The sequence below is a fragment of the Heterodontus francisci genome, chromosome 13 (genome assembly GCF_036365525.1).
Source record: "Heterodontus francisci isolate sHetFra1 chromosome 13, sHetFra1.hap1, whole genome shotgun sequence".
NCBI lineage: Eukaryota > Metazoa > Chordata > Chondrichthyes > Heterodontiformes > Heterodontidae > Heterodontus > Heterodontus francisci.
In genome coordinates, this window is record NC_090383.1 from 119,143,112 (window position 1) to 119,265,007 (window position 121,896).

The window sequence follows — 121,896 nt, forward strand, 5'->3', positions numbered from 1 at the left end:
CAATGTCCTGGTCATGTATGTCATTGTCAGGTAAGATGCAACCCAATTTAAAGCAATCCATCTCTGCCTCTCTTCCTTGCGAAACCTCTCGCCAGCATCAACCAGTCCTGGCCCGAGTCGAGAAGCTTCGCTCCCCGGCCTCACTTCATTCCGAGTCTAACTTCACTGCAATCGTTGTATCGGCAGTGTCAATGTTCTTGTTTGCCGATAAAGACAGAATTATTGTCCTTTGTCATTTTGCGATTGATATTCAATGTTAACTATTCATGTATTGATTTATACAAGAAAATAAATTACATATAAAGTGCTGCAGGAAATGAATTGCACGATTTACACATGAATAATTGCATATTTGTGCATTGATTACATGTTAATGGATTAATATCTATATTTCACATCCATCTGTCTTCACGGGGATTGGTTTGCTGTTGGTGTTAGGTGCTCAAACAACGCCATCTAACCGATAAATACAGGAGTGCAGTGTGTGAAGCAGACAGAATGTTAGACCCTTTTTCAAGTCAGACAATCTGTCCTTATTTTTACATATAGTTCCATTACAAATTCCAATACCCACATTGACAATGGGAACAATTTCTTTCAACCAATTACACTCCAACACTGAGGTGGCCAGACTGCAGACCAGGTCATCGAGGACTGGAGGAAGATGGGTGGGGGCGTGGCAACCCGAAGCTATGGACACATTTGAAAGACTTGTTTTTAATGTTCTCACTAACTATTCTCAGATATTAATGGGGCTTTTTGTGGCGGAATAATCATTATTCTTTCCACAACACATTCCCTTGCTCTACAATTAAAAGTCCATCAAGGGAACCGACAAAAATCGTGATCTGTTACTGCAGCACTCTGAATCTGTGTGTGATGGGACAGTGTAGAGGGAACTTTACTCTGTAGTTAACGTGTCCTGTAACCTGTCCTGGGAGTATTTTTGATGGGACAATAGCATAGAGGGAGCTTTTGTCTTTCAGATGAGATGTTAATCCAAGGCCCTGTCTCCTCTCTCAGGTAGATGTAAATGAACCCAGGGCCTTTTCTGAAGAAGAGCAGGGGAGTTAACTCAAGTGTCCTGGCCAATATTTATCCCTCAATAGTTTGTCGTGCACAAGTTGGCTGCCATTTTTCTACATTCTAACAGTGACTGCACTTCAAAAGTACTTTATTGGCTGTAAAGCACTTTGGGATGTCTGTGGTCATGAAAGGCGCTATATGAATGCAAGTAATTCTTTTTATTTTCTAACCAGTGCTGTACTAGTCCTGGAAGAGTTTGATGGGACAGTGTAGAGGGAGCTTTACTCTGTTATTAATCTGTCTTGTAACCTGCCCTGGGAGTGTTTGATGGTACAGTGTATGGGGAGCTTTACTCTATATCTAACCCATGCTGTGAATGATTTGCGTGTACTGGGTACTCATTGAGGGAGAGGATGGGTAGGGGGAAAAGCACAAAAACATTTTGTTTTGTAGCATTCTGATTGCTCACAGTGATCAGTGAAGTCATAAATCCATGGAAGCTCCTGCCCCTCCTTATACTGACCTCCCTACATCTCTCCTCCCTTGATTTTCAGATACACCAAAATGAAAACAGCCACCAACATCTACATTTTCAACCTTGCTCTGGCCGATGCCTTGGCCACTAGCACACTGCCTTTCCAAAGTGTCAACTACTTGATGGGAACCTGGCCCTTTGGGAAGCTCCTGTGCAAGGTGATCATGTCCATTGACTACTACAACATGTTCACCAGTATATTCACCCTCACCACCATGAGCATGGACCGCTACATTGCCGTTTGTCACCCGGTCAAGGCTCTGGATTTCCGCACGCCACGAAATGCCAAGATTGTTAATGTCTGCATCTGGATCCTGTCCTCGACTATAGGACTGCCCGTGATGATCATGGCAACTACGAGGTTTGACAATGGTAAGTGCCTGGCACCAGGTTGCCCAAACACAGAGAGGATGATCCCACTCTGCCTGAAGTGAGAAAGCTCACATTCATCCAAAATTAGCCATCAAGAGGGCACATGATTCCTGTGCACACAAATCTTTTTCATTCTCAAATTTCTATTTGTGGCCAGTGTTCAATTGATAGGGAACCCGAAAGAGCTCTCTCAAACTGGAATGGCCCCATTTGGCCCAGCAGCCCTTTTAATTATCAACCTCAATCCCAACCTTCTCACCATACCCTTGGTATCCTTTCTCCAGAAGCACATCCGGCACAGTGCAGGTGTGTTGGGCTGAATGGCCTCAACATTTTCATGGTTTAATTGTGTGGGCAAGTGGGTTGTTCTGGCAAATGTTTTAACATCACTCAGACCAACTCATAAGTTGCTATTTTTGTTGAGGACACTTCTGCAAAGCATAGACTTAGAGGTGATCTGATTGTGGTTTATAAAATGGTGAAGGGAATAGATTGTATTCACGTTGATGGTTTGTTCTAATACATAGGTCGGGGAGAATCGGGGTCTCAATTCTAAGTGGTATAAAGCCAGATCAAGGTTCGATGTCAGGAATTGGTTCTTCTCCCTCTGGAACAGGCTGCCAGCTCATGCAGTAGATAACAATTTGCTGAATTCCTTCCAGTGAGAGCTGGACCTGTTTCTGGCTGGGGCAGAGATCACCTCATAAGAAAGCTAGATGCTAAAGGCCGCAGTGATCTCCTAGATTACTTTCAATTGACTAGGAGTTAAGAGAGAAATTTCCCCAATTTTCCCCCCAAAATGGCCTGTGTTGTGATCTGGTTTGCTGTCTCCCCCAGGAGATCACATGGTTTCCGGTGGGGTGGGGAGTCTCTATATTGTGATGCACAAGGCATTGGAATTATGTTAGACAATTGGGTGGAACAGAGGGTATCTTCCTGTCCATCATTGTTGGTATTTTTGTCTACAAGACCATTTATGTAAAATTGACACACTCAGCCAACAACCCACTATTTAACTATTTCTGCTTTTATCCTGCCTGCCCTTTCAGTTTCAGGAGTAACAGATTGCACGTTGAAATTTCCACACCCTTCCTGGTACTGGGACAACCTCCTGAGGATATGCGTCTTCATCTTTGCCTTTGTCATGCCAGTCCTGATCATCACCGTGTGCTATGGTCTGATGATCCTGCGCTTGAAGAGCGTCCGTATGCTCTCCGGCTCGAAGGAGAAGGACAGGAACCTCAGGCGCATCACTAGGATGGTCTTAGTGGTGGTGGCCGTTTTCATCATCTGCTGGACGCCCATACACATCTACGTCATCCTCAGGGCCCTGGTGAAGATTCCGCCCACCCTCTTTGCAGCAGTGGCCTGGCACTTCTGCATTGCCCTGGGCTACACCAACAGCTGCCTCAATCCCGTCCTCTATGCCTTCCTGGATGAGAACTTCAAGCGGTGCTTCCGTGAGTTCTGCCTGCCCACTTCCTCGGCCATTCAGTATCAGGGCTCCCATCGAGTTAGGAACCACACCCGGGAGCACCCATCCACTATCCACACGGCCGATAGGACTAACCACCAAGTATGACTAGGCGTGCAGATGTCCCTGGAACCCCACTTGCACCAGGGAGAGGACCTCAACTCGGAACTCACACAAATCACAACAGGACTGTAACTGGGGAAAGAGCAATTTTGGGCTAATTGGGCAATTGAGTCTGTGCCCAATATTTGGTCCTTGCCAGAACTGCAAGTCATTGCTTGTCAGTTAACTGAGAATAGCTTGTAGTTGAAAGTCACAATTCCTTCCCTTCACATTTATGCCTTCCCCAGCCCTACCCTATCCCTCCAAATTGTTTCTCTTTAATCTCCTAAAAGGTGGCAATTCACATTAGGATGTGGATCCACATCCAGTGGGAGCCCCTTCCCTGTTCCTGACCCAAATGTCTGTCCTTTGTATGTCAACGCATATCAGCAGACTATTCAACCATGTAGGTCTGTCCTCATGCTATAATTTCCACTAAAGAGATGGCAGGTTGACTACTGGATATCTATCAGGAACAGGCACCCTGGCTGATACCCCTGTCTTTTCACCTCCCTAGTCTAAAGAGTCTAAGGTAAACTATGGAATCCCCATTGCAACTTCCTGCTTGAGCTGAACTGCCTTAGCACAGCATGGACCAAACATCCGAGGGATCTTTCCAACCTTGTGTTGAGCTCAGTACCACAGCACATAGGTTCTTTTTATAGAACAGGAACAGCAGAGAGGCTGCTACTCTTTGCTTTTGACATTCGTGGCCTCTTTCTCTCTCTGCAGTTTATTCATCCTTTTATTCCAGGATTGATTGCTCCCTTATTTTAGACTTTTTCTTGACAAGAGGTTTTTTTTCACCATCTTTGAGGTAGACCCAAAGGATTAGGTAGAGAAAATGCAAGTTCTTGGTGATATAATTTCCCCATGATTTTTACCATGCTACACCAACTAAATAATTGGACTCTCAAGGGAAAATAACAGAACAAAGGTAAATTCCTGAAAATTGAATGTGGAAAATACTCATTTGATAGGAGTGACTTCTACTCGGGAGCTGCGAGTGCACAAGATTAAAATGCAAGCTTTCTTGCTGATATAGCCCCTGCATCCAGTGAATGATGCAGGCGACTGAAATAGGTTTAATCCCTAGTCTGGGCTGAGTGAACTGGTCTCATCTACAGTAGGGCTAGCGGCATCAATTGGCTTCAATGCCAAGATAGGCATAGTGGGGAAGAGAGGGGAGAAGGGGTGGCAATCCCTGATGGAAATGTATGAAGGTGGGATCAGTCTCAACTGTGATAATTCCTCAGTACTGCCGTCTGCACAGTCGAACGGTTTTCCAACAGTCACTGTCGAGGTTAACCCATAAATTGCAGCGATTAGGATCTGAGAGGCTGGGTGGAACCGAACCCCAGCAAGTACTTAACACCTTCGGGTAAGAAGAGGACATTGGGAAGGAGAGAGGGGTAAACTCCCGTTGTACATTAGTTGGATCTTCGCATACGATGCACCTTAAATCTTCATGACACATGGTGGGGTTTAACATACCATGCTCGTGTTACATTATTTCCATTCACTTCCTTTGTGCTTTTCATTAACAGTTACTTGCCCATGTAAAATATATAGGCCAGTGACTACATTCAAAGTGCGCACAAAAAATATTGCACAAGCACATGAAAGAGAAAGAGTTAAAGTTGAAAATAACATTAATGGGAGGATAAAGATCACTATATTTTTTTTTTGCTCATTACTAGATTTCATTCATCTTTTCTGTCATTTTCCCTCACTTCCTGTTTACAAGCTTTTTGATTTATACTGTTCTCCTTGTCCCTGCATCCCCTCTCTTCCCATTGCAATTCAGTCACTTAATGCTCCCACCCACCATCTTTCCTCTTAATCGTCACTGGGTCAAAAATTTGGAATTCCCTCCCTACAGCACTGTGGGTGTATCCGCACCACGTGGGCTGCTGCAGTTCAAGAAGGTGGCTCACCTCCATCTTCTCAAGCGCAGTTTAGGGATGGGCAACAAATGTTGGCCTTGCCAGCAATGCCTATATCCCATGAAAGAATAAAAAAAGTCTCTCACAATCTCACCCACCAACCTTCCTCTTCACACCCTCCCCTGTGATCACCCACTCCACTGTTGACATCACCTGTTCACCAGGTTGCCATTTTTCTCTCCCTTCCCTCTGTCACCGTTAAGGCAACTTCACATTGCAGTTCATAAATAACAAGGTTAAAACTTGATCATTAGATTGATTGTGAAGGATTGCGAAAAGGCTGCAGTGCCTTGGAGTTTCTCCGCTGCTCAGCACCTGTTCAGCCCTTAGTTACGATGGGACAGATTTCATTAGAACCAGATTGAGATCCTCCAAACCAACATCCCCTCCCCAAACAACAACAGTGCCCTACAATGAAATCAGAAGATACAAAATTACAAGAAATTAATTTTAACTTTGTAATGTAAGAAAATAGAGTTTATAGGGAACTAAAAGAAATGAAATACTACAAATGCTGGAAATCTGAAATAAATACAGAAAGTGCTGAAAACGTTGAGAGAAATGGAGGTAACGTTTCAGATCAGTGACGTAACTTCAGAACTGGAAAATCATTCATGTGGAATGAGAGGGAGCCACAGACAGTTGCCAAAGAGAGAGCAGTGGCTTTTGAAAGCGAATTGTAGCGAACAAAGGAGGGGAGATAGATAGCAACAAAAATCCAGTTGAAGCTTTCCAATACTGATGAGAGGTCATCTTCCCAAAATCGTTAACTCTACTTTCCTCCCTCCACAGATTCAGTCATATTTCTCCAACATTTTCTGTTGCTCTTATAATTTATAGGGAGGGGAAGGGGGAAGTAAATTACAAAACCTTGTGTATATGCATACTGCAAAAACAAAACAATTATCCTTTTATGATGGGGATGAGGAGGAATTTCTTCTCTCAAAGGGTGGTGAATCTCTAGAATTCTCTATCCCAGAGAGCTTTGTAAGTTGTGTCATTGAATATATTCAAGGCTGAGATAGACAGATTCTCAAACTATAAGGGAGTCAAAGGTTATGGGGAACAGGCAGAAAAGTGGAGTTGAAGCCAATATCAGATCAGCCATGATCGTATTGAATGGCAGAGCAGGCTTGAGGGGCCGAATGGTCTACTCCTGCTCCTATTTCTTATGTTCTTATGTCAGTAACTATTTAGTGTGACTGTCTCTTTGTAAATGACTATGGTCTGCCAGGGATAGTCTTCTTCTCCTTCTTCTTGGCATTTCTTCACAGAGGAAGATTTTGGGAAGGTTGTAGCCATCGGTTGCAGGCCCGCTGGTGGCTAGTCAGGCCTATCCGTGACCGGCAGATTCTCCCACAGAGGGTACAAGTGAAGGTGTAGTTGTTGCTGGGGGCAATTGGATCTATCCTTCTCCTCCTTTTCTCTTTCATGCTGGTTCTTTGCTCAGTCTCAAAGGTGTCTGTAGCCCTCCTGATGTAGCATCTCCAGGCATCACAATCTATGGCCTGTGCTTCCCACTGGCGACAGTCGATGTGGCACACAGAGAGGGACATCTTCAGGGAGTCCCTGAAACGTTTGCATGGGGCCCCTCTGTTCCTTTTACCCGTGGTCAGCTCTCCATACGACACGATCTTGGGCAGGTGACTGTCGTTCATCGGGAAACATGACCCGCCCAATGCAGTTGGCTTTGTAGGAGGATGGCCTCAATGCTGGTGATGTTGGCTATTTCCAGGACTTCAATGTTTGTGATGTGGTCCTGCCAGTGGATCTTGAGGATGCTGCGGAGGCAGCGCTGATGAAAGCGCTCTAGAAAGCGTACATGAAGGCGGTATAGGACCCATGATTCAGTGGCATACAGAAAGGAGGTGAGGACTATGGCTTTTTACACTTTGAGTTTGGTCTGTGCTCTGAGGCTGTGGTTGCTCCACACACATGTTTGTAGAGTCTGCTGAATGTTCTGTTTGTCTTTGATAGCCTATTGTCCACTTCCTTGTTTATGGTGGCATCAAACGAGATGACGCTCCCCAAATAAGTAAATTGCTTGATGGCATTCAGCTCAGTTCCCTTGATGACAATGCTTGGTGGTCTATATTCTTCTTGGGGTGCAGGCTGATGTAGGACTTCAGTTTTCTTTAAACTGATTTTTAGTCCGAAGAGTTGTGTCACCTCGGAAAAATGTGTTGTTATACGTTGCAGGTCTGACTGACTGGGCCAGGAGAGCACAGTCATCAGCGAAAAGAAGTTCACGGATGAGTTTTTCTTGTGTCGTTGTGTGAGCCTGAGGACGCCTGAGGCTGAAAAGGCCTCCCTCAGTTCGGAAGCGCTCATAAACTCCCTCCTTAAGGTCTTCCATTGCCTGCTGCAGCATCATGCTGAAAAAGATGGTGAATAGGGTCGGGGCCAGCACACGTCCCTACTTCACGCCATTGGGAATACGGAAGGGACTCGAGAGGTCGCTGTTTTGCTTGACTTGTCCGTACTGATTTTCATGAAACTGCTTCACCATGGCCAGGAACCTGGGTAGGCATCCAAGTTTTTCAAGGATTTTTCCAAAGTCCATCTCTGCTCACAGTGTCGAATGTCTTGGTGAAGTCTACGAAAGTGACATACAGGCCTTTGTTTTGCTCCTGACACTTTTCTTGTAATTGTCTGAGTGCAAATACCATGTCTGTAGTGCCTCTGTTTGCTCTGAAACCACACTGACTCTCTGGGAGGTTTTCTTCCACAATGGTAAGCACAAGCCTGTTCAGAAGTATTCTAGCCAGGATCTTCCCAGCAATAGAAAGGAGGGTGATCCCACGGTAATTGGAGCAGTCTGATTTTTCTCCTTTGTTTTTGTCCAAGGTGATGACAACGGCATCACGAAGATCCCATGGAATTCTGCCTTGTTCCCAGCAGGCCATGAAAAACTCATGGAGTTTAGTGTATAGGACAGGGCCAACATGCTTCAAAGCTTCAGGTGGAATTCCATCGGCTCCAGGGGCTTTGTTGTTTTTCATCTGGTTTATGGTGGTCACAGTTACCTCCAGAGTTGGGCTCTCATCCAGTTCTTCTTTGACAGGCTGTTGTTGGATGTGATTGATGGCAGTATCATGCACTGTGCACTTGGCACTGAAGAGAGTTTCAAATTGCTCCGACCAGCGATCCAGGACTGACTCCTTGTCGGTGTGTAGGGTCTTGCCATCAGCGCTCCTCAGGGGGTTTTGGGTTTGATATGCTGGTCCATAGTCAGATTTTAGTGCATCATAGAAACTTCTTATGTCGCCAGTATCAGCGTACAGTTGAGTTTTTTCCGCAAGTGCGATGCACCAGTCAGTTTGGATGTTCCTCAGTTTACACTGATGGGTGCTGCATGCTTGACGATAGGCTGTTTTCTTCTCTTGGCTGGCCGGCTGAACCAGGTGAGCCTCATGAGCTGACCTTTTTATTTTTAGCAGAACTTGAATTTCCTTGTCATTTTCATCAAACCAGTCCCTATTCTTCTTGGTTCTGGGTCCGCTGACCTCGTTGGAAGTATCCAGTACTGCAACTTTGATGTGTTGCCAGAGTTCTTCTGAAGTGGAATCAGCTGTGAGATCAGGATGTTCCAGTTTAGTCTGTAAGGTTGCTTGATGTCTATCTCTGCAAGATGAGGTTTGCAGGTTCCTGACTCGAAATCTCTTTGATGGGTTGTCTCTAGGCCTATTCTTGGACTTAGACTTGAAGAGGATGTTCAGCTTTGAACGAACGAGCTAGTGGTCTGTATGACATTTAGCACTGGGCATGACTCTAGTAGGCAGGATGTCCTTTAGGCCACACTGGTGCTGCATGATGTAATTAATCATGTGCCAGTGTTTGGAGCGGGGATGCATCCATGTGGTCTTCACGCGATCTTTTTGTTGAAAGAAGGTGTTGGTTATGGACAGCTGCTTTTCTGCACAGAGTTCCAAGAATAAAGGTCCATTTTCATTACAGTTTCCAACTCCATGGTTTCCGAGTACTCCCTTCCATGCAGGCTGTCACGGCCAACTCTGCCGTTGAAATCACCAAGGAGGACAATTTTGTCCTTGGGAGGGGCATTCTGGATGAGTCTACGGAGATCTGTGTAGAACTTATCTTTGTCAGCTGGGTTAGCTTTCAGGGTAGGAGCATAAACACTGGTGAGTGTTGCATGCTGCTGGTCTTGGAGGGGCAGGCGCAGGGGCATGATGCGGGGACAGTCTACAATTTAAAAAATGCATTATTCTTTAACATTAACTTGGTACAGCTCAAGTCAGGTCACTGACCCGAAACGTTAACTCTGCTTCTCTTTTCACAGATGCTGCCAGACCTGCTGAGTGGTTCCAGCATTTCTTGTTTTTATTTCAAGTCAAGACTGTTTTAGTTGACTGATGGGACACATGGGGGGAGGATGAGTTTAAGGGGAAACTCATGCTGTGCAACTATTGTCAGTGAAACAGACTGGCACAGCCTTCTTGTGGCTGATAGCTAGGGTCTGTGATTGGATGTACTCCTGGAGGTTTCATCACATGACTTCCTGCATTCAATTATCCCCACCATTGATTGCCCAACATATCCATCCTCAGACACACCACCCATCCATGGCAATCTTCAATTGCTGGAGATTTGAGGCAAATCTGTGAGAGATGAAAACCCTACTAAGATCGTACAGTGTGATTTCAAACTACGGGGAAAATTTTAATCTAAAACATCAGCTTTGTTGGATTCCTGTGCCCATTTTATAAACTGTCCAATTTTACTCTACATAAAAGTCAATGCAGTCCAAACCCGGCTGTTCCCCAGTCAGTCAGTCTGGTTAAAATTACCCCCTGAATGTTGGCAGAATGGTGAAGATTCAGTCTATGATCCTCCACTTAGTAAGGGCGTTCATAGTGAAGGCTGATCCTCTCTGTCTCTTTCCACTGCCCAAATCCCCTCTCCCACCTTCTCCGCAAACAACTCCAGAGTTACCAGGATAAAGTGGGGCAACGGGAATGACTGGATTGCTCTACAGAGAGCTGGCATGGACTTGATGGGCTGAATAGCCTCCTTCTGTGCTGTAATGACTCTATGATTCTATGGGAAAGAATGGAAAGTTTGGGGGTAAAGTTGGGACAGGACGAGAGTATCCCTTTGATTGGAAATGGTGTACAATGTGGGGAACAGGTAGAAAACAATAGCAGAGTCATCCACACAGAGGAAAATAATCATTGACATTTGTGGAAATAATAATTTCTGAGTATATAGGTAAAACTAGGTTAAAAGGACATTAATGATGCTAATAGGAAGGTAGGAATGGTTGGACAATAAAAGACGAAAGTCCATCTAGTTCACCATCTACTATCCTGGTAGTCACATGATCCAATTATAATGGAGTCTTTTATCAATGAGTTGACAACGGACCCAAACATGAGGTGAGGAGAACCCCCAGTGGTGGAGAGCTCTGGGAACCATAGGTCCAAACTCACCTGTTCCTCCCGAGCTACACTCACCACACGTCATGTCTCAAATTATTCGTATACTGTGTCCCAAAATGTTATTTTCTGAAAGGACTGTTAGTTGTACTGGAATGAATCGATGTTATCTGCTTCCACCTTCTCCCTACGGAGCCTGTTCCATAGATTGACCACTCGCTCACTGAAAGCACACTTGAACAGACTGTACCTCATTGCGCAGTCAGAGATATTACCCATATGGTTAGGGATGAATCTGTTTTACACCATGCCTGCATTTTGCTTTCAATTGGCAGCAAATTAACCTAAGGAATTATATATTTACCTTAGAGGAGGCACAACAAAGGTTCACCAGATTGATTCCTGGGATGATAGGGTTTTCTGCGATGAGTGATTGAGTAGAATGGGCCTATATTCTCGGGGGTTTAGAAGAATGAGAGGTGATGTCATTGAAAGATATAAAATTTTTAAAGGGGATGGCAGGGTAGATGCTGAGATTCCCCTGGCTGGAGAGTCTAGAGCTCGGGCTATAGTCTTGGTACAAGAGATCGACAACTTAGGACTGAGATGAGGAGAAATTTCTTCAGTCAGGGGATTGTGAATCTTTGGAATTCTCTACCTGAGAGAGCTGTGGACACTCAGTCATTGATTATATTCAAATCAGAGACGGATCGATTTTGGGGCACTAAGGGAATCCAGGATTATGGGGTTAGGGCAGGAAAGTGCAGTTGATGTAAACGTTGAGCCATGATCTTATTGAAGGACAGAGCAGGCTCAAGGGGCTGAATGGCCTACTCCTGCTCCTCTTTCTTATGTTCTTATATTCATATGTCAGCTGATACTTAACGAATGGGTTCACACTTTTTCACTTCACAAGCTAAAGGTTCAATGACATCAATATTTATATTTTTAATGGTCACCTTTGTCTCATTGAGGACTCCTGAATTTTTTTTAAAAATATAAAAAAAACAGAAAATGCCGGAAGTACAGAGCAGGTCTGTCAGCATCTGAAATAAGAAAAGACAAGTTAACATTTGGGATAGAAACTGTCACACACCATCCTGATTTGGAACTATATTGCCGTTCCTTCACTGTCACTGGGTCAAAATCCTGGAACTCCCTCCCTAACAGCACTGTGGGTGTACCTACACCACATGGACTGCAGTGGTTCAAGAAGGCAGCTCACCACCACCTTCTCAAGGGCAATTAGGGATGGGCAATAAATATCGGCCTTGCCAGCAAAAGACAGATTTTTTTCCTATTCGTTCTCAAAAGAAGGTCATCAGGGAGTGTGATAGAATTCCCGAAGAATGATAACAGAAAGAGTTTTTGATGTTTGACTCTGCAACATGGAGTTCAGGACTGTGAAATGCCAAAATGGATTCTCTGTTTTATTGGTGATGTATTCGATTTGTAATAGAACTGTATGAATATTAGCACCAGACTTGATAATTTTGTACATTAATAACTGTACTTTTCACAATTCGATGCATGCATGACTGTTTTGGTTTTCTTTGAAGTGATATTAAAATATAATTGAAACATTATAAGAGTACCTGTCATCCCTTAAACTGTTTTTATTTATTTATTTAGAGATACAGCACTGAAACAGGCCCTTCGGCCCACCGAGTCTGTGCCAACCAACAACCACCCATTTATATTAATCCTACATTAACCCCATATTCTCTACTATATCCCCACCATTCTCCTACCACCTACCTACACTAGGGGCAATTTACAATGGCCAATTTACCTATCAACCTGCAAGTCTTTGACTGTGGGAGGAAACCGGAGCACCCAGAGAAAACCCACACAGACACAGTGAGAACTTGTAAACTCCACACAGGCAGTACCCAGAACTGAACCCAGGTCGCTGGATCTGTGAGGCTGCGGTGTTAACCGCTGCGCCACTGTGCTGCCCAAAACAATTTAATTTGTGTCAACTAAAGAGGATCCAGTTTGGTCACATGACTTTTTCCTATCTTTAGGAATTCATGAGTTATGTTCCTATTTTTTGGATGGCAGGAATTGTGCACGCACAGAGGTGAGAGAAGTTAATGCTGGTGGACTTTTCCAATATGAACATGTTGTGTCAGTCGAAGGATCAGGTATAGCAGAGTAATGTTCAGGTCACCATATTCACCATTTGCCTGGATGGAGTCAGCCACAATAACACTCAAGAAACTCACCACCACCCAGGACAGAGCTTGTTCAGTGTCACTGCCACTGAATTCAATATGCATCCCTTCTCTCACTGGCGCACTGTGCCTGTAATATGAAGGGTCTATAAAAAAACATTTCAGCAAATCACCAACGTACCTCTAGAAGCATTTCTCACCCCTGCGATCCTTACAATCAAGAAGGGACAAGAGCAGCAATGTCCTGGGTCACACACCATCCTGACTTGGAACTATATTGCCGTTCCTTCATTATCGCTGGGTCAAAATCCTGGAACTCCCTTCCTAACAGCACTGTGGGTGTACCTACCCCACATGGACTGCAGCGGTTCAAGAAGGCAGCTCACCACCACCTTCTCAAGGGCAATTAGGAATGGGTAATAACTGCAATTACATGGAAAGAAAGAAAGAATTTGCACTTATACCGCAGCTTTTACAACATCTTAAGGCACCTCAGAGCCAATGAGTGCTTTTGAAGTGTAGACATTGTTGTAATGTAGGAAGTGCTGCAGCCAATTTGCACACAGCAAGCTCCCACAAACAGAAATGACATAAATGACCAGATAATCTTGTTTTTAGTGATGTCAGTGAGGGATAAATGGTGGCCTACACAGGTGGTGAGGTGTAGAATAAATTCAAGTCATTTTATTTATTAGTTTAAGAATAAGTGAAATAAGTAAAGGACTATGTGGATCAGACCACTGCAGTACATGTGTAATTTGCTCTGTCAGGCTTCTAACCAACCAGGCCTCAGCTCAATGTTGCATTCAAAAGATGGCATCATTAACAAAACAACACTCTTTGAGGACTGCACTAGAATATCTGAACCTTCTGACTCAGAAATAATATAGCTAACAACTGACCCAAGATCTATACTACTAACAAACAGCAGAAAAATGAGTTAACAGCTTACAATGACTTCTCAATTACTTTTGGTAATTGATGTAAACCCTCTTGAAAACAGTAAGAATGCTGTGGCTATTGCCTAAATTGAGCTGAGGGTGACACTGAGTTGGCTGAGTGTCATTCGCAGAAAAACAATTCTCCAAGTGTCTGTTCTCTACGAGGAAGTACAGCTGATAGAATAATTTAAACATGAAGTCCAACCAATCAAAAAGGGAACTTACAAATCTCAATCATAATGTTATCTGTGTCAACTAGATAGTCCAGTTCTTGCAGTGCCAATCGGTCAGGCAAGGCCCCAAGCCTGCTGGTGGAATCTGCATTCTCCTACCAGGGCCACTCGAGAAAAAGGAGAAGAGGCATCTGTCCATGGGCCATGCTCCTGGATCTGTGAACAGTCAGCTGTGTCTATTGCTTTTAGAACCCCACCTCGGCCTTTTCACACCCCCACAGTGTGATCCTCTGTTGTTCCAGAGATGAGGTTTCTGTTGCGGGGTCCCCATCCCTTTAAGAGCAGCCAGCCAATCAGAGGGCCGGCAGCTCAGCAGTATTGGCAGCACCACTGGGAGCAGTGGAACCCCAGACCTCAGGTAAGTGAGCGGGAGTCGCCGGGGCCAGTTCGGAAGGCCTTGACGAAGTGGGCGGTGGTGAGTGATGGCTATGAAAGCCAGGGGCAGGGGGGGGTCCATGGAGGTTTTGCCGGCGGGCATCCTCCGTGGGTCACAGATTGCCCATGGAGGAGGGACCCCCCCCAAAGCCCGCAGGGAGGCCTCCTCATTTTATAAGGTGCGCTCGCCGTGTGGCAGAGGCACCCACCTTCCCCACCCCCACCCCACCACTGGTTAGATCCCAGCAGCAGGGGGAAGAGGCCCTTAAGTGGTTGATAATAGGCCTCTTAAGGGGCTCATTTGGGCTATCCCGCCCCTGGCAAATTCACTTGGCGACGGGGCAGATATGCGCCCTCTGCCCCCGCTACCCATTGTGATTCTATGGGCCCCTTGCCTCCGACCCTGCCTCAGGGGGGCCCATAAAAGCCAGCCCTTTAAGAAGTATGTGAAGACTCTGAAGAGGGGACAGAAGAGATTTAGTATAATGGTTGCAGGGATGAGAGATTACAGTTATGTGGATAGACTGGTGGCCGGGGGTGTTCTCCTTAGAGCAGAGAAGGCTAACCTGAGATTTGAAAATCAGGAACAGTTTAGATAAATAAAGAGAAACTGTTTCCAATGGCCGAAGGACTGATCATCAGAATTAAGATAGGCAAAGAACCCAGAGGTGACATGAGGAAAGACGTTTTTAAGCAACGAATGGATAGGATTTGGGTTGCAATGCCTAATAGGTTGGTGGATACAAATTCAATAGGTCTTTAGGAGAGAATTGGATAAATATTTAAAGGAGAAAGAAATTGCAGGAATTTGGAGAAAGAGCGGAAGACAGGGGAGGAAGTGGGACCAACTGGTTTGCTCTATGAAAGAGCCAGGCCAAATGGCCTCCTTCTGTGCTGTACTATTCTATAATTCTATGTGAGCATAAGAATGCTACTCCCCCCACACCACCCTGCCCCGACAACCCCAACTCCCACCACAACTGCTCATCTGAATTCAGCTTGCTCGGCTCAGAGCAACCTTGCTTCTGGCATAGACAGCAGTACTGTCGATATAAATCTGAAATTCAGTTTCTAACCTAGGCTAACATTTCAATGCAAATGCGAGGGAGTGCTGCATTGTGAGAGGTGCATCCTTTGGATACGATTTTAAACTGCTTTTTCAGGTGAATGTTTCAAGATCGCATGGCACTAGTTGAAGAATATTCCCTCAAAATATCCTGGCCAACACTCTCCCCTCTGCTGTTACAACCAAAAAAAACGATAAATTGGTCATTGATCTCACTGCAGTTTGTGGAAACTTTGATGGATTCAAAATGGCTATCGCATAACAAAATATGCTGCAATTCAGAGTAATTCAGTGTATGATTAGCACTTTGAGATGTTTCTGAGAATCAAGAAAAGAGAAGGCTGAGGGGTGACCTGATAGAGGTCTTTAAAATTCTGAGAGATTGATAGGGTAGATGTAGAGAAGATTTTCCTCTTGTGGGGAAAACCAAAACTGGGCGCCAGAAATATAAGATAGTCATTAATGAATCCAATAATGAATTCAGGAGAAACCTCTTTACCCACAGAGTGGTGAGAATGTGGAACTTGCTACCAGAAAAAGTAGTTGAGACAAATAGTATAGATGTACTTAAGGGTAAGCTAGATAAACACATGAGGGAGAAAGGAATAGGTTATGCTAATAGGGTGAGATCAAGAAGGGTGGGAAAAGGCTTATGTAGAGCATAAACACATATACAGACTTGTTGGTGTGAATAGCCTGTTTCTGTGCTCTAATTCTACATAATAATGAAAAGGCATAAAAAATGCAAGTCATTCTTCTCTGCGACATATACTATATGGGATAACGCTGCACGATCAGTGGCAATCTTTTCAGTATCCCAATCTAAATATGACTATTCAAGATACTGATCAAGCACTATCTGAAGTTCTTTTCTGTGGAGTAATACAGGCAAGTGGCTTGCTTGAGGGACAAAACAGAGTGTTGCAGTTTCACATATTAGTGGTCCTCCAGCCGAGGGGGCACCCGAGAGGAAGAGAGCGCCAACACAATGGGGGCAGGGCTTCAATTCATCTTGTTCCCAATGGGCCTGCGTAGAAATGTAATTTATGTTAACTATTTAAAAACTCTTATTTACCAAAAATAGTTATGTTCTGTTAAAATTAATCATATTCTCGTCGGCTCTTAGCAAGTTTTTTAATTTTATGCACAAGTTAAAAAAAAAACGTGGCTGTAACCATGGTAACGGCGGCCATGTTGGATTTTTCGCGCTGAGGCTTCAGACAGAACAGTTGACGGTTAGGGTTTGAATTTGAATTTAACGGTTGGGCTGCGTGTGTGATTGTCCGGTTTGGGGACACCATGACGGATCGCTACAATATCCACAGCCAGTTGGAGCACCTCCAGTCCAAGTACATCGGCACCGGCCATGCCGACACCACCAAGTGGGAGTGGCTGGTCAATCAGCACCGAGACTCGTATGCGTCGTACATGGGCCACTTCGACCTGCTCAACTACTTCGCCGTGGCCGAGAATGAGACCAGGGCTCGAGTCCGCTTCAACCTCATGGAGAAGATGCTGCAGCCGTGCGGCCCGCCGCCCGACAAACCCGAAGAGGCCTAAGAAGGGGGAAGGGGGGATGGGGAGAAGGGTCTATGAGAACACCATGGGGGATGGGAAAGATGTATGTTGGGGAACAATGGGGGAGGGATATGTGGGAAAGGGTGGGAGAGGGGTATATGTGGGCACTGTGGGTGGGGGGGGGGTCTTTGGGGTAACTGGGGGATAGGGAATGTCTAAGGAAGTATGAGTATAGGGGAGGAATATTGCATGTATAGAGGACAGAAATGGGGTATCGGGGAGAAGGTGGTCTTTTGCAGCTGAGAACACCTCCCCCCCCCCCCCCCCTACACCTTGGGACTCGAGGGAATTTCTCTCCTATTTCCCATGACCTATATCTTTGAAACAGGCCATCATGTCCATACCTCTAACCAGGGGATCTCCTTACCTTTTCCAGGCTACCAAGTGATCCACCTCTGCTGTTCCCCCTGCCCCCCCACCCCACCCCACACCACACCACACCACACCACACAAGCCAACCAAGTGATCAACACCAGCAGCTAGCCTGCCACAAATGTCTCCTTCAGCTACCCCACACCCCAGTCAATCAAGGAATCTACCTCCCTTGTCCCCACAGCCTGGGATCTACACTTTTCTCCAAAGTTCTGCCAACACATGGACTTTTGTTTGATATACAGTTTCATTACTGGTCTGAAATATTTCCGCTTCACAAAAGCAGTTGCCTTTTCTTTGCAGTGCAGTGACATTTTGTAGGCCATTGACCATAGACACCAGCTAAGCCAATTGCAAAAGTGGCCAATCATCTGACTGTAAGAGCATCGTTCTCAAAGTGGCATCTTTGTCAGCCTGTTAAATGAAGAGAAATTGCACCATTTCAAGATGTTCCAAAGCGCCTCACATTCAGTGACTTATTTGTGATTTGAATTCAGGTTGGCAACATAACCTCAAAACAGCAGCTGAAGAAGCTGATCTTACAAAGATGATCTGTGCTGATTTGGAAAAAAAAAGGTCTCTACGTAGGCCCTTCAGTGAAGAACTTTCATTACAAAGATGATATCTTCAAGCATTGGGTGATTTCCCAAAAAAAGTATATCAACTCCCAGCCCTGAGCCCAATATTGGGGTGAAGACCTTGAAAGAGCCAATACGGAGGAGGATTACAAAAACACCTGATGTCTAAGCTGAGACAGTTCTTTCACAACAAGCATCCATGAATGAATTGCCCTATAAATTGTATAAAACAGAGGGCTGTCCTTCAAGGAAAACTACATAGATCTACAAAGAAGGTGGGTGAGCTCTCTCCAGCAAGTGAACTTTATAAAGGCCTTTAAAGTTGACCAGAGTTTGTTTCATTAAATGGTTGTCAACATGAAGCAGAAAAGTGCCTTGCAACTCACGAATAACGACAGCACTTCCAAGCAGAGCAGCTGCAAGCATGCATGACATCACTTGTGTTTTTGTTCAAGGGGAAAATGTTGTTTAAGATAATAGAAGTTTTGGAAATGAAGACTTCTACCATTTCCCCTCCTAGAACTTGGTGTTTTATCAGATCTTCAGTGAAGTGAGTTATGTTTCAGCAGTGATTCCCTCTGGTTGATCATCTAGCTCTGAAACATCAACCCTGACAGTGACAATGAAAAAATCTCCATTTATTGCTCAGAACTGAGGATTTCGGGCCTACTTTGTGTTGCCAATTTGCAAACTGACTAGCCTGTTTCTGGCAAGTTCAGGAGTTGACTTTGGCTGGGACTCTTGAGATGCAATTATACAAATTGATTTTTTTATGAAAGGTTTGGATTTAAACATGGAAAAATGCTTTACGCAGAAATCTATTATTGCACTGATCTGTGGCTTAATAAATTGGAGTTTTTACTGCTTTGGTTACTGTGACAATTTTCTGTGTCACTCTGTTGTAATACAGCAGCAAGCACCTTAGTTAAATCAATGGCCATGGTCAAAGAGCCTGAATTTACAGAACATTTGCAGTAAGGGAGGGTTTTCTAGTTCTATGTATCAAAAAAAGAAAGAAAAAATTATGTACTTGTGCCTACGTAATCTATACCTCGTGATTTCAGTCCTTTCTCAATTCATGTTTCATAATTTATGTGAGCCTTTCCTTATGATTTTAGTTTTAAGTGTTGGAAATAGCTTCATCGGTTTCCATGAGTTATCTCTTGCATCTGTGCCCCCAGTAAAGTGCATACATCAGTATTCTGAGTTCCTGAGGGTTACAATAATTTGGCTTAATCTATTTCCCTTTAGGCATTTGAAAGATCTGCCGTTGGCAGCAGCTTCATATTGACTGGATACTTTCAAACTTAATTTAAAAGTTTCAGATATGGAATTTTCTCAATGCTTTTAAGTGTATGTATTTTCAGGAACGTCTCCTTGAATTTAATTGTTTCTGTAAGGCATGTACAATTGCTTTTAAAACTATCTCTTGAAGTCTTTTTTTAATATTGGTCCTCAGTACCTTGCTTTACGGCAGCGAGGCCTGGACAACGTATGCCAGCCAAGAGCGACGTCTCAATTCATTCCATCTTCGCTGCCTTCGGAGAATACTTGGCATCAGGTGGCAGGACTATATCTCCAACACAGAAGTCCTTGAAGCGGCCAACATCCCCAGCTTATACACACTACTGAGTCAGCGGCGCTTGAGATGGCTTGGCCATGTGAGCCGCATGGAAGATGGCAGGATCCCCAAAGACACATTGTACAGCGAGCTCGCCACTGGTATCAGACCCACCGGCCGTCCATGTCTCCGTTATAAAGACGTCTGCAAACGCGACATGAAATCGTGTGACATTGATCACAAGTCGTGGGAGTCAGTTGCCAGCATTCGCCAGAGCTGGCGGGCAGCCATAAAGACAGGGCTAAATTGTGGCGAGTCGAAGAGACTTAGTAGTTGGCAGGAAAAAAGACAGAGGCGCAAGGGGAGAGCCAACTGTGCAACAGCCCCAACAAACAAATTTCTCTGCAGCACCTGTGGAAGAGCCTGTCACTCCAGAATTGGCCTTTATAGCCACTCCAGGCGCTGCTTCACAAACCACTGACCACCTCCAGGCGCATATCCATTGTCTCTCGAGATAAGGAGGCCCAAAGAAGGTTCTCTGATTGTAGTTGAAGCTAGCAAGGCTCCTCTCGTTCATTGAGACATAGCCTTCTTGAACTGCTCCAGTCAGTGCTGTGATAGTACTCCCCTTATGCTGTTAAGTCGGGAACTTTACCCTTGTAACTGTAGGAACAGTGATATTAAACTAAGAAATAATTATTCCTTGGCTTAGTGGGTAGCACTTTTGCCTCTGAGTCGAGTCAAAAGATTGTGGGTTCAAGTTCCATTCCAAAGAATTGAGCAGAAAATCCAGGCTGGCCCTCCCATTACTGTACTGAGGGAGTGATGCACTGACAGAAGTGCCATGTATCTATTTAGATGTAAAACCAATGCCCCATGTTCCTTCTCAGGTAGACATAAAAGATCCTATGGTGCTATTCAGAAGAAGAGCAGGGGAGTTACCCTAGTGTTCTGGCCAATATTTATCCCTCAGCCAACTTCCTCTGGCAGCTGTATCCTTGTGTTTCTTGTATCAATGTCACACATTTCAGCTTTTCCTCAGTCCTTATTTGAACCTGTGTTCCTCAATAAAAATAAAATCTCAACCGATCCTTATCAATTGCTTTTCCAAACCAGAAATTCATACATCATTTTAACAAATGTGTTGATCAATGCGGTGTTAACCACTTTTAACTGAGAACCTAATCTACATTTCTAAAACTACAGAAGGAGGAGTTTGCTCTATATCTTAAATTAACAGATCTGAAAATAAGACTTAATACTTGGGTTCTCTTGTCCTTTATTCATCAAACAACGTTCATGAAATTATAGGGTGAGGGCAAATTGAAGCAAGGGATTGGTTTGAGTTTACCCGATAATCTCACTAAAATTAATTTCAGGAGTTTGGCAGCAATGAATGTGGAAGATAATTACATTGTAAATACTTCATGATGTATTGTGGAATTCAATGTGAGCATTGAGTGTAGATAAAAGATGACCTGGAATGAATTACAGATGTGAATGTGGACGTGGTTTTGGCTTGTTTTGGGGTCACAAGTGTGCTTGATCATGCTGCCAAAAGTAGGAAGGCAGTATCCCCCCTACGCAAGTCTTTTTGGTTCATCTAAGTTCCTGGATAACATCATCCACTCCCTAGGGTGAAGAAAGGTCACTTAAGCAAGACCCCAGAGGAAGACTGACAGATGTTAGACCATGTACCAGGATAAGTCAGCGAGTCATTGGGAAAGGGGCAAAGTATAACTGGATAACTTGCCTGTAACGATGAAGCATGCAGAAGCATTCATACATGCTGGGGGTTCTCTTTAACAAACAAGAAACATCAAATGAATGGCATTCATTCCGTCAAGCAACTGGTTGGCAAGTTAATGAACCCTTTACTATACAGCCTGGAATGGTGCTGTGTGCCAGTCATTTATTAAACAACATACTTTGTGAACTGAGGCGTCACCAACCAATGGTAACAATAGTTGCCTTGTTTACTACTGCTAGTGCCAACGTAACAGAAAGAGTTTTGTTAGATAGAATTTACAACACTGAAATGGGCCATTCAGCCCAACCATTCCATGTTTATGTTCTACATGAGCCTCCTCCTTACTGCCCCCTTTATCAAATGCTATCAGCATCACCTAGTCTTGAAATCATGTAACTAGCATTATTTAGCCGAAAATCCATCTTTTGTTCAGATGTTAAATCTTGGCCCCGTCTGCCTTCTCAGGTTGATGGAAGCCATCCCTCGGCAGTATTCAAAGAAGAGCTGGTGAGTTATCTCAAGTGACCTGATCGATATTTATCCATCAACCAACATCACTAAAAACACATTTTTTTTCAGAGGATGTGGGTTTTAGTGGCAAGGCCAGTATTTATTGCCCATCCCTAATTGCCTTTGAGAAGTCACCTGGAATAAACCTGCGTGGCTTGCTGGGCCATTTCAGAGGGCAGTTAAGAATCAGTCACGTTGCTGTGGGTCTGGAATCATATATAGGCCAGACCGGGTAAGGACAGCAGATTTCCTTCTCTAAAGGACATAATGGTTTTTGCACTAATTTCATGGTCTTGATTATAGATAGTAGCTATCTATTGCAGCTTATTTAATTAAATTTAAATTCCTCAGTTGCCCTGTTGAAATTTGAACTCAACTCCAGATCATTAGTACAGACTTCTGGATTGTTCATCCAGTAACATATGCTACTGTATCCCTATCCTATCTGGTCATTTATGTTAATGGTATTTGTGAGAGCTTGCTGTGCGCAAGTTCGCTGTGCACTTTTCTGCATTACAACAACAGTGACTACACTTTAGAAGTTCTTCATTGGCTGCAAAGCACTTTAGGACATCCTTTATAGGGTAAAAGACACTATCTACATGCAAGTATTTATTCCTGAGTAGTAGGTCCACCTCCCTGACCCCTGAACTCTTCTTCTACAAAATAATGTCACAGGGTCATTGACACCCATCTGAGAGGGCAGAGAAGGCCTCAGTTAACATCTGAAGGACAGCATCTCCAACAGTGTAGCACTCCCTCAGTACTGCACCGGAAGTGCCAGCCTAGATTATGGGTTCTAGATTTTGGAATGAGAACAAATTTACAACCTTCTGATTCCAGGAGGAGGGTGCTACTGACTGAGCCACCACTGACACTAAGCTCCTGAATGCTGCAAGCCGATACCCACTCAGGGCAAAGTGTCCCTAGTTGGATCAACATCAATTCTGTTAAATTGCTTAGTGTTGCTGCTCACAATGTGACAGTGACCCTGTGCACCCCTGAAGGTACATAAATGTCTGGACTTTAGTAACAAAGTTGTATAGTATTTGACGTTTAGAAACAGGCTGTTTGGCCCAACAGGTCCATGTTGGTGTTTATGCTTCAGATGAGTGTTCCCCCACCTTTAATTGATCCCATCAACATGTCGTTCTATTCCTTTCTCCTTTGTGTTTATCTAGCTTCCCCCTAAATGCATCTGTGTTGGTCAACTCAATTACTTTTTGTGGCATGTTCCACACTCTTAAGTAAAGAAGTTTCTCTGAATTCTCTGTTGGATATATTAGTGACTATTTTATAGTTATGGCCCCTAGTTCTGGTGTCGCTTTTTTAAAAATTCATTCATGGAATGTGGGTATCGCTGGCCAGGCCAGCATTTATTGCCCATCCCTAATTGCCCTTGAGAAGGTGGTTGTGAGCTGCCTTCTTGAACTGCTGCAGTCCATGTGAGGTAGGTACACCCATCGTGCTGTTAGGAAGGGAGTTCCAGGATTTTGATCCAGAGACAGTGAAGGAACGGCGATATAGTTCCAAGTCAGGATGGTGTGTGACTTGGGGAACTTGCAGGTGGTGGTGTTCCCATGCATTTGCTGCCCTTGTCCTAGTTGGTAGAGGTCACGGATTCGGAAGGTGCTGTTTAAAGAGCCTTGGTGCATTGCTGCAGTGCATCTTGTAGATGGCACACACTGCGGCCACTGTGCGTCAGGGGTGATGGAGTGAATGTTTGTAGATGGGGTGCCAATCAAGCGGGCTGCTTTGTCCTGGATGGTGTTGAGCTTAAGTGTTGTTGGAGCTGCACTCGTCATGCAAATGGAGATATTCCATTACACTCCTGACTTGTGCCTTGTAGATGGTGGACAGGCTTTGGGGAGTCAGGAGGTCAGTTACTCGCCACAGGATTCCTAGCCTCTGACCTGCTCTTGTAGCTACAGTATTTATATGGCTACTCCAGTTCAGTTTCTGGTCAATGGTAGCCCCCAAGATGTTGATAATGGGGGATTCATAAGTCATAGAGTTATACAGCACAGAAACAGGCCCTTCGGCCCATCCTGTCTGTGCTGGACATCAAGCTCTTATCTATTCTAATCCCATTTTCCAGCACTTAGCCCGTAGCTTTGTACGCTATGACGTTTCAAGTGCTCATCTAAATACTTCTTAAATGTTGCGAGGGTTCCTGCCTCTACCACACCTTCAGGCAGTGTGTTGCAGATTCCACCCACCCTCTCGGTGAAAATCTTTTTTCCCAAATCCCATCTAAACCCCCTGCCCCTTGCCTTAAACCTATGCCCCCTGATTATTGAACACCACCCCCCCCCCCCCCCCCCCCCCACTAACAGAAAAAGTTTCTTCCTATCTATCCTATCAATGCCCCTCATAAATTTGTATACCTCAATCTGGTCCCCCCTCAGCCTTCTCTGCTCTAAGGAAAACAACCCTAGCCTATCCAATCTCTTTTCATAGCTGGAATGCTCCAGCCCAGGCAACATCCTGATGAATCTCCTCTGCATCCTCACCAGTGCAATCACATCCTTCCTATAGTGTGGTGCCCAGAACTGTACACAGTACTCCAGCTGTTGCCTAACTAGTGTTCTATACAGCTCCATCATAACCTCCCTGCTCTTATATTCTATGCCTCGGCTAATAAAGGCAAGTATCCCATATGCCTTCCTAAGCACCTTATCTACTTGGGCTGCTGCCTTCAGTGCTCAGTCATCTTACTGATCAGACCTCCTATATTCTCATCTAAATCATTGATGTACACTAGAAACAGCAAGGGTCCCAGAATCGATCCCTGCGGTACACCACTAGTCACAGGCTTCCACTCGCAAAAACCACCCTCGACCATCACCCTGTGCCTCCTGCCACTAAGCCAATTTTGGATCCAATTTGCCAAATTGCCCTGGATCCCATGGGCTCTTACCTCCTTAACCAATCTCTCACGCGGGACCTTATCAAAAGCTTTACTGAAGTCCATGTAGACTACATCAACTGCTTTACTCATCTACACATCTAGTCACCACCTCGAAAAATTCAATCAAGTTTTTTAGACACGATCTCTCCCTGACAAAGCCATGCTGACTATCCCCTACTAATCCCTACCTCTCCAAGCGGAAATTAATCCTGTCCCTTAGAATCTTTTCCAGTAGTTTCCCTACAGCTGATGTTAGACTCACTGGCCTGTAATTACCTGGTTTATCCCTGATACCCTTCTTGAATAATGGTACCACATTCGCTGTCTTCCAGTCCTCTGGTACCTCCTGTGGCCAGAGAGGATTTGAAAATTTGTGTCAGAGCCCCTGCTATCTCCTCCCTTGCCTCACATAACAGCCTGGGATACATCTTATCTGGGCCTAGGGATTTATCCACCTTTAAAACCGCTAAAACAGCTAATACTTCCTTTCAGTGCTAATTTGTTCAAGTATATCACAATCCCCCTCCCTGATCTCTGCACCTACATCATCCTTCTCCATTGTGAACATAGATGAAAAGTAATCATTTAAAACCTCACCTATGTCCTCCGGCTCCACTCACAGATTGCCACGTTGGTCCCTAATGGGCCCTACTCTTTAACAAAAACAAGAAATGCTGGAATCACTCAGCAGGTCTGGCAGCATCTGTGGAAAGAGAAGCAGAGTTAACGTTTCGGGTCAGTGACCCTTCTTCGGAACTGACAAATATTCTAATATTTGTCAGTTCCGAAGAAGGGTCACTGACCCGAAACGTTAACTCTGCTTCTCTTTCCACAGATGCTGCCAGACCTGCTGAGTGATTCCAGCATTTCTTGTTTTTGTTTCAGATTTCAAGCATCCGCAGTATTTTGCTTTTATTTTAGGGCCCTACTCTTTCCCTGGCTATCCTCTTGCCCTTTATTTACTTATGAAACACCTTGGGATTTTTCCTTTATCTTGCCCGCCAGTGTTTTTTCATGTGCCCTCTTCACTCTCCTAATTTTTTAAATATCCTCCAACACTTTCTTTACTCCTCTAGGGCCTCTGCTGTTTTCAGTGCTCTGAATTTACCATAAGCCTTTTTTTTTTCCTTATCCAATCATCTTTATCCCTTGACATCCAGGGTTCCCTGGACTTGTTGGTCCTACCCTTCACCTTTACGGGAACATGTTGGCCCTGAACTCTCACTGTTTCCTTTTTGAATGACTCCCACTTGTCTGGTAGACTTTCCTACAAGCAGCTGCTCCCAGTCCACTTTGGCCAGATCCTGTTTTATCATACTGAAATCGGCCTTCCCCCAATTCAGTACCTTTATTTCCAGTCCATCTTTGTCTTTTTCCAAAACTATCTTAAATCTTAGAGTTAAGGCCACTATCCCCGAAATACTCCCCCACTGACACTTCTACCAGTTGTCTGACTTAATTCCCCGGGATTAGGTCCAGTACTGCCCCTTGTAGGACTTTCTATGTGCTGGCTCAAAAAGCTCTCCTGGATGCACTTTAAGAGTTCCGTCCCCTTTAAACCTTTTGCACTGAGACTATCCCAGTTGATATTGGGGAAGTTGAAATCCTCTACTATTATTACCCTATTATTTTCACACTTCTCTGAGATTTGCCTACATACTTGCTCCTCTATCTCTATTCAGTGATTGCAATGCTATTGAATGTCAAGGGGAGATGGTTAGATTCTCTCTGGTTGATGATGCTCATTGCCTGGCACTTGTGTGGCACGAATGTTACTTGCCACATATCAGCCCAAGCCTGGATATTGTCCAGCTCTTGTTGCATTTCTACATGGACTGCTTCAGTATCTGAGGAGTCGCGAATGGTGCTGAACATTGTTGAATCATCAGCGAACATCCCCACTTCGGACCTTATGATTGAAGGAAGGTCATTGATGAAGCAGCTGAAGATGGTTGGGCCTAGGATGCTACCCTGAGGAACTCCTGCAGTGATGTCCTGGAGCTGAGATGATTGACCTCCAACAACCACAACCATCTTGCTTTGCGCTAGGCATAACTCCAACCAGCGAAGAGTTTTCTCCCTGATTCCCATTGTCCTCAGTTTTGCTAGGACTCCTTTGTGCCATACTCGGTCAAATGTTGCCTTGATGTCAACGGCAATAACTCTCACCTCACCTCTTGAGTTCAGCTCTTTTGTCCATGTTTGAACCAAGGCTGTAATGAGGTCAGGAGCTGGCAGAACCCAAACTGAGCGTCACTGAGCTGGTTATTGTTAAGCAAGTGCTGCTTGATAGTACTGTCGATGACACCTTCCATCACTTTACTGATGATTGAGGGTAGGGTGATGAGGCAGTAATTGGCTGGGTTGGACTTGTCCTGCTTTTTGTGTATAGGACTTATCTGGGCAATTTTTCATATTGCCGGGGAGATGCCAGTATTGTAGCTGTACAGAAACAGCTTGGCTAGGAGCGCAGCAAGTTCTGGTGCACAGGTCTTCAGTACTATAGCCAGAATATTGTCAGGGCCCATAGCCTTTGCAGTATCCAGTGTTTTCAGTCGTTTCTTGATATCACGCAGAGTGAATCGAATTGGCTGAAGTCTGGCATCTGTGATACAGGGGACTTCGGGAGGAGGCCGAGATGGATCATCAACTCAGCACTTCTGGCTGAAGATTGTTGAAAATGCTTCAACCTTATCTTTCGCACTGATGCACTGGGCTCCCCCATCATTGAGGATGGGGATATTTGTGGAGTCAGCTCATCCAATTAGTTGTTTAATTATCCACCACCATTCACGACTGGATGTGGCAGGTCTGCAGAGCTTTGATCTGATCCGTTGGTTATGGGATCCCTTAGCTCTGTCTATCGCATGCTGCTTACACAGTTTTGGCACGCAAGTAGTCCTGTGTTGTAGCTTCACCAGGTTGATGACTCATTTTGAGGTATGCTTGGTGCAGCTCCTGGCCTGCACTCCTGCACTCTTCATTGAACCGGGGTTGGTCTCCTGGCTTGATGGTAATGGTAGAATGGGGGATATGTCAGGCCATGAATTTACAGATTGTGGTTGAGTACAATTCTGCTGCTGCTGATGGCCCACAGTGCTTTATGGATGCCCAGTTTTGCATTGCTAGATCTGTTCAAAATCTATCCCATTTAGCACAGCGGTATTGCTACACAACATGATGGAGGGTATCCTCAATGTGAAGCCGGGACTTGGTCTCCACAAGGACTGTGCGGTGATCACTCCTACCAGTGCTGTCATGGACAGATGCATATCCAGCAGGCAGATTGGTGAGGACGAGGTCAAGTATGTTTTTCCCTCTTGTTGGTTCCCTCACCACCTGCCACAGACAAAATCTAGCAGCTATGTCATTTAGGCCTCGGCCAGCTTGGTCAGTAGTGCTACTACCAAGCCACTCTTGGTGATGGACATTGTACTCTGGTTGGGAGACTTCATTCTTCACCCTTGCCACCCTCAGTGCTTTCTCCAAGTGGTGTTCAACATGGAGGAGTACTGATTCATCAGCTGAGGGAGGGCGGTAGGTGGTAATCAACAGGCGGTTTCCTTGCCCTTGTTTGACCTGATGCCATGAGACTTCATGGGGTCTGAAGTCGATGTTGAGGACTCCCAGGGCAATTCCCTCCTGACTGTATACCACTGTGCCGCCATCTCTGCTAGGTGGGACAGGACATACCCGGGATGGTGATGGCGGTGTCTAGCACATTGTCTGTAAGGCATAATTCCGTGAGTATGACTATGTCAGGCTGTTGCTTGACTAGTCTGTGGGACAGCTCTCCCAACTTTGGCACGAGCCCCCAGATGTTTAGTGAGGAGGACTTTGTCGGGTCGACAGGGCTGGATTTGCCATTGTTGTTTTTGGTGCCTAGGTCGATGCTGGGTGGTCCGTCCAGTTTCATTCTGTTTTATTGACTTTGTAGCGGTTAGATACAACTGAGTGGCTTGCTAGGCCATTTCAGAGGGCATTTAAGAGTCAACCACATTGCTGTGGGTCTGGAGTTTAGATTAGAGATACAGCACTGAAACAGGCCCTTCGACCCACCGAGTCTGTGCCGAACATCAACCACCCATTTATACTAATCCTACACTAATCCCATATTCCTACCAAACATCCCCACCTGTCCCTATATTTCCCTACCACCTACCTATACTAGTGACAATTTATACTGGCCAATTTACCTATCAACCTGCAAGTCTTTTGGCTTGTGGGAGGAAACCGGAGCACCCGGAGAAAACCCACGCAGACACAGGGAGAACTTGCAAACTCCACACAGGCAGTACCCGGAATCGAACCCAGGTCCCTGGAGCTGTGAGGCTGCGGTGCTAACCACTGCGCCACTGTGCCGCCCTAAGTTACATGTAAGGACAGCAGATTTCCTTCCCTAAAGGACATTAGTGAACCAGATGGGTTTTTACAACAATCGACAATGGTTTCATGGCCATCATTAGACTAGCTTTCAAGTGGAAACATCTGCTCTACTCTTCTAAACCCTTTCATAATTTTAAAGACCTCTATCAAGTCACCTCTAAGCCTTTCCTAGGAAAAGGAGCCTAAGCCTGATAAACAAGGCGTATCTCTACAAGGCCAGGATTCCCGCTATGGATAAGGCATGCAGAAACTCTATGTTTGTAGTTCTCAGTAGTTTGGAGATTTTTAAGCTGGAGTTCTGGTTTCCATGTATGTTCAAAAAAAATCTAATTTAATACAGTTTTTTTTTATTTGAAAGCTTAAAAGTTCAAGTTTACAACAGACTCCACAGATGACTTGTTAATGGTGGTCAGGGACAGGACGGTGTGACTTTGAGTGAGGCAGGTATGGGGATCCAGAATTTAGCTCTGGAGGAACCTTAGCCAGTGCCCTTATCCAATAGGTGTGAGGTTCTTGCTCCCAGTGTGGATGATAGCACAGACTGCAGGGAGGATCAGCGAACTGACCACAGCACCGTGGTTCAGAGTGCCATTCAAACGAGGGGAGAAAAATCTACCATATGCAGCCTCACACCTCCAGGGACCTGGGTTCGATTCTGGGTACTGCCTGTGTGGAGTTTGCAAGATCTCCCTGTGACCGTGTGGGTTTTCGCCGGGTGCTCCGGTTTCCTCCCACCGCCAAAGACTTGCAGGTGATAGGTAAATTGGCTGTTGTAAATTGCCCCTAGTGTAGGTAGGTGGTAGGGAATATGGGATTACTGTAGGGTTAGTATAAAAATGGGTGGCTGTTGGTCGGCACAGACTCGGTGGGCCGAAGGGCCTGTTTCAGTGCTGTATCTCTAAATAAATAAATAAAAGAGAGCTGTAGTAGTAATGAGAGATTGCATAGTTAGGGGAATAGATACTGTTCTTTGCAGCAAAGACAGGGAGCCCTGAAGGCTGTGTTGTCTACCTGGTGCCAAGGTTAAGGACATCCCTTCTGGGCTGGAGAGGAACTTGGAGTGGGAGGGGAAGGATCCACTTGTTGTGGTCCCTGTAGTTACCAATGACATAGTAGGACTAGGAAAGAGGTTCTGCTGAGGGACTATGAGCAGCTCGGTGCTAAATTAAAAAGCATAACCACAAAGGTAATAATCTCTGGATTACTACTAGAGCCACATGCAAATTGGCATAGGGTAAATAAGATAGGAGAAGTAAACATGTGGCTCAAAGATCGGTGTGGGAGAAATGGGTTCCGATTCATGGGGCACTGGCACCAGTACTGGGAAGGAGAGAGCTGTTCCGTTGGGACGGGCTTCATTTGAACCACGCTGGGACCAGTGTCCTGGCGAATCATATAACGAGGGTTGTAGATAGGACTTTAAACTAATCAGTGGGGGGGAGGGTTCAACTGAAGGGAAGTTTTAAAAAATCAAAAAGAAACAAGAGAGCAGAGGTGCAGGGTAGTGAAGAGGTGAACAGTAATCAAAGTGTGACAGGACGGGTCAGAAAATATAATCAGAAGAGTGCAGTAGAAATTAGAACCAGAATGAGTAATAATGGCAACAAGTCAAAGCTTAAGGCTCTTTATCTAAATGTACGCAGCATTTGTAACAAGGTAGATGAGTTGACGGCACAAATAGAAATAAACGAATATGACTTGATAGCTATTACAGAGACGTGGTTGCAGGGTGACCAAGACTGGGAACTCAATATTCAAGGGTATTCAAAGTTCTGGAAAAATAGGCAAAAAGGAAAAGGAGGTGGGGTAGCTTTGTTAATAAAGGAAGATATCAGTGCGGTGGTGAGTAGTGATATAGATGCAATAGATCGTGATGTGGAATCAGTTTGGGTGGAAATAAGGAATAGCAAGGGAAAGAAGTCACGGGTGGGAGTCGCCTATAGGCCCCCGAAGAGTTGCCTCACTGTAGGACAAAGTATAAATCTGGAAATAATGGAGGCGTGTAAGAAGGGCGCTACAATTGTCATGGGTGATTTTAATCTGCATATTGACTGGACAAATCAGATTGGCAGAGGTAACATGGAAGACGAATTTGTAGAGTGCATCAGGGATTGTTACTTAGAGCAATACATTGCAGAACCTACCCGGGAACAGGCTATTTTAGATCTAGTAATGTGTAATGAGGTAGGATTAATAAGAGATAGCGTAGTTAAGGATCCTCTAGGGGGTAGCGTCACAACATGGTGGAATTTCAAATTCAGTTTGAGGGCAAGCAACTCAAGTCTCAAACCAGTGTCTTCAACTTAAACAAGGGCAATTACAGAGGTATGAAGAAAGAGTTGTCAAAAGTAAGCTGGGAAAATAGACTGAGGGGAAGGTCAGTGAATGAGCAGTGGCAGACATATAAGCAGATATTTCATAATGCTCAGCAAAAATTTATCCCGGTCAAAAAGGACTTGATGAGAAGAATGAACCACCCGTGGTTAACAAGGAGAGTAACCAATCAAAAACTAAGGCATACAAAGCAGCGAAAACTAATGGTAGGCCAGAGGATTGGGAATATTTTAGGAACCAGCAGCGGATGACTAAAAAGCTGATAAAGAAGGAGAAAATTTATTATGAAAGTAAATTGGCAAGAAATATAAAAACAAACAGCAAGCGCTTCTACGGGTATATAAAAAGAGAGTAGCTAAAGTGAGCGTGGGACCCTTGGAGGATGTGACTGGAGAACTGATAACAGGGAACAGGGAAATGGCAGATAATTTAAACCAATATTTTGCATCGGTCTTCACGGTGGAGGACACTATAAACATCCCACAGATATCAGATAAACAAGGAGCTAATAGGAGGAAAGATCTTGTAACATTCTCTATCACGAGGGACAAAGTATTTGACAAACTAATGGGACTAAAGGCAGACAAGTCACCAGGACCTGATGGCCTACATCCAAGGGTTTTAAAGGAAGTGGCTGCAGAGATAGTGGAGGCATTGGTCAAAATATTCCAGAACTCACTGGATTCTGGGAGGGTCTCAGCGGATTGGAAAACCCCTAATGTGACGCCGCTGTTCAAGAAGGGAGGGAGACAAAAAGCAGGAAACTATAGGCCAGTCAGCCTAACATCAGTCAAAGAACCAAGAACAGTACAGCACAGGAACAGGCCATTCGGCCCTCCAAGCCTGCGCTGATCTTGATGCCTGCCTAAACTAACGCCTTCTGCACTTCCGGGGCCCATATCCCTCTATTCCCTTCCTATTCATGTATTTGTCAAGATGTCTCTTAAACATCGCTATCGTATCTGCTTCCACCACCTCCCCTGGCAGCACGTTCCAGGCACTCACCACCCTCTGTGTAAAAAAACATGCCTCGCACATCCCCTCTAAACTTTGCCCCTCGCACCTTAAACCTACGTCCCCTAGTAACTGACTCTTCCACCCTGGGAAAAAGCTTCTGACTATCCACTCTGTCCATGCCGCTCATAACTTTGTAAACCTCTATCATGTCGCCCCTCCACCTCGGTCGTTCCAGTGAAAACAATCCGAGTTTTTCCAACCTCTCCTCATAGCTAATGCCCTCCAGGCCAGGCAACATCCTGGTAAACCTCCTCTGTACCCTCTCCAAAGCCTCCACGTCCTTCTGGTAGTGTGGTGACCAGAATTGCATGCAATATTCTAAGTGTGGCCTAACTAAGGTTCTGTCCAGCTGCAACATGACTTGCCAATTTTTATACTCTATGCCCCAACCGATGAAGGCAAGCATGCCGTATGCCTTCTTGACTACCTTCTCCACCTGCGTTGCCACTTTCAGTGACCTGTGGACCTGTACACCCAGATCTCTCTGTCAATACTCCTAAGGGTTCTGCCATTTACTGTATACCTCCCACCTGCATTAGTCCTTCCAAAATGCATTACCTCACATTTGTCCGGATTAAACTCCATCTGCCATTTCTCCGCCCAAGTCTCCAACCGATCTATATCCTGCTGTATCCTCTGACAATCCTCATCATTATCCGCAACTCCACCAACCTTTGTGTCGTCCGCAAACTTACTAATCTGACCAGCTACATTTTCCTCCAAATCATTTATATATACTACAAACAGCAAAGGTCCCAGCACTGATCCCTGCGGAACTAGTCACATCCCTCCATTCAGAAAAACACCCATCCACTGATACCCTCTGCCTTCCATGACTGAGCCAGTTCTGTATCCATCTTGCCAGCTCACCTCTGATCCCGTGTGACTTCACCTTTTGTACCAGTCTGCCATGCGAGACCTTGTCAAAGGCTTTACTAAAGTCCATATAGATAACATCCACTGCCCTTCCTTCATCAATCATCTTCGTCACTTCCTCAAAAAACTCAATCAAATTAGTAAGATACGACCTCCCCTTCACAAAACCATGCTGTCATTGCTAGAGTCCATTATTAAGGAAGAAATAGCAGGACATTTAGAAAAGTTTAATTCAATCAAACAGAGTCAACATGATTTTGTGAAAGGAAATCATGTTTGACAAATTTGCTAGAGTTCTTTGAGGATATAACAAGTAGAGTTGATCAAGGGGAGCCGGGAGATGTAGTGTATTTGAATTTCCAGAAGGCACTTGATAAGGTGCTACATAAAAGATTATTGCACAAGATAGGAGTTCATGGTATTGGGGGTAATGTATTAGCATGGATTGAGGATTGGTTAACTCACAGAAGACAGAGAGTCGGGATTAATGGGTCTTTTTCAGATTTGAAAGATGTAACTAGTGGAGTGCCACAAGGATCAGTCCTAGGGCCTCAATTATTTACTATCTATATTAATGATGGAGGAGGGGTCAGAGTGTAATATATCCAAATTTGCTGACTATACAAAAATAGGTGGGAGGGCATGTAGTGATGAGGACATAAGGAATCTGCAAGGGGATATAGATAGGTTGAGTGAGTGGGCAAAAACTTGGAGATAGAATTTAATGTAGGAAAGTGTGAGGTCATGCACTTTGGCAGGAAGAATCAAAAGGCAGACTATTATTTAAATGGAGAGAACTCCAAAAAAGTGCAGGACAGAGGGATCTGGGTGTTCTTGTGCATGAAACACAAAATGTTAGCATGCAGGTGCAGCAAGTAATTAAGAAGGCAATTATGTCGTCATTGTCGACAGGAGTAGTGCCGGAGGACTGGAGGATAGCAAATGTTGTCCCCTTGTTCAAGAAGGGGAGTAGAGACAGCCCTGGTAATTATAGACCTGTGAGCCTTACTTCGGTTGTGGGTAAAATGTTGGAAAGGGTTATAAGAGATAGGATTTATAATCATCTTGAAAAGAATAAGTTCATTTGCGATAGTCAGCACGGTTTTGTGAAAGGTAGGTCGTGCCTCACAAACCTTATTGAGTTTTTCGAGAAGGTGACCAAACAGGTGGATGAGGGTAAAGCCGTGGATGTGGTGTATATGGATTTCAGTAAGGCGTTTGATAAGGTTCCCCACGGTAGGCTATTGCAGAAAATACGGAAGTATGGGGTTGAAGGTGATTTAGAGCTTTGGATCAGAAATTGGCTAGCTGAAAGAAGACAGAGGGTGGTGGTTGATGGCAAATGTTCATCCTGGAGTTTAGTTACTAGTGGTGTACCGCAAGGTTCTGTTTTGGGGCCACTGCTGTTTGTCATTTTTATAAATGACCTGGATGAGGGTGTAGAAGGGTGGGTTAGTAAATTTGCGGATGACACGAAAGTCGGTGGAGTTGTGGATAGTGTCGAAGGGTGTTGTAGGGTACAGAGGGACATAGATAGGCTGCAGAGCTGGGCTGTGAGATGGCAAATGGAGTTTAATGCGGAGAAGTGTGAGGTGATTCACTTTGGAAGGAGTAACAGCAATGCAGAGTACTGGGCTAATGGGAAGATTCTTGGTAGTGTAGATGAGCAGAGAGATCTTGGTGTCCAGGTACATAAATCCCTGAAAGTTGCTACCCAGGTTAATAGGGCTGTTAAGAAGGCATATGGTGTGTTAGCTTTTATTAGTAGGGGGATCGAGTTTCGGAGCCACGAGGTCATGATGCAGCTGTACAAAACTCTGGTGAGGCCGCACCTTGAGTATTGCGTGCAGTTCTGGTCACCGCATTATAGGAAGGATGTGGAAGCTTTGGAAAGGGTGCAGAGGAGATTTACTAGGATGTTGCCTGGTATGGAAGGAAGGTCTTACGAGGAAAGGCTGAGGGACTTGGGGTTGTTTTCGTTAGAGAGAAGGAGGAGGAGAGGTGACTTAATAGAGACATACAAGATAATCAGAGGGTTAGATAGGGTGGATAGTGAGAGTCTTTTTCCTTGGATGATGATGGCAAACACGAGGGGACATAGCTTTAAGTTGAGGGGTGAAAGATATAGGACAGATGTCAGAGGTAGTTTCTTTACGCAGAGAGTAGTAGGGGCGTGGAACGCCCTGCCTGCAACAGTAGTAGACTCGCCAACTTTAAGGGCATTTAAGTGGTCATTGGATAGACATATGGATGAAAATGGAATAGTGTAGGTCAGATGGTCGGCGCAACATCGAGGGCCGAAGGGCCTGTACTGCGCTGTAATGTTCTAATGTTCAAATTGAATTTTGGCCTTTATTGCTGGGAGTTGGAGTTTAAAAATAGGGAAGTCTTGTTACAACTGTACAGGGTGTTGGTGATGTCTCACCTGGAGTACTGTGTACAGTTTTGGTCCCCGTATTTAAGAAAGGATATACTGGCATTGGAGGCAGTTCAAAAGAGATTCACTGGGCTGATTCCTGGGATGAAGGGGTTGACTTATCAAGAACGGCTAAACAGGTTAGGCCTTTATTCATTAGAATTTAGAAGAATGAGGGGGTGATCTTATTGAAACGTACAAGATTCTGAGGGGGCTTGACAGGGTAGATGTTGAGAAGATGTTTCCACTAGTCGGGGAATCTTGAACTAGGGGACATAGTTACAGAATAAGGGGACACATTTAAAACTGAGATGCGAAGGAATTGCTTCTCTCAGAGGGTAGTGAATGTCTGGAATTATCTACCCAGAGAGTTGTGGAGGCTCGATCACTGAAAGTATTTCAAGAGGAGGTAGATGGATTTTTGTCATATTGGGGAGTTTAGCGCTATGAGGAGTGGGCACAAACGAGGAGTTGAGGTCTGGGACAGATCAGCCAGGATCCTATTGAATGGCAGGGCAAGCTTGAGGGGCCGAATGGCCTACTCCTGCTCCTATTTCTTAAGTTCTTATAATGTGCAGAAGTGCAGAGAAATTCTCTATACTATCGACATATCCTGCTGCTTGGATTTGAAACCACATTAAGCTTTAGTGGGTTAACATATGAGGATAGATTTATTTTATTTATTTATTTATTTAGAGATACAGCACTGAAACAGGCCCTTCGACCCACCGAGTCTGTGCCGACCAACAGCCACCCATTTTTATACTAACCCTACAGTAATCCCATATTCCCTACCACCTACCTACACTAGGGGCAATTTACAACAGCCAATTTACCTATCACCTTTTTTATATATTATTGTATAGAATTGGTTTGTATTTTTTTAAGTATAGAAGATTGAAGGTGATCTATTTGAAATGCTGAAAGGATTCAACAGGGCAGATACAGAGAAACTATTTCCTCTGGTGGGTAATCAAGAAGAAGGGGACACAATTATAAAATTAAAGCTGGGCCATTCAGGAGTAAAATCAGGAAGCAGTTTTTCATACAAAGGATAGTGGAAATCTGAAATTCACTCTCCCAAAAGGCTGTGGTTGTGGAGCCAATTGGAGCTTTCAAGACTGAAAGTGATTGAGTTTTGTTAGATAAAGGCAGTGGGGATATGGAGCAATTGCAGGTAAATGGAGTTGAGGTGACGATTAGCCATGATCTAATTGAACAGTGGAACAGGCTGTAGGGGCTGAATGACCCAGTGCTGATACTATGAACTTGGAAGCTTTATGATGACTGATTTTTTTGTTTTGGTCCATCTGACAGCCTGGCTGATTAAATAAAAAGCATCAGGGAAAATCCACCAGCTGACCGTTCCTCACTCATGCTTATGATGGGCAGGGAGCTGTGCATCAGAAAATACTTGGTTTTCGAAGAACTAATTGAAAAGTTAAAAACCGCAGGCAAGCTTTCTCCTGCTAATTTTCCAGATCTTCCACAGCGATAGATATCTGAAATGTTCCTTTGTAGCATTTCATGCAGTTGGGTTGTAATTTGCTGTGGGGTGCTGGAACATCTAATTACATTATCTAAAGCATTAGGGAATTGAAGTCTAGCTTCACCACTGGGTATGAAAAACACTATGTACTGATTTGCTAAAATAAACAAAACACTTAATTGAAAGCATGTGGCTGGGCGAGGATGTAGATAGTGATGGAGGAGGGTCCCCTGGCTCACTGTTATCCCAAACCTTCCCAACCATGAGTACTGCTTCCAGTAGAGATTCCTTCAAGCTGTTCAAAGGTGGACAGAAGAGTCAGTAGGTACCAAAATCAGAAAAAAGTTAAGATTGATCTGAGTCCCAAATGGGGCACTTTAAAAATAAAGAGAAAGGCAATTGTTTTGAGGAGACGCTATGAAGCCTGAAAGGATTCTATGCCTTGCTTTCATTGCAGTGATGTGGTGATCTCAACTTGGCCCAACTACTGGCTTTTTAAAATCTGGATGAGCCCTTGTGGGACTGTTAGCAGTTACAAAGTGAGCATGTTCAGTCACTGCAGTGCAGCTGAAACACAGCAAGTTGAATTCTGAGTTAATATGGAGCATCTAATTTTCTAAAGCATTAAGCAGAAAGATTTGCTTTTATATAGCACATTCAATACCTCAGGATATCTCAAAGCACTTTACAGTCAATGAGTACTTTGAGAAGTGCAGTCACCATTATGATGTCGGAACATGGCAGCAAATCTGCGCACAGCCAGCTCCCACAAACCACAATGAGATACATGACCAAATCATGTTTTAAGTGTTCATTGAGAGATAAATATTGGCAAGAACTCCCCTGCTCTTCTTTGAATGGCGGCCATAGTATTTTTTTACATTAGTCTGAGAGGGCAGACCGAGCCTCGGTTTAATGTCTCATCTGAAAGACGGCACCTTCAATGGTGCAGATCCCCCTTGATACTACACAGGAGTATCAGCCTGGATTTCATGCTCAAGTTCCTGGAGTGAGACTTGAATCCAAAAGCTTCTGGCAAAAGTGCTAATGAATTGTAGTTTCAGCATTACTGTTGACTATGTTGTGGATCAACATCAATGGTGTCCAAAAGACCTTTCAACTCTCACACCATCATCCTTTTCACCACATCTTGCTAATCTACACTGGCTCACAGAACATTGAATTTAAAATCCTGACCTTCATCTTCAGATCTCTCTAGCCTGCCTCCTCCCCACACTCCCAATTCTCCATACCTCTCTCACACATCCACTCCACACCATTCTTCAAAATGCCCATTCCCCTGCAAATAAGACACTCAACCACAAACTTATCCTTCTGTGAATCTCCCCTTCCCTTTTCTCCAGTTGTGGTAGGGACTTAAGCCAGCTTCGGTCTACCTCTGAAACACCCCAACTCCCTTCTAAATCCTTACACCTTTCAGTTTCTCTCCCTCCTTTAAAAATACACTTAAACTCATCTCGTTGACTAAGCTTTCAGTCAACTCTCCCATTCGGTATCTGCTTTTTACCCCTCTGGGGACATTTTTTCACGTTAGACACACTATATAAAAGCTGTATATAATCGTCGTAAAGTACATCAAGATGCAAATATCGCATCACATGAATAAAAAGATTTGCCAACACTTTTTTTCTTGAAGAAAGTGTTCCTTTAAGAAATCACAAGGTGTGTCAAGAAAGCTGTTTTGTACATACCAGCCACAGTGTCCGAGTAGTGGAAATTATCACCCACACCAATCTCACCCATTTTAAAGAGGAATAAAAAAAACTCAGTTGAAGAAAAAAAGAACTTGCATTTCTATAGCTCTTTAGGGAGAAACTGTTCCCATTGGCAGAAGGATCCAGAACCAGAGGATACCAATTTAAGGTGATTGGAAAAAGACAAAAGAAGCACCGGTGACACAAGGAAAAATTATTTTACGCAGCAAGTAGTTAGGATCTGGAATGCAGTGTTGTGGAGGCAAATTCAATCGAGGCCTCCAAAAGAGAATTGGATAATTATCTGAAGAGAAAAAATTTGCAGGGCTATGGAGAAAAGGCAAGGAAGTGGGACTGGGTGAGTTGCTGTTGCAGAGAGCTGGCACAGATACGATGGGCCGAATGGCCTCCTTATGTGCTGTAACCATTCCATGGTTCTCTGATTCTCTTCACGAGCATGGGATGTCCAGAGCACTTTACAGCCGATGACGTACTTTGTCACTGTTGTAATGTAGGAACAGCTGAATGACAATGACAATATTCATCGGTTGTGGTCAGCTTTGATCTGTGAACATTTTAGTGCCATGTTTTCTCTCTGTCTTTCTCTCTCAATCGTTCAAGGTCCTGTGACTATTTGTCACTGATGTAGAGAAGGCTAAGAGAAGATTTAACTGAGTTTTTTTTTAAGTGAAGTGCTTTGATAAAGTCAGTAGAAAAACACTATTTCCCTTGATTGGGAAGTCATCTGAGCGAGAATGGAAAGACTAAACAGTCAAAATAGAATGGTTCCATTTCCTGCTCCATTGTCGCAATCTTCAATTGTAACGCCATTGGTTTGGGAGGCAGGTGAGGGCCCTGCCAGAATCAGGTGCGCACACAATCCTATGGGATTATAAGAGACTACAACTAGTGCAGATACCATCAGGGAGGGTAATAAGCAGCAAGGCTACTCGTTAGAAACATCAGCCTTGATTCCGTGGTAGCCCTATTCCCTCTGCATCAGGTTCAAGCCTCACTCCAGGGACTTATGCATGTAATACAATACTGCAATACTGAGTAATGTACTGTCAGAGGTGTCGGCTTTCAGATCAGGTGTTAACCGAGATCCAGCCTGCATTCTGAAGTGGACATAAAAAATCCCACAGGATTATTTTGAAGGAGAGCAGCGGTGTTCTCCTTGGTCTCCTGGTCAATATTTAACCCTCAACCAACATCACTAAAGGTGATCTGGTCATTATCTCATTATTGTGGGAGCTTGCTGTGTTTCCTGTTAGGTTGTAAAGTACTTTGGAACATCCTGAGATTATGAACAGCATGTTATTTCTCAGTGTGTGATGAGTGTGCCTCAGTTTAGACTGAATAGATGCAGCAATTGATATTCGTGTGAATTCTGCAAAGAACCGTCCCTCTAAATTGTAAAGTTCAGATGTGGGTGAGTGAGTTTATGTGGAAGGTGATGTTGAGTAAGGACATGGGTGCAGAGAAATCTGAGTTGACGGGGTAATGGGAATTTTTTGGGTGAACACAAGCTATTTATCCCATTTGATCTTGCTAATGATACATTGAGTCTCATAGTGCACAATATTATAATCCAACCTCATAACAGCTCTTTTGAGTCTTCATATATCTAACATCACTCTTTTTCTTCACAATTAATTCAACCAGACTCTGTTTTGATAAGTACCCAAGTAGTTTTTAGCTTCAGTGTGTTTATGTCTTTGGCCGTATCTGCTGTTAACCCTGCCTTAGGGCAACCTCACTCGCCAGTGCAGACATGATGGGCTGAATGGCCTCCTTCTGCACTGTAACAATTCTACGACTCTGTGATAGAACTTCCTCATTCCTCGATTCTATTTCTGTTATAAAAACATTAGTGACAAGAACAAACAGCCCCTTCAAGATACTCCTGAACTCACAAACGTAATAGGCACTTAGCATCTGGCTGTAATTGTCAAACTGTTTTCAATTATAACTAAAACCCCAGGTTGAGTTTGAAGTTATTTAATCGAGTCTGGTTTATTTTTTATTGAGATCTGACCCTTAATAATTCTTTAGTCAAAATATGGCATTCATTACATCTCAATTTAGTATTACATGGCAAATGGCTAGGTGATGTGGACATATGGAAATATGGAGCAAATGCATGATAATATTGCAGCACACATTAAGATCCAATGAATAGATGCATTGGGGAGGATTTAAAAAATTCTCTAGATTGTCATGTCTTAAATCAAAAAGCTGTTGCCAATCCCTCAAAACCCCAGCACCTGCCTATAACCTCCCCAAGATTCCCTCTGAAATCTCCATTTGTTGTGTTTCTATAATGATTTTATATAGATGGTAATTTCTGTAGATGTATCCTTCTACCTCTCAACTCTACCTCATGCCTTTCTGTGATCCAACATATGTCATCTTCTGAAGCCCCTCACCTTCACCCTGTTGCTCCCTGTCCATATTCACACATCTAACAAATGCCTTCCTCTGATGCCCCAAGTCTTCATTCAGTATCTCTCTCTCTCTCTCTCAGTCTTGTTTAGAATCAGTGTCTCTGAATTACCAGTATCTAGCATGGGCATCCATCTGAAATCTCTAGACTTCATCCAGTGCTTCTCTATCTCTTTTTATTATTCATTCATGGGACATGGGGCAGTCACTGGCCAGGCCAGCATTTACTGCCAATCCCAAATTGCCCTTGAGAAGGTGGTGTTGGTGAACTGCTGCAGTCCATGTTGTGTAGGTACATCCACGGTGCTGTTAGGGAGGGAGTTCCAGAATTTTGATCCAGAGATGATGAAGAAACAGCAATAGATTTCCAAGTCAGGATGGTGTGTGATTTGGAGGGGAACTTACAGGTGATGGTATTCCCATGCATCTGCTACCCTTGTCTTTCTAGGTGTAAGAGGTCACGGGTTTAGAAGGTGCTGTTGAAGAAATCCTGGTGACTTACTGCAGTCCATCTTGTGGATGGTACACTCTGCAGCCACTGTGCGCCGGTGGTGGAGGGAGTGAATGAGGAAGGAGGCTCCTTGTGCCTCCTGCAAACACTGATCATTGCCTCTCCGTGAAGCCCCTCCTCTCCACTCAGTACTCCTTTAAAATACTTCACCCCCATGAACCTCTCCCCATCTTCGTGTCCCGTTAGTACAGCCAAGACTGAGAACTGGGCATGTCAGGAAACAGATTAGTTTCTCAGGAGTCAGCATTTATTTTATCCTTCTGTATTCCCAGTCAAGGACTTGCTTTTATGTTCCTCGGTCAGCTTTTCAATTTGGAGCAGCAGCTTTAGCCTGGGGACCTGTAACCTTTCCACCCCCAAGTTAACAAGGCACAGGGAGACAGCACTGATTGGCCACAGCACAAGATGCCAATCAGCAGAGCACCCCCAAGTTATCAATTACCATTTGAGAGATCAGTTTCTCTTTAAATGCTTCCAGACGGCATTTGAAGAAAATTCCGGAGACATGTTTGTTTTTAATTGACCGACCCCCACATTGATTGATACGCAGTTCCTTCTAAATCCTGACACAACATTCCTCAACATCATTAAATAAATTGCACCAATATATTTTACAATGCTCAAAGATTGCTTCACTATTTTAAACAGATTTTTGTCCATTATCACAGCATAGCATTTAAATCCAAATTGCTTCAAATCAACTAGAAAATTGATCACGAGTACTGTTGTTTCATTATTGAAACCCAGTCAATAGCAGCATTTAAGAGGGAATGGAACAAATACTTGAGGAAGAAAAATATGAAAGTATACTGGGAAAGAGCAGGGAAATGGGATTAAAGGAGATAGTTCTGATGCAGAACTGGTGCAGGCACAAGCATGTCTTATATCTGCAACCTTTCTCAGAAAAGGCAACCAGATGGGAACTGGAGTACGAAGTGGAAATGTCTTTTGGATGAGATGTTAAACTGAGGTCCTGTCTGCCCTCTCAGGTGGATGTAAAAGATGCCCTGGCACTATTTTGAAGAAAAGCAGGGGAGTTGTCCCCGGTGTCCCGACCAATGTTTACCCCTCAATCAACTTTGCTAAAAAAAACTGATTATCTGGTCATGTTTAATTTAGTTTAGAGATACAGCACTGAAACAGGCCCTTCGGCCCACCGAGTCTGTGCCGACCATCAACCACCCATTTATACTAATCCTACACTAATTCCATATTCCTACCTGTCCCCACATTTCCCTACCACCTACCTATACTAGGGGCAATTTATAATGGCCAATTAACCAACAAGTCTTTGGCATGTGGGAGGAAACCAGAGCACCCGGAGGAAACCCACACAGACACAGGGAGGACTTGCAAACTCCACACAGGCAGTACCCAGAATTGAACCCGGGTCACTGGAGCTGTGAGGCTGTGGTGCTAACCACTGCGCCACTGTGCCGCCCTGGTCATTATCACATTGGTGTTTGTGAGAGCTTGCTGTGTGCAAAGTGGCTGCTGTGTTTCCTATGTTACAACTGTAACTACACTTCAAAAATAATTCATTGGCTATAAAGTGCTTTGTGGCATCCTGAAAGGTGCTATATAAATGCAAGTCTTTCTTTTTAATATGTACTTTATCAGTTTTCAGATGTGTTAGTCATAATTTTCCAAAGATTTCTGGATTCAGGAATTGCACTTTTGCATTGGAAAATTGCAAATATCACTCCACTATTAAAGACTCAGGTAGGAAAACAGCAGGTAAGTACAGACCTGTCAGTTTAAGATTAATTGTTGTGAAGTTACTGGAACCTATCATCTGGAAGAGAATGACTGAGCATTTAAAGTATGAGCTGATGATAGAGTCTGCATAGATTTTTGAAGTGTCATTCACATTAAGTTGAATATTTTGAGGAGGTCCCTAGAATGGTGGATATTGTCTACATGGACTTCCAGAAGGCATTTGATAGGGATTTGCACCGGAGATTAATAAGCAAAACTGAAAGCACACAGAATTATAGGTAATTTTTTTTTTAATTCATTCATGGGATGTGGGCGTCGCTGGCCAGGCCAGCATTTTTTGCCCATCCCTAATTGCCCTTGAGAAGGGGGTGGTGAGCTGCCTTCTTGAACCGCTGCAGTCCATGTGGGGTAGGTACACCCACAGTAACTGTTAAGAAGGGAGTTCCAGGATTTTGACCCAGCGACAGTGAAGGAACAGCGATATAGTTCCAAGTCAGGATGGTGTGTGACTTGGAGGGGAACTTGCAGGTGGTGATGTTCCCATGTATCTGCTGCCCTTGTCCTTCTAGGTGGTAGAGGTCGTGGGTTTGGAAGGTGCTGTCTAAGGAGCCTTGATGCATTGCTGCAGTGCATTTTGTAGATAGTACACACTGCTGCCACTGTGCATCGGTGGTGGAGGGAGTGAATGTTTGTAGATGGGGTGCCAATCAAGCAGGCTACTTTGTCCTGGATGGTGTCGAGCTTCTTGAATGTTGTTGGAGCTGCACCCATCCAGGCAAGTGGAGAGTATTCCATCACACTCCTGACTTGTGCCTTGTAGATGGTGGACAGGCTTTGGGGAGTCAGGAGGTGAGTTACTCGCCGCAGGATTCCTAGCCTCTAACCTGCTCTTGTAGCCACGGTATTTAAATGGCTACTCCAGTTCAGTTTCTGGTCAATGGTAGCCCCTAAGATGTTGATAGTGGGGGATTCAGCGATGGTCATTGCCTGGCACTTGTGTGGCGCAAATGTTACTTGCCACTTATCAGCCCAAGCCTGGATATTGTCCAAGTCTTGCTGCATTTCTACACAGACTACTTCAGTATCTGAGGAGTCACGAATGGTGCTGAACATTGTGCAATCATCAGCGAACATCCCCACTTCTGACCTTATGATTGAAGGAAGGTCATTGATGAAGCAGCTGAAGAAGGTTGGGCCTAGGACACTACCCTGAGTGCCAGGCAATGACCATCTCCAACAAGAGAGAATCTAACCATCTCCCCTTGACATTCAGTGGCATTACCATTGCTGAATCCCCCACTATCAACATCTTAGGGGCTACCATTGACCAGAAACTGAACTGGAGTAGCCATATAAATACCGTGGCTACAAGAGCAGGTCAGAAGCTAGGAATCCTGTGGCGAGTAACTCACCTCCTGACTCCCTAAAGCCTGTCCGCCATCTACAAGGTACAAGTCAGGAGTGTGATGGAATACTGTCCACTTGCCTGGATGAGTGCAGCTCCAACAACACTCAAGAAGCTCGACACCATCCAGGACAAAGCAGCCCGCTTGATTTGGCACCCCATCTACAAACATTCACTCCCTCCACCACCGATGCACAGTGGCAGCAGTGTGTACCGTCTACAAGATGCACTGCAGCAACGCACCAAGGCTCCTTAAACAGCACCTTCCAAACCCGTGACCTCTACCACCTCGAAGGACAAGAGCAGCAGATGCATGGGAACATCACCACCTGCAAGTTCCCCTCCAAGTCACACACCATACTGACTTGGAACTATATCGCCTTTCCTTCACTGTCGCTGGATCAAAATCCTGGAACTCCCTTCCTAACAGCACTGTGGGTGTACCTACCTCACATGGCCTGCAGCAGTTTGAAGGCAGCTCACCACCACCTTCTCAAGGGCAAATAGGGATGGCCAATGAATGCTGGCGTAGCCAGTGACGCCCACATCCCATGAATGAATTTTTTAAAAACTCCTGCGGTGATTTCCTGGAGCTCAGATGATTGACCAATAACAACCACAACCATCTTCCTTTGCGCTAGGTATGACTCCAGCCAGCCGAGGGTTTTCCCCATGATTCCCATTGACCTCAGTTTTGCTAGGGCTCTTTCTTGTGATATGGGTTGATAGTTGGTTGGGAGGTGAGAAGCATTGAGTAGGAGTAAATGAAATGTTCTGTGTTTAGCAGGATGTGACTGCTGGTGATATCCATCAATTATCAAAGTAGCATATACCTTGAATCCCTGAGTAGTGGGAGACTATAGAGCTGATGAGATGCCTCTGTCCCAGTTAAGGGGAGGATCATGCTCACCTTGCTCTGATAGCCAATGAGATCTGCTCCAGTAAACCTAAGCACATCTAAAAACCTAATCTAAGCTTCCAGTATTTATACTTTTTTTCCCAGTTACTCTACAGGCTGCTCTACCTTGATTAGTTGCGAGCATTCTTGTTGATCATGACTCAGCTAACTGTGGTTTTATCATGTATTCAGTCATTTTTGGGCTTTCAGCTAAATCACCACCTAATCAATTGGTTAGCATTGGTGAGCACCCTTTGCTTAGGAGGGCTGGTTGAAATGCCTTGGGTACCCTTACTTAGAAAGATGAGGTCAGCAGTAGGCTCTCTTTAGTTAGAAAGCAGTAGCATCCCTTTACTTAGGAAGATGAGGTCTTTATCTCTTTGAATCCTCAGGGCTAGATTCCTTCATATTGGGGTTAGTATTTTTCACTGCTCCATAAATGTAAGAGCTACACTGAGGCTTGAGGATATAAAATGTTACCCCGTTAATCAAAACTTCATTAAGTTATGAATCAGGGAATTAGAGGCCAGTTAGATTAGCTTCAGTGTTAGTGAAAATACATACCTACATTTTGTGAAATGCCATTACTGTTGATCTAAAGAATGACGAGACCACAAGGAGTAGTCAACATGGTTTTCGAAGCAATAAGACATGCCTCACTGATCCACTGGAATTCTTTGAGGAAGTAACTAAGATTGAAACTAGATAGTCCTTGAAGAATTAACTCACTTATTTCAAACCGATTTGTCTCTTTGCTAGAATAGTGGATAACATGGACCTTTCTGGCAACTTCACAAGTACATGGAATCAGTGGTAATTAACTTCAACGAGAGTTAGGAGGATGAAGCAAGAGATCCACTTTTTGTTCTCACATCGACCTTCTCCACTAAACAGCAACCATCCCAATGTTAGATGTTGAGAGCTGTCTAATGGATATAACACTCCCTCCGTCAGGGGGTTTTAAGGACGTATGGGGGTTTGAATCAAGCTGCACATTAGGGTAATAACTTGCATTTGCATAGTTTGTTTAATGTATAAATATCCCAAGCCACAAGAGAGACACAAGAGAAATGGGGCATCTGAAATGCCTTAGCCCATCATATTAACCAAGGTTTTAGCCTATTTAGTTTAAAGCTTCCACTTAAATAGTAGGCAGAAAAATCCAATTATGTTGTCATAATTATGATATTGGATCAATGCTTCATTAGGAGTGACAAGTTCAAATCCCACCATGTACCTTGAATTCAATAAATCTAGTCACTGGTGGGTTGGCATAGGCGGGCAGGGAAATAATCCTGAAAACTGCCTGATTGCTGTAAAAACTCAATTGATTCAACAATGCCCTTTGAGGAAAGGCATATATCTCTAACCCGACAGATGCAATTGACTCTAAAACACTTTGAGACAACCTGAAGTTATGAAGGGCGCGATATAAATGCAAGTTCTTTCTTTCTTTCTTAATGCCCTCTGAAGTGGCCCAGAAAGCTACTAGGATGTACTAACAGTGACTATGATAAAGAAGGCCCCACCACCACTTTCTGAGGACAATGAGGGGTGGGGAATAATTATGGCATTGTGCTCATCCAAGTATTAAAAAAGCAGGGCAACATTTCAGTGTTCTTTTGGAAGTGAGGACAAGGAGTCTCTGGGACCATAGCAATAACTCCAAAAAAAAACTTGGAAACCATTCCCACTGAAGTTGCTTCGCAGTATTCATCTTAACAACATTAAGAAAATAAAGGATGCAAGAACCAGTTCAGTAAAGAATTTCAATGGATGAGCTAATACACAAGCGTGAACATTCGATCGGAAGCAAGGCAATATACAACAGCGCATCCATTAGCATGCAGCTCACCTGAGCTCATCCTCCCAGTCTCCTTATACTCCACATAACTGGTAGTCTTTGAGTTGATCCCCTGACCTGTGGTGTTTCAATCTAAGGTGACCCATTTGATAAAAAAAAATGCACCAACCACTTTGTCCTATATATGTAGGAGGTGGCTGTTTGTATAATTATAATTATTCATCCTGCATCTTATTTAGGTGAGATGTGTTATTCACCAGGGTGGTCATGCCCAACTCAAAACAAGCTCTGATAATATGATACCTGATGCATTTGTGCTGTGCACACTGTCAGCCATACCCAATGGCTCCTGATTCTCTTCCTTCCTTAAATATGTATCAAAGCTGCATCCAGTGCAGTACTGCGGTGCTAACTACTGCGCCACTGTGCCGCCCCAGTCATCTCAGATGATGCCAATCATCTCAGCTCCAGGACATCGCTGCAGGGGTTCCTCAGGATAGTGTCCTAGGCCCAATCATCTTCATCAATTACCTTCCTTCCATCATAAGGTCAATAGTGGGGATGTTCTCTGATGATTGCACAGTGTTCAGTTCCATTTGCAATTCCTCAGATACTGAAGCAGTCCGTGTCCACGTGCAGCAAGGCCTGGACAACATTCAGGCTTGGGCTGATAAGTAACAAGTAACATTCATGCCACACAGGTGCCAGGCAATGATCATCTCCAACAAGAGAGAATTTAACCACCTCCCCTTGACATTCAATGGCATTACCATCACCAAATCCCCCATCATTAACATCCTAAGGGAGTGGGGGGGGGGAGGTCACCATTGACCAGAAATATGACTGGGCCAGCCATATAAATACTATAGCTACAAAAGTAAGTCAGAGGCTGGGAATTCTGTGGCCAGTAACTCACCTCCTGACACCCCAAAGCCTATCCATCATTTACAAGGTGGGGTGTCTTTTTGCAGCGGCGACAGGGAGAGCGAGGTGGCAGCTGGGTAAGTAAGTCCTATATATTTGGGCAGCGGCTGAACCCGAGACACGACACCTGTAGTGTCTCCCACCTGCCCTCCTCCTCTAACCAAAAAAAAAGGACTCGGTGGTGTGCAGATAAGGTAAGGCTTTTTCTATTTGTTTTTTTTCCGTGTGATTGGTAAAAACTTTTTGTTCCTTTTTCATTTATCTAAGTTAAGACTAAGTTAAGCTTAAGATTAAAAATGGCAGGAGATCTCAGACCCGTGTTATGCTCCTCTTGCTCAATGTGGGAGCTCAGGAACACGGCTGATGTCCCTGACTCCTTCACGTGCTGGAAGTGTGTCCAGCTGCAGCTCTTGTTAGATCGCATGACGGCTCTGGAGCTGCGGATGGACTCACTTTGGAGCATCCGCGATGCTGAGGAGGTCGTGGATAGCACGTTTAGCGAATTGGTCACACCGCAGATTAGGATTGCTGAGGGAGAAAGGAAATGGGTGACCAAAAGGCAGAGAAAGAGCAGGAAGGCAGCGCAGGTGTCCCCTGCGGTCATCTCCCTCCAAAACAGGTATACCGTTTAGGATACTGTTGAGGGAGATGGCTCACCAGGGGAAGGCAGCAGTAGCCAGGTTCATGGTACCGTGGCTGGCTCTGCTGTTCAGAAGGGCGGGAAAAAGAGTGGAAGGGCTATAGTCATAGGGGATTCGATTGTAAGGGGAGTAGATAGGCGGTTCTGTGGTAGAAAACGAGACTCCCGAATGGTATGTTGCCTCCCAGGTGCACGGGTCAGGGATGTCTCAGATCGGCTGCAGAACATTCTGAAGGAGGAGGGTGAACAGCCAGTTGTCGTTGTGCACATAGGCACCAATGATATAGGTAAAAAACGGGATGAGGTCCTACAAGCAGAATTTAGGGAGTTAGGAGCCAAGTTAAAAAGTAGGACCTCAGAGGTAGTAATCTCAGGATTGCTACCAGTGCCACGTGCTAGTCAGAGTAGAAATGAAAGAATAGTCAGGATGAATGCGTCGCTTGAGAGATGGTGCAGGAGGGAGGGGTTCAGATTTTTGGGACATTGGGACTGGTTCTGGGGGAGGTGGGACTATTACAAATTGGATGGTCTACACCTGGGCCGGACTGGAACCAATGTCCTTGGGGGTGCTTTTGCTAACGCTGTTGGGGAGGGTTTAAACTAATGTGGCAGGGGGATGGGAACCAAATGAGGAGGTCAGTGGACAGTAAGGAGGTAGTAACTAAAGCCTGTAAGGAACTAGATAATGAAGTCAGCGTGACTAAGGGGAAGAGTAGGCAGGGAGCAGATGATGAAAGCAAAGGGACTGGTGGTCTGAGGTGCATTTGTTTTAATGCAAGAAGTGTAGTAGATAAGGCAGATGAACTTAGGGCTTGGAGTAGTACCTGGGAGTATGATGTTATTGCTATTACTGAGACTTGGTTGAGGGAAGGGCACGATTGACAACTAAATATCCCAGGATATCGATGCTTCAGGCGGGATAGAGAGGGAGGTAAAAGGGGTGGAGGAGTTGCATTACTGGTCAAAGAGGATATCACAGCTGTGCTGAAAGAGGGCACTATGGAGGACTCGAGCAGTGAGGCAATATGGGCAGAACTCAGAAATAGGAAGGGTGCGATAACAATGTTGGGGCTGTACTACAGGCCTCCCAACAGCGAGCGTGAGATAGAGGTACAAATATGTAAACAGATTATGGAAAGATGTAGGAGCAACAGGGTGGTGGTGATAGGAGATTTTAATTTTCCCAACATTGACTGGGATTCACTTAGTGTTAGAGGTCTAGATGGAGCAGAATTTGTAAGGAGCATCCAGGAGGGTTTTCTAGAGCAGTTTGTAAATAGTCCAACTCGGGAAGGAGCCATACTGGACCTGGTGTTAGGGAATGAGCCCGGCCAGGTGGTTGAAGTTTCAGTAGGGGACTACTTTGGGAATAGTGATCACAATTCCGTAAGTTTTAGAATACTCATGGACAAAGACGAGAGTGGTCCTAAAGGAAGAGTGCTAAATTGGGGGAAGGCCAACTATACCAAAATTCGGCAGGAGCTGGGGAATGTAGATTGGGAGCAGCTGTTTGAAGATAAATCCACATTTGATATGTGGGAGGCTTTTAAAGAGAGGTTGATTAGCGTGCAGGAGACACATGTTCCTGTGAAAATGAGGGATAGAAATGGCAAGATTAGGGAACCATGGATGACAGGTGAAATTGTGAAACTAGCTAAGAGGAAAAAGGAAGCATACATAAGGTCTAGGCGGCCGAAGAAACACGAAGCTTTGGAAGAATATCGGGAATGTAGGACCAATCTGAAACGAGGAATTAAGAGGGCTAAAAGGGGTCATGAAATATCTTTAGCAAACAGGGTTAAGGAAAATCCCAAAGCCTTTTATTCATATATAAGGAGCAAGAGGGTAACTAGAGAAAGGATTGGCCCACTCAAGGACAAAGGAGGAAAGTTATGCGTGGAGTCAGAGAAAATGGGTGAGATTCTAAACGAGTACTTTGCATCGGTATTCACCGAGGAGAGGGACATGACGGATGTTGAGATTAGGGATAGATGTTTGATTACTCTAGGTCAAGTCGGCATAAGGAGGGAGGAAGTGTTGGGTATTCTAAAAGGCATTAAGGTGGACAAGTCCCCAGGTCCAGATGGAATCTATCCCAGGTTACTGAGGGAAGCGAGAGAGGAAATGGCTGGGGCCTTAACAGATATCTTTGCAGCATCCTTAAACACGGGTGAGGTCCCGGAGGACTGGAGAATTGCTAATGTTGTCCCCTTGTTTAAAAAGGGTAGCAGGGATAATCCAGGTAGTTATAGACCGGTGAATCTGACGTCAGTGGTAGGGAAGCTGCTGGAGAAGATACTGAGGGATAGGATCTATTCCCATTTGGAAGAAAATGGGCTTATCAGTGATAGGCAACATGGTTTTGTGCAGGGAAGGTCATGTCTTACCAACTTAATAGAATTCTTTGAGGAAGTGACAAAGTTGATTGATGAGGGAAGGGCTGTAGATGTCATATACATGGACTTCAGTAAGGCGTTTGATAAGGTTCCCCATGGTAGGCTGATGGAGAAAGTGAAGTCGCATGGGATCCAGGGTGTACTAGCTAGATGGATAAAGAACTGGCTGGGCAACAGGAGACAGAGAGTAGCAGTGGAAGGGAGTTTCTCAAAATGGAGAAGTGTGACCAGTGGTGTTCCACAGGGATCCGTGCTGGGACCACTGTTGTTTGTGATATACATAAATGATTTGGAGGAAAGTATAGGTGGTCTGCTTAGCAAGTTTGCAGACGACACTAAGATTGGTGGAGTAGCAGATAGTGAAGGGGACTGTCAGAGAATACAGCAGAATATAGATAGATTGGAGAGTTGGGCAGAGAAATGGCAGATGGAGTTCAATCCGGGCAAATGCGAGGTGATGTATTTTGGAAGATCCAATTCAAGAGTGAACTATACAATAAATGGAAAAGTCCTGGGGAAAATTGATGTCCAGAGAGATTTGGGTGTTCAGGTCCATTGTTCCCTGAAGGTGGCAACGCAGATCAATAGAGTGGTCAAGAAGGCATACGGCATGCTTTCCTTCTCGGACGGAGTATTGAGTACAAGAGTTGGCAGGTCATGTTACAGTTGTATAAGACTTTGGTTCGGCCACATTTGGAAAAAATTTGGAAAGGTACAAGTCAGGAGTGTGGTACAGTAGTACCCATTTGTGTGGATGAGCGTATCTCCAACAACACTTAAGCTCGGCATCATCCAGGACAAAGCAGCTGCTTGATTTGCACCCAATGGACCAGCTTAATCATTCACACCCTCCACCACTGGTTCACCATGGCAGCAGTATGTACCATCTACAAAATGCAAATTCACCAGTGCTCCTTCAACAGCAGCTTCCAAACCCGTGACCTCTACCGCCTAGAAGAACAAGGGCAGCAGGTTCATGGGAACAGCATCACCTCCAAACTCCCCTCCAGGATGCACACCATCCTGACTTGGAAATGTATCACCATTCCTTCGTTATTGCTGCGTCAAAATTCAAGAACTCCCACCCTAACAGCACTGTGGGTGTACCTACACCACATGGGCTGCAATGGGTCAAGAAGGTGGCTCGCCACCACCTTCACAAGGGAAATTAGGGACAGACAATAAATGCTGACCTTGCCAGTGAAGCCCATATTCTGTAAACGAATAAAAAAAACTTGGATTATTAGTCCAGAAGCATAACCACGACACTACTGTAACCTGATTATTAGTGCAAAAACATAACCACTACACTACTGTAACCTGGATTATTAGTGCAAAAACATAACCATTACACTACTGTAGCTAAATATTATTAGTGCAAAAACATAACCATTACACTACTGTAACCCGATTATTAGTGCAAAAACATAACCAGGGCACTACTGTAACCCAATTATTAGTGCAAAAACATAACCACTACACTACTGTAACCCAATTATTAGTGCGAAAACATAACCATGGCACTACTGTAACCCGATTATTAGTGCAAAAACATAACCAGGGCACTACTGTAACCCAATTATTAGTGCAAAAACATAACCACTACACTACTGTAACCCAATTATTAGTGCGAAAACATAACCATGGCACTACTGTAACCCAATTATTAGTGCAAAAACATAACCACTACACTACTGTAACCCGATTATTAGTGCAAAAACATAACCAGGGCACGACAGTAACCCGATTATTAGTGCAAAAACATAACCACTACACTACTGTAACCCAATTATTAGTGCAAAAACATAACCAGGGCACTACAGTAACCCAATTATTAGTGCAAAAACATAACCAGGGCACTACAGTAACCCAATTATTAGTGCAAAAACATAACCACTATACTACTGTAACCCAATTATTAATGCAAGAACATAACCACAATACTACTGTAACCCAATTATTAGTGCAAAAACATAACCACTATACTACTGTAAACCAATTATTAGTACAAAAACATAACCATGGTACTACTGTAACCCAATTATTAGTGCAAAAACATAACCACTACACTACTGTAACCCAATTATTCGTGCAAAAACAACTATGACATTACTGTAACCCAATTATTAGTGCAAAAACAGAACCATTGCACTACTGTAACCCAATTATTGGTGCAAAAACATAACCATTGCACTACTGTAACCCAATTATTGGTGCAAAAACATAACCATGACATTACTGTAACCCAATTATTAGTGCAAAAACATAACCACTACACTACTGTAACCCGATTATTAGTGCAAAAACATAACCATGGCACTACAGTAACCCAATTATTAGTGCAAAAACATAACCATGGCACTACTGTAACCCAATTATTAGTGCAAAAACATAACCACTATACTACTGTAAACCAATTATTAGTACAAAAACATAACCATGGTACTACTGTAACCCAATTATTAGTGCAAAAACATAACCACTACACTACTGTAACCCAATTATTCGTGCAAAAACAACTATGACATTACTGTAACCCAATTATTAGTGCAAAAACAGAACCACTACACTACTGTAATGCAATTATTAGTGCAAAAACATAACCATGACATTACTGTAACCCAATTATTAGTGCAAAAACATAACCATTGCACTACTGTAACCCAATTATTGGTGCAAAAACATAACCATGACATTACTGTAACCCAATTATTAGTGCAAAAACATAACCATGGCACCACTGTAACCCAATTATTGGTGCAAAAACATAACCATTGCACTACTGTAACCCAATTATTGGTGCAAAAACATAACCATGACATTACTGTAACCCAATTATTAGTGCAAAAACATAACCACTACACTACTGTAACCCGATTATTAGTGCAAAAACATAACCATGGCACTACAGTAACCCAATTAGTAGTGCAAAAACATAACCATGGCACTACTGTAACCCAATTATTAGTGCAAAAACATAACCACTACACTACTGTAACCCAATTATTAGTGCAAAAACATAACCATTACACTACTGTAACCCGATTATTAGTGGAAAAACATAACCATGACACTACTGTAACCCGATTATTAGTGCAAAAACATAACCATGGCACTACTGTAACCCAATTATTAGTGCAAAAACATAACCATTACACTACTGTAACCCGATTATTAGTGCAAAAACATAACCACTACACTACTGTAACCCAATTATTAGTGCAAAAACATAACCACTACACTACTGTAACCCAATTATTAGTGCAAAAACATAACCATGGCACTACTGTAACCCGATTATTAGTGCAAAAATATAACCACTACACTACTGTAACCCGATTATTAGTGCAAAAACATAACCATTACACTACAGTAACCCAATTATTAGTGCAAAAACATAACCATGGCACTACTGTAACCCAATTATTAGTGAAAAAACATAACCATGGCACTACTGTAACCCAATTATTAGTGCAAAAACATAACCATGGCACTACTGTAACCCAATTATTAGTGCAAAAACATAACCACTACACTACTGTAACCCAATTATTAGTGCAAAAACATAACCACTACACTACTGTAACCCGATTGTTAGTGCAAAAACATAACCATGGCACTACTGTAACCCGATTAGTAGTGCAAAAATATAACCACTACACTACTGTAACCCGATTATTAGTGCAAAAACATAACCACAATACTACTGTAACCCAATTATTAGTGCAAAAACATAACCACTATACTACTGTAAACCAATTATTAGTACAAAAACATAACCATGGTACTACTGTAACCCAATTATTAGTGCAAAAACATAACCACTACACTACTGTAACCCAATTATTCGTGCAAAAACAACTATGACATTACTGTAACCCAATTATTAGTGCAAAAACATAACCACTACACTACTGTAACCCAATTATTAGTGCGAAAACATAACCATGGCACTACTGTAACCCAATTATTAGTGCAAAAACATAACCACTACACTACTGTAACCCGATTATTAGTGCAAAAACATAACCAGGGCACGACAGTAACCCGATTATTAGTGCAAAAACATAACCACTACACTACTGTAACCCAATTATTAGTGCAAAAACATAACCAGGGCACTACAGTAACCCAATTATTAGTGCAAAAACATAACCAGGGCACTACAGTAACCCAATTATTAGTGCAAAAACATAACCACTATACTACTGTAACCCAATTATTAATGCAAGAACATAACCACAATACTACTGTAACCCAATTATTAGTGCAAAAACATAACCACTATACTACTGTAAACCAATTATTAGTACAAAAACATAACCATGGTACTACTGTAACCCAATTATTAGTGCAAAAACATAACCACTACACTACTGTAACCCAATTATTCGTGCAAAAACAACTATGACATTACTGTAACCCAATTATTAGTGCAAAAACAGAACCATTGCACTACTGTAACCCAATTATTGGTGCAAAAACATAACCATTGCACTACTGTAACCCAATTATTGGTGCAAAAACATAACCATGACATTACTGTAACCCAATTATTAGTGCAAAAACATAACCACTACACTACTGTAACCCGATTATTAGTGCAAAAACATAACCATGGCACTACAGTAACCCAATTATTAGTGCAAAAACATAACCATGGCACTACTGTAACCCAATTATTAGTGCAAAAACATAACCACTATACTACTGTAAACCAATTATTAGTACAAAAACATAACCATGGTACTACTGTAACCCAATTATTAGTGCAAAAACATAACCACTACACTACTGTAACCCAATTATTCGTGCAAAAACAACTATGACATTACTGTAACCCAATTATTAGTGCAAAAACAGAACCACTACACTACTGTAATGCAATTATTAGTGCAAAAACATAACCATGACATTACTGTAACCCAATTATTAGTGCAAAAACATAACCATTGCACTACTGTAACCCAATTATTGGTGCAAAAACATAACCATGACATTACTGTAACCCAATTATTAGTGCAAAAACATAACCATGGCACCACTGTAACCCAATTATTGGTGCAAAAACATAACCATTGCACTACTGTAACCCAATTATTGGTGCAAAAACATAACCATGACATTACTGTAACCCAATTATTAGTGCAAAAACATAACCACTACACTACTGTAACCCGATTATTAGTGCAAAAACATAACCATGGCACTACAGTAACCCAATTAGTAGTGCAAAAACATAACCATGGCACTACTGTAACCCAATTATTAGTGCAAAAACATAACCACTACACTACTGTAACCCAATTATTAGTGCAAAAACATAACCATTACACTACTGTAACCCGATTATTAGTGGAAAAACATAACCATGACACTACTGTAACCCGATTATTAGTGCAAAAACATAACCATGGCACTACTGTAACCCAATTATTAGTGCAAAAACATAACCATTACACTACTGTAACCCGATTATTAGTGCAAAAACATAACCACTACACTACTGTAACCCAATTATTAGTGCAAAAACATAACCACTACACTACTGTAACCCAATTATTAGTGCAAAAACATAACCATGGCACTACTGTAACCCGATTATTAGTGCAAAAATATAACCACTACACTACTGTAACCCGATTATTAGTGCAAAAACATAACCATTACACTACAGTAACCCAATTATTAGTGCAAAAACATAACCATGGCACTACTGTAACCCAATTATTAGTGAAAAAACATAACCATGGCACTACTGTAACCCAATTATTAGTGCAAAAACATAACCATGGCACTACTGTAACCCAATTATTAGTGCAAAAACATAACCACTACACTACTGTAACCCAATTATTAGTGCAAAAACATAACCACTACACTACTGTAACCCGATTGTTAGTGCAAAAACATAACCATGGCACTACTGTAACCCGATTAGTAGTGCAAAAATATAACCACTACACTACTGTAACCCGATTATTAGTGCAAAAACATAACCATTACACTACTGTAACCTGGATTTTTAATCCAGGAGCATAACTATCCTATAACCAGATCATTAATACACTGTATTTCAAAAACAGCATTAATCCTAATTCCAACTGCTGGGGAGCAGCACTGTGAACCTTCCTCCAATCTGAAAAAACAACTGTTCACCACTACTCCCTGCTTTCTGCCACTTAGCCAATTTCATATCCACTCAGCCACTGCCCCTTTAAATCTCATGGGCTGTTAATTTTGCTAACAAGTCGATTATGTGGACCTTTATCATGCACCATACAGGTGGTACAGTGGTTAACACTGCAGCCTCACAGCTCCAGCGACCCAGGTTCAATTCTGGGTACTGCCCATGAGGAGTTTGCAAGTTCTCCCTGTGACTGTGTGGGTTTCTGCCAGGTGCTCTGGTTTGCTTCCACAGCTAAAGACTATCAGGTTGATAGGTAAATTGCTCCTGGTGTAGGTAGGTGGTAGTAGAATTGAGGGAAGGTGGGGATGTGGTCGGGAATATGGGATTAATGTAGGATTAGTATAAATGGGTGGTTGATGGTCAACACAGCTGTACAGAACTTTAGTTAGGCCACACTTAGAATATTGCGTGCAATTCTGGTTGTCACACTACCAGAAGGACAGGGTACAGAAGAGGTTTACCAGGGTGTTGCCTGGTCTGGAGGGCATTAGCTATGAGGAGAGGTTGGATAAACTCGGATTGTTTTCACTGGAACGACGGAGGTGGAGGGGCGACATGATAGAGGTTTACAAAGTTATGAGCGGCATGGACAGAGTGGATAGTCAGAAGCTTTTTCCCAGGGTGGAAGAGTCAGTTACTAGGGGACATAGGTTTAAGGTGAGAGGGGCAAAGTTTAGAGGGGATGTGCGAGGCAAGTTGTTTACACAGAGGGTGGTGAGTGCCTGGAACTTGCTGCTGGGGGAGGTGGTGGAAGCAGGTACCATAGAGATGTTTAAGAGGCATCTTGACAAGTACATGAATAGGTTGGGAAGAGAGGGATACTGTCCCCAGAAGTGCAGATGGTTTTAGTTTAGGCAGGCATTAAGATCGGCGCAGGCTTGGAAGGCCGAATGGCCTGTTCCTGTGCTGTACTGTTCTTTGTTTGTTCTTTGGTGGGCTGAAGGGCATGTTTCAGTGCTGTATCTCTCTATGACCATTTGAAAGTCCACATACACAAAATGAACTGCATAACCCTTATCAACGCTCTTTGTTACTTCATTAGGAACTTAGTCAAGTTAATCAAACACGATCATTAACAACTCTGCTGACTTTCATCTATCAGCTCATTGTTTTCCAAATGCCAAATAATTTTGTTCCAGATTATTTTCTTTTTAAATTTTTCAAGTCTTTACTTTTACAACAGAAACTTTGGGGTTTTTCTCACAGAAATATATATGTACATAGATAACTGTGTATATGTGTGTGTCTGTGTGTGTCTGTGTGTGCACCTAATTGTATAGAATCATAGAAATTTTAAGGCACAGAAAGAGGCCACTTGGCCTATCATGTCTATGCTGACCGAAAAACGATTCACCCATTCCAATCCCACCTTCCAGCATTTGGTCTGTAGCCCTGCAGATTACGGCACTTGAGGTGCATATCCAGACTCCTTTGGAATGAGTTGAGGGTTTCTGCCTCAACTACCCTTTGAGGCAGTGAGTTGCAGACCCCCACCACCCTCTGGGTGAAAAATCTTTTCCTCATCTCCCCTTTAATTTTTCTACCAATCACTTTAAATCTATGTCTTCTACTCGCTGACCTCTCTACTAAGGTAAATAGGCCCTTCACCTCCACTCTATCCAGCCCCCTCTAAATTTTGTATATTTCAATCAGATCTCCCCTCAGTCTTCTCTGTTCCAAGGAGAACAACCCCAGCCTATCCAATCTTTCCTCGTAGTTGCATTTTTCTAGTCCCGGCAACATTCTAGTAAATCTCCTCTGTACCCTCTCTAGTGCAATTACATCCTTTCTGTAATGAGGTAAGCAGAACTGCACATAGTACACAAGTTGTGGCCTAACCAATGAGTTATACAGTTCCAGCATAACCTCCTTGCTTTTATAATCTATACCTCAGTTAATAAAAGAAAAAATTCTATATGGCTTCTTAACCACCTTATTGACCACCTTATTGACCTGTCCTGCTACCTTCAGGGATCTGTGGACCTTCAATCCAAGGTTCCTCACTTCCTCCATACTTCTCAACATTTTCCCATTAGTTGTGTATTCGTTTGCCTTGTTTGACCTCCCCAAATACATCATCTCACACTTCTCCAGGTTGAATTCCATTTGCCACTTTTCTGCCCATCTGACCAGACCATCAATATCTTCCTGCAGCCTACAGTTATCCTCCTCCCTATCTACCACACGGCCAATCTTTGTGTCATCTGCAATCATGCTCCCTACATTTATGTCCAAATCGTTAATATATACCATAAAAAGCAAGGAACCCAGTACTGAGCCCTGCGGAACGCCACTGGAAACAGCCCTCCAGTCACTAAAACACCAGTCAACAATTACCCTTTGTTTCCTGCCACTGAGCCAATTTTGTATCCACCTTGCTACATTTCCCTGGATCCTATGGTATTTTATTTTTTAACCAGTCTGCCATGTGGGACCTTGTCAAAAGCCTTGCTAAAATCCATGTAGACCACATCAACTGCACTCCCCTCATCTATCTTCCTTGTTACTTCTTCAAAAAATTCGATCAAGTTGATCAAACAAGATCTTCCCTTAACAAATCTGTGCCTTTCTAAGTGACAGTATATCCTGTCTCTCAGAATAGATTCCAATTGCCCACTACTGAGGTTAGACTGATTGGCCTGTAATTATCCGGTCTATCCCTCGCTCCCTTTTTAAAGAGAGGTACAATGTTAGCAATTCTCCAATCTTCCGGCACCACACCTGTATCCAGTGAGGACTGGAAAATGATGGTCAGACCTTCCGCTAATTCCTCTCTTGCTTCTTTTAACAGCCTGGGGTACATTTCATCCGTCCCTGGTGATTTATCCACTTTCAAGGATGCTAATCCCATTAATACTTCCTCCCTGCCTATGCTTATCACATGCAATACTTTACACCTCTCTTCCTTAACTACAATATCTGCATCTGTATCAATACAATATCTGTATATTGCCAGAGCTGGCGGACAGCCATCAAGGCGGGGCTAAAGAGTAGCGAGTCAAAGAGACTTAGCAGTTGGCAGGAAAAAAGACAGAAGTGCAAGGAGAGAGCCAACTGTGTAACAGCCCCGACAACCAATTTTATCTGTCGCACCTGTGGAAGAGCCTGTCACTCTAGAATTGGTCTTTATAGCCACTCCAGGTGCTGCTTCACAAACCACTGACCACCTCCAGGCGCTTACCCATTGTCTCTCGAGACAAGGAGGCTAAAGAAGATGTCTGAGTTAGTATGTTTACCAGTGTTTGTGAATGCATGCGTTTGTGGGTATAGTGTTTCTGTTTGTGTGTACGATTATGAGTTAGAGTATTGTGTGAAATAAAAACAGAAAATGCTGGAAACACTCAGCAGGTCTGGCAGCATCTGTGGAGAGAGAAAGAGATAACGTTTCAGATCTGTGAGTGTGCTTGAGTCGGAGTTTGTGACTATTGTGTGTTTTTCGATAGCAGGATAGCCCCTCCTCTTCCCCCCCGCCCAGGCCCCTGTAGATCGCAAGGACTCGTATGTTCCACATGAAAACCGCTTTGACTTCCTTTGTGAATGCTGCCCTGAGGAGGCGGGCTAACTTTGTAGAGTTTTGTACCCTGCGGGTTCGGTTCTGCTGTCCTCTTGGACAGGAGGGTAAGAAAGACAATTGGGGAACTTAAAGCAGTAACGAGAATCCGGCGGGATTCAGTGTGAATGGGCTGTGAGTGATGCTTGGCCGATCCGGGTGAGTTCTGCAGTTGGTCTCTCTCCAGCAGGCAATTCTTTAAGAGGCAAAACTGAAAAAAAAATGCCCAAAGTTGGAGTGTTTGGGATTTTTTCTCTCCTCCCCCACCTGCACATCCAAGAAAGAGAAAGCAATTCTGTATTTATATATTTATAAGTGGTGGGAGGGTAGACAGAGGGGAAAATGGAACTGTTTTTACTTATGTTGCAGATTTTATTTGCATCTGGAATAGATTTGTACTGTGTTTTATAATAATGTGCTATATTTTCACTGTCCCATTTGTATTTTTGCTGATATGTTTTTACTGTTTAATGGAACAACGTTACATAGAGAATCCGTATTTTTTTAAACTCTCTCCCCTCCCTCATCACACTCTCTCCTTTGCGGATTATGGCCTGGGTTGGAGGGAGAATCCAACCTGGGAGTGGGTTTGTTTTGAAAAGTAATTCATTAGTAACAGCCCTAGCTCTCTCCCTGGCGGGTATTTTAGAGACAATCAGAGATACAGGTCCAGGTCTGACCTCTGGAAGTTCTCAACCAGAATTTTATGAATGACCGTGTAGGAATTGGGGCGGGACTCGGGCTAAGAACACATTGTTAAAATGCAATGTAGCCAACATTCAGAGCCAATAATAATAGCATTGCTACTGATTAAACCCTGACCGCGACAGGATTCTGTAAATGGGGGTGGTTGTGGCTCAGAATTGCTGTTGTTTAAATAATGATCTATAAAATGTTCTACATTGTGAAGAAGTATTCCTCTCCTGCTAACTGCTCCCACCTCAGCCTGTTTTGTAAATAATATTGCAACATGCAACTGCTGGTGACTGGCGGATGTCGTTTCACCCTCTCGGTCTGAGCACCCTTGTCATTTCCTCTCCTTCTGGCCAGAAATGTGGAGCCATTCACACTATTGTGCCGCCTTCTGACACATACATGTATAGAAACCCCTGCAAAACATGTTCCAGTAATTCTACTTTGTTTATTAAGTTTTTTTTTTGCATATAAACTCAAATATTTTAAATCTATCTGCGCTTTCTGATCGTTTTGGCCGATTTTGGGGTCAAAGCCAGTGAAATTCTTGCCTTTCCCGGCTGCATTGACCATTCCAAATTGGTGTAACTTCGGCGGAAGGGCTTCCGGAGTGAAATGCTCGCTATTTGTGTGGAATTCCCCTATCGGTTGCTTTAACACATCGATTTATAAAGTAACGCATGCGTTAAATTTAGCGCGGGCTGGATTGTGTCAAGTTTTGAATTTCTAAATCAAATTGAGGAGTGAACTCGATCGCCAATAATGTTAAATGGGCGGGCTGAGCTAAATTCAAATGAGTGACTAGGGAAGGGGAGTGAAGCAACAGTTAATTACAATAATCTGGAGAAACACATCCCGCCCCTTCTCTGAATCTCAATTCCCGCTCTTAGTTTTGGGCCATACTTCCCTTCTGACTTTTTTTTTATTGTCAATTGCTGATCAACATTTCCCATTCAGTTTTGCTATGTCAACTGTCACGATGTAGTTGCGGGCAGTGACCATTGTGTGTCTCTGAGGAGTAAGTTTCTGAAATTTTCCAATTCTATGGCCAGTTCCCCGTATATTAAACATGCATAAACTGCCATAGACAATTTGCTAGTTTGTCACCATGGTTCAGTGGGTGGCACTCTTGCCTCTGACTCATGGTTGCAGGTTCAAGTCCCATGCCAAAGTGAATGATATAATCCAGGCTGGCACTCCAGTGCAGTACTGAGGGAGTGCTGCATTGTCAGAGGTGCCATTAATCATAGGATGAGATTGAAACAGATGCCCCATCTGCCCTGGTGGATCTAAAAGATCCTAAGGTATTATTCAAAGAGTAGGATAGTTCTTCCCAATGTCCTGGCCAATAGTTACCCCTCAATCAACACCAAAACTGATTATCTGGCCGTGTATCTCATTGCTGTTTTTGTGAGAACTTGTGGGCATATTGTCTGCTGCATTTCCTATGTTACAACACGTACTTAACTGTGATAATGTCCTGAGGTTGTGAAAGAGCCAAAGAAATGAACAGGTCTTTCTTTGTGCACATACTTTATTGCACAGTCAAAATTGTCCCAGTATGTTGTTTACTGAGCACTGTTGACAAAGAAAAGCCAAACATATTTCCCTGCCAATGGCTCACTTCACTTTTGAATGTGTAGTCACTGTCACTATATTATAGGCAAGTGTGGTGGCCAATTTGCACACAGTAATAACTTGCATTTATATAGTGCCTTTAATGCAGTAAAACAAATCAAGGATCTTTGAGGGAGCATTATCAGACAAAAAATGATGCTGTGCTAAAGCAAGAGACATTAGGACAGGTGGAGGTAGGTTTTAAGGAGAGTCTTAAAAGAGGAGAGAGATGGAGAGGCTTAGGGAGGGAATTCCAGATGTTACCGCCTTGGCATTTAAAGGCACGGCTGTGAATGCTGGAGCGATTAAAGTCAGGGATGCTCAAGAGGCCAGAATTAGAGGAGTGCAGAGATCTTGCAGTTTTGTAGGCATGGAGGAGGTTATAGAGATAGGGAGTGGCGAGGCCACGGAGGGAATTTGAAAACAAGGGTGAAAGTTTTAAAATTGAAGTCCTGCAGCAAAGTCCCACAAACAGTGAAAGAGACGACTCTTTTTGCTGAGGGAGGAATGTTGACCAGGAGAATTCAATGATCTTTGGTTATAATACATGTGATATAAAGTGGCTGCTGCTGCTGTGACCATATTCTTCCTGCAGGAGCATGTTGAGCCTTAGACTGTGTTTAATTGCACTGTTTGTTTGTTTAAATTGGATCTGATAAAGGACATGCAGCTATCTTCATACATTGAGCGCATGGTGTGATACTGATTGAAAACAACTTTTAAAGTGAGTTTCTTCAGAAAGTTTTTGAAGGAGATTGGTGAATTGTGAAGGTCGATGCTGCCCAGGGCGTTGAGGTGCATGGCCCCCCCTCAAACACAGCAATCTACAAATGCAATATATGCAGATGTATATACACGTGTGCACACAAACACACACACACACACACACACACATACAGATACATGCACGCACACACACAGGTAGAGGAGGGTTGACCCTCCCTAATGCTCATATGTTCTGGAGCAGGTGTGTTTGATGTTGAGAATGTTGGGAGTTGACCCCTTCCTCAGCGTTGACAGCCACAACCCAGATACCACTTTGAGCAACAGCCCATACTGGGGTGGTGAGTACAGTTGACACTGTACTGAGGAAACTAACCTTCCTTGTGATTTCACCATTGCACCAATACATTTCAGGGGATTATCAGGAGAGTGTACATGCAACATTGTCCTGAGTGGAGTGATTTTCAGTGCAGAGAATAAGATTGAGGTGGAGAGAGGACCTGATCCAGGCCATTAGAAGGAAGGAATCATTAATATTGGATGTTAGGAGAACACCAAACATGGAAGGTGAACGCAGAAATATCACATCACATCAGCACTTCACATTCAGTATGATTGAGGGAAACGGGGCACCTGTCCTGCAATAACAATGTTTCCAAACAGACCTGAGCTGATCATTTATCAAGAAAGACTTGCATTTATATAGCCCTTTTTGTGACCTCAGGACGTCCCATACTGCTTTACAGTTAATTAAGTACTTTAAAAGTGTAATCACTGCTATAATATAATAGCCAATTTACACACAGCAAGCACCAACAAACAGAAAGTTGAAAATTACCAAATAATCTGTTTTTGTGATGTTGATTGAGAGATAAACATTGGCCAGGACACAGGGGAGAACTCCCCTGCTCTTCTTCAAAGTAGTGTCATGTAATCTTTAAATCAACCTGAGAGGGAAAACAGGGCCTCAGTTTAATATCTCATCTGAGAGACCGCACCTCTGATAGTGCAGCATTCCCTCAGTACTGCACTCGCCTGGAGTGAGTCTTGAACGTACAAGTTACTGACAAGAGGTGAGAGCACTACCCACGGAGCCACAGCTGACACCTTACCTTGTTCAGTTGTGTGCCTTTTTTCTCCAATTTTATTTTTCTTTTAAATGGGTTACTAACTGTGTTAAAATAGAGCAGAAAGGAGTGCAATAGAGAAACTGAAACTCCAGTATCTTGGTTATGAGGATTGGTGTTAAATTTTGCTGCCATGACCCTCCCTCCCCTTCTTCACTCGGAAATTTCTTGTTGCCTTTAACACAGTGACATTCTATTGGTTTGTCACTCTGACCTCTAGTTTTGGAATTCCCCTTAGAATAAAGTGGAACAGGTTTCTCCTGTAAACTGACCTCCCCATATAGGCTATGTCCTGTGCTTTCAAGTTGTGTTCCCTGACTCCCTCTCCAGCTCCAAAGATGCATTGATCAATAATACTAATAGTGCAGTTCACTATATCCAAAACAGAGTCCAGGGGAAGTGAAGTTTCATTTCTAACCTTTGCTAATTCTGATGTAAGGTCACAGACCTGAAGCATTAACTCTGCTTCTCTCTCCACAGATGCTGCCAGACCTGCTGAGTATTTCCAGCACTTTCTGTTTTTATATCCAAAGCAGAGTTGTCTAAGAGAAATCTCTGACTTGCCACAGTTGTTGCCATGACTGCAGCGTTTTAATCTGCACGCATTAATTTTAGTAGAAAACGCCGTACACGTAATTAAGATAAATATACTTTACACGTGTGTTATTACTGAACAAACATCTACCACCATTCAGTGACCAAAAGCAACCACATTGATCAAAAAACGCTTTCACTCTCTTCATCTTACTATTTTACCAAAAAAACCACACAGGTTAAAGTTCTCACACACACACATCGTGGTGATATGTGTTGTGATCACATGACATGTGATCAATACAAATGGTATTTGTTACTCTGTTTTATTCACTAATCAGAAATGCAATAATCCACATCTGGATTCTCATTTAGCCACATGTGGCTAAACATCTTGGACACTGCTGGTTTAAAAGGCTCTGTTACTTGCAGTGCACTGTGAATATTCTACAACAGCCCATCAATTCAATGTGATAATGCTGTTTTGCAGTCAAAGCAGAAACAATGCTGGGCCTTGGAATCACAGCAGCTGGTTTGAACATTAAATGTGTATTATATTGACAAATAGTTTGCTCCATATTATTCAAATTAATTGTGTTTCACCTGTAAAAGATGCAGCATTGTCAGGACAGTCAGGCATTTTAAAGAGTTAGGGCTCCAGTGGTAGAAATATTGGGATTGTATCACATAAGCTCTGCTAGTTAAACTGAAGATACAAAGTAGGAATGGGTTATGTGCTGGGATCCAATCTTTGAATTCAGGTGGTTTATAAAATAACAGGAAGAGAAAGATCAAAAATCACTTTTTCTCTTATATAAAATAAAAACAACGTGCTGGAAATACTCAGCAGGTCTGGCAGCATATTTGGAGAGAGAGACAGAGTTAACGTTTCAGGTCTGTGACCTTACATCAGAACTGGCAAAGGTTAGAAATGTAATAGGTTTTGAGCAAGTGAAAGGGGAGAGAGGAAAAAGAACAAAAGGGAAGTTGTGTGATAGGGGAGAGGGCAGGAGAGGGTAAATGACAAAGATGTCATAGAACAAAAGGAAAAGGGAGTAGTAATAGCCGTAATAAAAGAGAAAGCATTTGTCCAGAGAGAGTGATAATGGCAGAATACTGAAGAGCTCTGTCCAAAAGCAAAAACATGAAAAACTAGTTTAAGACTGGCACATGGTAAAAAAAACAATCACAATGGCAGTGATGCTCTGAAATTGCTGAACTCGGTGTTTCATCCATAAGGTTGTAGAGTACCTAATCGGAATATGAGGTAATGTTCCTCGAGCATGCGTTGAGCTTCACTGGAACATAGAAACATAGAAAATAGGAGTAGGCCATTCAGCCCTTCGAGCCTGCTCCGCCTTTCATTATGATCGTGGCTGATCATCCAACTCAGTAACCTGTTCCCGCTTTCACCCCATACCCTTTGATCCCTTTAGACCCACGAGCTATATCTAACTCCTTCTCGAAAACATACAGTGGTTTGACCTCAACTGCTTTCTGTGGTAGCGAATTCCACAGGCTCACCACTCTCTGGGTGAAGAAATTTCTCCTCATCTCAGTCCTGAAAGGTTTACTCCATATCCTTAGACTATGACCCCTGGTTCTGGACTCCCCCACCATCGGGAACATCCTTCCTGCATCTATCCTGTCAAGTCCTGTTAGAATTTTATAGGTTTCTATGAGATCCCCCCCCTCACTCTTCTGAACTCCAGCGAATATAATCCGAATTGACTCAATCTGTCCCAATACGTCAGTCTGCACTGCAGCAGGCCCAGGACAGAAATGTTGGCATGAGAACAGGGTGGTGAATTGAAATGGCAAGCAACCGGAAGCTCGGGATCATTCTTGCGGACTGAGCGGAGGTGTTCTGCAAGGCGGTCACCCAGTCTGCGTTTGGTCTCCCCAATGTAGAGGAGACCACATTGTGAGCAGCGAATACAGTATACTACATTGAAAGAAGTACAAGTAAATCGCTGCTTCACCTGAAAGGAGTGTTTGAAGTCTTGGATAGTGAGGAGAGAGGAGGTAAATGGGCAGGTATTACACCTCCTGCGATTGCATGGGAAGGTGCCATGGGAACGGAACAAGGTGTCGGGGGTAATGGAGGAGTGGACCAGGGTCTCGCATAGGGAATGATCCCTTTGGAATGCTGACAGGGGAGGAGAGGGCAAGATCTGTTTGGTGGTGGCATCACACTGGAGGTGGTGGAAATGGCAGAGGATGATCCTTTGGATGTGGAGGCTGGTGGGGTAAAGTGAGGAAACGGGGAACCCTGTCATAGTTCTGGAAGGGAGGGGAATGGGTGAGGGCAGAATTGCAGGAAATGGGTCGGACATGGTCGGGTGCCCTGTCAACCACAGTGGAGGGGAATCCTCAGTTGAGGTGAAAGGAAGACATATCAGAAGTGTGATTGTGGAAAGTTGTATCATCACAACAGATGCGACAGAGACGGAGAAACTGTGAGAATGGAGTGCAGTCCTTACAAGAGGTAGGGTTTGAGGAAGTGTAGTCAAGGTAGCTGTGGGAGTTGGTGACTTATAATGAATTTTAGTAGACGGCCTATCCCCAGAGATGGAGACAGAAGTTGAGGAAGGGAAGGGAAGTATCGGAGATAGACCATGTAAAGGTGAGAGAAGGGTGGAAATTGGAAGCAAAGTTGAAGTTTTCCAGTTTAGGGCGAGAACAGGAAACGGCACCGATACAGTCATTAATGTACTGGAAAATGAGTTGGAGGAGGATGCCTGAATAGGACTGGAACAAGGAATGTTCGACATATCCCACAAAAAGACAGGCATAACTAGGACCCATGTTGTTACTCATAGCAACATCTTTTATTTGGAGGAAGTGAGTGGAGTTGAAGGAGAAGTTCTTCAATGTGAGAACAAGTTCAGCTAGGCAGAGGAGGGTGGTGGTGGATGGGATCTGGTTGAGCCTCTGTTCAAGGAAGAAGCGGAGAGCCTTCAGTCCATCCTGATGGAATGAAGTTCACTATGGACGTCCGTAGTGAAGATGAGGCGGTTAGGGCCAGGAATCTGGAAATCGTCGAAATGGCGTAGGGCATCAGCAGAGTCACGGATGTAGTTGGGAAGAGACTGGACCAGGGGAGAAAAGATAGAGTCAAGATAGGAAGCAATAAGTTCAGTGGGGCAGGAACAGGCTAAAACGATGGGGCTACCAGGACAGTCCTGTTTGTGTGACTATGAGGTGGGGCGCCATAGATGGACGATCTCCAGAGAAGTTGAGGTCAATGACAGCCCTGTCATCGGTCAGTGTCTTGATGTTCGGTTGTGGGGTCATGGTCCAGCAGGAGGTAGGAAGAAGTGTCTGTGAGTTGGCACTCAGCCTCTGCAAGGTAGAGATTGGTGCGCCAGACAACAACAGTACCACCCTAGTCAGTAGGTTTGATCACAATGTCGGGGTTAAACCTGAGAGAAGGGAGTTCTGAGGGAGACAGGTTAGAGTGAGTGAGGAAGCAGAGAAATTAAGACGGCCAATGTCATATCGACAGGTCTCAGTGAAAAGATCAAGAGTAGGTAAGAGGCCAGAGGGAGGGGTCCTGGTGGAGGGAGAATACTGGAGGCAGATGATTGGGTCCACCGGTCGGGGGGGAGGACTCCTGGCCAAAGAAGTGAGCCTGGAGGTGAAGACTCAGCAGGGAGAAGAAGAGCTCAACATCATGCCGAGTGCGAAATTCATTGAGGTGGGGGCATAAGGGGATAAAACTGAGTCCTTTGCTAGGTACAGATTGTTCAGTGTCAGAGAGGGGAAGGTCAGCGGGTATTGCAAATACACAGCAAGGGGTGAGATTAGGAGAAGGGATGGGTTCAGAAACTTTTTCTCTTAACTTTTTACCAGCAAACGCACAGAAAAGTTAAAGTTCACACAGACACACCGTGCAAATGTGAGTATTAAGATCACATAGCCAATGACAGTGTCTTATTATGATCCTGTAGTTATTTTTTTCTCTTCCGGGAAGTATGTGGTGTGCCTTTAAGGCTGTAAAAGGATCAATACTGCTTTAAGGCAACAAGCTCCAGGGACTGTAAGCAAGGAAAGTGCATCTTGGTTGCCCCGGGATACAGCCATACAGAGCGGAAGTTCCAGCCAGCTTCAAATGTGCATTCTGGTTGCCCTTGGATACAGCCACTCAGAGACTGAGGATTGAGAGATACAATGTTGCAGTTTAATTTTGAACTGGCATATAGTGGAAACAGACTGTTCTAACTCTCAGATACAGACAGACAGCTGGACCAGCATGAACCTAACAGAGTTCTCTGATAGTTTAAACTGAAGAAAGGTGAATTTTAGACTGATTACTTTTTCACCCTCAAAATTCTAAAGCCAAATTGATTCATTGAAGTGTTTGCGAGTTGTTGATCAGCTGAGGTCATCGCTGGACGAAAGAGGAGCTGCAGTTTCGGATGTTGGAGATTTTCTTTTTTCCCCCCCGCCCCCCATCGGACAGCTGTGAGGACTTCAAGCAACCTTGGAAGATTCCACTTTGGCAGGAGCATAAATCTGCAAGGACACTAATTTTATATTTTAAATGTAGTTTATATCTTAGTAGTTTATAAGAATTTATTTTTTCCAATTAAATAGTTAATTTGTTGATCTAAAGACACCTGGTTTGGTTAGCCTCATTCGGGGGTTAGTAGATAGTCAATTTGGCTGTGGCTTTCTTTAATTTGGAAAGCTTAAAGTGATATGTTAGGTGATCTGTGGGGTGGCGGGACTGATTTGACAGTGCGTTGCTCCCACCGCAACCAGAATCGTGTATTTTGATTGGGGGCTTTTCTTGAGCAGTCGGTCGTAACAGTCTACTTAGCAGAAATGCAGCTAGCACATCTGGATTCCCAATTGTCCACATGTGGCTAGCGTATTGGACAAGACTGGTCTAGTCAATTGGGACATGTTGGTGGGCAATGGTGTCTCTACTCATTATGAGTTAGCAACACAGTGGGGAAAATTCTTTGTTAATTCTCATGCAATCATGAATTTGTTACTTCAAAATATTTTGGCTAATGATAGGAAGTATTCTCCCTCCTGCACAGCCCTTTAACATTCCTGTAACGTACTTAGAAATTTCAACCTATTTTCAATTTATGGTATCCTGGTATTTAAACCTGAACATTATACTTTCTCTTTAAACCATTTAACCCCCAAGTGGAAACTACCAGTAAATAGTGTGAGTGGGGGGAGGGTGTTGGTTGCATGTTGTTTTTGTATCTTGGTATTGTTCCGTTGGAGAACAGTGGGAAGTGTTGGTAGGATTTTCAGGGTGATTAACAGTCTAACAGGCTGCAATGTGATTGCTTCTTCAATGGCCGTTTCAACCTTTTCTCCCAGCCAGGTAGGGGATGGTTTTAGAGGCTGCCACAACACATACGATAAGGGGCTGTGCAGATGCATCACCAGATGTGAGAAATGCACTGGATGTCAACCCGAAATTCCGAGCTGGAGCTCTGGTCTCCAGTTGCCGGGACTGTAAGGAGCCTTGCCTCACAATCAGGGATGATAGAGGAGGGAGGTGTTAGGCTGACTGCCTTTCTCAATGTCCGCTTGCACCTTCTAGATCCTGTTTTGTTGATCAAGGCTGATCTACGTTTTGAACTGTGCCTGGTTCACTCTCCCATCATTGATACCAGTCCTTCCCCCACCCCTGATCGAGATTGATCCGTAAAAGCTTCTATTGGAATGTAAAAAGGGAAAGATTAGCATAGACAAAATGGGTCCATTACAGGCAGAGAGAGGGGAATTTAGAATGGAGAATAAGGAAATGGCAGAAAAATTAAACAAATACTTTGTGTCTGTCTTCATGGACGAAGATACAAAAAACCTCCCAGGAATACTAGAGAACCAAGGGACTAGCGAGAATGAGGAACTGAAAGAAATTAGTATTAGTAAAAAAGTTGTACTGGAGAAATTAATGGGACCGAAAGTTGATAAATCCTCTGGTTCTGATGATCTACATCCCAGAGTTGAAAGAGGTGGCTGTAGAGATAGTGGATGTATTGGTGATCATCTTCCAAAATTCTATAGATTCTGGAACAGTTCCTGCAGACTGGAAGGTAGCAAATGTCACCCTACTATTTACGAAAGGAGGGAGAGAGAAAATGGGGAACTACAGACCTGTTAGCCTGACATGAGTGGTAGGGAAAATGCTAGAATCGATTATAAAGGATGTGATAAATGGACGCTTAGAAAATAATGGAAGGATTGGGCAGAGTCAACATGGATTTATGAAAGGGAAATCATGTTTGACAAACCTGTTGGAGTTTTTTGAGGATGTAACTAGCAGAATCGATAAAGGGGAACCAGGGGATGTGGTGTATTTGGATTTTCAGAAGGCTTTCAATACGGTCCCACACTGGAGGTTAGTAAGCAAAATTAGAGTGCATGGGATTGGGGGGAATATACTGGCATGGATTGAGAATTGGTTAACAGACAGAAAACAGAGAGTAGGAATAAACGGGTTATTTTCAGGTTGGCAGGCTGTTACTAGTGCGGTATACAAATCTATAGAAGCTTTTACAGTATATTTTTATATTTCTCGCTAGTTTACTTCCTCTTCTACCACCTTAGACTTCTCATTCTAGGAAACTAGACAAGTACATGAGAGAAAAGGGAACGGAAAGATACGATGGAAGGCTGCAACGAGGTAGATGGACTGGGAGGCGACTCATGTCCAGTGTTCACTCTAGCACAGACCAGTTGGGCCAAGTGGCCTGCTTCTGTGTTTTATATTCTATATAATTCTGGGACTGACATTCCACACATTTCCGCCACTCCTTGCGGGTGAGCTGGAGTGTTTACTTTCAGTGCTCGCTGAAGTATGTAGGGCAAAGAGGAAAGAGCAAGAGGGAGCTAGAGTTCACTCCGAGTTCACCCATGATTTAGGGTTTGAGGCCTCCCTGGTGCCTCTTCAGCACACCCTGAGTGCAGCTTTCACTGGATGAGGAGGCTCGGCTTTATAGTCATTTAGACATAGGTAACCAGGAATAAATTATGGATATGGTGTTGCAGTGGTTAAATTACTGGACAAGTAAACCAGAGGCCTGTAGAATAATCAAGTAGAATGTGAGTTCAAATCCCACTGTGAGAATTTAAATTCAGTGTAAAAAAAAAAATTGGAATTTAAAAGCTAGTATCAGTAGTGCTGTAAAAACCCAGCTTGTTCACTAATGCTCTTTAGGGAAGAAAACCTGCCGTCCTGACCCAGTCTGGGCCTACATGTGAGTCCAGTCCCACACCAACATGATTGACTCTTAAACTGAATGACCACTTCACAGGACAGTTATCAAACTGTTACCAGCAGATAAAGAAGAAAGCCTACCACCACCTTCTCAGGTCAATTAAGGAAGGGTTTTAAATAAAAACAAGAAATGCTGGAAATACTCAGCAGGTCTGGCAGCATCTGTGGAGAGAGAAGCAGAGTTAACGTTTCAGGTCAGTGACCTTGCATCAGAACTTTGTCCTTTCTGAACATCAGTTCTGAAGAAGGGTCATTGACCTGAAACGTTAACTCTGCTTCTCTCTCCACAGATGCTGCCAGACCTGCTGAGTATTTCCAGCATTTCTTTTTATTTCAGATTTCCAGCATCTGCAGTATTTTGCTTTTATTTAAGGGTTTTAAATGCTGGCTTTGCCAGCAACACCCATATTCTGAATGAAAAAACATTAAGGAAATGGGGGTTTTGTTTGAAAGAACTTTGTAATGGGGAGAGAACAATGTCCAGACAGTCACTGATGAATCTCAGCTGCCTCCAGGAGAAAATGATTCACTAGGAGAAGGTCATTGCTGAAGTTTGGTGATGCAGCCTGAGCTCCCTGGGGGATGACTTAACTTGTTTTCCCCATTCAGTAACTTTGCCAATCGCAGGGAAAGGGGCTTAATGGCCGTAGAGATATCAATAGATCTGTTTAATTCACAAGAAAGAACTTGCATTTATATAGAGACTTTCACAACCTTAGGATGTCCCAATGAGCTTTAGACACGATGAAGAGTTTCTAAAATGCAGTCACTGTTGTAATGGAAGAAATGCAGCAGCCAGTTTGCATTCAGCATGCTCCCACAAACAGCCAAGGTCCTAAGTTCTGGAATTCCCTCCCTAAACCTCTCCCCTTCTCTCCTCCTTCAAGACGCTCCTTTAAAACCTACCTCTTTGACCAAGCTTTTGGTCGCCTGTCCTAATATCTCCTTATGTGGCTCAGTGTCAAATTTTGCCTGGTAATGTTCCTGTGAAGTGCCTTGGGATGATTTACTACATTAAAGGTGCTACACAAATGCAGGTTGTTGGTTTTGTTGCTGTTGCAGTACAGCACTATGGAGCCATTGACCCGGACATTTGGAGATCTCCCGATATTCCCATCAATTGAGTGAGCCCTAGTGCACAGCCCTTTGCTCCAATTCAACAACCTCTGTATTCCGACCGGGACAAGGGACCACAAAGATCAAAGGAATCGCTAAAATAAATCAGCTGATAAGGAATTGTGCTGGGAATGTTTGGGGAGTTGCAGGGTCTGTTGCTGTGTGATTCACTAAACTATCCTTTCCTCCGCAGGTCTGCCCCTCGCACTCCTTGAATATGTCCACAGACCCACTCTGTAAGTTTGCTTTTCCCTTCTCTTAAACTAAGTGTCGGAATGTTTGACTTGCGTTCAGTCAGAACTCATTTTTCCTCCTTGTTTTTTTTAAACCCCTCATTAAGAGACCAACTAGCCCCCTCCCCAGTCCCAACCCCCGCCCCACCCGCTTGCCCTTGTGTGAGTGTTGGCAGGTGATCATGAACCCACTGTTCTATGTCGTGAAACTACCTGGTCACATCCAGTATGCAGCCTGCTCATAGGTTTGCTTTACTGAACTTTGATCGGGTGGCTCACTCTCCATTGTGCGTGGTGTAGTGAGCCGAGCAAGAGTCTCGAGTTTGTGTTTCAATCATTCTCAGGATGTGGGCATCACTGGCAAGGCCAGCATTTATTGCCCATCCCTAGTTGTAGTTGTAGAGGTTGGAGGGGGCTGTGGGGGTGGAGGTTGGAGGGAACGAGGATGGAAGAGGTTGTGGGGGAAGAGTTTGGAGAGGAGCAGGAAGGGGAGAGGGTGGGCCATATAGAACCCGGACATAAGAGTTGAAATCACACTGTGTGATATTAGTGTTGAATGACCCAGCAACAAGGTAAGTGGATGAGCATGTTAAAATGGCAGATTGAGGAACTGCATAGGGATGCATTAACCCGCTAGTTACTAAAATTGCAGGGAGCAACTTCATGTCCAAATGACTACACATGTTCTGCTCAGTTGTGGTTGTTGTGTGTTCTTTCCCTTTAACAACTCCTATTTGAAGTAGGATATTGCAAGGTGATTAGAGTATAAAAACTACAAATTAAGGCTTTATTGAGACCACACCTGGAGTACCTTGCACAGTTTTGGTCTCCATATCTAAGTAAGGCGCTACTGCATAGGTTCACTAGGTTGGTTCCTGGGATGAGAGGGTTGTGCTATAATGAGAGGTGCAATAAATCTGGAGTTTAGAATGAGGTAATCGCATTGAAACATACAAGATTCTGAAGAGGTTTGACAGGGTAGACACTGAGAGATTGTTTCCCCCTGGCTGGGGAATCGAGAACACGGGGTCACAGTCTCAGGATAAGGGGCTGATCATTCAGGACTGAGATGAGGAGAAATTTCTTCACTCACAGGGTTGTAAATCTTTGGGATTCTCTACCCCAGAGGGTTCTGGATGCTCCATCGTTGAATATATTTCAGATTGATATGGATAGATTTTTGATCTCTCAGGAAATCCAGGGATATGAGGAGTGTGTGGGAAAGTGGAGGTGAGGCGGAAGATCAGCCATGATCATATTGAAAGGCGGAGCAGGCTCGACGGGCCAAATGGTCGTCTCCTGCTCCTATTTCTTATGTTCTTAAGTATCTCTGTCTTGTTAACCACGAGATTGAGGCTCCTCAAAGCTCACTGGAACTGCTTTACTATCCTGCTTGCTTAGTTCTTAATGGATAAATGCCACTAGGCTGTTGTTTATCTTCCACCCCCCAGCTGTTATTGACTAAAAAGAGACCTGGTAACTTTCACCAAGTGAAAAGAGGAGATTTAGGCTGTGGCAATGCAATCTGATCTCTCTTGGGATTAATCAGGAGAAAGAAATTCGAGCATGAGAGGAAGCTAGCTAAAAATGTAAAAATGGATAACAAGAGTTTCTACAGCTATTTAAAAAGGAAAAGAGTAAGTAAAGTGAGTGTTGGTCCTCTGGAGAGTGAGAATGGGGAGTTAATAGTAGATAATAAGGAAATGGTAGATGAAACGAACAAATATTTTCCTTCTGTCTTCATTATAGAGAATACAAAAAACATTCCAGTAATAGCTGTAATTCAGGAGGTGGAAGGAAGAGAGGAACTTGGTGAAATTACAATCACCAGGGAAGTGGTACTGAGCAAACTGATGGAGCTGCGGGCTTACAAGTCCCCGGGTCCTGATGGGCTTCATCTGAGGGTCTTAAAAGAGGTGGCTAATGAGGTAGTAGATGCATTGGTGTTAATTTTTCAAAATTTGCTAGATTCTGGAAAGGTTCCATCAGACTGGAGTATCAAATATAACCCCTCTATTCAAGAAGGAGGGGAGGCAGAAAACAGGTAACTATAGGTCAGTTAGCTTGACATCTATTGTGAGGAAGTGTTTGAATTGATCATTAAGGAGGTTATAGCTGGGCACTGAGAAAAACTCTAGGTAATCAGGAATAGTCAGCATGGTTTTATGAAAGGGAAACCATGTTTAACCAATTTATTGGAGTTCTTTGAAGGAGTAACATGTGCTGTGGATAAAGGGGAGCCTGTTGATGTACTGTACTTGGATTTCTAAAATGCATTTGACAAGGTGCCACATAAAAGGTTATTGCGCAAAGTAGGATCTCCTGCTGTAGGGTGTAACATATTAGCTTGGATAGAAGATTGGCTGGCTGGCAGAAAACAGACAGTATGCATAAATGGGTCCTTTTCTGATTGGCAGGATGTGATGAGTGGAGTCCCGCAGGGGTCTGTGCTGGGGCCTCAACTTTCTACAATTTATATCAATGACTTAGATGAGGGGAGTGATGGCATGGTAGCTAAATTTGCAGATGACACAAAGATAGGTAGGAAAGTATGTTGTGAAGAGGACATAAGGAGTTTGCAGACTGATATAGATAGGTTGAGTGAGTGGGCAAAAATCTGGCAAATGGAGTATAATGTGGGAAAATGTGAAGTTGTTCACTTTGGCAGGAAGAATAAAAAAGCAGATTATTAAATGGAGAACGACTGCAGAATTCTGAGTTGCAGAGGGATTTTGGTGTTCTAGTGCATGAGTCACAAAAAGTTAGTATGCAAGTACCGCAAGTTATAAATATGGCTAATGGAATACTATCCTTTATTACGAGAGGAATTGAAAATAAAAGTAAGGATGTTATGCTTCAGTTATATAGGACATTGGTGAGACCACATCTCGAATACTGTGTGCAGTTTTGGTCTCCTTATTTAAGGAAGGATGTGAATGCATTGGAGTCGGTTTAGAGGAGGTTTACTAGATTAACACTTGGAATGAGTGGGTTGTCTTATGAGGAAAGGTAAGGTTGGACAGACTGGGCTTATTTTCACTGGAGTTTAGAAGAGTGAGGGGAGACTTGATTGAAGTTTATAAGATCCTGAATGGTCTTGACAAGGTGAATGTGGAAAGGATGTTTCCTCTTGTAACGGAGTCCAGAACAAGCAGGCACTGTTTTAAAATTAGGGGTTGCCTTTTTAGGACAGAGATGAGGAGAAATTTTTTCTCTGAGGGTTGTGCGACTTTGGAACTCTGCCTCAAAAGGTGGTGGAGGCGGGGTCATTGAATATTTTTAAGGCAGAGGTAGATAGATTCTTGTTAGGCAAGGGAATCAAAGATTATCGGGGGTAGATGGGAGTGTGGAATTTGAGACACGAACAGATCAGCCATGATCTTATTGAATGACGGAGTAGGCTAGAGGGGCCGAATGGCCCACTTCTGCTCCTTGTTTGTATGTTCTTTCTGGTGTCAAATTGACGCTTCATGGTTTCTCCCCAAAGGATGTTCGGCTTTGTCAGCAAAAGTGTAATTCATCAGTGTGCAGCGAGCACGCAGTGGTGCACAGAATGTGCAGTAGGTGCTCAGTGAGCCTGCAGTGAATGTGAAGTGGGTGGGCTGTGAGCATGCTGTGAGCCTGTGGTGAACTGGCAGTGAGATTGCAGTCTGTGCTCATTGTGCAATGGGTGCGCAGTGAACAAGCAGTGAGCACGCAGTGAGAATGCGGTGAGCACACAGTGAACGTGCAGTGAGCATGACAGAATAGTTGAAAAGCAAGATGGGGGAGGGGAGGTGTGGTTCCTTAGATTAATGCAGACAGAATGGCTACCAGACAAGACTCACCAGTCAGTTTTTATTACTCCCCAGGTGTGCTCCGACATACACATTCCAGCTGTGGGGGGAGGGGAAGGTAGGAAATATGTGTGAATTATTGAGGAGGGAAGTGCAGGCTGCCCACGGACAGTGGCTGCAAATGGAGCCGGCAACTGGAGCTTTTAATTAACTCTTTGGCATTGCTGCTAAAGGAGGATCAGTAACTGTTTTCTTTCACCGCCAAGGATTGAGTTTGAAATGGGTCTCGAGCAGTAATGTCCCTAGTATTTTGGACTTTTGGTGTGGGGTGGGGCAGGGTTCTGATACACATCTAAACTGATTCCCGGCCACAGATGATGCAACACTCACTACCTCCCCCACCCCAAACATAAAAACGCACAATTCGTCCCAGACGTGTGACCTTGGATGACCTCCATCTTCCTTTCCCTCGAGCTCTCTCCTCCTTGGCCCCATTCTTCACCTCCACAAAACCACAACATTCACTGTCTGCATTCTTCATCCTCCTTTTCCAGCCATTTCTCTATTCTTCTGGCTTTCTCTCTGTCCTCTGGAGATCTCTCCTACCTCTTTGACCTCTTGGGTCACCTGTCCTAATATATCCTTTTACGGCTCGGGTTCCAACTTTGTTTGATTATGGTGCCTTGGGATGTTTTTACTACGCAAAGGTCACTAGCTAAATGCAAGTTGTTGTTATGTTGTAGGGTGTGCAGACTGTGGAAAATGTCTGCCGGGGGAGTGCAGGATCCATGGGCCATTAATCAAAGTGAGGGACAGGACCATTCCCAGCCGTGCCCGGCTGACTCTTCCACACTACCTTGCCCTTCGATTGTTGGAGATGCGAGCTGGCAGCAAGCAGAGTGAGTACCCTGTGCAATGACTGGGCCACACAGCCTCATGTTCTAAAGGTATCTCTTACAGGTTGAGCTAAATAAATAGAAACCAGAGAATAAGGGGAAGGGTGGATAACTACACTCAGTAAGGATAAGGCACACGTGGTTACAAAATGAGGAACAAAAAATGGATAGAGAGGCAGTACAGTGCAGAAACATCCTGGAGGTTACTAGGAACCTAACTGGACCAGCCACATAAACACTGTGGCTACAAGAGCAGGTCAGAGGCTGGAAATTCTGTGACAAGTAACTCACCTCCTGTCTCTCCAAAGCCTGTCCACCATCTACAAGGCACAAGTCAGGAGTGTGATGGAATACTCTCCACTTGCCTGGATGGATGCAGCTCCAACATCACTCAACATTATCCAGGACAAAGCAGCCTGCTCGATTGGCACCCCATCAATCACCTTAAACATTCACTCCCTCCACCACTTGCACACAGTGGGTGCAGTGTGTACCATCTACAAGATGCACTGCAGCAATTCACCAAGGCTCCTTCAATAGCACCTTCCAAACCTGCGACCTCTACAACCTCGAAGGACAAGGACAGCAAATACATGGGAACACCACCACCTGCAAGTTCCCCTCCAAGTCACACACCATCCTGACTTGGAACTATATCGCCGTTCCTTCACTGTCGCTGGATCAAAATCCTGGAACTCCCTTCCTAACAGCACTGTGGGTGTACCTACCCCACATGGACTGCAGCAGATCAAGAAGGCATCTCACCACCACCTTCTCGAGGGCAATTAGCGATGGGCAATAAATGCTGACCTTGCCAGTGACGCCCACATTTCATTAAAAAAATGAAATAAGTGTAGAGTGACCACAGAATCAAATATCGTGAGGATATACAATGGGGAATGTGGGTGGCAAGATAGAGAGAGAGGATAAAGCAGATCACGAATGGAGGATACAAAAACAGGGCAGTGGCTTTCTGTGAGAGAACACACTGAGATCGTCATGCTCAGGAGTGGACCTGCCATGAGGGCAGGGGATAGAGACGAGGGAGTATTGTACAAGGTTTAATAAAGGGGTATTTGAGTGGCTAGTAGTACACTAGATGGAAGAGAGATAATGGTATACAGGATTGTATACAGAGACTTATAGATACTTGGTGTCAACCAAGAACCACTAGTCAACTGGAGAACAGTTGGATAATAGTTCCAGTATGAGATAGGGCAGTACATGTACCTTTTGCAGCACACATAGAAACAGATACCTGAGCTACACTAGTGCATATTAATTCCTAGTTACTCAGTTACTGACTGACCATCCATCGTTTAAACTTGTATCAAGACTTGGTTAGACTACACTGTGCACATTTTAGTTCTCTATATAAAAGAAGAGATATAGAAGTACTGGAGAAGGTGCAAAAATTATTTACCAGAATGGTATCAGTCAGAATGAGAGTTTATTCCTGTCATGAAAGACTGAACAGGCTGGGGCTCTTGATCTGATAGAGGTCTTTAAAATTATGAAAGAGTTTGAAAGGGTAGATATAGAGAAGATGTTTCCGGTTGAGGGTGTGGGGAGGCAGGGAGACCAAAACTAGGAACCATAATTATAAGATGGTCACTAACAAAATTCAATATGTAATTCAGGAGAAACTTCATTACCCAGGGAGTGATAAGAATTTTTTTTTTAATTCATTCATGGGATGTGGGCATCGCTGGCCAGGCCAGCATTTATTACCCATCCCTAATTGCCCTTGAGAAGGTGGTGGTGAGCTGCCTTCTTGAACTGCTGCAGTCCATTTGGGGTAGGTATACCCACAGTGCTGTTAGGAAGGGAGTTCCAGGATTTTGACCCAGCGACAGTGAAGGAACAGCGATATAGTTCCAAGTCAGGATGGTGTGTGACTTGCAGGGGAACTTGCAGGTGGTGGTGTTCCCATGTATTTGCTGCCCTTGCCCTTCTAGTTGGTAGAGGTCGCGGGTTTGGAAGGTGCTGTCTAAAGAGCCTTGGCGCATTACTGCAGTGCATCTTGTAGATGGTACACACTGCTGCCACTGTGCGTTGGTGGTGGAGGGAGTGAATGTTTGTAGATGGGGTGCCAATCAAGTGGGCTGCTTTGTCCTGGATGGTGTTGAGCTTCTTGAGTGTTGTTGGAGCTGCACCCATCTAGGCAAGTGGAGAGTATTCCATCGCACTCCTGACTTGTGCCTTTGTAGATGGTGGACAGGCTTTGGGGAGTCAGAAGGTGAGTTACTCGCTGCAGGATTCCTAGCCTCTGACCTGCTTTTGTAACCAAGGTATTTATATGGCTACTCCAGTTCAGTTTCTGGTTAATAGTAGCCCCGAGGATGTTGACAGTGGGGGATTCAGCGATGGTAATGCCGTTGAATGTCAAGGGGAGATGGTTAGATTCTCTCTTGTTGAAGATGGTCATTGCCTGGCACTTGTGTGGCGTGAATGTTACTTGCCACTTATCAGCCCAAGCCTGGATATTGTCCAGGTCTTGCTGCATTTCTACACGGATTGCTTCAGTATCTGAGGAGTCACGAATGGTGCTGAACATTGTGCAATCATCAGCGAACATCCCCACTTCTGACCTTATGATTGAAGGAAGGTCACTGATGAAGAAGCTGAAGAATGTGGCACTTGGAGTGGTTGAGGCCAATAGCATAGATACCTTTAAGGGGAACCTAGATAAACACACAAGGATGAAAGGAACAGAGGTTATGCTGATAGAGTTCCATGAAGTAGTGTAGGAAGAGGCTTGTGTGGAGCAGAAACCTTGACATGGTTGAGCCAAATGGTCTGTCTCTGTGCTGTAAATTCTATATAATTTTATGTAATTTGATGCCCCCTTTACAGTTTTAGGAGTGTTTGCCAAGAAGATCATACAGAAGAGGACGCAGTTTGGACCATATGTGGGCCAGCTTTCAACCAGGTTCATTGACAATGATGACAACAGGCTTGTGTTACAGGTACAGAATGAAAAGGATGAATTGTTTAGCCTCCCTTATAATGAGATTGAGGGAAGAAAAGAACATGAGAAATAGGAGCAGGAGGAGTCCCATATGGTCCCTCGAGTCTGCTCCATAATTCAATAAGATCATGGTGATCATCTGCCTCGACTCTACTTTCCCATCCTATTCCCATATCCCTTGATCCCCTTAGTACCCAAAAGCTTGTCGATCTTAGTCTTGGATATACTCAATGACTGAACATCCACAGCTCTCTGAGGTAGAGAATTCCTAGGATTCACAACCATCTGAGTGAAGATATCTCATCTTGTCTCAGTCCTAACCGCTTATCCTCAAACTGTGACTGATAGCCTTAGACTCTCCAGCCAGGGGAAACAGCCTCCCAGCATCTACCCTGTCGAATCCGCTAAGAATCTTACATGTTTCATTGAAATCACCTTTCATTCTCCTAAACGCAAGAGAATATTGACTCAATCCGTCCTCATTGGACAGGCCTCTCATCCCAGGAATCAATCTAGTGAGCCTCCTATTCCTTAGGCAAGTTTTTTTAAAATTCTTTTGGGGTTGTGAGTGTCGATGGCAGAGCCAGTATTTATTGTCCATCCCTAATTGCTCTTGAGAAGGTGATGGTGAGCCACATTATTGAACCACTGCAGTCCATGTGATGTAGATACACCCACAGTGCTGTTAGATGGGGAGTTCCAGGAATTTGACAGTGAAGAAATGGTGATATAGTTCCAAGTCAGGACAGTGTGTGGCTTGGAAGGGAACTTGCAGCTGGTGGTGTTCCCATGCATCTGCTGCCCTTGTCCTTCTAGATAGAAGAGGTTGCGGGTTTGGAAGGTGCTGTCTAAGGAGCCTTGGTGAATTGCTGCAGTGCATCTTGTAGATGGTACACACTGCTGCCATTGTGTGCCAGTGGTGGAGGGAGTGAATGTTGAAGCTGGTAGATGGTGTGCTGATCAAGTGGGCTGCTTTGTCCCGGTTGGTGTCAAGCTTTTTGAACGTTGGAGAGTTGGAGCTGCACGGATCAGGCAAGTGTTCCATCACACTCCTGACTTGTGCCCTGTAATTGTACAGAAAGTCTTCAGGTATCCTTCAAGTAGTGTTATGGCACAGAGCATTGGCATCAATTGGCATGGATTGCTCAGGCTAGAGCTTGCAGTAGAAACCCCTCTCAGCACTATTGCTCTGCACCATTGACTATGAGGAGGTGCCAATATTGCCTGTATATTGCATCCAGAGGAGCGAAAAACAGATGAGGGAATTAACACTTTCATCCATGTCCTGAGAGCCATTTTCAGCATGGGTTCGGGAGTGGACAGGTTGGATGCTCTTGAGCTGAAATGCACTATATTCACAGTTTCCTCCATTTTCTTTTGAAGCAATTTCCCTGTAAAGGCTTGCCTTTAGGCCCAACCAGGGGAGAAGATAACAAGCTTCAGAGGGCAGGTGATATATCTAAACTCTTGGACAAATCTGTCAATGTTTCAGAACAGCTCGGATTTTTTGAAAGAATTTGACAGAATAGATGGAGGGAAACTATTGTGTACAGTGTTGGTCTCCTTACTTAAGGAGCGATATACTTGCTTTGAAAGCATTTTGGAGAAGGTTGACTAGGCTGATTTCTGGGATTGCTGTCTAATGAGGAAAGATTGAGCTGGTTGGGCCTATATTCATTGGAGTTTAGAAGAATGAGAGGTGATCCTATTGAAACATATAAGATTCTGAGGGGGCTTGACAGGGTAGATACTGAGAGGATGTTTTCCCTCGTGGGGGAATCTAGAACCAAGGGGTCTCCCTTTTAAGGCGGTGATGAGGAGGAATTCTCTTCCCCAGGGAGCAGTGGAGGCTAGTTCTTTGAATATATTCAAGGCTGCGTTAGGCAGATTTTTGATCCACAAAGGTTATCGGCGCAGGCAGGAAAGTGGAGTTAAGGCCACAATCAGATCAGCATGATGTTATTGAATGAGGGAGCAAGCTCGAGGGTCCGAATGGCCTACTCCTGCTCCTATTTCTTATGTTCTCTGATGGCTGGATCGAGAACAAGGTAACATAGTGTTAAAATTAGAACCAGGCCATTCAGGGGTGACATCAGGAAGCACTTCTTCACACAAAGGGTAGTGGAAATCTAGAACTTCTTCCTTCAAAAAGCTGTCAAAGTTGGGGGGTGGGGCAAGTTAAATGAAAATTTCAATACTGAATTTGATAGATTTCTGTTGGTCAAGGGTATTGAGGAATATGGCACCACAACAGGTAAAATGAAGGTACAGATCAGCCATGATCTAATTGAAGGGCTGAATGGGGTACCCCTGTTCCTATGATAACGGCATTAGGGACAGGGTTGGGGGAGTTGGGGAGGGGGAGGAAGCTCTGTTGTACTTTGTTCCATGTGTGCACTCTCTGTCTCCTCAGGTTTTAAAGGATGGGGTAAAGTATTTCCTAAACACTCCAGATGAAGAGTCTGGTAACTGGATGATGTTTGTGCGGCCTGCAAGGAATCTGGACGAGCAAACTCTTGTAGCGTACCAGCATCAGGGAGAAGTGTACTTCACAACAGTAAAGGTAGGGACTGCACTGGGAAGGGGCTGTACTGGGAAGGAATTGAGATCTTATCAGAGCCTGGATCCAATAGAAGCCTGTGAGGTGGTGTCACAGTTTAGAGACGTATCATCCATCAGGCAGTGTCACCCGGTGGGAGGTGTCACACAGTGGGGAGGTACACAGTGTAGTATGGTGTCACATCATGGGTACGTGGTATCGATATAGATGCTAATGAAATTGTATCTTCTGCAGAGCATCCAACCACACACGGAGCTGAAAGTCTGGTATGCGGCAGATTATGCCAAATTCATGGAAGCTCCTTCGGTGCTTATCAAACAGGAGCCTGGGATCTACATGTCTCCCACTGCAGTAAGTCTCGTCCTGTGTCACTCAGAGATGACTTTCTTGGGTTAAGTCACATTGCCTGAGGATTAAAAATAAACCATTTGAGCCGTTCCAATAGCTCAGAGCTAGAGAATCTGTCTCTTTGCCAAACAGACCTGGATGATCCCAAGTTCAGTTCGCTGTCTGCAGCAAGTCATTTGCCTGTTCCAGTGTTTGAGGTAACTGGTTAACAGCCAATGGTAACTATTCAAAGGACGCAGAAATAATTTCCCCAGTGCCCTGGCCAACATTCCTCTTTCAGTCAGTTACAACTCATTCATCACCTTGCTGTCTGTGGGATTTTGCTGTGGAAAAAATGGAGAGGCTTGACTGTCCACATACGAATAGTCACTGCACTTCAAACACTGGAAACAAAGAGCTTGGAGACATTTCTTAGAGATGTAACAAGACATGACATAAGTGGAAGCCTTTCTTTCTCTACAGTTGACCTCAGCTGCTTGTGTTCAGGAAGTTAAGTCAGGACCGACAGATTTAAGATAAAAGCAAAATACTGCGGATGCTGGAAATTTGAAATAAAAACAAGAAATGCTGGAACCACTCAGCAGGTCTGGCAGCATCTGTGGAAAGAGAAGCAGAGTTAACGTTTCGGGTCAGTGACCCTTCTTCGGACCCTTCCGATGAAGGGTCACTGACCCGAAACGTTAACACAGATTTAAGATAATTGGCGAAAGAACCAGAGGATGAGATGAGAATTTTTTTTTTCTACACAGTGAGTTGTTGTGATCTGGAATGCGCTGCCTGAAAGGGCGGTGGAATCAGATTTAATAACTTTCAAAAGGGGAATTGGATAAATAGTTGATGGGGAGAAAATTGCAAGGGTATGGTGGAAAACTGGAATGATTTGGAAAGTTCCTTCAAAGAGCAGTACAGGCATAATGGACCAAGTGCTGTACGATTCTAAATTAAAGTGCTATTTCCTCTTTTGCAGGCGGAGTCTGCTGACCGGTGGAAATGTTCCAGTTGCTGTAACGTCTTCAGCACCTTCAGTTTGTTGGAGTCCCATCCCTGCAGACAATCAGGTTCTGGTCCCATCCTGAGCCTCAGGTCACCTGCCCAGACCCAGGGAATGGTCCGAGAGAGAGCACACGGACTGGACATGGCTGGGCGCCTGGGGGCTGAGTGCGGCCGGACAGTGAGCCTGAAGGCGGTGCAGCGAGATGGTCAGACCATGGGCACGGGGAGAGAGGGACAAGAGACTAAGCTGCGGAAGACATTCCCCTGCCCACTGTGTGGGAAGATCTTCCTCAGTGCAGACAAATTGATGGTGCACTCCTACTCACACACTGGAGAACGTCCATATACCTGCTCACAACATGACTGCGCCAAAGCATTTATCTCCAAATATAAACTGATAAGGTAATGGGCTAGGCTGTAGAAATTCCCTTCCTAAACTCTTCCAACTATCCATCCATTTCTTTGACCAAGATTTTGGTCAACCCTCCTAATATCTCCATCTTTGGTTCAGTGAAAAGCCTTGGGATGAATTTGCACATTAAAGGTACCATGGAAACATGGGAATTGCTGGATGAAGTAACATGACAGTCCATCTAATTCACTTTCTACCACTCTGATAGTTACATGATACAACAATGATGGAGTTGTTGACTAATCACAGCAATCAGTCTTGATCAATGAGTCAACAACAGGGCCAGAGATGAGGTGAGGAAAACCCCTAGTGATCAGGAGCTCTGGGAATCATAGTAAGGAGGATCTTGCAGTTATTTGGCATGTCCTTTCATTTCCTCATAATGTCCCATAGTACTTTACAGCTAATGAAATACTTTTGAAGTGCACTCATAGAAAAACCACAGAATGGTTACAACACAGGAGGCCATTCAGCCCTCCATAACCATGCTGGCTCTCTGCGAGAATCACTCAGCTAGTCCCCTGCCTTTTTCCCTGTAGCCCTGAAAATCACTCTTCAGCAAGTCTTCAGAAATGAGGCAGCCAATTGCACACAACAAGGTGTCACAATGTGATAATGACCAGATAATCTGTGTTTGTAATGTTGGTTCAGAGATAAATAGTGGCCTGGACATTGGAAGTGCATGACATTTCTGATAAAGGTTAAACCTTAATTGTGAATTTATTCTTTTGATGAGGTGAAATTTCTTTTCTTGTTACCAATTTGGTAGCAAGAAAGCAACTGGGAGATACCAGTAAGTGTCCAGATATCCCCTGTTCCAAACTGTGGAATTCCTCAGCCTTCTCATGATCTACAGGCTTTTGAGACCCAAACTTGGGAGTCACCTTTCACTCATTTCTGATTTGTCTTGACTTCAGTCTTACTCTTTTCAACCTTCATTGTATCACAAGTCAGAATGATACCAATGAGGAAGACGATTTGGCTCATCTTCACCTATAGTCTCCCATCACAGCATAAATAGACTGATTCCTGGGAGTAGAGGGCTGTTCTATGAGGAGTGATTGTGTAGATTGGGCCTAAATGATCTCATTGAAATGTATAAAATTCTTAGAGGACTTGACAGGGTAGATGGTGAGAGGCTGCTTCACCCTGGTGGAGAGTCTAGAACACGGGGTCCCAGTCTCAGAATAAGGGGTCGGCCATTTAGGACTAAGATGAAGGGAAATTTCTTCACTTAGCAGGTGAATCTTGGGAATTCTCTGCCCCAGAGAGCTCTGGATGCTCTCATTGAGTATATTCAAGACTGAGATTGATAGATTTTTGGACACTAAGGGGAACCAAGAGAGTTGGGGATAGGGCAAGAAAGTGAAGTTGAGTTCGAACATCAACCCTGATTAGCCAGAATGGTGAAGCACACCCGAGGGGCTGAATGGCCTACTGCTAAACCTGTTTCTTATCTTCTTAAATGATTCCAGGATTTTTGCCTCCACTACTGTACTTGGAGGTCCATTCCATCTGTCGGCCAGTCTTGTACGAAGGAAAACTTGCTGATATCAGTCCTAAATTTTGCCTTTTCCTAGTTTGAACCTGTGTTCCCCTGTCCCATTGTTATTATCTGATCCCAAGCAGCCAAGCCCGAGGGGAGTGCAGTGAAGATAATCAGGGATATAGCGTTGCACTTGATCTTCAACAAGCATGACTCCTCCTTGGGAGCATGGGATTGGGGAATTTCCCTGGCAGCATTCTTAAAGTTTTTGTCCTTAGTCCTTGGCAGTATGTTTATCAATAAAAAAGTCAGCAACATAAACATCCCCTTTAACTGGGGATTTGAGAGCTTGTTGTCCTTGTTAATCTTCTCAAACCCCTTTGTTAATCTTCTCAATATCCTTGTTCCTTCAGACACATGGCCACTCACTGTCCTCAGAAGCCTCACCGGTGCTCGTATTGTGAGAAGATGTTCCACAGGAAGGATCACCTGAAGAACCACCTTCAGACCCATGACCCCAACAAGGCGTTGCTCAGATGTGAGGAGTGCGGCAAGAGATACAACACTAAGCTGGGCTACAGGCGGCACTTAGCGCTGCATGCAGCTGCCAGTGGCAACTTGACGTGCGGAGTGTGCGCCCGCGAGTTTGGGCGAACGGACCAGCTGCTGGAGCACCTGAAAGGCCATGCAGGTCGACTTGCCGGCAGCGCCAGGGAGAAGCGGCACGCATGCGATCGCTGCGAACGGCGCTTCTACACCCGTAAGGATGTCAGGCGGCACACAGTGGTGCACACAGGGCGCAAAGACTTTCTCTGCCAATTTTGTGCCCAGCGCTTTGGTCGAAAGGATCACCTGACACGGCACACGAAGAAAAGCCATGCCCAGGAACTGCCGAGAGGGAAGTTGGAGGCTCACGGGATGGTGGGGCCATTGAATGGCAGCTCCCCCATTTCCCTGAAGGAGGAGCTGGCCATCTTATGGCCTGATCCTCTGGGTGAGCTGGCGCAGAAGGACAATGCCAACATGAGCACTGAACCCTACAGCCATCCATTGCCATCTGGCCAGCACCCAAGAAGACCTTGCCACATGGTACCCAGCTCGCTGGCGACGAGGATGGGCTGTGTGGAGACACCATCCCCGATTCATTCTCCTTCCATGCCAACCCCTACAAGCCAATGTATGCAACCCCACCAATACCAACTCAACATTACCTCTTATAGCCCCTTGCCCACCAAAGACCAGTCTATGAAGGTTGGCACGAGGATCTACAATGTGGATTTGCTGGGAGATATACCGGGGCTCGAATCCCGATTGGCAACTGGTAAGGAAAGTTTGGATGTTGGATTGGAAGCTTCAGGTGTTTCCTTGGACAACACAGGTTGTGTTACCACCATGCACAAAGATGCTAAGCCCCTGAACATGAATTCCATGGACATCTCTCATTTGCTTGGACTCTTGCCCACACCTTCTGGTGCCAGCCAGCCTCCAGACAGTGATATGGAGCTGTCGTACAGCCAAGGGGAGACTCGGCAGAGACTCGCTCCCCCACTTGGGCAGCAGCAGCAGGACGGGAGGTCTTTAGTGGCCTGTTTGAGCTTGACCCAGCTTCATCAGGTCTCACCACCCTTCTCCTCAACCCTTGCGCCTACTTCACTGCCCCGCTTTCACCAGGTATTTCAATAACCAGCTGCTGCCTTCACTCAATGGGCAGGGTTTCAGACAATGGTTGCCGAGGATAGAGAATGTGGAGAATCACATTTGTAAGACTCAAGTTGTATACATTGGATTTTTAAACTTTTTATACGTATTTTATATATATATATTTTTTTTCCTCTTTGTTTTCCACTACTGTCAGGCTATTAAGTCTCCAATACCTGTGGAGAAAAGCATGTTGAACATAAGCGTTTTTCAGTATATACTAATTCTTATTTTTGAAGACCTACTTTTTTGTGATGGTCCAGTTCAATATATTTGAAACTTAGGGGAATCCAGAACAAAGGGGGCACAATCTCAAATAGTCATTGGAAGAGGAACCAGTAGGGAGATGAGGAGAATTTGTTTACACAATGAATTATGATCTGGAATGCAGACTCAACAGTAACGTTCAAAGGGAATTGGATAAATACTTGAAGGGAAAAGATATTGCTGGGCTGTGGGTAAAGAACAGGGAAGTGGGACTGATTGCCTGTGCTGGCTCCTTGTCAGAGCTATTCATTGTGCACTGAAAGACCTCCTTCTGTACTGTACAATTCTAATCTAAAAGTTAGAGGCAGACCATCAGGGAATGAATGAACAAACACTTCTTCACACAAAGAGTAATACAAATGTGGAACTCTCTTCCAATTGGAGCTTTTAAGCCAGAGATTGCCAGATTTTTGTTGGGTGAGGATAACGAGAGATATGGAGCAAAGACAGGTGAATGGAGTTGAGGTTTAGATTAGTCATCTGATTGAAAGGTAGGACAGGCTGAGGGGCTGAATGGCCTCCTCCTGTTTCTGGACTCTCTGCAAATATTGTCACATTCCTGGAGACCCCCTTGCAAATGCAGCAAGACCTGGACAATAACCAGACTTGGGCTAATAAGTGGCAAGTAACATTCGTGCCACACAAGTGCCAGGCAATGACCATCTCCAACAAGAGAGAATCGAACCATCTCCCCTTGACATTCAACGGCATTACCATCGCTGAATCCCCCACTGTCAACATCCTAGGGGCTACCATTGACCAGAAACTGAACTGGAGTAGCTATATAAATACCGTGGCTACAAGAGCAGGTCAGAGGCTAGGAATCCTGTGGCGTGTAACTCACCTCCTGACTCCCCAAAGCCTGTCCACCATCTACAAGGCACAAGTCAGGAGTGTGATGGAATACTCTCCACTTGCCTGGATGTGTGCAGCTCCAACAACACCCAAGAAGCTCGACACCATCCAGGACAAAGAAGCCCGCTTGATTGACACCCCATCTACAAACATTCACTCCCTACACCACCGACGCACAGTAGCAGCAGTGTGTACCATCTACAAGATGCACTGCAGCGATGCACCAAGGCTCCTTAGACAGCACCTTCCAAACCCACGACCTCTACCAACTAGAAGGACAAGGGCAGCAAATACATGGGAACACCACCACCTGCAAGTTCCCGTCCTAGTCACACACCATCCTGACTTGGAACTATATCGCCGTTCCTTCACTGTCGCTGGGTCAAAATCCTGGAACTCCCTTCCTAACAGCACTGTGGGTATACCTACCCCAAATGGACTGCGGCGGTTCAAGAAGGCAGCTCACCACCACCTTCTCAAGGGCAATTAGGGATGGGCAATAAATGCTGGCATAGCCAGTGACGCCCACATCCCATGAATGAATTTTTTAAAAATAGTGACACATTCCCAGGGATCCCCATGATTAGATTCCAGCCTGCAACTCCCTCCCAGATTTTATTCTATATGTAAACCATTTGTACATAGCAATTAGATTCCAACCTGTAACTCAATCTGTTATTCTCTATAAAATTACCTGAACCCCTGGATTAGATTATTGATTAAACTCTCCCAAATAGCTGTTCTCCGAGCCATTCCTGTGATTGCTGATATTAATTGGCAAGTTATCATCTGTTTCTGCCCTAAACGACCTTTGAGGAGCGAGTTTTAAAAACTGAAGTCAACACAAACTCTCAGTAAGGCTTTACATTTTCAAAGAGATGTTTATATTTTTGATGGAAATGACTACAAACAATTTATATTAAGACTGATCACAATATAATTATTGATAGACAGTGGATGTGATGAGGATTATTTTTTATGTTGTGGAATGAAAAAAATATTTTTTGGAAATGATTTTTTTTTTACACAATGTATTAAATCCTACGTACAATTTGGAACTGATGGATGATGCTGTTGTCTCTGTGTCGATCTCAGCTCATTATTTTGCTGATGTTGTATTCTCATTGAGAGTATTGATGAAGATCTTGTTTCGTGTATATGATTGGGATGAGAGGAGGGGATTTTAATTCTCGGGCACGAAATCAGCCTAGTGAATGCCGACTTGGCCAAACGCCCAGTGGTGTCTCAGTATCCATCTGCAGGCTGGGCCCAGGGTAAGTGTGGGATAGGGATGGGTCCGGAGCTGGAGCGACTGTTCCCTTGTCGGGTGTGGAGCGGCAAACCCTGATCTACCAGGCCCCATAGAGGAAACAAATAACCTTACCTGGAGGCAGCCCCAATACGCCAATACACACTCCTGCAAATGCGCGCGCGCACACACTCACTCCCGACACACACCCACACACACACACCCACACACACACTCCCGACACACACACACACACACACACTCACTCCCGACACACACCCACACACACACTCCCGACACACACTCACACACACTCACACACACACCCACACACACACTCCCGACACACACACACACTCCCGACACACACACACACTCCCGACACACACCCACACACACTCACACACACACCCACACACACTCCCGACACACACACACACTCCCGACACACACACACACTCCCGACACACACTCACACACACACCCACACACACTCCCGACACACACACACACTCCCGACACACACTCACACACACACACTCCCGACACACACCCACCCACACACACACACACACACTCCCGACACACACTCACACACACACACTCCCGACACACACTCACACACACTCACTCCCGACACACACCCACACACACACACCCACACACACACTCCCGACACCCACACACACACTCCCGACACACACTCACACACACACACTCCCGACACACACTCACACACACACACTCCCGACACACACTCACACACACACACTCCCGACACACACTCACACACATGCCTCACACACTCCCTACACACACACACACACACACACTCCCTACACACACACACACACACTCCCTACACACACACACTTTAATTAAATGCCCATTCTGGTTCTTACCAGATGAAGCACTGGAACCTTGATTTTTAAATTACATGTCGGCAATATTTGAGCAGTTACCAGCCCCTCGCCCAACCCCTCCCCCACCCACCGGCCGAGCACCCTCCCCACTGCCTACCCATCTCAGTAAATAAAATGCATGATATTGAATTGAATTTTACTACTGTTTGAGGGTGGGGTAGGCAGTTGATGCTGCTGAGAGATGAGGAAAAGATGGTGCAGCTGCAGTGACTCTGGAACTTGCAATCCCCCGCTGCAGGTTACAGCAGCAGTAGCACCTCCTCCTGGGCCTTCCCACTCTCCACATTCCGCCATTACATTCGACCGTATCGGGACCTGGAAAAGATCAGAGAAAGAGACCGTGTACGCTCTGACCAGGACCTTAACTCTCCCCACACTCGTCTTATTGCCATCTGATTTTAGCTGATCCACAATGGCTATTTGGCAAAATCAGTTTCCCAGCGCTTCCCTGAGAAGTTTCCAAAATTCTACTGGCTTTATCTACCTTGCACTTGCAGAGACTTGCTGTGGGATCTTTTACATGCACCTCAACAAGGACACTGAACCTCAGCTTTCTGAACTAAAAAACAGCATCTCTCTCTCTCTCAATTTAGTGCTTCTGCAGCACTGCCCTGGAGCATTAACCCAGGTTACGGATCCACGCTCCAGATGTGAGTCTTGAATTCGGAACCTTCTGGTTCAGAGGCGAGAGTACTGCCATCAAGGTTGGGTTACACACAGGGCACGGATGCTTTGCCACAGTGAGCAGCTGAGGCAGAGAATACCGAGTGTATTACCGGAAAGAAATTGAATAAACATTTGGAGCAACGATGTGTGGGGCATGGGATTAGTTTTGGATGGGTCTAGCAAAGGGCACGATGCTTCGAATGACCTCCTTATGTACTGTAAACTAAAATGGGGCTATCCACTGCAGGTTGTGTGTTAGGTCGATAAGACACAGTGTGGATCGAACACAAAAGATGAAGTGAGAAGAAAGTAGGCTTTAAATTTAAACATTGGTATGACTGTTTCACGGGCCTCCTGGCTCCACATACAGACAATGGTCAGTCCAGTCTTGCCCCATTGCCTTGTCGCCCCCACTGATTGGTGTGACCTCACCCAGATTTATCTGCAGAGTTTGGCATAGGGGAAAAATCAGCAAGGCCCCGAGAGGCAAGCCCTGGGCACCGATAGTCATGAGGCCCAAGCACCAATTTAGTTGGGTCCTGCAGCTTCTCCATTCCGACACACCATCAGGAAATGCACCTAGTTAGGTATGCTAATGCACTTAGGCCCCACAATGTGGATAGCCCCATTTTAGTTTACAGTACATAAGGACGTCATTCAGAGCAACTAACAGGAAACACAGGGTGTTACTACATTCCAGAAACCAGGGGCATGATATCTCTAAATTAATCTTGACTCGTAGTTGCTGCTGATCTGCAGGTCCCATAACTGTTAATGCACCTTAATCCCCTTATTGTTGCCTTGGTTTTCCTCCTGTGCTCCAAATCCTAATTACATGAAATATGCAGCACACAAACAGGCCATTCAACCCAACCAGTTCATGCTGGTGTTTCTGCTCCACTCACAGCTCCTTCCATCCTTCCTCATCTAATTCTATCATTGTAACCCTCTATTCCCTTCTCAAGCCTATGCTTATCAAGATTCCCTTAAATGCGTCGATACTATCCACTTCAATCATTCCCCTGTGGTAGCGACTTCCACATTCGCACCACTCTCTGGGTCAAGAAGTTTCTCCTGAATTCCCTATTGGATTTCTTGGTAACTATCTTCTATTAGTGGCTTCTAGTTATGCTCTTCCCCACAAGTGGAAACATTCTCTCTGTATCCACTCAATCAAAACTTATCATAATTTTAAAGACCTTTACTAGGTCGCCCCTCACCCTTCTCTTTTCAAAAGAACAGAGACCCATCCTCGCAGTTCTGGTAACCTCGCAAATCTTTTTTTGTACCCTCTCCAGTACATCTATAACCTTTTCATAATAGGGCGACCAAAACTGTACACAGTAATTCAAATCTGGTCTAACCAAGGTTCGAAACAAGTTTAGCAAAAATTCTCTACTTTTCAATCTATCCCTCTAGAAATAAACCTTGGTACTTGGTTTGATTTTTTTATGGCCTTATTGACCTGTCTGCCGTTTTTAGTGATTTTTGTATTTGTACTCCCAGATCTCTTTGCTCCTCTACCCCATTTAGATTGTTAATTTCCAAGTAATATGTGATCTTTTTCTTAACAAAATGTAAAACCTCACACTTATCTACCTTGAAATTCATTTGTCAATTCATTAAACCAAGATGGCCATCTCACCACCTACTGTCTTCCGGCAATGCTGACCCATTTCAGTGGAAGCTTCTTCCCACTTTCTCTCCGATTCTCCCCTATTTCCGAGTCTGCTGTATGTGCCCAGCTGATAACACAGGTTTCTGCAGGGACCCTTCCTTAACCCGAAGCCCATAACAAGGCCACTTGGAGGATTCCACATTGCGCATACTCACTGCTGTGTGTAAGGAGGTTGTCCTTTTCCATCAGTTCTCATGCCGGCTGATGTCCGACTGGTGGATGGATCATTGTAAGCTTCAACAAATAAAATATACAAGAAATACATTTTTACAATAATACTCATAGAATTACAAAGTCACAGCATAGAAACAGGACATGTGACCCAACAGGTTTATGCTCCAAAATAGCATCTCACCCTATCAGCATATCCTCCTATTCCTTTCTCCATCATGTGTGTATCTAATTTCCCTTTAAATGCATCGATGCTATTTGCATCAACCACATCCTGTAGTAATGAGTTCCACATTCTCACCATTCTCTGGTGAAAGGCGTTTCTCCTGAATTACATGCTATCACTAAGATTGCCTATTTCCACATCTGTACCATTGCTCGTCTCCACCCGTCTCAGCTCATCTGCTGCTGAAACCCTCGTTTATGCCTTTGTTACCTCTAGACTTAACTATTCCAATGCACTCCTGGCCGGACTCCCACATTCTACCTCCCATAAGCTTGAGGCCATCCAAAACTCTGCTGCCCGTGTCCTAACTCGCACCAGGTCCTGTTGACCTTTCACCCCTGTGCTCGCTGACCTACATTGGTTCCCAGTTGCACAATGCCTCAATTTTAACATTTTCATCATTGTTTTCAGATTCCTCCATGGCCTCGCCCCCTCCCTATCTCTGTGACCTCCTCCAGCCCAACAACTCTCTGAGATCTCGGCGTTCGTCCAAATGCGACCCCTTGAGGACTCCGAATATAATCGCTCCAACATTGGCGGCCGTGCCTTCAGCTGCCTGAGCTCGAAGTTCTTTAATTCCTGTACATCTCTCTGCCTCTCTATTTCATTTTCATCCTTTAAGACACTCCTAAAACCTACCTCTTTGACCAAATATCTCCTTACATGGCTCATGTCATATTTTGTTGTATAATGCCTCTGTGAAGTGCCTTGGGACATTTTATTACATTAAAGGTGCTATATAAATACAAGTTGTTGTTGTTGAATTCCTTATTGAGTTTATTCGTGATTATATTAAGACCTCTGGTTCTGGTCTCCCCGACAAGCAGAAACATTGGGCTGGATTTAATGTAGGCAGCGAGGGAGGGAGAGGGGGGGGAACCCCCTTTCAGTGGCCAATGGGACCTGGGACTGTGTTTTGCTGGCAGCAGCCAGTTCAGTGCCAGCAGAGATAGGAAAAGGCCCTTAATTAGCCACAAATGGCTCAATTGGGCTCCAGGCAGGCCATCTGCCACCTTTCCTGCAGCTGGCAAGATGGCAGACCACCACTGCCTTCCCGTGCGATTTTGCCAGCTTTCCTGCCTCGCAGCCTGTTCCCAAAGGGATGGTAAAATCCAGCCCATCTTCTTTACGTCTCCCCTATCAAACCCCTTCATTTTAAAGAACTCTATCATGCTACTCCTCAGCCTTCTCTTTCCTAGAGAAACGAGCACCAACCTGTTCACCTTTCCTGATGGTTCTAAGCTCTCAGTTGTGACTGGTTATTCTGAAAGTAGAGCACGAGTACTGAGCACAAAGCCCTTACCTGGTTTGACTCCCATGACAGCTTGGGCAGCTGCAGTCAGCTTGCCTTTTGATGGACCTACTGTCTTTGGTTCAGGGACAGGGGTGGCAGTAAAGAAAAATAAATCATTAACATTTTGAGCGAGACCGTCGACAATCACTAAAACTGATTGTACCAACAAAAGGCGAGCTCGAAGGGTCACATTCGCAATTCAACTGAGGGAGTGCTACACTGTCAGAGGGGCAGTACTGAGGGAGTGCTGCACTGTCAGAGGAGCAGTACTGAGGGAGTGCTGCACTGTCAGAGAAGCAGTACTGAGGAGGCATTGCAGTCAGAGGGTCAGTACAGAGGGTTAAAGCCTGACTCGGGTGTAAAATTAAAACCCCACCCAACAACAACCAACCCAAACCCGACCCGAGCCCGGGTCCTTTAATATTTTTAAATGCCCGACCCAACCTGAAAATAACAAACATATTATCGAAACAGAAAAAAAACACAGATTAAAACGATAACAATATGAAACAAAACAGTACAGTCCAGCCCAATAGGACCCAAGCCTGAATGCTGGACATAGAATACAGAGCTGACCCGACCCAAACCCTACACATTTAGTTGGGTTTGGTTGGGTTCAGGTCGGGTAGCCAGGCTTTACTGAGGGAACACTACACTATCAGAGGGGCAGTACTGAGGGAGTGCTGCACTGTCAGAGGGGCAATACTGAAGGAGAGCTGTCAGTGGTGTCGTCTTTCAGATTAGAAGTTAAACTCAGGCCCTGTCTGCCCTCTCAGGTGCATGTCAATGATCTTTTGGCACTATTGGAAGAAGAGTGGGGGTGTTCTTCCCAGTGTCCTGGGGGTCAATATTTATCCATCAACCAAAATCACTGAAAAAATTATCGGGTCATTGATTTCATTTGTTCCGCATGGGATCTTACTGTGCAAAAAATGACTACCAGGTTGGCCAACAAAACAACAGTGACTGCATTTCAAAAGTAATTTTGGCTGTGTTGAGCTGTGGGACAGCCTGAGGCTGTGACAGGTGCCACATAAATGCAAACTCTTCCTTTCCGGAATTGGAACCTTCTACAGGTGTTATTTTTCCATCCTGGTTCCACCCTTTCTCTGCTGGTGACATCACTTACTGAGTCCGGGTACCATGGGTACTGGCTAGCCATACTCACTGTATCCAAGCGGTCAGTCCATGTGTATAGGCCTCAACAATAAATTGGACCAAGAGGTCATCACGGCCCAATCCCAGTCTGACTCCCATCCCATATCCTACAATTGTTGTCTCCCAGCAAGAGTCATTGGGTAGGGTTGGGGAACAAGAGACCCTGGCTGATATCACCCTCCTGGTGATAGTGGAATGGCCGGGCCAAGGGGCACTGCCCATCTCGCACACCGATAATAACCAGTAGTCAGCGAGGTATTGCATGGCTGCAATCGCCAGCTGGAACCCACTGGAACAAGGGGGTCGCACCCTCAGAGGGTGAGACTCAATGAGGGAGGAAAGGCAGTCATCCTGTTCTCAAAATGGGCCCCTTGTGGCTAGATGGGGTTAGATGTACCGGACAGGGTGGAGTGACCATATCAGAATCGAGTGACTGTACCGAGTGGAGTGACCATATCAGAATCGAGTGACTGTACCGAGTGGAGTGACCATATCAGAATCGAGTGACTGTACCGAGTGGAGTGACCGTACCAGAATCGAGTGACCTTACCGAAGGCTGTGAATATGTTTTCGGATGTGAATATACTGCCTGTGCTGTCCGTATCGGAGGCGTTGGCTGAACCGAAGGGCCTGTCGGTGGTTGATGTGAGGTGGACGGTACAGCTGGAATTCTGGCTGGGCTTGTTATCTGCTTCGAGGCCAACTGCACTTGTGCCATCGGGGGTGGAGCTCTGGGCTGGTAGGAGGATGAAGGTTGTGGGGCTTGTTTGGCCACGACTTTGCGGTTGACATTGGTCTTGCAGAAGTTGATGTGTCGCTCTGCAGCTGTTTCGTTGAAGCGTCTATTGCAGTAGGGACACTCAATGTAATCTGTGGATTAAAACACACAAAACCAAATGTTAAACACTGTCAAACCTTGAACAGAGCTCAATACAAACACAGCCATAGGGTTACACTTCAGACAGCAATAGTTTCATTTCCTCTGGTAGTGTGTTACTTAAGGTGTTCACTTAGAATTCCTTCTATGTTGGCCTATTTACAATGTCAGCCCTGGTTCAGTGGGTACACTCTTAACCTCTGAGTCAAAAGGTTGTGGCTTCAAGACCTACTCCTGAGCTTTGAGCACAAAATTCAGGCTGTCACTCCAGTGCAGTCCTGAAGGAGTGCAGCCTGTTGGAGGTACCAACTTTCAGATGTTAAACTGAGATCCCATCTTTCATCTAGGGTGGATGTAAATGATCCCACGGCACAGGCATGTGTATGGTCTCCTGTGCTCTAAGGTTCTAAACACTAATTAATCTCTATTGTGCAGCAATGTGTTTCAGCTGCTTCCATTGTTAAAGGGTGAAAGGCAGAAAGAGGAAATGAAGATAAACTTGTTACAGACTAGTTAATGCCCAGGCCACCCTTGTTAAACTCAACAGAGGAGGAATTCAGGGCAAGCCAGAAGTTAGCAAAATAAAACTATCTCTGATCTCCCACTAGTGGTTAGTTTTCAAGGGAACAGGTTTAATTTCCAGGCATCACCAGAGCATGTGGTGGGTTCAGGTGGGGATGCTGATCTGTGTCGGGGGAGAGGTGACCTCACCCACTACAACTGGCATTTTTGGCCTGATCCCCACCATCAGACCCAACTGACCCCCCAATGACCCATACATTACCCAACCTGATTCCTAGTAGCTGATCTAAATTGCCTCACTGATAAACCCAACGTAGGTCATGTCTAACTAACTTTGTTGAATATTTTGAGGAGGTCACTAGCATGGTAAATAGGGGACTGTCTACAGCTATTGTCTACAGGGACTTCCAGAAGGCATTTAATAAGGTTCCACACAAGAGATTATTAGCAAAAATGAAAGTGCAGAAAATTGGAGGTAGCTTTGTGACATTATTTGGTGATATATTGGGAGGTAGCAGGCAGTGAGTAGGGATAAAGGGAATGTAATGTGATTAGCAGGATGTGGTGTTCCCCAGGGCTCTGTACTGGGGTCCTTATATATATTATTGACTTGGATGAAGGGATAGAGAGTTGTAGAACCAAGTTTTCGGATGACACTAAGTGAGTTAGTTACATTAATTGAATGGGTAAATCTGATGTGGGGAAGTGTGAGGTCATCCACTTTTAATATACTAGAAGATTGACCAGTACTTTTCTAAATGATGAGAGATGAGGAACTGTGGAAGTGCAGGGAGATCTAGGTGTCCAGATACACTAATCCCTAAAAAACTACTGCACAGGAACAAATTGTAATCAAAAAGGCAAATGGAACAATTTCAGTTATGAAGATAGATTGGAGAAGTTAGGACAGTTTTCCTTGGAGAAGAGAAGGCTGAGAGGTGATTTGATAGAGGTATTCAAAATCATGAGGGGTCTGGACAGAGTAGATAGAGAGAAACTGTTCCCACTTGTGAAAGAATCGAGAACAAGAGGGCACTGATTTAAAGTATTTGGTAAGAGAAGTAAAAGTGACATGAGGAAAAACTTTGTCACACAGCGAGTGGTTAAGGTCTGGAATGCATTGCCTGAGAACGTGGTGGAGGCAGGTTAAATTGAAGCATTCAAAAGGGAATTAGACAGTTATATGAAAAGGAAGAATGAACAAAGAACAAAGAAAATTACAGCACAGGAACAGGCCCTTCGGCCCTCCAAGCCTGCGCCGATCCAGATCCTCCATCTAAACATGTCGCCTATTTTCTAAGGATCTGTATCTCTTTGCTCCCTGCCCATTCATGTATCTGTCTAGATACATCTTAAAAGACGCTATCGTGCCCGCGTCTACCACCTCCGCTGGCAACGCGTTCCAGGCACCCACCACCCTCTGCGTAAAGAACTTTCCACGCATATCCCCCCTAAACTTTTCCCCTCTCACTTTGAACTCGTGACCCCTAGTAATTGAATCCCCCACTCTGGGAAAAAGCTTCTTGCTATCCACCCTGTCTATACCTCTCATGATTTTGTACACCTCAATCAGGTCCCCCCTCAACCTCCGTCTTTCTAATGAAAATAATCCTAATCTGCTCAACCTCTCTTCATAGCTAGCGCCCTCCATACCAGGCAACATCCTGGTGAACCTCCTCTGCACCCTCTCCAAAGCATCTACATCCTTTTGGTAATGTGGCGACCAGAACTGCACGCAGTATTCCAAATGTGGCCGAACCAAAGTCTTATACAACTGTAACATGACCTGCCAACCCTTGTACTCAATACCCCGTCCGATGAAGGAAAGCTTGCCGTATGCCTTCTTGACCACTCTATTGACCTGCGTTGCCACCTTCAGGGAACAATGGACCTGAACACCCAAATCTCTCTGTTCATCAATTTTCCCCAGGACTTTTCCATTTACTGTATAGTTCACTCTTGAATTGGATCTTCCAAAATGCATCACCTCGCATTTGCCCTGATTGAACTCCATCTGCCATTTCTCTGCCCAACTCTCCAATCTATTTATATTCTGCTGTATTCTCTGACAGTCCCCTTCACTATCTGCTACGCCACCAATCTTAGTGTCGTCTGCAAACTTGCTAATCAGACCACCTATACTTTCCTCCAAATCATTTATGTATATCACAAACAACAGTGGTCCCAGCACGGATCCCTGTGGAACACCACTGGTCACACTTCTCCATTTTGAGAAACTCCCTTCCACTGCTACTCTCTGTCTCCTGTTGCCCAGCCAGTTCTTTATCCATCTAGCTAGTACACCCTGGACCCCATGCGACTTCACTTTCTCCATCAGCCTACCATGGGGAACCTTATCAAACGCCTTACTGAAGTCCATGTATATGACATCTACAGCCCTTCCCTCATCAATCAACTTTGTCACTTCCTCAAAGAATTCATGGTTCCCTAATCTTGCCATTTCTATCCCTCATTTTCACAGGAACATATCTCTCCTGCACGCTAATCGACCTCTCTTTAAAAGCCTCCCACATATCAAATGTGGATTTACCTTCAAACAGCTGCTCCCAATCTACATTCCCCAGCTCCTGCCGAATTTTGGTATAGTTGGCCTTCCCCCAATTTAGCACTCTTCCTTTGGGACCACTCTCGTCTTTCTCCATGAGTATTCTAAAACTTACGGAATTGTGATCACTATTCCCAAAGTAGTCCCCTACTGAAACTTCAACCACCTGGCCAGGCTCATTCCCCAACACCAGGTCCAGTATGGCCCCTTCCCGAGTTGGACTATTTACATACTGCTCTAGAAAACCCTCCTGGATGCTCCTTACAAATTCTGCTCCATCTAGACCTCTAACACTAAGTGAATCCCAGTCAATGTTGGGAAATGTGCAGGGTTATGGGGAGAAGGCAGTGGAATGGGCTCTTTCAGAGAACGAGCGCGGACATGATGGGCCGAATGGCCTCCTTCTGCACTGTAATGATTCTGTGATTCTGTGAACTTCTCAAGAGGGCTGGAATACAAAGGGAGGAAGTGATGCTTCAGTTCTATAGTCTTGCTCAGACCCAATCTGCAGTATCCCTTTGATTCTGAGCATCACTCCTCAGGAAGGATATACAGGCCTTGGAGAGGGTGTTGTGTTCATTCACCAGAATGATACTGGAGTTAAAAGGTTAAATTATGAGGACGGCCTGCATTCCCTTGAATACAGGAGATTGTGGGGTGATCAAATCAAGGTGTTTAAACTGCGAAAAGGATTCGGCAGAGAAGTGACTAAGTCTGGTGGGAAAACATCGAACAGGAGGCGGGCAATCTTCAAATTACAGCTAGGCCGTTCAGGAGTGTCATTTGTAAGAACTTTTTCACACAAGGATGAGAATTTTAGAATTGAGGGTTTGGTGGAACTGAAGCCAGTGTAGATCAGGAAGCAGAGGGGTGGTGGATGAAGGGAATTGGTGGAGGTTAGGATAAGGGATCCAGAGTTGGTGGATGAGCTCAAGTTCATGGAGGGTGGAGAATGGAGGCTGCCCAGGAGAGCAATGGAATTGTCAAGTGTGGAGGTGACAATGGGAGGAGCAGAGGGCAGTGATGTTATAGAGATGGAAATAGGCGGCCTTTGTGTTGGAGAAAGGTCAGGCTCAGGGTCAAGGGGACCCTGTCTGGTTCAGCTTTTGACAGTGGCTAGGCAGGGGGATGAAATCGGTTGCCAGGGAATAGAGTTTGTGTCGAGGACCAAAGACAATGGTTTTAGTCTTCCAAATGTTTGATTCTCTGACAATACAGGCTGTGAAGGGGGTGGAGAGACGGGAGAGAGGTAGAGCTGGTTATCATCAGCGTATATGTGGAATCTGGACCCGGGGCAGCATGTCGATGAGGAAGAGGAGGGAGATAAGGGTAGTTCCTGGGAGACTCCAGAGGAAATAGTTCGGGAAGTGTCTACACTCAATAATCTGTGGGAGATTAAGTCTTTCGTGAGACTTGCTGCATCATCCAGCATGAATAATCTGGATTGTGGGCTACGCTGTGCCAAAATGTACAGATTAAACAGTAAATAAAAGAAACTCAATAAACCAAGGCACCTGGATTGATGCTGGGAGGTGGTGGAGGGGGAAGAGGAAGACCTTTTTTTACAGCATCTGTCGCAAGCCTGGCTGACCTGATGGAGTTGATGAAGTCTTCGTGCTGTTGTCTCCAGTGCGATACAGGCAGAGAGTGCAGCTGCAGGGGAACAGAATAAGGAGTGATTTGCAGCTTATGCTATTTCCACTCAGCACGTTCTGCAGGGATGCTCCCAAATAAAGAACTCTACTCACATAGCATCTCAAACAACCCCACAATCATAGAATAGTACAGCACAGAACAGACCATTCGTCCCATCAAATCTGTGTTGACTCTTTTGAAGAGCAATTCAGTTAGTTCCAAACTCCCACTCTTTCCTCACATTCCAGAATTTTTTTTCCTTCAAATATTTACCCAATTCTCTTTGAAGGCTACTATTGAATCTGCGTCCACCATCCTATCAGGCAGCACATTCCAAATCCTAACTACTCGTCCTGTTAAAAAAAGATTTTCCTCATCTCGCCTCTGGCTGTTTTGTCAATCAACTTAAATCTCTAGTGATTGACCCTTCAGCCACTGGAAACAGTTCCTCTTTATTTACTCTATCTAAACACTTCATGATTTTGAACACTTCTATCAAATCTCCACATAGCTTTCTCTGCTCTCAGAGCAATGTGTGAAATAACTGTACATAACCCATTACATCCCAGGCACTGAACAATTGTAAAAAACTGGCACGATTCATTCTCCCTACACTCACACAGTTTAGAAGATAGTTTTCACACCGTGCTGCTGTGGCCTATTTCATAGAATCATACATTGCAGAAGGAGGCCATTCAACCCATCATGCCTGTGCTGGCTCTTTGAAAGACCTATCCAATTAATCCCATTCCCTGCTCTTTCCCCACAGCCCTGCAAATATTTTCCCTTCAAGTATTTCTCCAATTCCCTTTTGAAAGTTACTATTGAAACTGCTTCCACCGCCCTTTCAGGCAGCGCGTTCCAGATCACAACAACTTCCCAGAAAACTGTGGCACTCCTTATCTCAGTCTTGACTCTTTCCTACAACCTACTGACTTTCTTAAAACTCTAACCCTGACATTGATCCCATCTTCTCCTCTCCCGCACTTCAGCCCGTGGACCTGAAATTACGAAAGTGCTTCTGTTTTTGTTAAATATATTTTTTGAGGAATTCATAGTCAAACTGAAGATATGTTGGACCAGTTTTTTTCCCAAGAGGATCATCAACAGGACACTGAAAGGACTTGTTTGACAACAACATTTACTGGTTGTCACATGACTCAAGTTAAAAATAGAACAGAAACCCTGGTAATTGAGGAAGATTTGTGCAGAGAAATGACCGGTCAGAAGGTGGACTTTCTGTTTCCAGATTAACTTTTGAATTGTTTTGAGTTGGGGTTGAACTGTGTGAAAAGGAAGAGAACTTCCAAAGAGAGAAGAGAACTTCCAAAGAGAAAAGAGAACTTCCAAGGAGAGAAGAGAATTCCCAAGGAAGGAGAGAAGACCACAACACAGCTCAGCTTCCAGCCCCTCTCTAAAAGACCCTGAGAAGTTCACTGTGTCAACTCATCTCATCTCCTGTCTTTGAAGAAAAGACTGCCTGAAAAGAACTGTTCCAAAAGATACCAGTGACCCATTTACGTGTACTCGGAGGCCAGACTGTATGCCAGTTTGGGAACACAACATATCTTAACTGCTGTTTCTTCAAGAATGTGGAAGTATTCAGCCCAAGTGTTTTTTTGTCTGTAACAGAGCTTGAAACAAAAATCCCTCTTATTTTTCCAGTTAACTGGTGTATGTGTATGTGTGTGTGTGAGTGTGAAGGGCTAAGGTATAAAAAGGGAACAGTAATATTTCAATCTGTGTGTTTACGCTTTGCTTCATTACTGGTTAAGACTTGCTTTATCATAAACCGATAATTTTGTTGTTTATTAAAGAAACCTGTTTGGTGTGTTTTATTCTGGGGAAAAAATAGAGTCTATGATTGACTGTATCGGTGAGTGGGAAAGTTTAAATACATGTTGTGACCCTTGGAGAAGTGGAATTAGAATAAAAAGTGCACTCCTCCCAACTCGGTCATAACACCTCAAGCAATACAGGGACAGGCGCGGAGACACCCACAGGGCTTGGACCCCAGGTGTTCTGAAATGTTTGGCGGTCAGTCCTACCTTTGCAGCTGATGGCCCTCTTACTGTCGAAAGACCTGTCCCAGCAGCTCTTTGCTTGTATGAATTGAACACTCTTTTTTTCTTGTTAGTGACTTTGCTACAGATTGCTTCATGTCTTTCCTTGAAACAAAAATAAGTGTTTTACACTGGTTTAGAATCAGTTCCCAATAATTCTCAGATAACTTTTAGTAGGAATTTCCTTCTCAAAGTTTCCCCCCAAAGTGTCTCCTCGCTGCCCCCATCCCCAAGTAGGGGTACCAACTCTGGTTGGACGTGTTCCTGGAAGTTTCATCACATGATCTCTTGCCGCCAACAGCCCGCCCCCACATTCCTGCCATTGGTCATTCGACACTCCCATCTTCACCATGTCCTGCCTTCCTACAGCCAATTGGAAAGCAAACAGACTCTTTGTTACCCAATGGGATGATTCTTGACTGTCAGTCAAACATCCAATTATCCCACTGTCAATATTTTTACTGTTCATAAATGAAAGGGCTCAAAGAACATGAAAACAAAATACAATTTCAAAAAATATTCCGATGATTTTTTTCCAGGAGTTGTTCCCAGGAGAGTCCCATAGGTTAATCTTTAATTTTAGTTACAGTTACAGTTACAGAGATACAGCACTGAAACAGGCCCTTCGGCCCACCGAGTCTGTGCCGACCATCAACCACCCATTGATACTAATCCTACACTAATTCCATATTCCTACCACATCCCACATGGAATAGTGTAGGTCAGATGGTTTCACAGGTCGGCGCAACATCGAGGGCCGAAGGGCCTGTACTGCGCTGTAATGTTCTAATTCTAATTCTAATCCCCACCTGTCCCTATATTTCCCTACCACCTACCTATACTAGGGGCAATTTATAATGGCCAATTAACCTATCAACCAGCAAGTCTTTGGCATGTGGGAGGAAACCGGAGCACCCGGAGGAAACCCATGCAGACACAGGGAGAACTTGCAAACTCCACACAGGCAGTACCCAGAATTGAACCTGGGTCGCTGGAGCTGTGAGGCTGCGGTGCTAACCACTGCAACTCCAGGGCAATCCTGAGGTTTTAGCAACCCTACCCCTAAGATGGTGACTCATGTGGCCTGTGATCATACAACAGGCAGCCCTGACATTGGGACTATCATTGACATCTGAGGCACCACTAAAAATCAGATTATCTGGCATCATCACATTGCTGTTTGTGGGAGCTTGCTGTGCTCAATTTGGCTGCTGCATTTCCGAGATTACAACAGTGAACATACTTCAAAACTACTTGAGTACTGCTGAAAATAGAGACATGCTGTCGAAGCTTTTCATCTTGCACTCATCAGAACAATCTGAAAGAATAACCAATGTAAGGGAAAACAACAACTTTATACTGTATGAGAAGAGAGTGCTGATTGGTTGGCAAGTGAACTCTGATTGGTAAAGGCGTTGCCATGGAGAATGCACCAGTTAACAGTGACTGCCAGTTAACTGCCAAGCTTTGTTTTAAATTTAAACCATGCAGCTTGACTCTGATTAGTTAAGGCATTGCCCCGAGGAATGAACTAGCGAATGGTTGTCACTTATTTTGTTCAGCGGAAACAGGCGCAATGTTTGTACATTTTCTTTCTGTCTGCCAAGAACAGGGCCCTATGTATTAATATATGTAGCTTCCTGTACGTGCAAATGTGCCACACTGTGAGCACTACTGACAATCTTAAATTGGTTGTCAGCGTAATTCTTAGCACACTGAGGATTATTTAGCAAATGTTGTCCAATCGCAGAATCACATCTAATGTTGAACACTGTGTTTTGAGTTTTGCAAGCACAGGCTGGTCGGGTATGGCCTGTACTGTGCCCATTGCGAACAGCAGAAGGAACGTGTTGTTTGATACGATCCAGTAGTCTTTGGGACGTATGGCCTATATACCGAGCATCACACGGATGCATTCTCCATAGCAACGCTTCTACCAATCAGAGTTCACTTGCCAACTAATCAGCACGCTCTTCTCATACAGCATAAAGTTGTTGTTTTCCCTTACATTGGTATTCTTGCGGATGGTCCTGATGAGTGCAAGACGAAAAGCTTCGACAACACGTCTTTATTTTCAGCAATCCTCAAGACTACTTCATTAGCTTGAAAGTGCTGGGGATGTCCTGGGGTTTTTCTCTCTAATTTGTACAAGAAATTAAGCTCCCACAAGCAGCAAAACCTTCCTCGGCCAGGACCAGTGAGAAAATTGATGTGTGGTGCTTTAAACAAAACAGCCCGCTTCTTACTGATCACTCAAAATTGCCACCAAAGACAGGCTTGAGTTTTTTTGATTTGCTGTGAGCTTCAATATTCACTGTCAGGACATTATAGAGGAGAGGGGGATAACAACCCATCATAGACACCTACAGCGTCCTGTTAAATAATGGGACAAAAATCTGCAAGTAAGACTCCCCCTCCCCCCATTTGAGCACATAAGGTACAAAAATGGCAGCCCATGTCCAGTTGCTGGTTTAAGCCCTAACATCACAGAAACATCCCTTTTAAAAAATAATTAATGGCCTCAAGTTCAGCAAATGGCGAAGGTGACCCTTTATGAAAAGAAGAGACACACAACAAGACAAAAAAAACTTCCCAAAATTTCTTAGTGGAAGAGAAGGCAGGGAAGGAAACTGAAGAAATAAATCTTGTACAAACTTACGAGATTATTGGGATCAAAACTTCTTCCACAGTTTCTGCAGGGTACAAGGTTCAGATTCTGCTCTGTGCTCAAGAAAAGAAAGTTCAATAAATAGAATTTCAATGCTTTCCATTCATTGTTACTGAACTAAAAATCCAGAAGTCTGGATTTGAGTTCAAATCTTATCATGGCAGTTTGTAAATAAAAGGTGGGATCAGTAAAAGTCACCACAAAGCTGCTAAGATTGTTGTAAAAACTCAGATGGTTAATGTCCCTTTAGGAAAGGAAAGCTTCTGTCCTTAGCTGGTTCCGGTCTAATTGTGACTCCAGACCCACACCAATATGATTGACTCCTTGCTGCCCTCTGAAGTAGCCTAGCAAACATCTCTGTTGCCTTCTAAGGGTAACTAGAGATAGGCAATAAATGCCAGCCTAGCTAGCACCAACCACATCTCAAGAATGAATGGAGAAAAAATATTTGAACCATATTTATCTCTCTGGATGGCCAGAGGCTCGAATACACTATGGGTGCTAATAAGGACTCAGGAAAATCTGATATGTAACAAGCCATTCGGCCCATTAAACCCCTTCTTTTACATAGCTGCAAATGGTAGCTGTGGCTCAATGGGTAGCACTCTTACCTCTTGATGTCAGAAAATTGTGAGTTCAAGTCCCACTCTAGAGACTTAAACAAAAAAAAACCTTGCCTGATACTCCAGTGCAGTACTAAAAGAATGCTACCCTGCTGGAGGTGCCACATTTCAGATGAGCCATTAAACTAAGGCCCCATCTGTTCTCTCAAATGAATGTATAGGATCCCATGGCACTATTTCAAAGAACAGCACAGAGTTCATCCTGGTCAAATATTTATCCCTCAGACAACATCACTAAAACAGGTTACCTGGTTATCATCATATTGCTGTTTGTGGGAGCTCGCTGTGCATAAATCGCTATCACCTGTTTTGTGCTATTGACCAGGGATTAGTTTCACCCCCACTCCTTCCCCGCAACAAATCTAAATTTCTCAGTGGATGCTAGAACCCAAGTGGTTACTGTCCCAGCTTATCAGTCACTTATGTAGTGGAAACATAGAAACATAGAAAATAGGAGCAGGAGTAGGCCATTCAGCCTTTCGAGCCTGCTCCGCCATTCATTATGATCATGGCTGATCATCCAACTCAGTAACCTGTTCCTGCTTTCGCCCCATATCCTTTGATCCCTTTAGACCCAAGAGCTATATCTAACTCCTTCTTGAAAACATACAATGTTTTGGCCTCAACTGCTTTCTGTGGTAGCAAATTCCATAGGCTCACCACTCTCTGGGTGAAGAAATGTCTCCTCATCTCAGTCCTGAAAGGTTTACCCCGTAACCTTAGACTATGCCTCCTCGTTCTGGACTCTCCCACCATCGGGAACATCCTTCCTGCATCTACCCTGTCAAGTCCTGTTAGAATTGTATAGGTTTCTATGAGATCCCCCTCCTCACTCTTCTGAACTCCAGCGAATATAATCCTAACCGACTCAATCTCTCCTCATACGTCAGTCCCGCCACCCCAGGAATCAGTCTGGTAAACCTTCGCTGTACTCTCTCTATAGCAAGAACATCCTTCCTCAGATAAGGAGACCAAAACTGCACACAATATTCCAGGTGTGGCCTCACCAAGGCCCTGTATAATTGCAGCAAGACATCCCTTCTCCTCAACTCGAATCCTCTCTCACTATGAAGGCCAACATACCATTTGCCTTTTTTACTGCCTGTTGCATCTGCATGCTTATCTTCAGCGACTGGTGTACGAGAACACCCAGGTCTCACTGCATATTCCCCTCTCTCAGTTTATAGCCGTTCAGATAATAATCTGCCTTCCTGTTTTTGCTACCAAAGTGGATAACCTCACATTTATCCACATTCTACTGCATCAGCCATGCATTAGCCCACTCACTCAACTTGTCCAAATCACCCTCTCTGCATCCTCCTCACAACTCACCCTCCCACCCAGTTTTGTGTCATCTGCAAATTTGGAGATATTACATTTAGTTCCCTCATCTAAATCATTAATGTATATTGTGAATAGCTGGGGTCCTAGCACTGACTCCTGCGGTACCCCGCTAGTCACTGCCTGCCATTCGGAAAAAGACCCATTTATCCCTACTCTTTGTTTCCTGTCCGCCAACCAATTTTCTATCCATCGCAATACACTACCCCCAATCCCATGCGCTTTAATTTTACATGCTAATCTCTTATGTGGGACTTTGTCGAAAGCCTTCTGAAAGTCCAAATAAACCACATCCACTGGCTCCCCCTCATCAACTCTACTAGCTACATCTTCGAAGAATTCTAGTAGATCTGTCAAGCATGATTTCCCTTTTGTAAATCCATGCTGACTCTGCCCGATTCTACCACGGTTCTCTAAATGCTCTGCCATAAAATCTTTGATAATGGACTCTAGAATTTTCCCCACTACCAACGTCAGGCTGACTGGTCTATAATTCCCTGTTTTCTCTCTACCTCCCTTTTTAAATAGTGAGGTTACATTAGCTACCCTCCAATCTGTAGGAACTGTTCCAGAGTCTATAGAATCTTGGAAGATGACCACCAATGCATCACTATTTCTAGGGCCACTTCCTTAAGTACTCTAGGATGCATACCATCAGGCCCTGGAGATTTATCGGCCTTCAATCCCATCAATTTCCCCAACGCCATTTCTCTACTAATATTTATTTCCTTCAGTTCCTCCCTCTCACTAAGCCCTGTGTTTCCCAACATTTCTGGTATGATATTTGTGTCCTCCTTTATGAAGACAGAACCAAAGTATGCATTTAATTGGTCAGCCATTTCTTTGGTCCCCATAATAAATTCCCCTGTTTCTGACTGTAAGGGATCTACATTTGTCTTCATCAATCTTTTCCTCTTCACATACCTATAGAAACTTTTACAGTCAGGTTTTATGTTCCCTGCAAGCTTGCTCTCATACTCTATTTTCCCTTCTTAATCAATCCCTTGGTCCTCCTTTGCTGAATTCTAAACTGCTCCCAATCCTCAGATCTGTTGTTTTTCCTGGCAAATTTATATGCCTCTTCCTTGGATCTAATGCTATCTCTAATGCTTTCCCTTGTAAGCCATGGTTTGGCTACCTATCCCGTTTTACTTTTGCGCCAGACAGGGATAAACAATTGTTGCAGTTCATCCATGCACTCTTTGAATGTTTGCCATTGCCTATCCACCGTCATCCCTTTAAGTAACATTTCCCAATCTGTCATGGCCAACTCGCGCCTCATACCATCAAAGAAAACCAATGAGCTAAGGGGTGAACAGGACTTGGTATGAGTTAGGATACAGGAGTGTAGCGAAAGGCCACAATGAGTGGCCAAGACCCATAATGCAGCCCAGTTCGCAGGTTGAAGAGAGTGGAAGAGAAATGAGGTAAATCGAGACCAGTTGGGTCAGCAGGAAAGACCCATCTGTGCCTCACTCAGGAGGTTAAGGATAGTATTGGAGTAAAAGAAGAGGCTTACAATGTTGCAAAAAACAGTAGCAAGTCTGAGGATTGGGAGTGTTTTAGAAACCAGCAAAGGGCCACCAAAAAGTTGATAAAAAGGAAAAAATAGAATGAGAGTAAACTAGCCAGTAATATAAAAACAGATTATGAGCTTTTATAGGTATACAAGAAGGAAGAGAGTAGCTAAATTAAACATTGGTCCCTTGGAAGCAAATATAGGAGAAATTATCATGGGAAATGAGGAATCGGCAGAGGGATTGAATTAATATTTTGTGTCTGTCTTCACAGTAGAAGACACAAGTTTCATACCAGAAATAGACAGTAACCTAGGGGCTAAAAAGAGTGAGGAAATTAATATCAGCAAAGAAAAAGTATTGGAGAAACTTAAGGGACTAAAATCCACCAAATCTCTAGGACCTGACTGCCTACATCCTAGGGCTCTAAAAGAGATAGCTACAGAGATAGTAGTTGCACTAACTATGATTTTCCAAAATTCCTTAGATTCGGGAATGTTGCCATTAGATTGGAAGTTGGCAAATGTTACACCGCTTTTCAAGAAAGGAGGGAGAGAGAAAACAGGGAACTACAGGCCAGTTAGCCTAACATCAGTCATTGGGAAAATGCTGAAATCCATTATTAAGGAGGTCTTCACAATGCACTTAGAAATGCACAGTATGATTAAAACAAGTCAACATGGTTTTACTAAAGGGAAATCCTGTTTGACAAATTTATTAGAGATTTTTGAGGATGTAACTACTAGGGTAGATAAAGGGGAACCAATAGATGTAGTATACCTGGATTTCCAAAAGGCATTTGATAAGCTGCCACACAAAAGGTTAATAGGCAAGAAAAGGGCTCATGGAATTGGTGGTAATATATTAGCATGGATAGAGGATCAGTTAACAGACAGGAAGCAACAAATGGGCAGAAACGGGGCATTTTCAAGTTGGCAGGCAGTGAATAGTGGAGTGCCGCAAGGATCAGTGCAGGGACCTCAGTTATTTACAATCTATATTAATGACTTAGATAAAGAGACAGAGAGTAATGTATCTAAGTTTGCTGATGATACAAAGATAGATGGAAAGGTAAGCTGTGGGGAGGCTACAGAGAGGCTGCAAAGAGATATAGACAGGTTAAGTGAGTGGGCAACAAGACGGCAGATGGAGTATAATGTAAGGAAGTGTGACGTTATTCACTTTTGTCATAAGAATAAAAAGGCAGAATTTTTTTTAAAAGGTGTGATACTTGTAAGTGTTGATGTTCAAAGAGACTTGGGTGTGCTTAAAGAAGGAACGCAGAAAGTTAACATGAAGGTACAACAAGCAATTAGAAAGGCAAATGGCGTGTTGACCTTTATTGCAAGGGGATTGAAGTACAGGAATAAAGAAGTCTTGCTACAATTGTACGGGGTTTTGGTGAGACCACATCTGGAGTATTGTGTGCAGTTTTGGTCTCCACCTTTAAGAAAGGATATAATTGCATTGGAGGCGGTACAGCGAGGGTTCACTAAATTGGTCCCCAGGATGAGGAGGTTGCCCTATGATGACAGGCTGAGTAAATTGAGCCGATATTCTCTGGCGTTTAAAAGAATGAGAGGCAATCTCACAATCTCATTGAAACATGCAAGATTCTGAAAAGGCTGGATAGATTAGACTCTGAGAGATTATTTCCACTGGTCGAGGAATCTAAAACATGGGGGCACAGTGTCAGGATAAGGGACAATCATTTAGGACTGAGATGAGGAAAAATTATTTCACCCAAACAGTTGAGAATCTTTGGAATTCTCTATTCCAGAGGGTTGTGGATGCTTGTTGAATACATTTAAGGCTGGGATAGACAGAGTTTTGGTCTCTCAGCGAATCAAGGGGTATGGCGAGCGGGCAGGGAAGTGGAATTGAAACCTAAGATCAGCCATGCTTGTATTGAATGGTGGAGCAGGCTTGACGGGTCACATGGTCTATTCCTGCTCCTATTTCTTGTGTAGTTGGCAAGGTTGACCTCATGCTGTAATTTTAAAAGCTTGGCCAAGGCCCAGTGGGTAGCACTCTCATCTCTTATACAGAAGGTTCTGAGTTCAACTCCCACTTAAACATGTAATCCATCTGATACTCCCAGCACAGTATGGATGGAGATGCTACACTGTCAGATGTGCTATCTTACAGATGAGATGGTAAGTTGAGGCCCTGTTGCCCTTGCAGCTGAATGTAAGAGATCCCATAGTGCAATTTGGAAGAAGAGCAGGTCTCCTATGTCTTGGGCCAATATTTATCCCTCATAATTAAACCAGAGCGCATTAATGTTTGTGGGATCTTGCTTTGCACAAATTGTCTGTGGCATTTCCTACATTACAACACTTCAGAAAGTATGTCATTTGCTATAAAACACTTTGGGATGTGGTGAAAGGTGCTATATAAGTGAAAGCTCTTTCTGTCTAGATTAGGGAAGACGAAGGGAAATGATCAGTTGAATTATGAGGGAAGACAGGACTGTGAGTAGGGGATTTGGACCAACATAGTAAGGACTGGATGTATGTGGGGTGGGGGGAGTTGGGGCTTGTATTTGAAGCTTTAGTAACAAGAGGGGAAAGGTTACAGAAGCAACAAAAAAGGTAGCAGGAATAAAATAGACACACAAGAGCTGGATGGAGAGAGAAACTGGAGCTCGAAGCTATGAACAGTCTGGCAAGTCACTGTGCTACAGTACACACCTCCATGTGCCCAGGCTAGATCCCAGTCTCCAGTAGGTCAGGTGCAAAAAGAGGTTTTGATGTAAAGACAAGTTCAACGCAGAGGCAAGCACTATCCAACTGGCAAAATTCAACATGCAGTGTCGACAAGTGCCATGGCAACAGAGTTCTCTTGTTGAATGCACATTCCCTGGAACCTTTGCCCCTACCAGCGCATTTAATGGGCCGGAATGATTGCTTCTGGCTGAACAACAACTTGTATTTATATAGCACCTTTAACGTAATGTAACTTCCAAAGGCACTCCAGAGGAGTGTTATCAGACATAACCTGATGCTGAGTTACATACGGAGATTTATTAGGACAGGTGACCAAAAGCTTTGTCAAACAGGTAGGTCTAAGGAGTGTCTTAAAGGAGGAGACAAAGACGGAGAGGTTTAGGGAGGGAATTCCAGGGCGTAGGGTCCAAGCTGCTGAATGCAATGAAAATTGGGGATGCACAAGAGGCCAGAATTGGAGGAGTGCAGAGATCTTGAAGGTTTGTCGGGCTGGTAAAGGTTACAGAGATCAGAAGGGGCGAGGCCAAGTAGGGATTTGAAAACAAGGATGAGAATTTTAAAATCAAGCTGTTGCCAGATCGGGAGCCAATGTAGGTCAGCGAGCACAGGGGATGATGGGCAAACCGAATTTGGTGCGAGTTAGGATACAAGTGTGTGGCAAGTCTTTACCAAGTAATTTACATATCTGTGTCCCAATCAGCTGCAGGGTACTGCAGGAGTATCAGAGTCAGATTGGGAAGAGGAGGAGCAGATATCAAGTGTCCTACTCTTCTTCAATGGGAGATGCCATTTTTCATGGAGTGTGTCTTCAATCTAATGGCTTCAAGAAAGCAAAAAACCAAAACATAATCTACAGACAGCTGTTGGAGGATAAGCCAATGAAAGAAATGCAATGAATCTGCAATATCCCCTCAATGATCCCAAAGGTTAATTCCCTCAGGCTTGTGGTATTATAATGATTTGTGGAGATTCTCCTTGAAAGTGCCACCCCTTTTCTCCACCAGATAATGAAGGCTCACATAGGCCTGGAGGAGAAGAATAATTGGCTGATTTATCTGAAGCCTTAGTTTTTTATTATTCATTCATGGAATGTGGACATCACTGGCAAGGCCAGCATTTATTGCCCATCCCTAATTGCCCTTGACAAGGTAGTGGTGAGCTGCCTTCTTGAACCGCTGCAGTCTGTGTGGTGCAGGTACACCCACAGTGCTGTTATAAAGGGAATTCCAGGATTTTGACCCAGTGACAGTGAAGGAACTATGATATAGTTCCAAGTCAGGATGGTGCGTGGTTTGGAGGGGAACTTGCAGGTAATGGTGTTCCCATGCATCTGCTGCCCTTGTCCTTTTGCCCTTGGCATATCATCTGTGGTTCTGTTGATAGCTCTCTTGTTTCTAAATCATAAACCACTCCAGACATATGGACATGCAAACCTGGGCTCACATTCCACTTCTACACTTTTGGGGGTGCTATCTTTCAGTTGTGATGTTAAACCAAGGTTCCTCTCCTATCAAAGGTAGATGTAAAGGATCCCATAACACTATTTAGACATTTAAGGGGATACTTCAGAATAAGTATATTCCTACTATAAAGAAAAATTCTAAGGGGAGGACCCACCATCTGTGGTTAACTAAAGAAGTTAAAGAAAACGTCAAACTTAAGGAAAAAGCATATAATTGTGCAAAGATGAGTGGCAGGTCAGAATATAAAGAACAGCTGAGAATGACTAAAAGGTTAATCAGGAGAAAGAAATTAGAGATTGAGAGGAAGCTAGCTAGAAATGTAAAAACGGATAGCAAGAGTTTCTACAGGTAATTAAAAAGGAAAAGAGTAAATAAAGTGAGTGTTGGTCCTTTAGAGAATGTGCAGTTAATAGTAGATAATAAGGAAATGAACAAATATTTTGCTTCTGTCTTCACTATAGAGGATACAAAAATTACACCAGCAACAGCTGTAAATCAGGAGGTGGAAGGAAGAGAGGAACTTGCTGAAATTACAATCACCAGGGAAGTGGTACTGAGCAAACTGATGGAGCTGCGGGCTGACAAGTCCCCGGGTCCTGATGGGCTTCATCCTAGGGTCTTAAAAGAGGTGGCTAGTGAGGTAGTAGATGCATTGGTGTTAATTTTTCAAAATTCGCTAGATTCTGAAAAGATTCCATCAGATTGGAAAGTAGGAAAGATTTCACAGGCTAGGCTTGTATCCTCTGGAATTTAGAGGAGTAAAAGGTGACCTGATTGAAACATATAGGATCTTGAGGGGTGTTGACAGGGTGGATGTAGAAAGGATGCTTCCCCTTGTGGGAGAATCTAGAACTAGGGGTCACTGTTTAAAAATAAGGGGTCACCCATTTAAGACAGAGATGAGGAGAACTTTTTCTCTCAGAGGGTCGTGAGTCTTTGGAATGCTCTTCCTCAAAAGGCGATGGAAGCAGAATCTTTGAATATTTTTAAGGCCGAGATAGATAGATTCTTGATAAGCTCGGGGGTGGAAGGTTATCGGGGGTAGCTGGAAATGTGGAGTAATCAGTTCAGCTTATTGAACAGTGGAGCAGGCTTGAGGGATCGAATGGCCTACTCCTGCTCCTACTTCATATGTTCGTATGTTAGCTTGATGTCTGTCGTGGGGAAAGTGTTAGAATCGATCATTAAGGAGGTTGTAGCTGAGCACTTAGAAAAACTCAAGGTAATTAGGAATAGTCGGCATAGTTTTGTGAAAGGGAAATCATGTTTAACCAATTTATTGGAGTTCTTTGAAGGAGTAACATGCACTTTGGATAAAGGGGAGCCCGTTGATGTACTGTACTTGGATTTCCAGAAGGCATTTGACAAGGTGCCACATAAAAAGGTTATTGCATAAAGTAAGAGCTCATGGTGTAGGGGGTAACATATTAGCATGGATAGAAGATTGGCTGTCTGGTAGAAAACAGACAGTATGCATAAATGGGTCCTTTTCTGATTGGCAGCATATGATGAGTGGAATCTCGCAGGGGTCTGTGCTGGGGCTTCAAACTTTTTACAATTTATATCAATGACTTAGATGAGGGAAGCGATGGCATGGTAGCTAAATTTGCAGATGACACAAAGATAGGAAAGCATGTTGTGAAGAGGACATAAGGAGGTTGCAGACCAATATAGATAGGTTGAGTGAGTGGGATAAAAATCTGGCAAATGGGAAGTGGGAAGTTGTTCACTTTGGCAGCAAGAATAAAAAAGCAGATTATTACTTAAACCAAGAACAATTGCAGATTTCCAAGGTGCAGAGGGATCTAGACGTTCTAGTGCATGAGTCACAACAAGTTAGTATGCAGGTATAGCTAGTAATAAAGAAGGTTAATGGAATGGTATCCTTTATTACGAGAGGATTTGAAAATAAAAGTAAGGATGTTATGCTTCAGTCATACAGGGCATTGGTGAGACCACATCTCAAATACTGTGTGCAGTTTTGGTCTCCTTATTTAAGGAAGGATGTGAATGCTTTGGAGGCAGTTAGGAGGTTTACTAGATTGATACCTGGAATGAGCGGGTTGTCTTATGAAGAAAGGTTGGACAGAAAGGGCTTGGGTTTTCACAGATTCTGGTGATTTTTATTTCTGGTTTCTTCCCATTTAGCCTTGGCGGAGTTGAAATTCACTACTTAACTGGTCCAGCCATATAAATACCATGGCTGCAAGAGCAGGTCAGCGGCTGGGAATTCTGTGGCGAGTAACTCACCTCCTGACCCCCCAGAGCCTGTCCACCATCTGCAAGGTACAAGTCAGGAGTGTGATGAAATACTCTCCACTTGCATGGACGAGTGCAGCTCCAACAACACTCAGGAAACTCGACACCATCCAGAACAAAGCAGCTTGCTTGTTTGCACCCCATCCACCACCTTAAACATTCCCTCCCTCTGTCACCAACACAGTGGCAGCAGTGTGTACCATATAAAAGATGCACTGCAGCAACAACTCATCACGCCTCCTTTGCCCACACTTTCCAAACCTGCGACCTCTTCCCCCTAGGACAAGGGCAGCAGACACATGGGAAAACCACCATCTGCAAGTTCCCTTCCAAGTCACATACCATCCTGACTCAGAACAATATATTGCCATTCCTTCACCGTCTCTGCGTTAAAATCCTGGAACTCCCTCCCTAACAGTACTGTGGATGTACCCGCATCAGATGGACTGCAGTGGTTCAAGAAGGCAGCTCATCACCACCTTCTCAAGGACAATTAGGAATGGCCAACAAATGCTGGTCTCATCAGTGAGGCCAATGTTCCACAAAACGAATAAAAAGAAACAAGTCTTCAGCACTACAACTGGGATCTTGTCAGGCCACATAGTCTTTGCTATGTTCAGTGTGTTCAACTGTTCGTGACATCATGTGGAGTGAATTGAATTGGCTGAAGACTGGCAGCTGTGATGCTGGGTTCCTCAGGAAGAGGGTGATATGGATCATCCACTTGGCACTTCTGGCTGGAGATAGTTACAAGTGCTTCAGCCTTGTCTTTTGCACTCACGTGCTTGGCTCCCCCATCATTGAGGATGGAGCCTCCTCCTTATAATGGTGTTTAACTGCCCACCACCATTCATAACTGGATGTGGCAGGACTGCAGAGCTTCTATCGTCCAGCCTAGTTAGAATCACAGAATCTTGCAGCACATAATGTGGGTAATCAGTCCGTTGTACCTGTGCTGGCTCTTTGAAAGAGCTGTCCAATAACATATAACACTGCAAATTATTTTCAAATACATGGGACTGGAGTCACATATAGGTCCCGACCAGGTAAGGACAGCAGGTTTCCTTTCCTAAAGGACATTAGGTAAAGTGGGAACCCTCAGGATTCTTCCACTTACATCCAATGTTCTCCACTGAGAGTCAACCAGTTCCATTGAAAGCCATGCAAAAATCCCCAAAAGTTACCTGTACTCAGGGCCCCTGGCTCCCTTCGTCTCTGAGAAAGGTATCTGAAGAATGGAGACCATTGTGATGTCAGTACAGCAATGTAATAATGTCACATGACTCATGGCTGTAACAAGGGAGAATGAGACCAACGTTCTACCTTGATCTTAACCTTCATCTCTCATGTGGTCTCTAACTCATGGTGTAACTACCTGTACCCTGCTTTTGCAATCTAGAGGCATACAGCAGTTTATAATATTCCTTATAAACCCTTAACTGCACTTGACTTTGTTTTCCCCTTGTTGCAGCAAGTTTTAATCAGTAACAATTGTCTACTTACGAGAAATGTTCATTTTACATCTATTAAAAGAAACTTGACCTCTAATGTAGATGGTATAGGTCTGTTGGCAGATGATTGAATAAAGCTCTCCCTCCCCCCTCAGATGTGTCAGACTGGGCTATCCTCTATAGCAACCGTTGCTAGGGTTGACAAAGAAAACCATTTCCCACCCCCTTTTCCTCCATTGTTCCCTTTCATCTGGCCTTTGCTGAATTTTGTACCTTACTTATTTGCAGCTTTTATTTGGTGCCCATGTGCCCAAATTACATGAAGTAAAAAAAAAGAGAATGAAGGCCATACTTGGCAGAAAAACCAACTGAGGATGATTGGAGTCAACTCAATTTTTATTTCATCTTGAATGATCCAAAGGGTTTAACGTTAAGATCGTGCCATCACCACTTTGTGTTTGGAGGTGGTTGCTTAGAGGCAAATTAGTTCACAAGATTGATTACTGGGATGAAGGGACTGCCCTATGAGGAGAGTTGGAGCAGACTAGGCCTATATTCCCCAGACTGGTAGGTAATTTAATGGAAACAACATTTTTAAGGGGTTTGACAGGGTAGATGCTGGGAGGATGTTTCCCCTGGCTGGAGAGCCAAGAACTAGGGATCAGTCTCAGGATAAGGGGTCAACCATTTAGGACTGATAGGAAGAAAACTGTCGATACTCAGAGGGGTGAATCTTTGGAATTCTGTATCCCAGATATTCAAAACAGAGATCAACAGATTCTGATACGAAAGGAATCAAATGATTATGGACACAGGCCTGGAAAGTGGAGTTGAAATAGATGATCACTCAATCTTATTGAAAGGCAGACGGGGCAAAGGGGGCCAAATAGCCTGTTTTGCTCCTTTCATTCTATGAATGTTGCATTAAACTTCCCAATGTGGCATGGTCATAAGCTTCTCTCTAGTAAGGATGGTGGTTAATGATGGTTCTACATCATCTGACATCATAGAATTTTCCAAATGTCAAGGATGCCTTCACTGCCAAAGGTCAAAGACCTTAAACACCGTTACCAGTCCTAAAGAACTCAGCCACTTCTGGGACAGTCCAATCCTCAAAGAAAGACTTGTATTTATATAGCATTTTTTGCAACCCAAGGCATCCCAAAGTATTTCACAGCCAAGGAAGTACTTTCAAAGTGTAGTCACAGTTGTAATGTTGGGAAATGGGGCAGCCAATTTGTGTAAGGAAGCTCTCACAAACAGCAATGAGTTAATGAACTGATAGCGCCGTGGGATCTTTTACACTCCTGATGGCAGACAGAACCTCCCAACTCCAGCTCCTCACAGACCGCGTTAGGGAACTGGAGCTGGAGCTGGATGAACTTCGGATCATTCAGGATGCTGAGGGGGTGATAGCGAGCAGTTATAGGGAAGTAGTGACACCTAGGTTACAAGATAAAGGTAGCTGGGTGACCGTCAGGGGAGGGAAAGGGAATAGGCTCACAGTGCAGGGATCCCCTGTGGCCGTTCCCCTCAATAATACGTATACTGTTATGGATACGGTTGGGGGGGACAACCTACCAGAGGAAAGCCACAGTGGCCAGGTCTCTGGCACTGAGCCTGGCTCAGTGGCTCAGAAGGG

General features: G+C 44.1%; 4 protein-coding genes across 6 annotated transcripts in view; 3 read left to right on the forward strand and 1 right to left on the reverse strand.

Moving 5' to 3' along the window:
* Positions 1 to 3,515, forward strand: part of oprm1 (opioid receptor, mu 1) — a 3,760-nt gene extending 245 nt beyond the window's left edge. The window contains exons 1-3 of one of the 3 annotated variants that reach the window (XM_068044183.1): positions 1 to 30; positions 1,581 to 1,933; positions 2,983 to 3,515. The exon at positions 1 to 30 is cut by the window's left edge and continues 245 nt beyond it. In XM_068044183.1, coding sequence (XP_067900284.1) covers positions 1 to 30; positions 1,581 to 1,933; positions 2,983 to 3,515 — 916 coding nt within the window. The remainder of the gene's footprint in view (positions 31 to 1,580; positions 1,934 to 2,982) is intronic. The other 2 variants (XM_068044184.1, XM_068044185.1) reach the window with 2 other exon arrangements.
* A 13,315-nt stretch (positions 3,516 to 16,830) lies between these two features.
* Positions 16,831 to 19,053, forward strand: sf3b5 (splicing factor 3b, subunit 5). Its single transcript, XM_068045579.1, has one exon. The coding sequence runs from the start codon at positions 16,943 to 16,945 to the stop codon at positions 17,201 to 17,203; it is 261 nt and encodes an 86-aa protein (XP_067901680.1). The 5' UTR covers positions 16,831 to 16,942; the 3' UTR covers positions 17,204 to 19,053.
* Positions 19,054 to 61,561: 42,508 nt separating this feature from the next.
* Positions 61,562 to 92,342, forward strand: LOC137376641 (zinc finger protein PLAG1-like). Its single transcript, XM_068045580.1, has 8 exons — positions 61,562 to 61,777; positions 74,874 to 74,916; positions 79,433 to 79,588; positions 82,442 to 82,554; positions 84,970 to 85,119; positions 85,351 to 85,467; positions 86,432 to 86,859; positions 88,769 to 92,342. Exons 2-8 carry the CDS (start codon positions 74,898 to 74,900, stop codon positions 90,036 to 90,038), a joined length of 2,253 nt encoding a protein of 750 aa, XP_067901681.1. The 5' UTR covers positions 61,562 to 61,777; positions 74,874 to 74,897; the 3' UTR covers positions 90,039 to 92,342.
* A 1,163-nt stretch (positions 92,343 to 93,505) lies between these two features.
* Positions 93,506 to 115,082, reverse strand: LOC137376735 (zinc finger C2HC domain-containing protein 1B-like; the record flags this gene model as incomplete). The annotated part of the gene is made up of 8 exons (XM_068045711.1): positions 93,506 to 93,662; positions 95,847 to 95,925; positions 97,392 to 97,455; positions 99,091 to 99,410; positions 104,020 to 104,158; positions 106,189 to 106,308; positions 108,863 to 108,924; positions 115,046 to 115,082. Coding segments are annotated over 8 exons (843 nt in total), but the record flags the coding sequence as incomplete, so codon positions are not given.
* Between the last annotated feature and the right edge of the window lie 6,814 nt (positions 115,083 to 121,896).

What these genes read in the sequence shown, in the direction of transcription:
- sf3b5 (XM_068045579.1), top strand. Translation starts at nt 16,943, where the DNA reads ATGACGGATCGCTACAATATCCACAGCCAGTTGGAGCACCTCCAGTCC.
- LOC137376641 (XM_068045580.1), top strand. An exon ending in GCGAGCTGGCAGCAAGCAGA is followed by an intron (nt 79,589 to 82,441) that starts GTGAGTACCCTG and finishes CCCCCTTTACAG; the next exon opens with TTTTAGGAGTGTTTGCCAAG. An exon ending in ACAACAGGCTTGTGTTACAG is followed by an intron (nt 82,555 to 84,969) that starts GTACAGAATGAA and finishes CTGTCTCCTCAG; the next exon opens with GTTTTAAAGGATGGGGTAAA.